The 107,500-nt window shown below is 34.8% G+C and overlaps 5 protein-coding genes and 1 long non-coding RNA gene across 6 annotated transcripts; all 6 read left to right on the forward strand.

Moving 5' to 3' along the window:
* Positions 1–14,194: 14,194 nt before the first annotated feature.
* Positions 14,195–39,898, forward strand: Spri (Src homology 2 domain-containing protein sprint). Its single transcript, XM_071723230.1, has 14 exons — positions 14,195–14,396; positions 20,977–21,161; positions 21,634–21,809; positions 22,443–22,547; positions 22,868–23,448; positions 23,830–24,478; positions 24,876–25,355; positions 29,153–29,303; positions 29,622–29,857; positions 34,484–34,953; positions 35,092–35,223; positions 35,545–35,787; positions 36,275–36,467; positions 36,881–39,898. Exons 2-14 carry the CDS (start codon positions 21,013–21,015, stop codon positions 36,982–36,984), a joined length of 3,669 nt encoding a protein of 1,222 aa, XP_071579331.1. The 5' UTR covers positions 14,195–14,396; positions 20,977–21,012; the 3' UTR covers positions 36,985–39,898.
* LOC139784070 (uncharacterized) lies at positions 30,763–34,073 on the forward strand. The gene is made up of 3 exons (XR_011721469.1): positions 30,763–31,344; positions 31,710–32,854; positions 33,693–34,073. It is a non-coding gene; the product is annotated as an uncharacterized lncRNA (long non-coding RNA).
* A 101-nt stretch (positions 39,899–39,999) lies between the features above and the next one.
* On the forward strand, positions 40,000–42,719 carry LOC139784069 (uncharacterized). The gene is made up of 2 exons (XM_071723231.1): positions 40,000–40,939; positions 40,997–42,719. The coding sequence occupies exon 2, from the start codon at positions 41,035–41,037 to the stop codon at positions 41,734–41,736; it is 702 nt and encodes a 233-aa protein (XP_071579332.1). The 5' UTR covers positions 40,000–40,939; positions 40,997–41,034; the 3' UTR covers positions 41,737–42,719.
* Positions 42,720–84,586: 41,867 nt separating this feature from the next.
* Positions 84,587–88,000, forward strand: LOC139784065 (uncharacterized). Its single transcript, XM_071723227.1, has one exon. The coding sequence runs from the start codon at positions 84,587–84,589 to the stop codon at positions 87,998–88,000; it is 3,414 nt and encodes a 1,137-aa protein (XP_071579328.1).
* A 2,623-nt stretch (positions 88,001–90,623) lies between these two features.
* LOC139784066 (E3 SUMO-protein ligase ZBED1-like) lies at positions 90,624–95,536 on the forward strand. Its single transcript, XM_071723228.1, has 5 exons — positions 90,624–90,655; positions 90,739–90,848; positions 90,969–92,437; positions 92,705–92,818; positions 95,459–95,536. Exons 1-5 carry the CDS (start codon positions 90,624–90,626, stop codon positions 95,534–95,536), a joined length of 1,803 nt encoding a protein of 600 aa, XP_071579329.1.
* A 2,259-nt stretch (positions 95,537–97,795) lies between these two features.
* Positions 97,796–98,449, forward strand: LOC139784067 (uncharacterized). The gene has a single exon (XM_071723229.1). The coding sequence runs from the start codon at positions 97,796–97,798 to the stop codon at positions 98,447–98,449; it is 654 nt and encodes a 217-aa protein (XP_071579330.1).
* The last annotated feature ends 9,051 nt before the right edge of the window (positions 98,450–107,500 follow it).

The following is a 107,500-nucleotide window of genomic DNA, read 5'->3' on the forward strand; positions in this document are numbered from 1 at the left end:
CATTGCCAACTTGCCTCTTGTGCCAACGAGCCCAGGTCTCCCCTATCATGCGATAATAATCAAATAAAGAAATAATATTTTATTATTTTGTATGTAGAAAGCATTTTTTTAGAAACTTGACATTTTAAAGAACAAAGTGAACAAAAAAATATGTATAAAAAGAAAATTGTGTACAATCCAATCTTTGAAAGATTTTAATGTGCATTTCGCAGGATTCGTCAAACAGTTCTAAAAGAAAACGCCAAAAAGAAAACATTTAAATTAAATGAATAGAAATCTATTAAACAAAAAAAAAATTGTTAAATCCAAAATGAATATTCTTTTACAGTAATTTTTCTGCAAAGTTAATGAGTTCCCGGGAAAAAATGATTAGATATAATCATATATAATTATATCTGGTATATATATAATTATATATAATTATATATGTTTTTATATGGGGTCATATCTAATTATACATGGCCACATGTGCAATCAGTGGTCCCACATACAACCAGATATAGCACCATATCTACTTGTATATAAATGTATATAATTTTATGTGAAGCCAGATATAATGATATGTGAGTAGTGCACTCTACATATAATTAGATATAGTATTATATACAACTATATGCAGTCATATATAGCCGGATATATTAATGTGACTAATCTTGTCCTATGTACAACCAGATATAGCACCATATCTAATCGTATATAAATGTATGTGAAGCCAGATAAAATGATATATGAGTAGTGCACCCTACATGTAACTAGATATAGCATTATATACAACTATATATGCAGTCATATATAGCCAGATATATTAATGTGACTAATTTGGCGCTATATACAACCAGATATAGCACCATATCTAATCGTATATAAATGTATGTGAAGCCAGATATAATGATATATGAGTAGTGCACCCTACATATAACTAGATATAGCATTATATACAACTATATATGAAGTCATATATAGCCAGATATATTAATGTGACTAATCTTGTCCTATGTACAACCAGATATAGCACTATATCTGTATAGATATAGATTCGCAAGTCATCATATATGCTGCAGATATTTAATCCTAAATTTAAAAATTTATTTGAATTGTTTTTATATATATTATAGATATTAAATTCAAAAATTCGTTACATAATATTATATAATTCAGTATTATAAAATAATATTGCAGGTCATGTGTGCGTATGGAACTTGCCCGGGAAAAAAAAATTATATATAATTATACATAAATATATATGATTATATATAATGCAATTATATATGAATTTTGTCTCTATATGATCATATATAATTATATATAATCATATATAATCATATATGACCATATATAGTCAATATATATTGGAAAAGAACTGTTAACTTCGATAATAAAGCATTGATAAATTAAGATGTATATTTTTTCAAAGGCTATAGAATCAAAAGTGAAATAATTTATTCCATATATTACAACTTGGCACTGCTTGACATGAGATAGTGCCGTGTCTCTTGATACCGTTTTTATACCACTGTCCGTCAAATTTTAAATACGAGAAACGAATCCTATCGAATATATATATTATATAAAAAGTTTCACATACATTTTGACATGATTATATATAAGTTCATATAATTTATATATAAAGTATATATATAAGAATTAAGCATTTATCCATGTAGATTATATATGATTATATATAACCATATATAAACTTAAATTCGGATTATCCGATAGGTGGCATCCGATAGGATTTATTTCTCGTATTTAAAATTTGACAAACAATGGTATAAGAATGGTATCAAGAGACACGGCAGTATCTCACGCCAAGCAGCGCCAAGTTATATGTAAATCATTTTACTTTTGATTCTAGCTTTTGAAAAAATATACACTAAATTTATCAATGTTTTATTCCTTAATCGAAGTTAACAGAATTCTTTTTGAATATATATAAAATATTTATTATGTTAGATATAATCACATATGATTATATATAAAATCGACATTAGATATAATTAGATATAAAAAATGAGCTGATAAAATTGTATATAATTGTATATAATTACATATAACCACATACAATTATATATAACCATATATGGTTATATAATTATATGTGGTTATATAATTATATAATTATATATAACCATATATGGTTATATAATTATATGTGGTTATATATAATTATATACAATTATATACAATTTTATCAGCTCATTTTTTATATCTAATTATATCTAATATCGATTTTATATAATTATATGTGATTATATCTAATCATTTTTTCTCGGGTTATTATTGGGTATGAATAAAAAGTTATATTTAATAAATTATTTTTAACATATCTTTAAATTTTACCAATTCTTTTTTCTGCATTAGGCAGGCAAATAGACAGCTTACTTTTAAAGCTGAGTTATTAATATCCGGTGTTTCCACATTGTCATTTGTTAGCTGATCCATTAACATTATAAATCTTCTATAAAATACAAATTTTTTATGAATTAATTTATATCGTTGATGAGATGTAGTTATTTGGCATAAGATAATTTAGTTTTAAACAAAATGTGTGCAAAACTATTATTTGTGATTCAGAAACATTATTGTAATCAAAATATGTTAGAACAGTTTGTAACATACAAATATTAACATTCTAATTTTATTATTTAATTGTAATTAAATACTAAGCCATTTTATAAACTATTATTTACATGTAATGTTATATAAATGGAAGGCTCTCTAATTATTGCGTATTGTGAGTAACTTGGAAAGATTTAATTTTATAATGATTTTTGCTGCACAGACTTACTGGAATTTACATTTGTTTTATTAAGACAGATCTGTAGGTCGGTTTATGACATTAATAATAATCAATCCTTTACATCATCTATAACATCGCCTATAATATGGCTTCCTCTTTAATAAACACGAAATAACAATTAGCAATAACAAAAATTAATTAAGAAATGGACAGTGATAATAGTAACAATAGATAATACGTTAATATTAAATGTTAGTTTATTAATATAATAACATAATTAATACCTTTGCAACAACATTTTAATCTTGCTTTAACAAAAATGAAATTAAAAGTAAAACAGTAACAACTGTGCCGCAAACAACGTAGAACTACGTCAACTGTCACTATTATTTAGCGAAAGACAGTTGACGTAGCCCTACGTCTACTTTCCTTCGTTGAATACTTTAACATGAAATAGTGACAGTTGACGTAGTTCTACGTTGTTTGCGGCACAGTTGTTACTGTGCCCGTTTATTTTTTTTTAAATTTAGCTTTGTTTTCTAAAAAAAATTTAGTACTAGTTTCATAAAAATAGGGTAAACAGGATACCGATTTATGCTTAAATAAAGTATAAGTTATACATTTATTCTTATATATCATCATTAAAGGAAGGTTGGTATTGAATTTGGCGAAAATCGTTGAAGGGGTAACCGATTTACTTTGACGAGAATCGGGGAAGGGGTTACCGATTTCTGCAAGAAATTTATACTTAACACTAATAACAACTTATTTATTACTCTACGATTATTATTTTCGAAAATATAACAAAAAACTACACAACCGGTTTAAAAAAAATCAGTATCGAAAAATTAACCCGTATTAACCCGTATCGAAAAATTAACCCATAAGTTGTCATTCGATAGCTTATATAGTCTCATTTTCTCTCTAAAGTCTATAAAGTCTCCAAAAGGGGTGTTACCAATTTCTATCTTTTTTAGATAAAAATCGATAACCCCTTCATTATTAGCAATTTTACTAAAATTGGCATCGAAAACTAAAAATACGCAACCGGTTTAAAAAAAATCGGTATCGAAAAATTAACCCCACCACCGCCATTCCAGGAAAATTCTACCCTTATTTCATATATAATTCTTTAAAATTCGGTCTATTAACAAATAAGTAGTTCGCGGAAAACGTTGCAAGAAAACGTTGCAAGAAAAAAAACCACGCAAACAGTTTAAAAAAAAATTGGTATCGAAAAATTAACCCCACCACCGCCATTCCCGGAAAATTCTACCCCTGTTTTATATATAATTCTTTAAAATTCGGTCTATTAACAAATAAGTAGTTCGCGGAAAACGTTGCGAGAAAACGTTGCAAGAAAACTTTGCAAGAAAACGTTGCAGTCGTACACCCGAAGTTACCCCCCCCCCCTCCGAGAAAGACGTAGTTCTACGTCAAAAATTAAAATTAAAAAATTAAAGTTAAATTTAAAGAAACAAAATAAAATTTAATTAAAATAAAATAAAATTATCTTATGTTAGAAAGAAGATAAATGAGAGAGAAGAAATTCGTTAATGAGGGAGAAGAAAATAAAACATTTCTTTGACATTTGTTAAACACAATCTTAAGATGTTATAAACCAATCACTGTGCCGTATTAGCATCTTAAGGCATTACTTAAGATATTACTTAAGTTCTTGAAATAAAAACGGACTATGAATACGGGCCTTCGACAGGTGGATGGACGAATTTTTCATTGCAATAGATGTAATGCCAGTCCCTGTAACCTTATACCCATACAGCATGAAATATTCCATGAATGTTCTATAAATATTCTTTAGAATATTCATGAATTTTCTATGAATGATCTATAAATGTGCAAAGAACGTGTAATGTCCCGCTTTGAATGTCCTTAGAAATTTCTGTAAATATTCTCGAATAATCTACAAATGTTTTATAAATATTTCCGCATAATCCATAATTTTTTTATATATGCAAAATATATTTATGGAACATTTATAGATTATTTTAGAAACATTAAAAATGGGGTATCGCATATTCTGTATACATTTATAAAACAATTATAGGATATTTGTGAATATTTGTGAATTTATTAAAACAATCTTGGAATACAGACATTTTTCTTAATATATTTGGGAATATTTACAAACATTTGTAGATTATTCGAGAATATTTTTAGAAATATTACTTCAAAAAATAAAATATGTTTAACCCAATCAGCAATAATTGTGTTTCATGTTTGAAAGATTTTTTTAATATCTGTAAAATAATATAGGTACATCTTGATATTTGAAAAATATACATATCTTGCGAATGTCATACTCTTGCTTCGCCAGAGACCTGCTTATATTAGCCCTTAACTGAAATTTACTTACGAGTTAGTCTTACCATCATGCGCCGCCTAGCGGCGTCGTTCCAAACTAGCACGGAAAGATGCGCTACTATGCATCTTTTAATTAAGAATATTTCATAATATTTTAAAAATATTTAAAAAAAGATTATGGAACCAATAATAAATTTAAAATATTTTTAAGTATTTTGGAACGAGATTATAAAACAATAAATATGTAGATTTAAATTAATATTTCAAAAATATATTTCAAATATTTAAGAAAATATTGTCTGGGTGATAAAAAAGAACATTTTTATAAATATTTTTAAAAGATTCTTAAAATATTCTTAAAAATTAAAGTAACTTAAATCGACTGTAACTGGCAATATATAACGTCTTTCCGATATGAACATAGAAAAAACTGTGAGCCAACTCACTTTGTCGGATTCACACAGCACTTTTTTCGGATCAAATCGAGACATTATTAATTTCGACCATCACTTTTGGTCAGTTGATGTAATTTCTAAGTTGAATAGTTTAAAATTTTATTGCGAAAAAATATTACCCCAGCCAGGGTTTGAACCTGGAACCTCCCGTATACCGTGCGGGTGTCGTGCCAATTCGACCACTGGGGCTGTGGTAATATTCTTATCGCAATAACAACTATAGGATGTTTATTATACACCGTAGACTAAAGAATTGGTGCTCCATCCTATAGTTGTTATTGCGATAAGAATATTACCACAGCCCCAGTGGTCGAATTGGCACGACACCCGCACGGTATACGGGAGGTTCCAGGTTCAAACCCTGGCTGGGGTAATATTTTTTCGCAATAAAATTTTAAACTATTCAACTTAGAAATTACATCAACTGACCAAAAGTGATGGTCGAAATTAATAATGTCTCGATTTGATCCGAAAAAAGTGCTGTGTGAATCCGACAAAGTGAGTTGGCTCACAGTTTTTTCTATGTTCATATCGGAAAGACGTTATATATTGCCAGTTACAGTCGATTTAAGTTACTTTAATTGTTATTCTATCACTGGCGAAAAGAGAAGTTATTATTCTGTTTATTCTTAAAAATGTTATCACAAAAGGTTTTTTAACTTTTTTAAAATATTCCTAAAACCATTTTAAAATATTTCTTGTAATATTTTTATAGAAATATTCAGAAATATTTTTTAAAAACATTTTGTGCTGTATGGGTAGGTCCGAAGTTAGAGGGGAGACTGTGGTAAATCGCTTACAGTAATCACGACGATTACTGTAAGCGAACGTAGATACTAAATTTTTATCAAATTTTACGGGAGACTAGTGACAACTTTCTACCTGTATAGATACATACCTGCTTGTGCAGATACTCCATTGAAATAATTATATTTATTCCAAAAAATTTTTATTAATGTTGATTTCTACGGTTGACAGATACTTATCATATTTGTTTTCTTATTATCTCGATCGTTATGGAGGTTCTATGGTTGAATATGCGCAAAACGTTTGCAGAATATTCATAAAATATTCTTGAAATATGCATAACATATTGGCTGCGTTCGGGGAGCGCGCTATTAGCGCTATTGCATCATTCTATTTTTATCGCTCATCAGGTGAAAAACAAGGATAGAATAAGCAAATAGCGCTAATAGCGCGCTCCCCGAATCCAGCCATTGTAGATACTTCAAGAAAATCATGAAATATTCTATAAATATTGCAGAAAAATTTCTAAAAAGTTTTTATTTTAATGTTTTCCAGAATATTTATATAATGTTCCAAAATATTCTTTAAGTATTCCTAGAATAGTTAGAATGTTTTCAATATTTTTCCTAAAATGTTTATAGATTATTTTAAAAAATTCTACTAATATGTAAAAAATATTCTATTAATATTCTGATTATTTCATGTTCATCGCAATGTTTACAGATTATTATCGAAATATTCATAGCAATTCTAGAAAAGTTTCTTAGAATATTCATAGCACATGCTATAAATGTTTAAGATTATTAACAAAATGTTCTGTAAATATTCCAAATCTCTATCATACTATTATATAAAACCCGACTGTTTGTCCGTCCGTCCGTCCGTCTGTCCGCGAACTACTCATTCGTTAGTGGATCGAATTTTTACCAAAAGTATATGAAACAGGGGTAGAATTTCCCGGGGAGTGCCATGACGTGTATAGTTTTTCGTTACCGATTTTCTGGAAACCGGTTTTTTTTATATAGAAGACAAATGTCCTGATTGACTGACTGATTCATCAATGCCCAGCCCAAACCTTTGAATCGAATTTTTACCAAAAGTATATGAAATAGGGGTAGAATTTTCCGGGAAGTGCCATGATGTGTATAGTTTTTTGTTACCGATTTTCTGGAAACCGGTTTTTTCTAATTTTTCCAATTTTTCCGGAAATAATTGACCGTATCTCAAAGAATTGTACATGAAGTAGGGGTAGAATTTCCCGGGGATTGCCATAAAGTGTATAATTTTTCGTTACCGATCTTTTTGGAAGCCGGTATTAGAAATTTTTCCAATTTTTCGGGAATTAATTGGATCGAATTTTTACCAAAAGTATATGAAATAGGGGTAGAATTTTCCCCGGTATTAGAATTTTTTCCAATTTTTCGGGAATTAATTGGACCGAATTTTTACCAAAAATATATGAAAACTATAAAGTGTATAATTTTTTGTTACCGATTTTACAATTTTTTGGGAATAATTGACCGAATCTCAAAGAATTCCATATCATATGTGAAATAAATATAAATTAAAAAAATAAATATAAATTTAAAAAATTAACAAATGATATCGTTCATAGGTCGAGCAATTTTAAGTGAATTATGTTATGAAGTTGCTGCTTTCACATATGATATGTCAAAATTGATAAATCAGTCACTTCAATTCGTGACTGTCACGAGCAATTAAGAAAATATTCGCACATTATAAGAAAGAGAGAAAGTCATTAAGAGGATATTCGCACATTATAAGAAAGAAAGAAAGAAAGAGAGAGAGAGAGAGATACAAAGAAAAAAGGTATGTATCTTAAATATTAATTTCCTTTTTATTTCATTTACGTGACCTGTCTCTTTGTTTTATTTCCTTTTTATTTCAATAATTGACTTTCTGTCTTTCCGTTTCTTAAGAAAAAGAAGGATATTCGCACATCATAAGAAAGAGAGAGAGAGAGAAAGAGAGAGAGAAGGGAAGAGAGAGAGAGAGAGAGAGAGAGAGAGAAAAGAGACAAAGAAGAAAGGTATGTATATGAAACAGGGGTAGAATTTTCCGGGGAGTGCCATGACGTGTATAGTTTTTCGTTACCGATTTTCTGGAAACCGGTTTTTTTATATAGAAGACAAATGTCCTGATTGACTGACTGATTCATCAATGCCCAGACCAAACCTTTGAATCGAATTTTTACCAAAAGTATATGAAATAGGGCTAGAATTTTCCGGGGAGTGCCACTATGTGTATAGTTTTTTGTTATCGATTTTGTGGAAACCGGTTTTATTTGTTTTTCTATTTTTTCGGGAAATAATCGAGAGAGAGAGAGAGAGAGAGAGAGAGAGAGAGAGAGAGAGAGAGAGAGAGAGAGAGAGAGAGAGACTATTTGCGTGTCTTATTACATATGTCCTCCGGGGCGAAGCCCGGGTAACCAGCTATTATATATATAAATGAATGTATGTATGTTTGTCCGCTATGCAAATCTACAGTTTTCAACCGAATCTTAAAGAATTATATATGAAACAGGGGTAGAATTTTCCGGGGAGTGCTATAGAGTGTATAGTTTTTCGTTACCGATCTTTTCGGGAACCGGTATCCAAAATTTTTCCAATTTTTCGGGAAATAATTGACCGAATCTTAAAGAATTATATATGAAACAGGGGTAGAATTTCCCGGGGAGTGCTATAGAGTGTATAGTTTTTCGTTACCGATCTTTTCGGGAACCGGTATCCGAAATTTTTCCAATTTTTCGGGAAATAATTGACCGAATCTTAAAGAATTGTATATAAAACAGGGGTAGAATTTTACGGGGAGGGAGAGAGGGAGAGAGGGAGGGAAGGAGGGAGGAAGAGAGAGGGAGAGAGAGAGAGAGAGAGAGAGAGGGAAAGAGAGAGAGAAAGAGAGAGAGAGAGAGAGAGAGAGAGAGAGAGAGAGAGAGAGAGAGAGAGAGAGAGAGAGAGAGAGGGGGGGGGGGAGGGGGGAGAGACAGAGAGAGGGGGAGAGAGAGAGGGAAAGGGAGGAGGGAGAGAGAGAGAGAGAGATAGAGAGAGAGAGAGAGACAGAGAGAGAGAGGGAGAAAGAGAGACTATTTGCGTGTCTTATTACATATGTCCTCCGGGGCGAAGCCCGGGTAACCAGCTAGTATTCTATATTTTTCAAAATATTTATAGAACATTCTATGCATTTTTTAAATGTACTTCATTTATTAGAATATTTGTAGAATATTCTATGCATATTCCGAATAGACAAAATTTCATGGAATATTTATAGAACTTCTACAGAATATTCTGAATGACCCGTGGAATATTAAAATATTTATAGATTGTTTATAGCATATTTCTTGCATATTCCATGCTGTATGGGTAGCAATCAACAACTCGACGCAAAGTCATTTTTCAAGACTTTACTTTCTGCATAGCTTCGTTCATTGTTTCTTGAGACCATGACTTATTAGTTGATTTACGATTGTACGTGCAAACTATCTAGGAATCGAAAAAGAACACATTTTTGTTGTAATAACTATAAAATGTAGTATAAAATGTCGAAAAATTTCATGATCCGAATCACCCCGAAAAAGATGATCCGATTAACCCCATATGTCGACTTCATAAAGTACATTCGTTTTCTTCAATCTATCTTAAGGGGATGCTGGAGCCGCAGACGAACTCGATCAGCGTCGATAAAGAAGTGCTCACCGATTCTTACACATACATACATACAGAACGCAGGCGAACTCGATCAGCGTCGATAAAGAAGTGCTCACCGATTCTTACACATACCTACAGAGCGCCTGCTCTAGGGCTACCCGTTATACTGATCCGTATGTTTTTGGCTGAATTCAGGGAGACGCGTAACATGTGCATATGAAATTTTCAAACACACCTTTCTCTTATACTAAAGCTCGTAGCTCATTTCTGTAAGCGCAGGATTCTTTTTTATTGTATTTCCGAGACCGCTGTCAGGTTTTTGTATACGTACACAGTCTAAAACTTTTATGTGCAGCAAATGTTGTCATGAGTCGACCGCAGAATCGAAAATAAAACTGTAATTTTCTAATTTTTTTTTGTTTTTTATACGCAAATGGTGTCTGCGGTATTCGTTATCGTCCATACTTTAATTCTGGACAAAAAATTTTTAATTCGGTGAAATCAATCAAAAGATTAGTGTGTCTGAAAATTTCGCGGTAAAACAGAGCTGTCTCCAGCATCCCCTTAACAATATTATTTAAACTACTTACTAGACTGATTCAGCATACTATACACTGTAAAAATCATTATAATTTGCATAAGTTTCAATATATCTTTTCGTTACAAAGTCACAAAATTGAGATCGTGATTTTACATTAGCGCCAAAATTTCTTTGTTTACTTACGATCTCTACGCTTCTATCGTCGACTGACACTAAAATTACACGCAATATAAAACTGTTGTTTATTGTTTCCGGTGCGGGGAAATCGCACGGAGGTAATTGGTACGATAAATCAGCTTATTTGAAACAAAACACTAACGAAAACTGTCTTAAAGCTTATATTGATCCGATTCGCCCTGTGATCCGATTCGCCTCGATCTATTCTAAGTGTAGCGCGATCATATATTACGACCTACGTAAAATAATTACTGTAGGGAATGTAAAAGGTTTAATGGTTATTTCATAATACATAAGTGTAGAGGGATAGTAAAGGATGGAATACAGCAAAATACAAGTGCATAGCTCAGATATGCTCTTATATTCTTTGTTTAGCTCGATATCTTGTATATCCCTTTTGTTTATGATATACGGCATTTTAGCATGCGGGATTTATGCCATAGTATAGACGCTCTGTAAAAATCAAAATCTCCTATGTGTTCTTTTTCTTTCTTTTTCTTGGATCGTATACTAATAACCTTTAATATATCTATTGTTCTTCTATTTTCTTTTTAAAATTTTTCAGTTTTATAATTTGTTTATTATTCTAACATCTTAATAAACTTCTTACACACAATTTATAACTTATTATGACATTTTATTGCCTTATTTATAAACATTATTTGTAATTTTTTATAAGGCGTATATTTCACCCATGAATGTCATATATCCCACCCCTATGGGATATATGGCAAAAATGCAAGGGTTTCTAAAAGTTTTTTTTATTAAATACAAAGAATGAATATTTCATATTCATATTTTTTTTATAGTAGTAGACATCAGTGTAAAGATTTTATTGGCATAATTCATTTACCTTAAACATATAGTAAATAATACTCGATAAATTAAGTTTCCCTTAGCTGCGGCGTATATACCGGAGTTACCCTATATATAAATATGGTGAAAACACTTATAAAAACACTTGAAGGACAAAATTACTGTGCATGTGTGCGTATGTGTGATTGAAAAGAATTGAAACGCAAAAAATTGTCACTCTTTGTGTAATAGATCTCGAAATTTTGGGATCGACTGCACCGATTTTATTCACTGGTCGCAATCGAATGCTTATATATCGACATTATATAAGAAAAGTACCGTTTTTAATTTCTGAGATATTTTACTTAGGCTACGTTCGGGGAGCGCGCTATTAGCGCTATTGCATCATTCTATCTTTATCGTTCATTAGGTGTAAAACAAAGATATATAGAATAAACAAATAGCGCTAATAGCGCGCTCTCCGAACGCAGCCTTAAAAGCTCGTTTAACATAAGGATTCCGAATAAGCTTGGTAGCGCGATGTTTATGTGGAAACATAGTCATGTGAACAATCGTCCTTTTCATGTATTCTACTCACGACGCTGTAATATGTTGATTATTTTTAAATGTCCTTTTTTTGTTTCTCAGCGTGTATTAAAAAATACTTGATCCTTTTTTTAATTTTTGAACTTTTAAAACATGTATTTAAGAGAAGTCGGTCTTTTTACCCCCTCTCCAGATAAAAATATTCTCCTACAACCTCTTTCAAGTAGTGTTACATGCCGATTATTTCATTTTTTGGATTTTGATTCAAGAAATCGGACGATGATTTTTCATCCAAAAATAACTGCTCAATATTAAACATAGCACTTATATCATGAAGTCTTATTTTTAATACCTAATGGAATAAAATACTTCGGAAATAACGCATTTCTCTAAAAAATGTTTTAAACAAAAGTTGTTTGGTTTCGAAAGAGATAAATTACTTGTTAGTTAAAAAGTATGTTTTTTTGTTATTTACATTTGCATGGAAGCTTTACTTATAATAAAATGTTTATTTTTAATTGTTAATTTTATTGCCGTCTGGCTATTTTTATAAAGAAGAATTGATTGCTGTATAAATAAAAGTAAACAGATATAAATATATCCTCATAGTATAATATACGATACGGCGATTCGATCCGTAACTACATGTACAGTTGTATCGTGTTTTAAATTCAGATGAATCGTCAGAAACAGCATCTCATCGCGGAGCGACTTTTTCTGACGAGCAATTAAGGGATTTGCAATTAGCTCGTTCGCTCCTCCCTGTCCCCCTCCCCCTCCCCCTTTCTCTTTCTCGAAGAGAGAGTATTCAACACGCGACGCACGTCTGCATTTAATCCCGTTAGCTAGAAACCGTGTGTCAGTCTGCATTTCAAATTAAATTACACTCGAACCCCTTCACTGGTGTGCCCTTGCTTACCCTCCCGCTCCCCATTTCCTTTTCTGCCATTCGTTTCGCTTTGGCCATCATCGATTTTCCCTTTCATCTCCGTTGATACGAAGGGGGGGGGGAGAGGGATATGATAAAAAGAGTTACGTCAAGTTGGGAGAATATAGAGAACGAATCGTTCGATCAATATCGATCAAATCACTGAAAATAAAAGATGAGGAAAAATCGATAGTTTTCAATACTTCGAATACTTAATCTTCATTACAATGCAGTTTGCCTCTAGGAGGGATTAAAAAACGATCGATTAACCGTTTTTTTTTTTTCTATAGCATGGTTCCATATCTCATATAAAAGTATTGAAAGAGGAAGAGAACGAGAACGATAAATAAATTGCGACCGGGCACGTTGGCTGCGGATAAAGATAACTGGACGCTGACAATGAATATAATGTGGAATTAGGGGCGCATTGTGTGACAAAGCCGGCGGGATTTACGGCCTCGACACCCGAAAGAGAAGATTTCCGTGTCGGTGATAAAACAAATCGCTGAAAATTCGCGATTAAACGTTGAAACGATCACAATCGCGCAGATATAGCGAGTTAATTCCGGCAACCATTTAATTAGCAGATTTATATATAAATTAATATTTGCAACTTGTTTGAAGTATAATATCTCAGAAAACACATTATTTATAATTTACGAAAAAAATTTGTCAGTTATTAATTACTAAATTTAATTATTAATTATTAATTAGTGTTGATGAAAAAAGTTTAATTTAGATAAAAATGTTGCAGTAAGTTATTTCTATTCACAATAAAGGATATAATTTAGATAAAAATAATTTAAATTGTTGCTGAGATTATTTTTACAATTGAGATTATTTTACGTATTTAAATTTATATATCTAATAATTGATAGGTGATAAATAAATTTATTACTTGTTAATTATTAAATGTATAAAATTAAATACAATATATAAATTAATCTCAGCAACAATTAAAATTAATTCCGTAATATGCTGTATAGGCAGGTGTACTTCCCGAATAATTAATAATACCCTATATAGTCTTAATTAATCAGAAACATATTACATAGTTTATGAAAATATTTTTATAATAATAACATTCTATATAACAGAAAATTATAAATGTAAGATACAATTAAATAAATCTATCCCAAAAGTACACTTCAGAAAGAAGCTTGTAATCATAACTTTAATATTCTTTTTTATAAAACTATTTATTCTGTTCTGACATATAATAAGTTTATTATTTTATTTACGTTGTATATCTATTATTAATATGGTGATATTTTTTTCTTATTAGAGCGAGGAATCGCTTTCATCAGAAGAATCGGCCACTTCGGGAGGATCTTCAAGATCTACAGAAGATTCTGGCAGCGAAGTGGCTTGCGATATTACCCTAATCGAAAGGCTCATACGCTCTCACCCGATCTGGTTCTTACCGGGCATTCAGAGAGCCGGGGCCTTTCACTTGTTGCAGGGCAAAGAGGAGGGGGTAAGTGTACACTTACATCATAGAATTTCTCTATTCTTAACATACTATATTGAAATTAAACAAATTCTTATTCTAAGTATTTTTCTTCATTCCCAATTTTATTTCGATATAATATATATACAACAATAATAAAAATATCTTTAAACATGCGCGGTGATATTTCCATCCTTCATATTCTATGCATTGCTAATTCTTATTTTTGTTTTGAAGTAGTGTGGGAACAGCAAGAAATAATACTGAGAATATAAAAGTTAGAAGTACTAAAAAATATAAGTATTAGGAAGAGAGATTATTTGAATATAGATTAAAATAAGAAATTTAAACGTGTGTCATACTGCATATTTGAGATAAGATCTCGGATAAGATGGATAATTTGAAATAAATATCATTTTTTAGAGAATTGCAATTCATTTTTAGTGAATACCATGCATTTTTGATCGGGATATCTATAGGTATAGCATGAAAAGTGGAAATCCGCGATAAGAAAATTGGACATCATTAGCATGAAGTTACTAGCTCATTTTTCTCAGGTTCTTTCATAACGTGAGAGAATTCCTTCGTGAGGCCTTAGTGAGGATTCGTCTTGCATAAATGAGAATATTATGTAATCTCGGCAAAAGAATATATTAAATCATGTTTGTAATATATTCAGAATACATTACAAAAATATTAATATGTTACCTAAATTGTATTAATAACTTACTTATTATTTACTAAATCATTACGTATCTATTATTACAGAGTTTCAATATTAATAATAAGTCTATTAGTTTAGTGATTGATAGCTAGTCTAGAGATTGATAGCTAATGTAGTGATTGATAGCTATAGTCTAGTGATTGCCAAATTCCATTCTCATACAGAATAAGCTCCTCTCTCCTAGCAAGAAGTTTAAAATTATTAATGAAACTATAAATAGTTTTATTAATAATTATTAATATAAAACTATATTATAGTTTCGTTAATAACTATCTATATTAATATTATTGCACAGTTTTTATACTGATTATTACGCAGTAAAATGGTAAAATTGTTATTTACCCAATATTCGCCTTTATCGAATCATAACACAAAAGATATTAATATAACAACGCAAAAATTGCAAACAACGCATTTATTTTCACACGGAATTCACAAACATCTTGCAGAAGTTAAAGTATATTTTTGCAAAAGAATAATACTCTAAAATTTATATGTATATTTGCATGGATATTTGATTGTAAAAAAAATTTTTATATAAATATAAAACATAATAATTACAAAATTGAAAATTTCAAAACCCAGTATTTTCAATTTTTATGGAAAAAAATTAATTTTTATTATTTTCTCTTATTCTCTTGTTCTTATTCTCCTTGTGCCAAATATTATTTTTCTGAATGGAAGGTCATTTCCTCTCAGCACCGTTTTTTTCCTCTATCTACGTACACATCTACTGCAACATGCCTCGGAACAATGAGCGTGAGTATGTCGGCTCGTATCTGACATGCCGCCGCGCCGCGCCGCACCGGGCGGTTCGAAGAATAATGGTGTTCTCAGACACACGGAAAACCGTGTCAATGCCTGACGGCATGTAATCGACGCGAAGTTGTATTAGGAAAACCCTTTACATATCCGGTGTCTTACGTAAATCTAGATAGCGAGGTTTGATGAAGCGCAAAACTCGTTATTTACGGATACATCGTTTTTCTTTAGGATGTGACGTTAATGCGTACATAAAAACGTCCTTCCACGTGTCCAAATTCATGAAACTGCAATCTATAACTTTTTTTTTATTAAACGTGTAATAAATTCGGCACTAGCTAGTATGTTTTGAGATTAATTAATATTCCCTTTTAACGCAAAGATTGACAAAGTAAATTATTTTCTTGGTATAATTTATATCTTGTAGTCGTATGCACGTTAAATGATTTCCGAATGTTCTTTTCTAATTTATTTTGCAATAAATTTGGAATTTTTTTTGATATTTCAAGAGTAGGTATTTAATTTAATAAAAAATAGCTTAGGCTTAGACTGATATTGTTAATTTTCTATTTTTGGTCATTTGCTGGTGCGATTATGATAATGCATATCGGTGTACGTAATGCTGACATGCTTCAATAATGCTGACATCTATTTGTAATATTTTAGGCATTGTAGTTAATTAAATATATATTTATGCGTTTTTTTATTCAAAATTTATTTTTCTTTATATTTATTTTTCTATCTTCACATTTTTAAAAATAGAAGTACTAGTGCAAATTAGTCTCACTGCACTAACTCCCAATTTTAATATTAATTCTCTGCTAAAAAATTGGTAGGGGTAATAAATTCTAGACTAACTTAATAAAACATCATTGAATTTTATAATTATATAAGGGAGCATTAAAAATAAAATTATAAGTGTAAGGGGAGGAAGCCACTCGTTAATACGCTTTATAGTAATCAGGATTTATTAGCTGATACAGATCCGTGAAACGAGAGAGACTGACTCTTACGGCGGTTGTTGCAGGACTGAGCCTGTTCGCCCGTTGCCGGGCCGCGCTGCTTCTTAACAAAAAACTACCAAACACTAACGCTCTTGTCGTGAAGCGGGCACGAAAATATTAGCTGTGTGAAGTTGGCCCCCCCCCCACTACTGAAAATCCAATAATAACTATTACCATTCGTTTGGTGGTCGTTTGGTGGTGTTTGGTAGTCCATTCCCGATGATTGGTAGTCAAAACTGTAACTAATAATGCGAAAAAAAGACATATCCGCGTGAAGTTAGCCCCCCCTCTTGTAAAACTCGGCTTTCCAGACTGCGTATATCGTTATAATTGTAAGCATTCGTTTGGTGGTCGCGTGCTGACGTTTGGTAGTCCACTCCCGTTGATTGTTAATCAAAACTGTAATCGATAATACAAAAAAAAGACATACGCGCGTGAAAATAGCTTCCTTTCTTGTAAAACTCGGCTTTCCAGACTGCGTATATCGTTATAATTGTAAGCATTCGTTTGGTGGTCGCGTGCTGACGTTTGGTAGTCCATTCCCATTTATTGTTAGCTAAAACTGTAATTAATAATACAAAAAAAGACATACGCGCCTGAAATTAGACCCTCTTCTTATAAAATTTGGCTTTTCAGACTGCATATATTATCAAATCGAACATTTACTTTACTAATAAATAATTAATCTGCATATATTATTATAACTATAAGAATTCGTTTGGTGCATTTAGTAATTAAAAATATAATTGTTAAAGAAGACAATAAAATATATATGTGTGTAACCATGCGTTTTATAGAAATATTCTTGTACGATTGCATGTTTAATTATAATCATTAATATTTATTTAACGAGCATTTTATAATTATATATATTTTGTAATTATTAAATGTGCATAGTCGTAAAAATTACAAAACATAATTAGTCGTTATTTTAATTACGCTCTACAATTCTAAAAATTAAAAGATTATATATTACTTGACATTTCGAAAAATAACTATGGAATATGACTACAAGAAGAATTAAAAAGCTTGAAAAAATGTTTTGATGTTAGAAGTGGATTACACCAATTTGATCCATATGTATTTAATTATTAATTATTAATTATTGAAAATTAACTACCAAACATCATAAAATGCTTGTTAAATAAATATTAATGATTATAATTAAACATGCAATCGTACAAGAATATTTCTATGAAATGCATAGTTACACACATATATATTTTATTGTCTTCTTTAACAATTATATTTTTAATTACTAAATGCATCAAACGAATTCTTATAGTTATAATAATATATGCAAGTTAATTATTTATTGGTAAAGTAAATGTAACTTGTTTGGTTTGATAATATATGCAGTCTGGAAAGCCAAATAAAAAAAAGGCGGGTCTAACTTCACGCGCGTATGTCTTTTTTTGTATTATTAATTACAGTTTTAGCTAACAATAAATAGGAATGGACTACCAAACGTCAGCACGCGACCACCAAACAAATGCTTACAATTATAATGATATACGCAGTCTGGAAAGCCGAGTTTTACAAGAGAGGGGGCTATTTTCACTCGCGTATGTCTTTTTTTTGCATTATTAGTTACAGTTTTGACTACACACAGAAAAATATATACTACCTACAAGTTAATATTACTTGCTTCAAGTATTTGATAAGTTCATATATGAGCAAATCTACCATAAAGTCGTCATAAGTATCACATTTACTCAAAACATATTCTAGATCTTAGCAAGTTTAGTACTTGAAACAAAAATATTAAATTAATACGAACATTCTGTTTACTTACAATATAGAGTCCACGGAAGAGAAGCATATACTTCAATAAAGATATCACATTTTCTTGAGAGAAGTTTATCCGTTATTTGAATCAAGAAAAAATTTTATTCATCTAGAATAATCGTTTACTTCAAAAAAGAATTTGTATTCTTGATGATTACAATTAATATTATTTTTATTTATTTAATTTTCTTTAATTCTTTAGTTCCTAAGTGGAATTTAGGTTAGGAGGTTTTCGTGCGCGGTGCGGAGGGGTACAGTTCAGAATATAAAAATTCCTGTCCTCAGGTGGACTCGAACCCGGTTCCTCGTGGTTATGAGTCTGACACTTTATCACTAGGCCACATCTCTGATTATATTCTTAGTGCTGCAGTATCTAGTTTTCACAGAAGTGATTCATTGATTTCAAGTATTTCATATTCTTACCTAAAGAATAAGTAAATATTCAAATCAAGCTTATGTGGCTTTTCTTAGATAAAGTTTACAGAATATACTTGAAATCAATGAATCACTTCTGTCAAAACTAGATACTGCAGCACTAAGAATATAATCAGAGATGTGGCCTAGTAATAAAGTATCAGACTCATAACCACGAGGAACCGAGTTCGAGTCCACCTGATGACAGGAATTTTAATATTCTAAACTGTACCCCTCCGGACCGCGCACGAAAACCTCCTAACCTAGAAGAATGTTGTTCTATACAGCCAAGTATTTCATATTCTTACCTAAAGAATCAGTAAATATTCAAATCAAGCTTATGTTGCTTTTCTTAGATAAAGTTTCAGAATATACTTGAAAGAAGAATAAATTCTTCTTTTAAGCACATGATGATAAGCTTTTCTAATACTTATGATAAGTATATCTTATACTTATGATAAGTATATCTTATACTTATGATAAGTATATCTTAAAACTAATATTAAGAAAATATTCTTTGTTGAAGAAAACTATTACTCAAACCAAATAAAATAAAATGAGTAATTGCTTTTCTTGGCTGTAGAACGATATTTTTCTGTGTGTACCAATCATCGGGAATGGACTACCAAACACCACCAAACGACCACCAAACGAATGGTAATAGTTATTATTGGATTTTCAGTAGTGGGGGGGCCAACTTCACACAGCTGAAAATATTTACGCAACCGAAGGACGATCGATCTGTTGCTATGCCGCATTATACTATAGTTCCTACATAAGAAATATTAATAAAAGGATGTATATATCTAAAAATTTACCATCAAGATAATGAAAGTTTCCTTACTAATTAATTAAATAAATTTTCGGCTGCATTATAAGAGTTGAGCGAGAAATAAGAGCAATAATTACGAATATTGCAAAATATATTTTTTGATGAGATTAACAAAAGAATCGATTAAGACAGCGGTAAAATGTTTGCCGTCTTCTTCCACGTCAACTTTCTTTTTTTTCTTTTTTTCAACGTTGTGTAATAGCGCGTAGAGCTCTACACTGTAATCAGCGCGAAAATGACTGCGAACAAACGAGCGACGGGCACCGCTCTTTTACCATTGTTTCTACCGACGGGTCATTGTTTTGCACCTTTCTTAATCGTCCTCCGTCATTCCCATTCCTTCGGGGCCCTTTCGCGGCCTCATCGTCGCGTCGCTTCGAACGAATTGCACTGTCGAAAAACAATGCGCCTCGCAATTACTTTCCATAGATGAGAGACGAAACTCCTTTTATTTCTCTGCATCAAAACATGTAACAACGATTGTAGCGCAAACGCTTTTGCCGTCAAATCTTGAATTAGAAAAATCTCGATTGTTTTCTTCTTTTCTGCTTTTCCTTTCTTTTGTTTCAATTAATTCTTATTTTAATTAAAATTTATTTAATTAAAAAACCTTTCTGATTTGTTGTCCCTTAAAATTGAAAAATAATGAAAAGCTGGTATATGTATATACCTATAGATAATAATACAGAAATATTTTTCATCTATCTTCTCGATTTATAGCTATTCGAATTGCATTCGGATTGCTTGCTGGAATCTTTCTTTTGTCTCAATTTTTTTAATCATTAAAATTTATACATTATACACTTTTCGAAATCTAAATTGTCATTTCCTCCCTTTTTTTTGAAGAAACATTTCAAAATAAAGAACTTTTAGACCTTTAAAATGGAAATCTTAAAGATCTAGTTGATCATTGGAAAGAATAATCTTAATGATTAATGACAAATTAATTGTTTAGTAATATAAAGAAATGATTAAATAATCTTTCTCTTATATTTATATCATTACTTCTTAAGTGTCATATACCTACACATTACAATTATTAAACATAAGTAATTGTTTATTATAAATATTATTTAATTTCAGAATTTCGTAGTACGACAATCGAGTCAGAGTGATACAATGGCTCTCTCAGTGAGATTACCTGTCGGGAAAGGACCCTACATCGAGCATTACCTGATCCAGGCCAACAAGGGCAAGTTGAGCTTGGAAACGAGCGAGAACAGGTTCGACAATATCCCCTCGCTGATTGCTCACTACTCACAGTGCTGGTAAGTGCCTTCTTTTCTCTCTCTTTATTTATATGTGGATTTCCGCTCCAGAAATGGCATATGCTATCATCTTCTTCATCTTTATATTCTAATCTGTACAAATTCACCTGTCACAAATCGTGATTTTGATTATCAACCTCGTAACATTTTATTTTTTTTACTCGTCGTCGTTTTATTAATCTTTCTATAGCTACATTGTATGCTCAATTAAATAACAATAATAATAGTTTAAAGTTACATTTGAAGAGAAAATATAATTTTATATAGTATATATAAATATGGAAATATGTGGATGTATATTACACACACACACACACACACACACACACACACACACACACACACACACACACACACACACAAAGTTGTTATAAATTAATTATTTAATTAATTTATCAATCATCCTAATGTTACATGTAATGCTAGTATAGAATTATTAACTCAAGCCATAATATTTTTATTTGGCAAACAGTGACGAACTGCCAGTGCAATTGATTTTACCGAGAGCGATGCGAGAAGCGAAAAATAGGCAGCAATTGTCGTCGCTGGCGTTGCTGGGCCAAGAGTTTTGGCGATATCCAATGGCGAATCCGAAGCCACCGGAAAGCAGCAGCAGCAATACCTCTAGTCTGAGCAGTTTCCATGGGGGTGAGTGTTTCTTAATATTTTCTTCGCGTACATAATTTTAAAATAAATTATAGATGTAAGTAAATAAATTTAACAAGACAAAAAAAATTACAAATTAATTTAAAATTACAAATTACAAATTACAAAATAATTTTCTGATAATTATTTTTAAAAGGCTTATTATAAATTAAATGCTTGTTACTTTTATTCATTTATTAAATTTGTGTTAGAGACTTATATTCAAAGTCTAATAACTTACATACACGAAAGAATTTTTTGTTATATTTTACCCTTAAATTTACTACAAACTTGGGACAACTTGGCAACCAAGGAATTTTTAAAATATACAAAAGACATTTTACAAACAACGTGATAAAAATTACCAAGCAGATTGGTAAATTTTGAAAAAATATTGAAATTTCTTAGATATATTTTAGTAAAATTAATCAAACATATTTTATATTTTAATGTAATAGATATTAATATTTTTTATTATGGTAGATATTAATCAGAATAGCTCGCATAAAATTTTTGGTGGTACATGTTGTCCCACAACTACCATGATTTCAGGGTAAATTTTAAGAGAAAATTATCTCCGTGTAGCTAAACAAAAATAGTTAACAGATATATTTATAGAAAAATCTTTTTTTGCAGGTAACAATAACCACCACATTAACAATAATAATAATAACATGGATAATACGCCGATCACGGAGAGCATAGTGCTTAATCTGGCCCCAATATCATCCTACAATACACGTAAGACATTGATATTCTATTTTTTATTTTCACAACACATTTTGTTGTTCATTATGTTAGTGATTTTTACTAAAATATTTATTTTTTAATCGGAATTATATGACTCACTGTCAGTCCTTTCCTAATAAGTTTTTTATCTAAAATTTTTTTAAAGTAGATTATTACTTCTATTTTTTTAATTCTAAATTTAGCATTGTCTCCCACTTATATTTGGAGTTATCATAGTTTCTGAAAATCAGAGTCAAGACAATATCCTTCAAAAAATAATCCCAAAATCGTCTAAAAAATAATCTATTGTTTAAATTTGTATGTGTGTGCAGACACTCCCTCTCCGACAAATACCGTTAATGCGAACACCTCAACTTTTGCGCCGTCGTTGCCGCGTCAGCCACGTCCAACTCCGCCGAACACTCTCAATCTGACAACTTTCAACGAACCTCTGAATGATACCAAAAGAGACCGGATCTCGTCACCGGCTGACAAACTCTCTCACAAACTGATCTCGCCGAATCTCGTGCAAAGCGTGCGATGTCCCTCGCCGGTGGTCCACAACGTGGAAAATAACGTTTTGAGTCCTATTCAAGATATGAGAAATTTCGACGCTCTAAAGAATAGTCTGGATACGCCAAAATTAACGACGATCGAGTTTACCAAGAGCTCGGGGAAATTCGCGTCCGTCTCGAGTTTCCATCAGAACAACCTGTCGTGCACCACGTCTCCAGAATTGCCGGATAATAGGAATATCATCGCTGAGAATCAAGGAGCTAGGCAAAGTGTGAAGACGCCGCCACCGCCGCCGCCAAGATGGGCCAAGCCCGGCATCAATCAGAATCAGAATAATTTTACCGTGACTACGACGGTGACGTTCAACGTGAACCAGGGCAACGTGAATACTTCACAGGTAAAATTAAAAAAAGTGTTGTTTTTCAAACTTTTATAATTACAAAAATAATTTTTAACAAAAATTCTAAATTTTACATAATTATAATATAATTAATGAAAATATAATCAATTTTCTTATAATACACTTGTAATATTTTTTATGTTTATTTATATTATTATTTTATTTTATATTTTATAATAAATTTTGAGTTTTTAATGTAATTCATTTTCTTATTATTCTAATTTTACAGACACATCTATTTTATAACGCATCATGTCTTATGTTGATTATTGTTATTGTTATGTGAAGTAATTTAATTAATAACTAAAAAATTACAAGTCATTTCTCTTTACTGCCATTGAAATAATTACAACCTCCTTTCTCCCTGTTTGCCAACAGCAAAACACACCGTCGGATCCCAGCACGTCGCTGCTGAGTCCTCAATCTACTAAATCTCTCAATTCCAACTTTTCCATCAAATCGCCTCTTTCGCCCACCACTCCGATTGTATCCCCCACGTCAAAGCTGATCCCAAAGACACCCAACGTGCTCTCCCCAAATACTCCTTCTAGCACCAGTAAATCAAAAAGGCGACGCGATCGCGAGAAAAACTCACGGAAAAACTCCCAACACTATCAGGAATCGGACATCTTGGAATCGTATTATCGCAGCTCGCCGGCCGATAAAATTTCCGATTACGAAGACATCTGGAACACGACTGACCAATCGACACAGTCGACCTGGAACGACAGGTTGAAGGATAACAGGGTCGCCTGCACTCCGCAAGATTGCGCGAGAAATTCTATTGACCGTCTGATGAGTCCCAGAGAATCCGAAAAGAGTCTTGTCAATGAAAGATCGCCAGCGGGAGAACAGATGGCTCTGAAGAACGACAAGTTTATTCTAAAAAACGACAAAATGCGATACAAAGAAATGATGAGTCCGGAATTTAGTAGTTTTAAGCCTGTTCCGGAGATGAAAAGTCCTGACCAGAGTTCGCCGGAGGAGACTGGTATGGGGAAGAGGCCCGATCTGCTATCTAGAGTTTGTAAGGGTCTATTAGATTGTTATATAAAAAACTATTCTATAAAACAGTAACTTAATATTAAAGTTAAGAAAAAGAGCTTATAATTACACAGAAATAGAAATTTTATTAATTGGAGATTATTTTATAATTAAAGATTATTAAAACAATTAGAAATTTATTTTAATTTTTTTACTATATTATTTTTGTAACTTTATTAATAAAAAGAATAACAGATATTGTGAAAATAACGAATATTATATTGAATATAAAGTTAATGTTTCATTTGATCATTAGTTTCTAATTTATAGTGATTTCTACTTTCTTTTTTTTTATTATTGAACCTTTTAAGATTAAAATTAAAAGAGAGTCTTTAGAGATTTTTTCAAAGAGATTTTGAGATTAGAAATCCTTTTCGTAGGCAGTGCCAACTCGTTGAACAGCCCCAACACGGTGACGCCCCCGAGAAACAAATTGGGCCTTGTTTTGGCGAAGTCGGAGAGCAACAGTCCCCGGACCCCCGAATCTAAACAGAGCAGTCCCTTCTACGCAGAACCGGCCGATGCCATTGTTCAAAATGCCATTATAATCCCGAGAAGACGACCAACCAAAAATAATCCGGCGTTGAACAAGTACCGACACAGCGAACCAGGTTGGTTACAAACTCCGACAGGGAATGCCAATCAATTGCATCCTATTGATTGCTGGGAAGAGCCCTCCGAAGAGACGGAGGAAAAAACGCCATTAATCTCGTCGTCAGTCGACAACCTAGCGAAAAGATTGGTTCAAGCTAAGGAGACGAAGAAGATTCCCCGGGCAAAGCCCGTTCAACCACCAAAGATCAAGACCAAAGTGTTTAATGACACTTCTTGGGCGGTAGATTCTAGTTGGGAGTTTATCGGTACGTTCTACACATATTGTAGAAAATATAGATTACTCGAAAAATTATTTTTTAAAACATGTTATAAATTACATTAAATACCGGCGATCAAAGGAATAAAATACTATAATTAAATATTTATAAACAATTATATATTTTGTTTATTCTTTAACCCTTAAATGCCACCCGGGGTCCAGCGGACCCCAGACCCTTTAGAATGATATATTTTCAAATGTTCCCGCCAAATATGGAGCTCATATTTATTTATTTATTAATTTTTATTTTTTTGATTTTGGAGCCAACATTTTAACTGTTGGCGATCTTAATTTTTTATACTATGTTGAAATTGAAATTTTAACAATATAAGCATTTTATTCTCTTTTCTAAGCCTTGAACAACATTGAAAATAATTTTCATAACTAAATATCAAATATCAAAAAATCAATAAGTAAGGAGACATTTTTCATGCTGGGGTCTCTTAGACCCCATGTGTCATTTACGAGATTCTTGAGAGGTGTGGCATTTAAGGGTTAAAAATGACTTTAATAGTACTTATTTAGAAAAAATATATAAGGCATTCTTTGCCAAATCGGTCAGTCGCCGACCCTGACCCTTTTTGATTTTGCTCTTAATTTTTTATTTTAATCATGTAACTGAAATAAGTATCTCTGATTTTTTTCAAATTTTTATCTCAAGGCGTATTCGAGATATAGATATTCAAAGTTTTGAAATCCATCTTCTCCGGGATTTATTCAAATAGCTGTAACTTTACTTCTATTTATCGGATCGTTAAAAAATCGGTCATGAAATTAATCGGAAAGAAATGTACTTTTTGAAGAAAAATACTTTAGAATGCTTTGTTTTAGTTTTCACAGTTAATTTTACGTTCAAAAACTAAAAGTTCGATTTTTAAAATGTTTGTTATTTTTTATTTTTATACAAAAATTTTTGCGTCAGTTATCAACATTTTAAGTTTGGTTCGATGATGGAAATCTTTTTTTCAATTTTTTTGAATTTTGAAAAATTATAAAAATATTTTTTTCCCGACTTTAGTCTATAATATTGTATATTGCAAACTGCTTGGAAGATATCGTTATTTTGTTTTTTAAATTTATAGATTAGGTTATAATAAGGTTTGCTGGCAAGTATATAACAACATAATTTATTACTGTAATGATAAAATAGGATTAATCAATTTTTAGATAAGTGAATAAAAACACTCGTGTAATATGGTTTTATGTGAAGGCTTATCGGGATTTACATTTCTCTTTTTAGTTAGATTTAAGACAATTATATAAATCTCTGATACTCTTTTTAGAGTTTGAAAATCGTTTTATTAGTGAAGTACTTGAGGAATAATGCAATGAATTTTTCGAATACTAGGTACACATGATTTACTTTTGCAAATTGAGTTTCAAGTTTACTTTTTGCAGTCTCATATCGCTCCTTTGGAGAAAATTTTAAAAAGAAACGTAAATCCCGATAAGCGTTCACATAAAACCATTACACGAGTGTTTCTTATTTACTTATCTAAAAATTGATTAATATTGCTTCCTCATAGAGGAAGCTTTGTTTTCGTGAATTTCGTATATGAACCTTCGATTGCCTATAAAGTTGGGTCTAGTCAACCAAATTTAAATGAATTATATATGAAATAGGGGTAGAAGAAACCAACGAAGAGATTGGCTTTTGAGTTTTTTCTGCCAATATGTTCAGATTGTTGTAAAACGTCGAAATATCGCCTAAAAAAAAATTTCCGTATGTATGTGTGTATGTGCACATTTGATGTTGTGGTTGCTCTAATTTCCGCAAATATTGAGATATCGGGCTGTTTTTTTTTTAATCGATAGAGTATCATTCAAGGAAGGTTGGTATTGAATTTGGCGATGATCGGTAAAGGGGTTCTTTTTTAAAAAAATTTTGAATTTTTTTAGAAATGTCCGTGGTTGCTCTAACTTCCGCAAATTTGGAGATATCGATTTATTTCTAATTTTATTATATTTTTTAGTCTTTTCTACCCCTATTTTATATATAATTTTTTAAGATTTGGTTGATTAGACCCAGCTTTATACGCGATCAAAGGTCCATAATTTTGATCGCATATAAAGCTAAGTCTAATCAACCGAATTTAAAAGAATTATATATGAAATAGGGGTAGAAAAGACCGAAGTAAAAATTGTTTTTTGAGTTTTTGATGCCAATGTGTTGCTTATGTTATGAAAACGTCGAATTTAAATTTTTTGGTAATCGGTAATCCCTTCACCTATCCTCGCCAAATTAAATAACAATCTTCCTTTAATGATACTCTATCCATCAAATAACTTAGGGTAGATTGAGGCGAATCGGATTAATATAAGTTTTAAGACAATTTTCGTTAGTGTTTTATTTTAAACGAGCTATTTTATCGTGCTAATTAGTAATCCGATTTGCCTCGGTCTACCCTATACATTTTTTAGGCAGAAATCGGTAACCCTTTCACTAATCTTCGCCAAATTCAAAACAACCTCCCTTTAATGATACCTTATATATAAGATTACGTGTATGATTTGTACACTTTTTAGGCAAAAATTGGTAACCCCTTCACCGATCATTGCCAAATTCAACACCAACCTATTTTTAATGATACTCTATCCATAAAAAAAGTGCGCAAGTAGAAACTTGCACATTGTTTCCTCATAGTTTTTAAGTGTGCAAGTAGAAACTTGCACATTGCTTCCTCATAGTTTTTAAGTGTGCAAGTAGAAACTTGCACATTGCTTCCTCATAGTTTTTAAATGTGCAAGTAGAAACTTGTACATTGCTTCCTCATAGTTTTTAAGTGTGCAAGTGGAAATTGTACATTGCTTTTTCATAGTTTTTAAGTGTGCAAGTAGAAACTTGTTTAAGTGAGCAAGTAGAAACTTGCACATTGCTTCCTTATAGTTTTTAAGTGTGCAAGTAGAAACCTGCACATTGCTTCCTCTATGAGGAAGCCAAATTAATAAATATCTACTAATAATTATGCATACAAAAACAGGCTTCCTCATAGAGGAAGCAATGTGCAGGTTTCTACTTGTTTTATCATTACAGTAATAAATAATGTTGTTGTATACTTGCCAGCAAACCTTATTTATTTAATCTATAAATTAAAAAAACAAAATAATGATACTTTCCAAACAATTTACAATATATTATAGATTAAAGTCGGGAAAAAAATTGAAAAAAAAAAAAGATTTTCATCATCGGACCGGACTTAAAATGTTGGTAATTGACGCAAGAATTTTTGTGAATTTTTGTATAAAAATAAAAAATGACACCTACATTTTAAAAATCGGACTTTTAATTTTTGAATGTAAAATTAACTGTGAAAACTAAAACATAGCATTCTGAAATATTTTTCTTCAAAAAGTACATTTCTTTCCGATTAAATTCTGATTACATGACTGATTTTTTAACGATCCGATAAATAGAAGTAAAGTTACAGCTATTTGAACATTTTTCGGAGAAGATGGATTTCAAAACTTTGAATATCTTTATCTCGAATACGACTTGAGATAAAAATTTGAAAAAAAAATCACAGATACTTATTTCAGTTAATTGTAATAAAAAATTAAGAGCAAAATCGAAAGGGGTCAGGGTTGGCGACCGATTTAGCAAAGAATGCCCCATATGTATATTATATTTATATAAAGAGATCTATTTATTAATGGCTAAGCTTGGAGATTAAGAAAAATTTTTAGAAAATCAAATATCTGTTAAAAATTTTATTAAAATATTATTCTTAGTGTAAAAACTAAAATATTGGATACGCTATAACAATTTTTCATTATATCGGATAGGCAATGAAGCTGAAGAGCCAGATTGCGAACCGGATTATGACTGTGATGCTGTTTATGATGGCGACAATGTCGCTAGAAAATTTCCCAGTGACGAGGAATGCAATAGAAACATTCGGAATACCTTGACTGTTCAAAATATCATCTTACAACGGTAAGTTTTCTAACGTGAACGAAATCGCAAATAATTTTATGACAACTTTGTATAAAGACATTAGATACATTTTCGAAAAGATTTTTTTTTGCATTAAAACTTTACTCTTTCCTATTGTATACCCAATAACAGGTAATTTCTTGTTCAAATCTTAGAAAGCGCTTATCGTGATTTTAACTCTTTATATCTAAATTATAATATAACGATGAAAGACAAAAATTATCCGATTGAAACTTTTCTAAATAGTTTGCTAAACTAACAAGAAATGTTTATGTGTAATCGAGAATGTTGAACTCGATGCTTCAAATCTTCTTACAGGCACCCGGAACTGCTGAAGCCGCCAGATACATGTGAGTCGTTATACAGCGACCGGAACTCGTCGTATGACAACGTGGAAAAGCGGAATGTGGAGCGCGAGGATACCCCGGACTCGCGGAAAGATCGCACGTACGATCCTTCAGAGTGGGAAACCATGCTGGATACAGACGCGGAGAGTGATGTGGAAAGAATCAAACGAAACAAGAGTTTTAAGGAACGAATGGATCCTCTCTTGTGTAAGTTTTATCTTTTTTATACTCAACTTCTTAAATTGACTGGGTATAAAAATTTTAAAGAATATATTTAATTGGTTAAAATAATTATTTATTAGTTCTCTTAACCATCAATTTAGTTGCAATAACTACAAAATAGTTCATTTAACTATGTACAATAATTCTATGAATACAACTTGTATAGTTGTCACCTATATAGTTGCCATCACTACACTGTTGGAAAATTTGTGTTAAATATAACATAATAAATCACATGTCCCAAACAGTCCAAATTTTTGTGTTAATTTAACATATAATATGGATGTGTTAAATGGGGTAACACCGATACTATGTTAAAATATTTCAACAGAAAGGAAATGTAATTCTGATTGTAATTTGAGGTTAATTATGTGTACAATTAACATAACTTTTATGTTGAAGTTAAGATTGTAAGATAAAATCAACATTCTTATTCTGTAAATTTTTATTCCCACTTCTGTTATAGAGTAAAATCAACACTCTTTTTTTGTAAATTTTAACACATTTAATAAATACGTTCAAATTGTGTTACTTTAACATATTTTTTAAATTATTTTAATAATTTTAAATTTTAAATTTGTTAAGTTCAACAGGCATATGTTAAATCTATAATACACATGTATGTGTTGATTATTTTACACAAAAATTTTAACAAGGACCTTTTTTAACAAAACTACAAAAATTTTCCAACAGTGTATGATTTTTTCTCTGAGTGTGTGTATATCCGTGCGTACGCATTAATTTATAAATTATATTTATTTGTGAATAATAGAATATACATTTGTTTACATTAATTTTAAATGTAATAATTTATATTAAATTACTATGTTTAATAGTAATATTAGTATATAATTTACATTATTTAAATTATTAATATACATTAACGTAAATAATCTTCGAAGAAAATTTGCCTTTCTTAAGAGGTACTCTTATTCATTATTCCTCGAGACTATCTAAATTATACTCGGTATAATATTGCATCTTTGAATCGTGGAAATGCATTTAGATATAAGGAAATTATTGTTATTCTGGTATAAAAGAAAAAGGAAAAGAGCGAAGAGAGAAGAAAAGCAAAATGAATAGAAAACTGAAGAGACAGAAAGTAACTTAACTTTATCGCGGTTATACTTAAATGATAACAATGAGATACCGATGAGATTATCTCGTTATCTACCGATTGTGGCTGATTGATTGGTTGTAAAAAGAAGAGCTCGGCACTTCTTGTCGCTAAAATGCAGCAGCGACACCAGCTTCTAGGTTTCTTCCTGCTACCTTTGACAGTGACGCTCGGTCAGTCGTTAACCGGTCGACCATCTGATCACAGTGTTTGAAGTGATGGGTATCCTTTGTAGCTGCGCTACGTCGCACTTTCCGCATTTAAAATGAGATGGATACTTAGACGTTGGATAGAAAAAGAGGAAAGGTGATAAGTACAGCTATAACAAAGGACAAACCTAATGTGAAGTATCTTCGTGAGTGATGATTGATTGTAACTTTATTAGTGCTTCATTGACCTTGTTGAACTCGGAGTTGTTTAGCTTTTATACAAAGCGTAGAACTTTGCAAAAAATCTGCATTGAAATATTAATACTATCGAAGTCGAGAAGGAAAAGGAAACTTTAATTAAATTTAAAGAATCTTTGGTTTAATCTTGAGCTTTTTCGCGATGTAAGAGTTTTTAAAATTATTTGAAATATTTGAGATAATTAAATTTTAAACTCAAAATTAAAGAAGGAAGAAAACACTTTATATTTGATTGATTAACTCATACTTTCTTTGATAGTTTATGTCTATTTTCTATTATGTTGCTATCTTTAAAGAATCTTATTTATCCAAGTTTTAGGAACGCTTGGATTTCTTTGGATTATCTGAAAAATACTTGATCTGAACCGATCAAATTCTAATTCCAGAACCGGAAAAAACTGAAGAAATTGCAGACATTAATTTGTAAAAAAAAAGTTGATTTATGAGACAAGTTGAGAGCTTTCAAGTGGATCATATCAGAAAGAGATAATCTCATGATGGAGAAAAACAGAGTCCAAAAATCTGTCCTATACCACGATATTCATCTAATTTTAAGACAGTCTACGATAAAGCACATAAAAGTGTGTCCACGTGCTAGCAAACGCGACAACAATTGTAATATGATAATTTGTGACGATCAAAGAAATTTAGAACATACATAACTACATTAGACAAATAACTGTAAACAACAACATTGATAGAGTAAGTTTAAAAGTAAAGCGTAAAATGAAATAAATCGGCACCTTGAAGAAATCATCCGACAAGAGCCTTTTCGCACGCTAACAACTTACATCTCCTAAGAGGAGAGCGCAATATCTGTTCGTTCCACGCTCGCGAGTGCGATAAGAAGTCGTTAAACCCGATAACGATTAATTGTACACGTAATTGCCGTCATAATCTTTAGCACTGCATGCAGACATTTGTTGTCACAAAAAAGGAAAATTACTTAAATCTCGTGATAGTTGAATGTATTCAAATTATTCCTATTTAGTGTCTTTATTTAATTTATTTTTAATTTACAATTTATTTACTTTGAGTATATTTTATTCGAATTTGCTAAAATGAGATAATTAAATATCACAATATGTATAATTGATGCTGATATTTGTGAATTAAAATTGCTGGAGAAATTCCAAAGGGACTTTTCTGATTTTCGCTTTCTAGCAAATATATTTCTTTCGTTACACAAAGTAGGAATACTTTGAAAAAGGAGAAAAAGTTTTTATCTGGAATACACTGACCTTTTATCTGTCATACAAATCGATAGCCCGATTTTAATGGCATTTCACATGGAGGAGATGGATGGAGAATGGATGATGATTAATTGTTCGCTGGAGGAGGCTAGTCGCTTGGAAATGGAGATGAAACGCGAACTGAAGTTCTCTGTTAAGAAACTCTTGCAGAGAATTATAAACTGTATCCAACGTTTTCTGAAGATGAGCGTAAACATTTTTGAATGTAATTGATAATTAGCAACAATTAATACAGTTAAATGCGGACTTTGTTGTTTTTAAATATGTTTTAAGGGTTTGTTTATAAATGTTAAATTTAATTCAAAATTTTTTATTGGAAAATTTCTAAATTAATTTTTAGGAATATTTATAATCTTTAATCCTTCGTAGTCACACTTCTCTAGAATCCCGCGGTAGTCACACTGGGTCGTATTGATCCAGTCGATTTTTAATGGTTGCCATTTTAATGGTATCGGTCCGATCAAGTTCAAATAATTCTGGAACATACCTTGAACATTCTAGAATATAAAACAACTGCGGTTTTGTGAGAAATCAAGTGGCAACATGTTGAAAAAAAATCGTGAACGAGTACATGATTAACGGTCTCTACCTATAGAGGATACTTCAAACTCTTGTAGATGGCGGTCCAAGCCCCATTTTAAGCTAGGCATTTAGCTGATATTTAAATCCAAATGAGTGTGGGTCATATTGACCCAAGTGTGACTACGAAGGGTTAATTACTAATTGTTGAAAAAGTATTTCACATTTATTTGAGTGCAATAACATTCATCACGTAACTGCAAAATAAGAATTTATACTGATCTCTTATCTCTGATAATCTTGAAAAATTATTAGACAATAAAGTTGTGAAGCACTCTAACTTTTTGTTGAAACTGTAAAACTGAAAGGAAAAGTATCAAAAACTCTTAATTTTGATTTGAGCAGTTAATATGACATTTTAAATGAAATTTTTATATAAAAATATTGTATAAAATTTATAATTTTTTTAAAAATTTAATTAATTTTTTTATTATAATAATATTTATATTGTGATACCTCATTAGAGACTTCCATAAAATCTTGACTAATATTAAACGCTTAAAGGACAATGTGTCTTTAATATATGTTTAATATATCTACCGATTGCAGATATGTGTGAGATTTCAAGGGTAATAAAAATAAGAGTATTTATGAAATTATAATAAGAAGATTATTGAAGATTAATTTTCTTTGGGGCTAGTTTGAGACCACTTGTTTAAAAAATTCTTTATTAATAAGCCTTGGTTTTATTAAAATATTTTTACTTGTCTAAAAATCTTTTAAAATTTAATATTTATGAAACTACGAGAAAAGTGCAAAAGTTATTCAAAAGTGTTTCATATGTGAATTAAAAAAACATAAAATAATTACGGAAAAAGTTATTACACGAAAAGTATCATTACTAAAAATCATTGAAAATAAAATATTGCATAAAAAAATATTACATGTATGTACATGAATACCATAAACTATATTATATAAATAAAGTACTATTAAGTACTCCTAAAGTATTATGAATATATAAAATATTATGTGGTCATTTCTTCTTCCAATCTATATATATATATATATATATATATATATATATATATATATATATATACTTTAGGAGTACTTAATAGTACTTTATTTATATAATATAGTTTATGGTATTCATGTACATACATGTAATATTTTTTTATGCAATATTTTATTTTCAATGATTTTTAGTAATGATACTTTTCGTGTAATAACTTTTTCCGTAATTATTTTATGTTTTTATATATATATATATATACATATATATATATCATCTTTATAAAAAATTCTTTTACAGCTCCGCCACGAGTACAAGCGCTTTCGAAAAATCGCGACCATCAGCTGAACGGAACCGGGGCAGCTATTAGAACTTACGCTCTTCAACTTGCGGCGGACAAGACTACAACCTTCTCGCAGAATATCGACAACTTTATTCAATGTACGCGAGAGAGCAAGGAAGCAATGCCGCATGTGGTGATGCGCAACATGCGGCAATTCATGTCGGGTATGAAGAATTACTTGGTGAAGCATGGCGAGCGTGGATTCGAGAGCGAGGTGGAAAATGAGCGATCGAAATTACGGCCGAACGAGTTCCTCAATCTCGATGCCATTCTCGAGGATGTGATGATGGGCCTGGTGGTGAGGCCCCTGCGGGAACACGTATGCCGGTTGTTTATCGAACATTATTTCGCTACCGGTGCGCTACAGACCCTGGCGGAGAACATCCAGCACGCCCAGGGCAAGACCATACACGACCTCGGGGTTCAGGTAACTAGATTTCCCTAATATTAAGAAGAAAAGAAAATTTCGGAGAGCATCGGAATAGCTTCATGAAATTTATAAAATTTATTAATGAAAAGAGATGAAATTTATTGCACTTAAATCTCGATTGTTTTGCACGTGCAGTCGAAAATCGTACCCCCTTCGGAAGAGAGTCTGGAGCGCATTCTCAAATACATCGAGCGATTGCAGAGAGCCGATTCTCCACTCGAGAAGCTAGAACACCTATTGGCAGCCATCTCGGCCATCTTCAACTCTGTAAGTTCTATAAAACGTAATACTGTTCATAGAAATATATAAATATAACAATATATTTTCTATTAATATATTTTTTTAGTATTTATTATTATTACTTTTTGTCATTTTTTTATACAATATTGCTAAATATAGATTTACAAAATAAATACATTTATTAAAAATTACACGTTTCTCTTGTTTTGATATTATTTTAATTTCTTTGATATTCTCTTAATGTTTTCATTATATTTTACAAATAAAATAATATATTAAAATTAGTAATTAATAAATCACCAATAATGTAATACGATGATATGAAATTTTTTAATTGTGATTTCGCAGGTGAAGCAAGCTAACTTGGGCAGGCATGTTACACTGGGCGCTGACGATCTTCTGCCGCTGGTGATCTGGGTTTTAGTACGCGGTAAAGTGGTGGACGCGGAGATCGAAGCCGAGTACATGTGGGGCCTGCTACATACTTCCCTTTTGAGCGGCGAGGGTGGCTATTACCTGACAACGCTGTCGAGTGCGGTGCATGTTCTAAAGACCTTTAAGTCCAGCCAGAGCACCATGTCCACGTTAAACGTAAGGAATAAATATCGATGATTATATCTTGTAAGCCGGATTAAGTTGATGTAAATTACAATTAAATAATCATAAATGTCCAATCTGTCACGCAAGACCATTTAATCTCGTGTCATTGTCTTAAAATAAAATGTTTTATTTGGTTTTGTAGATTATTAGATATAACATGAAGTCATAATATGTGATATTCATTTATAAATCATTATTTCGGACACAATTCAATTTTTCTAGCAGCCCTAGATATTATTGAAAAATTTTTGATAATTAGCCAAATAAATTCTATTTTATTGACTATCGACTATTCGAACAAAAATTAACAACTTTCTCTTCTGTGTAAATAATCAAATATAATAATATGTTATTCAAATATATCTTAACACTTAAAGACTTTCTGAGTTATTATATAAATAAGATTAAATTTTATCTAAGGAAAATTTGAAAATATCAAATTCAATCATTTTTTCACGGGAATAACATTTTTGTTTAGGGATGTGGAACACCGGACTGTTCGTCTGTGTTGCGGATCTTGGTACCGGATGAGTTGCATGGTTCTTTAAATACTAGAACACTTCCGGTGCGACCAAACATGAATACCAGAGAAATTTGCCGCATCCTTGCGCATAAGATTAGATGCACAAATCCTCAGGACTATGGGCTCTTCAAGTTGGTGCATGGGGAAGGTGAGCGCATTTAATGTAAAAATTAATATATTTGAAGTACCTACTATGAAATAAATTATGTTCTATATTTTCTCTTTAATATAAAATATATTATAGAAAAATGTTGTGCAATAGTAGAATTTGTAAATAATTAAATAGATATTCTTATTGATTGTTTTTATTTTAACTATTATTTTATTTGTTACATCTCTATTTTTATTACACTCGTTATTATTTTTATAATGTTAACATCATAAAAATAATTATTACAGTAATTTTAAATATTAATACTACTAATTATTATCTACTAATTACCACTAATAGCAGTGAAAAATTAATTATGTAATATTGCATATTGATTTTTTTAAATTATGATATATTCAATTATTTATAATGACTATAACATTTGTATTTTTTGCCGGAAATTGTTTTAGAAACGTTGCTCGGAGATCATGAATGCCCACAGGAGCTCTCTCACTGCCTTTTTGCCTACAAACGAATCGACGCCAAGATAGCATGGCCCAAGACCAGTTCTTAAGAGAGAATAGCAAAGTATTCTATTAACTTAAAATTAACTTTTAGACACCTCTGTCGTGAGTCGATATCCCGCTTTTCAAGATATAAGTATTATATCTTGAAGATACATGGAAATTTATTGAAGAATGTTATATTTTTTCTACAAAAACATCTCTTTCAAGATTTTGAATATTGAATCACTCAAGGATTTTTGTTAAAAGTATCTTGATAGAAATCCTTTCGACACTGCCATTTTTATAAAGCGTTTGTCATAAAAAATTAAATGTGGATAAACTAGAATTTTTATCATTCGCGTAAGTAATGTGGGTACTTAACTGCAAAGAAAAATTAAGTAATCTGAATTACATGGTCATCGGAAAAAAAGAAAAGATATAAATGAGTTTCGTAAAATTTTTCCAATTGGGATAACGTGATTTTAAACAGTATCATGCAATGTACAATTATTGATTTTTTATATTTTAACCCTCAGCAGATAAATGGAGTTTAATTATTTGGATTCAAGAATATTAAAATTAATAGTGGAATGTTAAAGATAAATTTTGCATACAAAATAGTTATAATAAGTAAGATAAAAAGTTTCCTTATACTCTAATATTTATATGTAACAAATAAATAATAACATGTTTCTTATCTTCTTCAAGTCAATCTTTTAATTTTCTAATTTTCTAATATCGATAATTCTTTTTAACAAGGTCGTGTAAGAATATTAGGAAGCTAATACCAAAAACTTAATAAAATATATATTTGTACGGTTTTTATAATATCCTAATTTTAATATCTCTTTATTTAATAAAATTTTATACTGTTTACGATTCCTGAGGGTTAATATATTAAAATACGTACAATTAAAAATCGCGTGATCGTGCAAAACTATTCGCGACCAAATATCTACTCACCGATTGACTCGACGGAATTGACCACTGATTAAATTGCATCGAGTGTAAAGCCAAAAGAAAGAAAAACGTACAGCTGTGTACATGTGTGTGCGATTAACAATAATCTCGAGACGCGTATACATTTGCAATTGCACGCAGGATACACGCGCGCGCGAGTGCGCGCATGCACACATGCACAACACATATATATATATATATATGTATACACACACACACACATATACGATGTATCGTGAAAAGTCGTATTGTATGTATTTACTCAGTATTCAATGTCTCGTGGACGTTTGCAATAAAAAAAAGGGAGGACGCTGCTATTTGGAAGCGAACCTGTCTTGAAAGAATAAGATAGAATATTCTAAGTCCAGAGAACGTCTTAAAAAAAATAGTAATAAATTAATTTTATTAGTTTATAATTAAAAAAAAACTTTCTATTTTTACTAATTAGATAGAACCGTTATTATTGTTTATTTATTCATGATAATGTAAATGAAGCGATTATCATATTTATTGATTATTCAGACAAGCCTTTTCGTATGAAACTAAAAGATTATGTTTATTATAAGAAATTCATATTAATGAAAAATTTGTTTGATTTTTTATTTAAAAAATACAATTTTTCTACTCACTTTAGCATTATCTCAGAAATCTGATTTTAATCGATAAAGTTGCTTATTTTGTTGTCATACATATAATGGCATAAATAAGAGAAAGCTTTTTAACAATTGTTTATATTTTCCAGAAAATTTCTCAATGATAATTCACTCATTTTCATATTAATATTTTATTTGAATTCTATATTGATATACCATCTCTTAAAACTTTTTCCTAATAATTATATAGGAATAAAATCGATTTTTTAAATTAAGGTAATATTACTACAAAATTTTGTTTTTAAATTAATGAAAGTACTTACAATATAATAATATATTGACATATATGATCACTATGATAATACGCCGATGATCTCTGGACTTTGACCGGCTTTGCGAGTATTATACTTTATATATATGTGTGTATATAATATTTATATGCATATATATATATATAGAGAGAATAATACACAGATTTTTCCCTAATATACATATGAAGGAACGCGCAAATTGCTATACGTTTTCTATATAATATCGAGTGACAAAAATGATTCACGAGAAAACTTCTTAACTCGTGACCGCGAATTTTAGAATAGAAAACAAAGAAGATTAGCTTAGACGTTCTATTTTAAGTACTTTCTATGATACGAAAAAAAATCGCAAATTCTGGTAAGATAAGCAATCCGTAATCTTAAGCAAACGTCGTATATTTATTACTACAAGTAGTAGACAGATTTTTATTCATATTTTTCACATGTGATGCCTCCCTTACTGCTTCTTTTTTTTCCTGCAAAAGAATTTGCCAGGCTGATTTTTAAATCTAGAAGGCTGTGTATAACTCATATATGTGTCAATAAAGTTGCGAGATAATAAAGAACGATAATACATATGCAATAATGATCAGCTGTGTAAAATTAGAAAATATAAATAAATATCAATTATATTTTAAATTCACAAGAGATCGCGATGGCATCTTATAAATTCACAAAAATAATACGGAAAATATTTTGCTAAAGGGAATCGTACAAATCAGCCTCGCATTCTTTTACTGTCTTTTACAATTTATGCACTCGTTACATATGTAATAATAATTAGCAGTTTATAAATGTACATTTCCCCACATAATTTATTAAACGCGTTTTTTTTTATTATACCTATAATGTATCGTGATCTTTGCGTAGACGTGCTTTCGTCCTTTTTCCACGATGATTAACACGATAATTTTAATGTCGATAATATGCTTCTAATATGCTAGTCAAACCGATACAAGTCGGAAAGGTTTATTAAAAATTACACTTAAATAAATAACTTTTTATTCGTTAAAGAAATCTGTACCATTAATTAATTACCATTATTACACACTTGTCATCAATGATTATTATTATCATTGTAATATGTAAGTCTATGCTCAATAAACACTTTTCTATTATTCGAATGGATCCATATATCTTGGAAAACCACCAATTGTTATTTTTATTTTTAATAAATATGTGATATTTTGAAATAAGAATTATTTTTAAGGTTCCATCCTTTTCGTCTAAATAAAGCGTTTCACATCAAGGGAGCGAAAAAATGCAATTGTACTTTTCAATACTTGCAGTTATCATAATTTTGTACCGTTATTATATTAATATAGAAAAAGAAAGTACATTATAAGTGTATTTATATTATATTGCAATACTAACTTTTTATAACTTTTTCTATTTTATTCTATCACCATTTATTCAGTGACAGCTGAATGTATCATCAGTTCTATTTAATCTACAGTTCAACGGAATTACCATTATATTGATATTCCATAACTGATTCACGGTTATTTATAGCTGCACTTTTAACGATGCAAATAACTGATCGTTTATAGGCTAAATATATTCTTGAGCTATATTCGCATATCCAATCACAGAAATAGCATCATTAATCGGATTATTCCTTGTGTTTAATGAATTAATTACTAATATACTTCCATGGATAATTTTACACGGATTTTCCACTAGAGATACCTTAATTCGTCAGGATCAAAGACAAAGCAATATATAGTTTTAGCATTTTTTATAATATTATATATCCCAATTTTGTGCAATTATCAATTTTATAATAATTACATATACATGTGAGGTACATGTATTGTAAGTAAATAGGCCTACCCTTGACATAACTATAGTGTAATATGTAATTAATATTAAAAATAATAATATTATGTAATATTAGTTAATATTATTGTTAAATAAATAAATAAATAAATGATCATCGGTGAAAGCGTGTGGAAAGCGTGGTGTGGCTGAATTTCGAGAAAGTAATACGGAGATTTAAAGATAGAGAGAAGAGAGAATGAGAAGGAGGAAAGGCTCAGAGGGATACCCGGAGGAAAGTAAGTGGCAATACAGTTATAGAAAAGTACGACGGAGAAGGAGCGGAGTATGATAGCGAGGAGAGCAGAGACATGTACGAATGAGCATATAGGTTAAGTCTGGTAAGGAGAGGAGAGTAGAATGATAAAGACAGCACACTAACTTAAGGCTCTTTATAGTGACTGAAAAGGAGAGGATGCTGAGAATGTAGCAGAGGATGGAGGAGAAGGATTGGGCCAAGGAAATAATGAAGGAAATAAGGGAGATGGGGCTAGGAATAATGGAGGAAATAAGACGAGAAGGAAAGGAGATTAGGAAGAATTTGAAGGATCTAAGGACACAGATGGAAAGGATGGAGAAGAAACAGATTGAATTGATGCAGGTAAAGGAAAAAATGGCGACGAAGGAGACGGCAGAAGAGGAGGGGAAAGGGAACAGCGAGGGAGGATGGAGTGAAGAAGGATGGGGAAAGGATTGGTGGAGGGAAGAGGATTGCGAAGAGGAAGGGAGAGGCAAAGAGAGAAGTGTCATCCACGGGGAGAGGAACCGAAAGGAGGCCAGAGGGAGTGCAGAAGGAACGAAGAAAGAAGGGGGATGGAGCGAGAATGAAGCAGAGAGAAGAGCGATGAAGGTAGAGGAAGTTAGAAACAGCTGTGGAAAAAGAGAGGTTAGGAGAGACAAAAGGGGGATGGAAGATAGAGACAGAGAAAAGGAATACGCAGCAGAGAAGAATAGGATGTGGCGATTGGTTGAAGAGAGGGAAGAGGAAGTAAGGAGAAGAAGAGAAAAGAAAGAAAGAGAGACGGAGCGAAAGGACGAAAAAGAGAAAAGGGAGAATGCAGAGAAGAGGAAAAAGACACTCATATGGAGGAGAGTGGCAGGAGAAGGATCAAGAGAAAGAAGGGAGTTGGTGAAATAATTATGGAGAGGGTGACGGGAAGAATAATACCGGTAAGAAGGGTGTCGGAGGTGACAGGTGCAGACAGGAAAGAGGTGATATTCACGGAGCTCGAGGAGGAGGAAGATAAGGAAGACATAATGGAAAAGAGTGAGGAGATATGGATAAGATGGGAGGTGGGAGTGGATGAAGATCTGACGATGGAGGAGAGAGCCTACAGGCACAGATTAGTGGAGAAGGCTAGGGAAGAAAGAGCGAAAGGAAGAACAGCAGTCGTAACGAACAAGAGACTATGGATAGACGGGAAGGAGGTGAAATGGGAGGAGGAAAGAAGCAGATGGAGGAGGATTTAAAAGACCAGGAAAGAGATCGGTACAGAAGAGTGGAAGAGGGCGCAAGGGGTCGTATAGAGACCCTGCATAAAATGTCGGATTGAAAAGAATTAAAAAGTATTGATATTTTGAATACTTCTGAATTCTGCTTTCTGATGCGAAGAAAGGGATTGAAAAGTATTGGTTCGCATAAAACTTTACCGCGCTGAATGTGAGACAGCAGTGGTTGAGGCTTCGCATTGAAAAGTATTGGATCGCATTAAATTCATCCGCGTCGAATGCGACTTTTGGCATCAATGCTTCGTATTGAAAAGGATTCGGAAGTATTAGCAAATAGAGGTTCATATTCCTTTCTATGACAAAGTAGAAATAGACAAATTTTAAAATTATAATTTTTTTATTACAATCGTTTAATTATAAATACAGCAGGTGAGAAAATGAAACTTGCTTAAAAATTAAGTAAAGCTGCTTTATAAAGCTCTACTACATGTTGTACTCTCAGGGTATTAGCTAATATATCTCACAATCAGTCTGAAGCGTCTGAAGTAATACTTGAAAAAATATTTGAAATATCACAATAAACGATGAATAGAATAAGAGTTTCTTTGGTTTATAATCTAAGTAAATTACATTGGTATGTCACGGAATTCTTTCAGACAATTCCGTGACATTGCCCAATTTCATATAAAATAATTTTCATATGAAATCAGGCAGCCTGACGATGGATATGTCACGGAATTGTCTGAAAGAATTCCGTGACATACCAATGGTCACAATCGCTTATAATGACACTACTTCGTTTAACGTTACATCACTTGGAAGAATGAAAAATGTGGATGGAAAAGAATGGAAATTATTTGATGGGACCGGTGGGTTGCTGCAATTTTCAGGTTCGTACATTTGGTTAACAGCATTCTGTGCATTAAATTGCATTGCTCTTGTTCCGGATGTCTACTTTCCCAATTTGGTAAGAAGGCTTCCATTCCTTCCTGTCGTTCTTCTTCGGAAAGGCCTTCCTGATCTTCGTTAGTAGGTTCTGTTTCATCTGGAAATTTATCGTCTTCAATCTGATCTTCATTCAGGGATTGAGCAAATCTTCACATTTCTTCGGGCATTTCATTTTCGTCATCGGATTCACGTTCTTCCTCCTGAGTTTCTCCTCGAGTCTCTCTATCACCTACAAACACAATTATAATGTAAAATAATATAAATATGGGTCACTGTATTGAAAATAATGTAGCAGTAACTTGCCTCGTGGGAGAGTTTTCATATCAGCAATTTTTTTCCGGATGTAGTCAAACGTTTTTAGTGCTTCCATATCTGCTTGAATGTCATCCATACCTCTTTCGGTCATTAACCAATACCGATAGAAGTCTGAAATGTGGGACTTTGGAAGCTGGTATTGTTGCAAATTCCTTAGTGGAACGAATGAATATGTATAGAAACATATTTCAGCATTTCAGTTGTACTTAATCTCTTAATTGCACTTGTTTTCACGAGGAAATAATACACTAAATATTTCACGACGGGATTGGACGGGATAATGAATAGCACGAGCACGAAGCATGCCGATCCAGCCGATCTTGCGTTTCAGCACTGCTGCATGCCCTGCTTTATAGAAGTTGTGATTTTCGTTAAAGCAGGGCACACACACGTGTGTATGCCCTGCTTTATAGAAACTGTGATTTTCGTTAAAGCAGGGCACACACACACACACGTGTGTATGCCCTGCTTTATAAAAGTTGTGATTTTCGTTAAAGCAGGGCACACACACGTGTGTATGGGCACACACAATTGACGTATTATTTATGTGTGTGTGCATAAACAGTACACACCCAGGTAGCAAGCACATGTCATTTTGACGTCAATTGACGTCAAAAGACGTCAAAAAGACAGAGTTTTGACGTCAATTGACGTCAAAATGACATGTGCTTGCTACCTGGGACACGTAAGCGAGGGAGGGGCTACCGCACCTCCCTCGAAAGCAGGGGGGGTGGGGTAAACCTATGTTCGCGTGGAAAGTGCATGCGTGAACTATTTCAATATATATATTAGTCATTTATGCCTTCCAATACTCAAAATAGCTGCTATATTTTTCAAACTTTTTTTGTTTATAACTTTTTAATAAAAAGCGACCCCCGACTAAAATCACTTGCATGTTACTCGGGAGGGTGTCCTTGACAATATATGTCAAATTCAAGGTTATCGGAGGTGGGTCCCCTTAACGCCAGGTTTACCCAATAAATAAATAAATTGTTAATATTATTGTTAAATAAATTTTATATTTCTTACAAGCTAGAACATCGATTATAAAAATGTAAAAAAAAAGAGTAAATTTAAGCCATATTATTTATGGTAAATCGAAAATATTATTTATTGTAAATACAAACGTCAATATATATCTTTAATATTAATAACATAAAACTATTTTTAATATAAATAATAATAGATAAAAATATCTGACATTATTTAATATTAATATAACAAAATAATGTAACACTTAATATTATTAATATTAAAAATAATAATAAAATTATAATATAAAAGGAAAAATTTTATGTATACAAAATTTTAATTAAAAATTTTAAATTGCGCAAAAATTTAGATCTAGATCTTTATCTTTAACATTTTAAATTTAGTATACCACAATAAATATATTATTTTAAAGCGAAAGACTTACATTAATATTTACAAATAATTCATATGATCGTACTTTAAATACATTTATAGATGTCCTAAAATTATTTCTCTAAAAAATTACTAAAATTATTGCAAAAATGGGTAATTATGTACAAAAAGACCCCAATTGCCAATGACCTTTTGACCTTGACATATGTTGTCATCCATAAATTTTGCCACCTGAAATAAAATATTTTAACTTTTACTAAAAACAATTAGCGATTTTATTTGACATTATAAAAGCGTAATGCAACATAAAAATATTATGTAACTTTCAACATAATCAAAGGTTATAATAAAATAAAAAACGCTTATAATAAAATCTGTATATATTACAAATAAAATTAATAACAAAAAACATCAATATGTCCGGGTTTATAATAAAACTAATAATTTACCTGATCAATTTGTTCTTCAGAATACAAATGATTAATAATAACAATAAATGCTGCGTACGTACTAATTTCCCTACAAAATCAGAACCACAAATATTTTCAATTAATATTACATATTAATGTTATAATAAACATTAAATATAATTGATCAAATTAATTTTAATTAAAAAAACCGTTTGCGTTAACATTATTATAATTAACATAATATTAATATTATCTTATATGTTTCGAAACATTGAAAAAGTTAGTTAATCAACATTCCCAATCTTAATAGACTAAATAAATTTTTGAAGCTTTCAAAAATACATAATATGTATTTATCTTAATAATATCTAACGACATATAATTATACTAGTTTTACGTATATTGTTAGATATTATTGAGAAAGATACAAATAATGCAATATTATTGTAAGCATTTTTTAAATATATAAATAAATAAGTAATATTAAAAAATATGAAAATGAACCTTATTAATAGCATCTATTGCTAATAAAGTAGAAATGCCCTCGTTCATCCACGCATATGACCACCAAAAAGGGGTGGCCGGATCCCCAAATGATTGATATACTACAGCACTTGCTACTATGTTTGCCACATTTAATTTATGAGCAACATGATCTGATTCTTCATCGTAGGTAATAACTGTATCTCTAAAATTATTTGTGAATATAAATATAAGTAACACTTATAAACATATAGTTTCCCAGATAGCCAAGTTGCCCGCAGGCTGCTGTCAATTTGCTTAAAACTGCTCTGCTAAGTTGCCTTCAATATTGAGGAAAGCGACTTCCGATTTTGCCTATTGGATTGCCGACTTTTATTGCCACCAAACCGGTTGCCAACAGATTGTGGCAACTTTTATGGCAATAAGTATATACTACGAGCTTTCCGCTTGTTTGCGTAAGGTAATCGTTGTCTGCATAATGCTTTTAAGTTGCTTTAAACGAAATTACTGTTGTCCGGTGGCAGCAATATGATGACAACTGAAGGGAAACTTATGCCAAACACTATTTCCTTTTTATGCCAAGGAATGCTTGGCTATCTGGGTTTGTAAACCGTGCAAATTTTTATTACAAAAATTCAAATTACAACTTGTCTATAATTTAGTCATATTACATTATTTAGTCATACATTGTATTATAATTTGCTGCATAATAATTTTCTGTTTTAATTGATTAAACTAATATCTATCTTTCTAATTAACTTTAATAGATAATACCTTTTTTCTAATAACGTATATTACCTGAAAAGAACAATTCCCAAATACTCCATGCAATCGTGTGGAAAACCCGGTACTGCAATGTAATTTACATTTGAAGGTATCTTGTAGTACTTCCATTTAGATTCTAATTGATGCATGACTGTGGTAACAAGTCTCCTTGCGAATTTTATGTATTCTGGTTTCAATTGCGGCGAATAAAATCGCATACTTAAGTTGTTGTATAAAAGATAAATATTGTTGTATAAATAATTAAACAGTAAACACCATAATTGCAACAAGATAAGTAGACATTACGGGAGTTATTTCGAAGTATGTCAATGTTATACCACGATCCAATATTATATTTTGTACCGGCATATTTGATATAGCAGAATATTTACTGTCATGCTTTATTGATAAGTCAAAAATTACTCTAAATGCTGGTTTATCCCAACATGGAAACATTCGTCGGGCTCCAATCGCATGGAAACGTATCGTGAACAATGACCTGCAACATTTTAATGATTTGCCTTAGACAACGATGAAAGATTATTCATTATTGGCATTACAAAAATAAAATATTTGGTAATGCATAAATTATACATATTATAAATTTTGCTTATAAAATAAAATGTCAATGTTTTATCACTACAAAATTAATATGTTACTATCATTGTCCTGGAATATGTCATATTATATTAACTGTGTGTAATATTTACCCAATACAATTGTCATAATTATTAATTGTACAGTACGCAAACAAAATAATTTAAATAATTTCTAATAGTATTTAAATAATTTTAACATCGTTATTCTTAAAGAAAAAAACTGTATTAATAATTCACTCTTTTAGAAACAAAATAGTTAATAAAACAAAACACATACAAATAGATTCTACTATCAATTAATAATATATTAACATATTGTTGTAAATATATGAAATATTATTTACATGTATTAAACAGCTACGTTTATATACCTATTACCTATATATAATAAGTATATAATACATAAGCTTATGTATATTTAATTAACCTCGCTAAATAATGATAGTTGTGTCGAAAACGATTTACAAAATAATAATTGTTTACATTAAGGTTGAACTGCATTTTTAACATATTAATATTTACTTACATTCTTTCTCCTTCTTTATTTATACGAATTGTTTTAAACAAATCTTCTGCATTATCATCTGGTCTGGTAACTAATTCCATACTTAAGACATAATATCCCAATGGTAGCTCATCGAAAAAATAAAGATCGAGAATGTGACTTTCACCATTGTATTTGTAAGCCTGAATTGGATAAGAATTTGATGTGTGTAAATTATGCAAGATGATAGAATCTCTAGTAATACGTAGTGGCTTTTGGGCGTGGAAATATATATTCTGTGTTGGACGATCAACTCTAATAAGAACACTGCTTTTGCCGTTAAAGTAACTGTCCTTGAATCTTCTCTGCATTTCTAGTTGAATTTTATATTGCATAGGTATTATGTAGTCTGGTAATCGGGTTTTAACAGAGAGAGTAGATAGACGCAAATCCTAAACGCAAAAAATCGTGACTTTCACCTGGTGAAGAATCAACATCGACGGCACGGCCAAATCGTTTTGGAAAGAAGACAATGCTCTGCGTTTGGTGGGACCAGAAAGGAATCGTGTAGGGGAGACCGGGGCTAAACAGTCTGGTTTTTTTCGGTGCCGATTTTTATCAACAAAATAAATAATTTTAGTTAAATGTGGTATACCACTGTAAAGAGTGAACCTTTAGCTACAAAATTTATTAAGGAAATTTTTATCTACGTCGCTTTGTTTAACCGGTATAGAGCAAAAACGACAACAGTGGAAAAATTGAAATCTCAAAAATGCCGGGGCTAATCGGTCCCCCCCCCGGGGCTAATCGGTCACACTGCATTTTCAATACCTATACGTACATCTAATCCTGAAAAATAATAGGATACATTTTAATAATTGTTTTTTAAGAGAAAAATATAAAAATTTATTTAAAATTTTTATGCGAAACATTATTAAAAAATAATTGTTTTACCTATTCCATAAAACAATTTAAGCACGTGAATACAGAGGTTAACCAAATCGTAAACTCCCCAACGGCACGTCACATTGTCAACGCGGGCAACCACGGGGAACACGCGTGACGGCGTTCTGGTGCCATAGGATCAGCGCGGACCCTCGAGCAACCTAACCAAGCCGCGTTTCTCGCGGGGAGCGATAAATAGCGACAGGGGGGTTAGAAAAGCTCGCGGTGGAGCGCGACCATTTTACCAACTCGACGGCGTCCTCGCGCCGATTCCTCGACGCGCCGACGACGACGACGACGACGGCCACGACCACCACGACGACGACGGCCACGACCACCACGACGACAACGGCCACGACCACGACGACGACGACGACGACGACGACGACGACGACGACGATGACCACCACCGACACCACCACCACTACAACGGCGGCGACAATGACGCCGAGACGATGCGGCGAACGCTGGACGATGCGGTCGCACGCGCGACTGTCACTGACACAACGACCAACAACGATAATTTACCGCGGTCGGGAGTCGGGACGATCTACCGCGCGCGCGGCATGTCAACTCTCGCACGGAAATCGCGGGATCTCAGAGCCGTGCCGTGCCTCGCCGTACCTCGCCGACGTGCCGTGAGCGCGAGCGATCTCGAAAACAACGGTCCGCCATCTTTTCGGTCGGCCAAAACACCCGTTTTGCGACGATACGTGCGTACCATTTCCCTCTTACACAAACTGACGCACGTGCAAGGGAAGACAGAATCACGCTCGAGGGAAACCTAACCTGAAATCGCCGTGAGCTGAAGTCGTGCGCCCGACGCGCCACAGTGATGAGATTAGCCCGATTAGCCCCGGGTGCTTGTAGACTGATTAGCCCCAAACACAAGTTTCAGGTTTGATCGCCCATGAAATATTAGACATCAACGATAATGAAAAAACTACACTGGATTCGTGTTCAGCATGCATTACTCTTTATAATCACGTACCTCGAGATTTGGAGAGCAAATATTATTGCAGATATTACAAAATTTCCACGCGCAGAAAATTTCACTTTCACCTTCCGAAAACACGTTTGCCCTCGTAAAAATCATAACACGGCAGATAACCTGCCGAAACTCCGTTGGTCACATGGGTACCATAAGCAGCGTTTACAATGTTAATAGCGAGTTCGCACAATATACTGGTTCCGAGATATTTGATTAGACGTATTTACCCCGTAGACTTTTTAGCCCCGGTCTCCCCTACTATGAGCTGCTGAAACCGGGCGAAACTGTCAATGGGCATCGCTACCGACAACAACTGATCAATTTAAACCATACATTGCTCGAAAAACGGCCAGAATGGGACACGAGACACGAACGAGTGATATTGCAGCACGACAACGCTCCGTGCCATCGCAGTTCCATCGTCCAGGACACCATCAAAACGCTGAAATGGGATCTGCTACCGCACCCGCCGTATTCGCCAGACCTGGCGCCTTCCGATTATCACTTGTTCCGGTCGATGGCGCATGGCTTGGCTGGGCTACACTTGACCAATTTCGAAGAAGTGCAAAATTGGTTGGATGAATGGTTTCGGTCCAAAGACGCGTCGTTTTATTGTCGCGGTATTCATGTATTGCCAGAGAGATGGCGAAAATGTATAGCTAGCGAGGGACGATACTTTGAATAAACCATTTTTTGTATTTCTCTTGAAATTTTCCATTTTTTATTGATCAAAAAAACCCGGAAACTTAGTTGCGCACCTAGTAATTAGCCCGGTTTCTATATTCATGCGGATTTCGATTGGAACCTATACTTCGAATTCCAAATTAATAAATTCCTATAGGAATTTGCACATCGCTTCTTCACCATTGTTAAGTGTGCAAATTAAGAATTTGCACGTTGCTTCATCAACCATTTGATTTCGCTCACTCATAAAGCTTCTTCTATGAGAAAGCTCTTGTGTTTTATTTGATGCATAATAAGTATTTATTAATTTGGCTTTCTCATAGAGGAAGAATAGAACTCCGGTTAATACTTTCCGAGATATAGCCGATCAAAGTTATACAGTATCGAACGAAAAATAAATTTTTGTCACACAACTGTCATAATTTGAATTTATCGATAAAAAAATGTTTGAACCCAGAAATAGCTTTCCTATTTTACCTAGTTAAGCCTTGAATTTTTTGAGAGTTTTCATTCAATGCTAAAGTATTGATATTGAATTTTACAACTAACCAGAGCTAGCGACTGGCGAATTCCTGATCGCGCGACTTCGGCTCATGTCTGAGCTATTAATTTTACAAGAGAAATGCCCTCCTCCCGGATCTTTTTATAGGAAATTTAATTCTCTACAAAATTATCTTTGTGCAATTTTGCTGTATTTCGAACGGTTTTCGCAGCGTTTCGAGTAAAAAGTCGAAAGGGACCAATTTTTTATAATTTATATTTTATTATTATTATTTTTTTACAAAGCACAAAATTGATATGTTTATATCTGCAGTGCCATTTACTATATCGAATGGCACATAAATTAAACTTCCGAATTCAAATTCGATTAAAACCGTAAATTGACTGGCCTATGAGGCTACATGCTGCGGACGATATTGCTGGTCCCTCGTTTGTAGAAAAATGTCGAAAATGTTGAACGTTTGATTATGAAAATCTTGCAATTGACATTACGCTTATAACAGATGAGCGTGCAAAAATCTTGTCTGTATTTGACATATCACACTTGTGAAAGATAAGCTTGTAAAAAATCTGCAAAAGAAATGTAAACGTGCAAAGAAACTTGTCTGCAATAATACATACGATACAGACACAGAAGAAAATGTAAATATATTGTAAATAATTGATTTCTTCATTATTGCAATAATTTGAATATTGAAACTATTTTGTACTATATGCTTTCTAATTACTTATATATGAATTACCAACAATATATATTAATAACAAATAATAAATTAAGGAAGTATTTTGATTTGAAAGTTCGTAAAAATAGGTATTTTTCATGAATTTTTTGTAGGAAACGGAGAAAGCGAATAACATTAAACTTTTCATGTTCTTTTAACATTATTTTGAGAATATATTTTTATTTTTTAAGTAAATGTATATACAGTTTAGCGTTATTCGCTCTTTTCGTTTCCCTGCAAAAAATTCCTGAAAAATATCTTTCTTTATGACTTTTCAAACCAGAATATCTCCTTAACAATTTTTTACATTTTTTTCTGTTGGAAGAGATTACCTTCTTTACTTCTCAATATAAATAAATTTTATAGTTATGTTGTCATTGTTTTATTCGATTATTTCGGCGTTTTTATATTTGTGATTCAATTAGATTGTTTATTTTATTTATATTATTATTAAGAGATTGTTTAATGTTTTAAAATGTTAACTTAAACACGTTATCATGTTTTTTGATATTTATTTTTTTCTTTCATAGCAATCCGTTCCGAAGAAGACTATAAGTACAGTCGAAACGTTAACCGTGTGTATTGTTTGTTTAATAAATTGTTTCTATTTTAATCCAATATCTCTCTTTTGGCGCTCGTGATTTGGTCGTTTAAACATGGATAGCTAAAATTATATACTTAATAAGAGTAAAAACAACACTACAATTTTTTTCTCGATAGTTAATATTTATTTAATTATTATTATGCATTTAAATATTTTTAAATATTATGCTATACTGTGCTAAAGTTAATGTTTTTAATGTAGGACTTTTTTCAGATAAAAAAGCGTATGGGCAAAAACAAGGATTCCTATTTTTATACATTATCCTTACAAACTTTAATTTTTATGTTTGTTAATATTTATTTAATTATATTTGTAAATTTTATATTTATAAATTTCATATATAATATAATTAAATAAATATTTATAAACATAACAATTAAAATTCGTAAGTGGAAACATAAATGTAACGCAACGCATCGTCGATTTGCCAACTCGAGACTCGACGCTTGGTGAGACGCGAGACGCGATACCCGAAATGCGTGCTAAGCAGCTACAGCTACATCATAATAAGGAGACAGCAGATCGTATGTCTGTCCTTCTCTCTTCGCTCGAACTGGCTCGAAGCTTGCCGAGTGTTGCCGAGCGTCGAGCGCGGCCGCCGCGGCCAGCACATCCTCTCCATACAAGTATTATGCATTACCGACGCTTTCGACATAGCACGGAACAGAACCAAAAGATCGTGCACATAGCACGGAACAGAACCAATAGAGCGTGCACATAACGCGTTACCCATCAGAAATTTTCGTGGACATGGCTACGTAGTTCAATGTGCACGTTTTGTGCACATAGAGGCGCTCATGGACGGGGACCACCTAAAATGCGGGCATGACCACTCTCATCCTTCTCTCTGCTCCTACCGTCACATACGGTCTCAACCTTTGCCTCCACGCTCCTCCGCGTCACCACAACAGCTGCCTGCTCCTCTCCGCCTTCCTCTCCTATCCATTCACCTCCTTTCTTTCCCGTCCTGCAGCCTGCTTCTTTCCTCACAATAAAAAAAACAATTTTTTCCTTTTTTTAAAATTATTTTTTTTAATTTTACATTTTTTTTCTTGCTGAGCGTTTTTTCATAAATTGATGAAATTTTCCCCGAATTTTGATTTCAGATGATTAGAACGGTCTCTGCGATCCCCGGCGCGTTTCATGAGGAAGCAACTTCCCAGCTACTGCTCAATGAATTTTCATTATTTTTACCTTAAAAAATTCCTGTGTGTAGTTTAAATACTAAATAAAAACATGCACTAATTTTCAAAACAATCGATTTATTATTCTCTGCAAAAAAATCGCAAAAGAAATCGCAAAATTTAAGTACTTGACCCTACCCCCTTAAGCACTGATGAAATTTGATGACTATTTAAATCTAAGTATGATAATTTGTCTCTGTATCTATAGTCTTATAGTATATAACTGTAACTTTTCAAATACTGACTAATTTTTTCTTGTTCAACTGTTCAGTGGGCGCGCAAAAATTTAAAACGTAAAAGAGTGCGTGGATGTAAATTACACCCCAAATTATTTATGCTATAAATATTAAACCAATTAACTTTTTTGTTTTCTGTTAAATTTGTTCACGGTTAAACATATCTTAACCCAGGCAGCATGCTAATGTTCGCTGAATGTTAGTTTTGTGTTATATATGTTTACTGTTTGATTCCGAACAGTCAGCTAATATTCTGAAAATAAATTCTTTCAAAGAGTTATGATCTAAACGTTGAACGAACGTTGCAGGTATATTACTACTTTGTCTTTTAGTCGCGTTATTTTTGTGTTTAGATGCGAATGTTTTCGGAACATTTTGCTCCAACACTTGTAGCAAAATATACTCGAAGTCCGAATTTTTCTAAAAACAGATCAAATCATCAAATAAAGGATACTGGGAATTGGAAATGGAGCAAGGGGGGATGAACAGAATAAGAGGCAAAAAGGGAATTATGAGTGAGAAGGAGGCTATGAAGAGAGGAGAGAAGGAAGAGGTATTAACTTTCGTCCACAATGTGCAGACGCGAATCGCATCGTAACAGCGCGGTGAGCGTGACGTCATCTCTGCGCCTGTGCATTGCGAGCAAAGGTTATCAATCTACCTTTCTCTCTCTCACCTAACTTGGACAGCTTGGACACAGATCTTTTTCACGGGTTTTAATTAAATATTATTGCATAGTGAACATCATTATGCCAGGTAAGTTTATAATGTTTCTTCTTATGCAGGAATTATAAGGCTGATGGCAGAGAACGAAATGTAGACACTTAACGTTCTCTGCTATCAGCCTAACCTTAGTTGTAGGCTAGTCGTGCATAGAGGTTAGGTAACCAGTTATTAGTCTCTATGACAATCATGATTGCTTTTGTTACGATAATTATTGAAAATTGATTTTTTAAAGTGTTTTTGTGTATTTCAGATTAGGAAGGTGGAAATTCAAAAGACTATTTAGTTAATCTCTTAAAATATAGACGTCAGATATTTTACGAAAATTAGTCGGAAAAAATGTCGGGAAAAATCTTGTCAGTCAACGTCAAATTCAGAAAATGGCACAGATATTAGTGAATTCAACACAAAACATATCGGATGATGACTTCTTTTTGGAAGAGGGGACATCGCATGATCCTACTGTTATTCTCTGCTCCCCAAACACAAGTTCTTCTCATGTTAGTGCTTTTTTGAGTGATGAACCCATAATCTCTTCACTTAACCCTAGAGAGCATATGTGGGGTAATACGTTACCCCATGCGAAATTCAAATTACGCCCCTGACTTAGGAAGGTTAGTTTTCATACCGAGACCCTAACCATAATTCAGTTTAGTCATCCGGCAGTCGACCTCTGTCATTCAGCGAGTGCGTTAGATCCGTGCGACAGCTGTGATCGAAAAAGAAAATTGTTTGGGGTAACGTATTACCCCACTCGGCCGTTTACGCTCGACATTTACCACAGTAAGTGTATTTCAGATTTTTTGTGAAAATGACTCATTTTGGCATTTTCATCGTGTATTCAAAAGTTTTTCGTGTAAAAAATTTTTATTGACAAAAAAAAGCATTGTATATTAGTTATACATATTGGCGATTGGCGTATGTATAGCAGTACATAAATTGAATTTTTTACAGAAAATGTCTGCTTGTCGTCACCAAACGCTTTTGACTACCTTTTAAATAAATAATAATTGACAGAATCTGTTTTACTTTCCATTTCTTGCGATTTTTCCCGTCCGACAGTTTTTCGTCATTTCCTCTACTTCAGACGTTCAAAGAAATATGTTTTTTTTAAGAAACGAAAAAGTCGCTTATATGCCCTTGAAGGTTGTCTATTCCTTTTTCAAAATCCGTTGGAATTTTTAAAATCGGTGAATTTTATGAAAAACTACAGCATTTTTTATAAAAAAAGTCATTTCAGCCAAATTTTTGGTTCCTTTTTTTGTTTTTCGAAATTTTTGTACTGTTTTTTTTTTACTACCAGAAATTGATAACTACTATCGTCTTCCTTATTAAAAAACGAAAAAAATCATCTATTACAAAGTTTTTTAACAACAAATAGAAACATTATTACACGCGGTACAAGTTTGGGGTAATTTATTACCCCGCTTGGCCTGTCACGTATGAGAAAATTCATATATGCTCTCTAGGGTTAATAATAACTATGCTATGGATTTTACCCAAACTGATTGTGATGCTGAAGATTCTGTTTCGCAAATGCTCTCAACAAATGTAGTATTAATTCCGACAAGAATGGCTGAAATTTTCAATAATTGTATTGATAGCAATTTGTCAGAATCAAATCAAGAACCAGATATTGAGCCATTATAGTTGTACGCCTTCGAAGATGGTATTGTTCTTCACGTGTTAATTTGACTCAGCTAAAAATGTTGCTAATCATCCTGACTTCCCTTACGAAAAAAACCCCCAAGATTTTTTTGTTTACACCCAACTTTGGGTGTTTACACTCCATTTTTGGTGTCAACGCCTAAATTTTCAGTGTTAACACCGACATTTGGGTGTCGGCACCAAAATTCGAGTGTCGATACCGAAACTTTTAGTGTCGACACTCGGGTTTCAGTGTTGACACCCAATTATAAAACAAAAGATAAAAATTATAAAATGCAAGGTTAACACTTTAACTTATTATGAGGCCACATTATACATACATTCTCAGAAAGGATTTCTAATAACGAGACAAAAAATATTCTTGACATGTTTAATCTCATCACAACCTGACCCGGGAAAAAAATATTCATATCTGATCATAAATGATCATATCAATTTGGACATGTATGGTCAGATATGGAAATTGGCCAGATCTGAGGATATATGATCTGGTATTATTGTATATGTTAATATCTGATCAGGTATGATCAGGTACGAACTTATATGTTCATATATGAATTTTGGCCTGATAAGAGTTTATATGATCATATATGATTATATAAGATTATATATAATGACATATATATTTAAATAAGTTTTAGAAAATTGTTATATATTTTTAAATGTTATTTTTTAAGGATGCCACTTTATTATAAGAGTGGACTCCACGATACAACTGATACAAAAATTGTGTCGCTCCATAGCGCGAGACGGTGTCGTGTCTTTTGATGCCGTTCTTATAACACTGTTTGTCAAATTTTAAATACGAGAAACAGATCACATCGAATGCCATCTATCGGATACTTTGAGATGCAATATTCTGATCTGATCATATATAATCTTATATGACTATATAATTTTATATTTTGTCATATTGATCATATACAGTGCCATGTGCCATATACGGTTATATATGGTCACATATAATTATATCTGATAATACATGGTCGAACATACTTTATATACGACCATGTGAGGCCAGATACGATTATGTCATATAGTGTATAGTCGTATGTCGTATAGTGTCATATCTGGCTACACATAATAATATGTCTGACCATATATGAACTTATATGATCAGATCTTGTGTCATGTATAATGTACGATCTGATCATATATGGCGATAGATAACCATATATGATTATATATGCTCTATATATGGGCATGTAAAACTTATATCTGTTCATGTCTCATTTATATATGTTCATATACTGTCAGATATGAATATTTTTTCCCGGGGAAGCAGTATAAAAATAAAACAATATTAAGATTAAATTAGAGCTCCATGTTGGGGGACAGAGCGGACGGTTGGCTCCGAGCGTGAGTGGAGAAAGGTGTGAGATTTAAGGAGGCGATGGGGGCACAGTAAGTGAGCGGTGTGGAAAAGATGATGGAGGAGGCCCAGAAGAAGATAAGGAATTGGAGGAGAAGCCGAGGATGGCGTGAATGGAGTGCGGTGGCAAGAGTTAGTTGGTGCAAGTTTGGAGGTTAGGGAGAGGAGCAGGAAGAAAAGGGGGGCGGAGACGGAAGAGGAGAGAGGCTCGAGAGAGGGAGAGGTGTCAAGGAGCGGGGTCCGTCCGGTCGGAGTGGTGACGTGTGGCGCGCTGGTTGGCGGGTGAGGAGAGTAGCGGAAACGGGCAGCACTGGCGTTCCGGCCCAGAGCGGGGTGCCGACGGCCTCAAAAGGGTACGTTGGCACCACTGCAGGGCGACGGGACTGGCGGCGGGACCAGCGTGCTGAGCGGGCCGGTAAGGAAGAGAGGGGAGAGACCGGCGAAGGAGGACAGGAGCGAACGAGCAGCGCGAGCGGCGCGCCAGCGATGGAGGATAGATGGAGATCGAGAGAGCGAGAGAGGCGGGTCGATGGAGCGCGGCGAGAAGCGGCGATACACGGGTGGTCAACAGAGAGAGGAGAAAGGGTGAATCGGCAGGGAGAGAAGCCCCTGAAAGTTTCTGGAGGCAGTGGAGCAGAAAGAAAGTAAAAAAAGCAGGAGAAAAGAGGAAAAGGAGCGGACGAGAGGGATGTAAGAACATGGGCGGGGGTTAGAGGAGGCAGAGAGAATGAGAGAGGAAAGGGGCAGGAATTCACACACACGCTTGGAGATTGAGAGGTCGTAAGGAAAGGGGGTGAGGAGGGTGTTAGGACAGGGGTGGTAAGGAGAAGATTGATAAATTTTGTGTGCAGAATTGGAGCAGGAGAAGGAGAGGGCAGGAGGCGGATCGGAGCTGGTCAAAGAGCGAAGGAGGAAGTCGAGAGGCGGCGGAGCAGGGCGGAGCAGGAAGGAGTCCAGCTAGGGTACAAAGAGACTGACGAGTGAGGGAAGAGAGGGTGGAAAGGGAGGAAAGGGGGGAATAAGGGTATGGGAGATGAGCCGTGGAAAGGAGGGAGGGAACATAGCATGTAAAGGGTCGTATATGGCCAGGCCGGGAAGATGATATGTGTTTATTTTGTAAAGGGTTGGGAACGTCTCTACAAAACGCCTTGCAACCCTGAGGGGAGTCACTAAACGTATCTATCTATCTATTAAGATTAAATTAATAATTCCTATTCTCCTCTGTCGAATAAAATAAGATTGATTTAATATCTTGAGACAGGAGTAATATATATAAATTTAAGCTTATATATTCTTGCGTTTAGACTAAATCTTCACGCGATGTTAGCCGTGTTAGCGCCACAATATTTAGCGCGAAACCGATGTGTGCTACAGTCTTTCGTCAACGTCAATAACGTGATACGCTATTGACCGAGAACGAAGCGTAAGTGTTTTATACATCAACGTCGTAGTCGTGGATATAAAGTAAGGCAGAGTAAAACGTAAGTCATGAAAGACTATTGTATGTAGATTTATTGTATATCCCCGTAGGGTTTACAAGGCGTTTTTTATGAGGAACGTACCCAAACCTCTTACAAATCACTCCCCTACGTGCCCTGGCCATATGCGACCTTACATTTCATTTATTTCCCCTCCCTTCGTCTTTCATTCATCCATCTCCTTCCGCCTTCCTTGCTTCAGCCATTTCTCCGCTTCCCTCCTTTCTGCCACTGCTCTCTCTCCTTCCTTCCTTCTCTCTCTCTCTCTCTCCTACCGCTCGCCGCCTTCCCTCCTTCCTATTCTGTCTTCGCTCTGAAACAAAAACCCACTTCCTTTCCCCTCCCCTCCTCTTTACTCCAGCCATCACCCTTCGCCTTCCTTGCTTCATGAAAGACTATTGTACAATAACCTTTTTCGTCATACGTTTTTCTTTGCCTTAATTAATATCTATGCTACACTGTTGGAAAATTTGTGTTAAATATAACATAAATCGCATGTCCCAAACGGTCCACTCAAATTTTTGTGTTAATTTAACATAATATGGATGTGTTAAATGGTAACACCGATACTATGTTAAAATATTTCAACAGAAAGGAAATGTAATTCTGATCGTAATTTGAGGTTAATTATGTGCACAATTAACATAACTTTTATGTTGAAGTTAAGATTGTAAGATAAAATCAACACTCTTTTTCTGTAAATTTTTATTCCTACTTCTGTTATAGAGTAAAATCAACGCCCTTTTTCTGTAAATTTTAACATATTTAATAAATACGTTCAAATTGTGTTACTTTAACATATTCTTTAAATTATTTTAATAATTTTACATTTTAAATTTGTTAAGTTCAATTAACATAGCAGGCATATGTTAAATCTACACATGTATGTGTTGATTATTTTACACAAAAATTTTAACAAGGACCTTTTTTAACAAACCTACAAAAATTTTCCAACAGTGTACGACAGACGTCTCGTTCTCTCAGCCATATGCGAGTAACGTGTTCGTGCCTGTGGTGGATCTGATTTATTATGAATAAAACTTTACCAAATAATATCTGTTTTCGCTCATAATATCTGTGTTTCAAAAACCTTTACTTTATTTTATCGCAAAAAGGATCTTGGAAGAATAACATAAGATTCCTGACAATCTACACTAAGAAAAAAATGTCCTGGATTTTAGTAAATATTTTAGTTTGCATACAACTGTGACTCCATTTATTAAAATAAAGAAAATTTCCCTTTTTATTAGTATATGTGTATTTACTGAGAAAAAAATATACTAATAAAAAAAGAAAAATTTTCTTCATTTTAATAAATAAAGTCACAGTTGTATGCAAACTAATATTTACTAAAATCCAGAACATTTTTTTCTCAGTGTACAAATTTTTTTCCGCAAGAGTATAGAATAAGATTTCCTTCAGATCCGTCTATAGTTGAATCAAGAATATTATGAGATTGCTACAAATTGCTATCTAAATCTTTCTGAGAAAATTAGAGGGATGGCATCAAGATTATTTTATTCTAGATTTAAGAATTCCTTTATTTAAGATTAAAATATTCTTCTTTCAATGCTAAATATGATTGGCCCTATTTCGATCCTATTTTATGATAGATTGAAGAGTAATAGCATTGTATCTAGAAGTCTTTTCTGTGGGTGTATATCTAACTTTGAATTATATATATATATACATATATATATATATATATATGTATATATATATATATACATATATATATATATATATACTTAAGTAGCAAATGATATTTTTTAAATGTTTTTTTTATATTTATTTTTCATTGTAAAGGAAATATTTTTTTAACATTTATTAAATATTTATTTTACATTAATTATTTGTTTGAACTAATGATTTAGACGCTCGACAGCACACGGATGTGCCTTCGCTTTGGTGTGCGTTGGCAGCATGTGGAGGAGATGCGCTGCTAGCGCATGCCCAGGGGCCATATTCTGTTCGTCGTCAGTGCCGTTAACGGTGTCGGCGCAGCTTCTACATGATACGAAAAACCTGCGCAACGACGCTTATCGAATCAACAGTTATCGGTAGGTAGGAACGGAATATAAACCCAACGCATCTCCTCCACATGCTGCCAACGCACACCACAAAGCGAAGGCATATCCGGTGTCGCACATATGAGTCTGGTATATTTATAGTCAAGGTCGGTAAATGGACGCGGCGTTAGCGTCGCATGATCACCATTTTTGCCTCAGTAAATATGTATGGCCCTTACGAAAAAAACACCCTAAATAACACCCAAAAAAACACCCCAAAAAACATCAAAAAATAATAGCGTAATTTCGAATACCCAAATGGCCTTTACACCATTTGAGCGTTAACGCCAAGAAAATTTTTAGTCTCATTTTTGGTGTTTTTCTTGGCGTTAACGCTCAAATGGTATAAACGCCATTTGGGTATCCGAAAATACGCTATTATTTTTTGGTGTTTTTTTGGGTGTTATTTAGGGTGTTTTTTTAGTAAGGGTGGCCTCATAATAAGTTAAAGTTTTAACCTTGCATTTTATAATTTTTATCTTTTGTTTTATAATTGGGTGTAAACACTGAAACCCGAGTGTCGACACCAAAAGTTGGGTGTCGCCATTGAAACCTCAGTGTCGTCGACACCAAAAGTTGGGTGTCGACACTCAAATTTTGGTGTCGACACCTAAAGTTTCGGTGTCGACATTCAACTTTTGATGTCGACACCAAAGTTTCGGTATCAACACTCAAATTTTGGTGTCGACACCCGAAGTTTCGGTGTCGACATTGAACTTTTGGTGTCGACACCAAAGTTTCGGTATCAACACTTGAATTTTGGTGTCGACACCCAAAGTTTCGGTGTCGACATTCAACTTTTGGTGTCGACACCAAAGTTTCGGTATCGACACCCAAATTTTGGGTGTCGACACCAAAAGTTGGGTATCGACACCGAAACTTTTGGTGTCAACACTTAAATGTCGGTGTTAACACTAAAAATTTAGGCGTTGACACCGAAAATGGAGTGTAAACACCCAAAGTTGGGTGTAAACACCCAAATCTTGGATGTTTTTTTTGTAAGGGTAAACACGGACTCGTAAAACGTATGGAATTAAACCAAATTTTTTACAGTTAGGTATAGATATAAATATTGATGTCCTGCCAGTCTCCAAAAGCAGTTCTGTTGATGTTCGGCCCATACTAGGTAGATGTATAGGATTATATGACCAAAGACCATTTGTGATTGGCCTTTTTCTGTGGATCTGGTAAGCCGGAAACATTGGATTCGTATTTGACGGATTTTATTGATGAACTTAAGGTACTTCAGAATGATGGTGTTAAATACAATAATCAAGTGTTCAGAGTTTTTGTTCATTGTTTTATTTGTGACGCACCAGCTCGTGCATACTTAAAGTGTATCAAGTGTCACACGGGTTACAATGGATATGAGAGGTGCATTCAAGAAGGTGAGCATGATGGTGCGAAAAAAATGAAAGAAAGATAAATTATATTTTTTGCCTGCTGGCCCATCTGTTACGCGCATTCAGTGGCGAATTTAGGATGAAAGAAATGGGTAATATTATCCCCTTCGTCCTCCTGTTCCCAAGAATTCGGGAACTTAAGCACTAGCCCTTGGTTCAGGGATCCCTATCTTTTAAGCATTTAACCTGAATACGCCATTGGAAATAGATAATTTGCAAAAGCTGCTTTCCCGAAAATTGCCCCCTGTATACAGGGAATATCCCCCTGTGCTTTGTGTTATCTGAATGTTTGACGAAAGCTCGTCAAACGTTATCTATATATATAGTGCTATAAAGTGTATAATTTTTCGTTACCGATCTTTTTGGAAGCCGGTACTGAAATTTTTTCAATTTTTCGGGAATTAATTGACCGAATCTCAAAGAATTGTATATGAAGTAGGAGTAGAATTTCTCGGGGAATGCTATAAAGTGTATAATTTTTTGTTACCGATTTTTTTGGAAACCGGTTCAAAAATTTTTCTAAATTTTCGATTCAAAAATTTTATTAATTTTTCAAAGATGGGTTTAATTGCCACTGGAAACCAGTTCGGATCTGTCTGTTTGTCTGTCTGTCTGATCGCGAACTACTCATTTGTTAGTGGACCGAATTTTTACCAAAAGTGTATGAAATAGGGGTAGAATTTTCCGGGGAGTGCTATGATGTGTATAGTTTTTTGTTGTCGCTTTTCTGGAAACCGGTTTTGCTTCCTCATAGAGGAAGTTTTGTTTTCATAAATTTTGTAGATGAATCTTTGATTGCGTATAAAGTTGGGTCTAATCAACCAAATTTAAATGAATTATATATTAAATAGGAGTAGAAGAAACCAAAGAAAAGATTGGTTTTGAGTTTTTGATGCTAATATGTTCAGAGTGTTCTAAAACGTCGAAATATTGCATTTAAAAAAATGTCCGTATGTGCGTGCGTGCGTGCGTGCGTGCGTGCGTGCGTGCGTGCGTGCGTGCGTGCGTGCGTGCGTGCGTGCGTGCGTGCGTGCGTGTGCGTGCGTGCGTGCGTGCGTGCGTGCGTGCGTGCGTGCGTGCGTGCGTGTGTGTGCGTGTGCGCGTGCGCGTGCGCGCGCGCGCGGATTTGATGTCCGTGGTTGCTCTAACTGCATTGATATATCGGGCTGTTTTTTTTTAATTGATAGCGTATCATTCAAGGAAGGTTGGTATTGAATTTGGCGATAATCGGTAAAAGGGTTCTTTTTTAAAAAAAATTTGAATTTTTTTAGAAATGCCCGTGGTTGCTCTAACTTTTGCAAATTTTGAAATATTGGGGTATTTCTAATTTGGGGTATTATAATTCTTTAAGATTTGGTCCAGGGAGCGCCATAATGTGTACAGTTTTTGGTTACCGATTTTCTGGAAACCGGTTTTTCTAATTTTTCCAATTTTTCGGGAAATAATTGATTAAATCTCAAAGATTTATATATGAAGCAGGGATAGAAGTTCCCGGGGAGTGCTATAAAGTGTATAATTTTTCGTTACCGATCTTTTTGGAAACCGGTTCCGAATGACCGAATCTCAAAGAATTGTACATAAAGAAGGGGTAGAATTTCCCGGGGAGTGCTATAAAGTATATAATTTTTCGTTACCGATCTTTTTGGATTTTTCCGGAAATAATTGACCGAATCTCAAAGAATTGTATATGAAGTAGAGGTAGAATTTTCCGGGGAGTGCGGGGAGAGGAAAAAAGAAGAAGCAAATACTTTTCATCGCCGCGAATAAAAGCGTCCACCCGTTTAGTGATTCGGGGATGGTATAATTTAGGCAATCCGGGGACTGCCATAAAGTGTATAATTTTTCGTTACCGATTTTTTGGAAACCGGTTCCGAAATTTTTTCAATTTTTCTATAATTGACCGAATCTTAAAGAATCATATATGAAATAGGGGTAGAAAGAACTAAAGAATGTAATAGAATTAGAAAAATTGCTAATAGTAAAGGGGTTTCCAATTTCTGTAAAAAAAAAATGTACGTGATTGCTCCAATTTCCGCAAACTTTGAGATATCAAGCTGAATTTTTTTTATGGATTATTTTTATGGATAATTTTTTGTTGCCGATTTTTTGGAAACCGGTTTGGAAATTATTCAAATTTCGAGAAATAATAAGTATTAATTGACCGATTTTCTTGAAAACAGTGCCAAAAGTCTTAATTTTTGAAGGATAAGTTTTATTTTTTATGTTGAGAAATGTGGACTTATGGCAAATTAAGATATTTATATTATGTATGTATTCTATGGTTCATGTTTCTGTAAACTAATGTAAAGGCGCCTTTATCGCCTTCCGCGTTTATTTGTTTCGTTGCGTACTTCCGCCTTCTTCTTCGCTAGCTCTCGCGCTGTAAATACCGTTGATACCACGTTTAAAAAGTAAAGTTTATTTTAGCCACACATAACGGAGTCTGTTCAGTCTGTTTCGTTCCCATTCCCCAAATTTCATCAGGTTATGGGCCCAGGCTTTACGCGATACGGAAAGTAGCCAGAGAAACTTGTATTAAACTTGTAACGAGATCAATCTGCGCGATACGTGTAATGGCGGAAATAGAAAAGTACAGGATTCCCTTGTTGGACGGAACAAACTACGACGACTGGAAATTCAGGGTCGAGATTCTGCTAGCGGAATTAGAACTCACATCCTACATTGAAGTTGAGTATACGAATTTGGTACAAATTGAGACGACTGACAACGCGGAAACACGAGCGAGGAAGCAAGCCGAAATAACCGAGCATAAGAAGAAGGACAGAAAATGTAAGTCGCAAATAATACAACGTATTGCAGATAGTCATTTAGAGTATGCGAAAGATAAAGCAACAGCGCGTGATGTATGGCAATCGTTGGAAAATGCTTGTCAAAGAAAAGGTATTGCGAGTCAGCTCTTGATACGAAAGACACTTCTTACATTGAAATTTGATGCCGGTAATGATAATAATCTCTCTAATCATTTTTTGAGGTTTGATAAATTAATCCGAGAACTTAAATCCAAAGGTGCTACCCTCGAAGAGTTGGATATAGTATGTCATCTTTTACTCACGATGCCGACGGAATATAATACAGTAGTAACAGCACTGGAAACTATGTCATCTGAGCTACTGACGTTGAGCTTTGTGAAAACAAGACTGCTGGACGAAGAATTGAAGCGGAATGGTAAACTTGCGTGCGAAAAGAATAAGTACAATAATGCGTCGACAACTGCGTTTTCATTGTCTACGGATAATGGAAAAGAACATGAATCTAAAAGCGCAGGAAAGAAATTTAATAAAAACAAGTGAAATTTACGTTTAATTGTCATAACTGCGGACTACCTGGCCACAAGAGAGCAGACTGTCGGAAGAAAACAAAAACTAAAAATAATGAAGGAACAACGGCACAAATCGCTTCTAAAGGAAAAGATACAGTTTTCAATTTCGCTACAACTACAGAGCATGAATTACGGAGTGGATCGAGCTGGTTCCTGGATTCTGGCGCAACGGAACATCTAGTTAGTAGCCGTGATCAATTGTCAAACGTGGTAACACTGGAAAAACCGGTGAAGATAAATGTCGCTAAATCTGGCAGTTACTTACGAGCAGAACAAACCGGAGAAATCAACGTCGTGAGCAACGTGAATGGAAAAAGGATTCCTATAAAGATAAAAGACGTACTCTTTGTGCAAGGATTGACTTACAATCTAATATCCGTGCGAAAATTAGAGATGAACGGATACAAAGTACTATTTGCTGACGGAAGAGGAATAATCAAGAAGGGAAACACGACGGTAGCGATCGCAAACAGGGAGAATACGCAATTGTATGCATTAAATCTGGAACATATAGGAACGGTGAATGCTTGTACTGCTGCAACAGAACTGGAAATTTGGCACAAGAGGTTCGGACATCTGAACTATGAGAGTGTCAGGAAGGTTTTGGATCAAAATAAGAAAACAAGGACGGATGCATCACAACAGTCGATAGAAAAATGTCAGGTGTGTATTGAAGGAAAGCAGACCAAATTGCCACATGATTAACATCGGATTCGGGCAAAGAGACCACTTCAGCTGATACATAGTGACATAATGGGACCAATAAATCCAATATCTTACGATAGGAAGAGATGTGACAATAAACGCGAATACATATCTAACGAGATAAAGGAATACTTCGAAGAGAAGAGAATACAATTCGAATTCACTATCAGATATACGCCTCAACAAAACGGAGTCGCTGAGAGGATGAATAGGACTGTCATTGAAAGGGCGAGATGCATGATCTTGGGTTCTAAACTTAGTAAAGAACTTTGGTCCGAAGCTGTATTAGCAGCTGTGTATCTTGTCAACAGAAGTCCTACATCCGCTTTGAATGGAGGTGTACCTGCGTACTTGTTGTTCGATGAGCCAGTAAACACAAAGAAAATGAAAGTTTTCGGTTGGTCGCCTATCTACGCATACCAAAAGAACTTGTAGCTGGAAAATTTGATTCTAGATCAAAGAAATGTTACTTCGTGGGATATTGTTCTAATGGATACAAACTCTGGTGTCCTGAAGAGAGGAAAATTCTGTTTGGAAAAGACGTTATATTTGATGAGACGAAATTCACCTTTGTCGACTCGACGAGTGAAGATTGGATTCCGAATACTGTTGGACAACAAATAGATTCTAATACCGATACACAAGAAAACATCATTGTAAACAAAACACCTCAAATTGAAACACCTCGGACGACTGAATCATCTGAAGACGAATTTGAAGATGCAGATGGAACTCCGACACGTGCTAACGGAAATCGAGATAGTGGAAATAAAGGATGTACACTACGAAGATCAGAGAAAGAGAAGAAGAAACCGAAATATTTGGAAGATTATGCGACTTTAGCGTTACACGCGGAATCATTTGTAGAAAATGTACCGGAAACGTTCGAAGAAATTCAAGAAAGAAGAGATAAAGAAGAATGGGAAGGTGCTATACAAGAGGAAATAGATGCTTTAATAAAAAATGATACTTGGGAAGTAGTCGAGCTTCCACCTGGAAAACGAGCACTCAACTGCAAATGGATATTTAAAGTCAAACGCAATAGCAACGGAGAAATTGACCGTTATAAGGTGCGGTTAGTAGTCAAAGGCAACAAACAGCGGTGTGGATACGACTACGAGGAAACTTATGCACCAGTTGCAAGACTGACAACTTTCAGGACCCTGCTAGCAATCATCAATGAAAGGAACCTACATGCTTGTCAACTGGATGTGAAAAATGCTTTTCTACACGGTCGAATTAAGGAGGAGATTTACATGAAGCCACCCGTAGGATTTAAAGTTCGTGGAAATAAGGTGTGCAAATTGAAGAAGGCCCTATATGGCCTGAAACAGGCTCCGCGGTCATGGAACGAGACTTTCGACACGGAAATGAAGGATCAAGGTTTTCAACAAGCGGAAACAGATAAATGCTTGTATGTGAAGGTTACAGTAGAAGGAAAATTTTACCTGCTTCTTTATGTTGACGATATTATTATTGCAGGAAATAATCTCAGAGAAATAGAGAAACTGAAAGACAAGTTGAAGAAACGTTTCTACATGAAAGATCTTGGCGATTTACACTCATTTCTCGGAATAACTATAGTCAGAACGGAAAACGAAATACGACTCAGTCAACCTGGTTATCTGCAGAGTCTGTTAACTCGTTTTGGGATGAATGAATGCAAGCCTGCGAAGACGCCGATAGAACTAAAGAGTACTCTACACGAAGACGCGGAAATTCTGGATGAGTCGAAGCCATACCGAGAATTGGTCGGATGTTTAATGTATGCTATGCTTGCAACCAGACCCGATCTAGGCGTAGCAGTGAATTACTTCAGTAGATACCAAACTCGGCAAACGGACAAACTCTGGACAGGATTGAAACGAGTACTCCGATACATTAAAGGAACAATAAAGCTGGAACTGTGCTTTCGAAAAGGAATAGAAGAGCCGTTAATATGTTATGCGGACGCAAATTATGGAAGCGAAGCTAATAGAAAGTCAACCACTGGATACCTTATACAGGTGTACGGAAATCCTGTTTTATGGTGTACGAGGAGGCAGACTACGGTAGCGCAATCTTCAACTGAAGCGGAGTATATTGCTTTAGCAACATCACTCACAGATCTCATATGGACGAGGAATCTTCTAAAGGAATTCGGAGTGGAATTTTCAAAACCTCCAAAAATCTATGAAGACAATCAATCGGTGATACATCTGTTGTGTCGTTGGGAACATCGGAGACTTAAGCACGTAGATGTGAAATACAATTTTGTACGAGACTATTATATGAAAGGACTGATAACAGTAGAGTACGTGAGTACTGACGAACAAGTGGCAGACGTATTAACCAAACCGTTAGGAAATGAGCAATATTTAAAGTTGCGTAGATTTTTTAATTTATGTTAGATTCATGATGTAATTTTCGTAACAGTAAAGTTTAAATTTGAACATTAAATATTAATTTGAGGAGGAGTGTTGAGAAATGTGGACTTATGGCAAATTAAGATATTTATATTATGTAGGGGAAATCGGGGTATTCTTGGACACGTTTTATTTTCACCAAAAACTCTAAAAAAAATTGCTTTTTTTGAAAATTTTAAAGCTTAATTGTGTTGTACGATAAGTAACCTTACTTTTTTTACCAGAAATTGTACCTAATTGTTCAACGTTGTACCCTGTGTAGCAGTTGGCGCAAAAAGTAGGTTTTTGAGATTTTGAAAAATCTCGGGGTATTATTGGACAGTTATGTAAATCGATAAAAAAATGCAAGTTATTGTTGGAAAACGTTTATTTCTTGAGAAAACTGAAAGAATATAATAAGATGAACAAAAGAATGTAAAAAATATGTTGAAATTAAAAAAAAAAATTATTGCGGATCACAATTATGGCATTTGAAAGTGTTCGGGTCCGCTCCGGCACAACTCAAGTGGACACCTCGATCACAAGCGACACAATAGGCAGTGTTTCGCCGATTTTCGTTCTTCGGCATATTTTTCATGCAAATTATGCAGAAGTCGATGTCTTCCTCATCCTCAGTTTCGTCTGGAGGCGGGATTTTTTTTTGCGGAGTCTTTGATTTTCCACGGCCTTTTTTCTTCTTTGCGTCGTCTTTCTCCAATAAACTTGAACGCCTTTTCTCGGTCTTATCACGTTGGTCAGACAGATTTTCTGGCGATGTCAAAACCACCGATTTCAATGGTTTACGGCCGCGATTAGACTTTTTGGCTGGCGTGCCAAGTTTTAATGGACCTACCGATTTTAATGCGCCGCGGAGGTCTTTGGCCGAAAGGACAGAACTGGTAGATGGTTCAGATGTCACAACTTCATGTGCTGTGGTTGGTATTGCATCGCCAGACACAATGACTCGACGTTGATTATCTTCATCTTCTTCATCATCGTCGTACTCATTTTCGCCGCTCAAATCCGAAGCGATGAAGTCGATTTCCGTGAAGACGTGCGGATCAAATGGAAAAATGCCTGTTGCTCTAAATCCAGCCTTGATGTTCTTTGGGGTAACGGCAGTGTCTAAGCATTGGTCGACAATGAGTGGCACATGGTGCAAATCAAAAGCCACGCCGACGTTTGATTTCTTCCAAGCATCATATTTTATGGTGTACATTGTCTTGAAAGGGCCAAATACGGAAACATCGAGCGGCTGCATACGGTGAGTGCAATGCAGTGGAAACGAGAGCATTGTAATCCCGTGATCCACTGCTAATTCAAGGACGTCAATCGACAAATGTGACATGTGATTGTCGAGAAGCAGAAAAGTTGGTGAATCCTTATTCGCGCCGGCGTGTTTGACGAAATGCTTCATGTATTTGAGGAATTCATCGGCTGTCATCCACCCAGAACCATTTGCGATACCAACTGCACCTTGTGTTGCATGCGTCATGTACACATCTTTCATATTTTTTCGCGGAAAGATGAAAAACGGCGGAATTGACTGCCCCGTTGCGCTGACGGACAATGCCAGAGTCACGTTTGTGCCTCTCTCGGCTGATGTTGCTGTGCCCACCCGTTTCTTTCCTTTCGGTGCAATGATTTTCACAGCTTTCGTTGGGACAGTTGGACATCCAGATTCGTCCATGTTCCAAATTCTATGCGCTTCGAACGGTGTAGCATTAAGCACAGACGACAGATTGCTGAAGAAGGCATCGACATTCTCTTTGTTGAAGGACTTCGAACGGTACTGGCTCACTTGTTCCGGTGTTCGCAGTGACAAATTTCGATTACGTTTCATAAAGCTCAATTGCCAATCCGAACTTGCCTCTCCTTTGACATCCCATGAGTCCGGATACGAAATGCCGATTTTTTTAGCATATTCGTATGCAAGTTTCCTCAGCTCCAACAAACTCAATCTATAATTAATGTCGCTGGCTTTCAGAATGTACTTCATGAGCGCACGCTCTTGCACTGCATTGAAAATCTGAAAAAAATGAATAAATATAAATAAATAATTAGATAAATAAACATAAATAAAGTTAAAAAAAAATTAAAAATAAATTTATTGGTGGTTCAAAAAAATGAGGTTAAATCAACTCACCGTTTTGCCAGTCGTCGAATGATTTAACAGCAAATTCTCCATTACATTTACATTTGCAGTAGCAACGTCAATTTTTTCATTCTCGAAATTCCCAATATGCCAAGCTAACGTGCTTTTGGGTATGTTGTGCGCCGTTGCAGCTGTTCGTATTGAGTTGTTATGAATTTTCACCGACTTAATCGCGTTCAAAATATTTTCATAGTCAATTGTTTTTTTTTTTTTGCATAATAACGTGGCATTCTGTCAAACAAAGTTTAAACGGACCAAAAAACGATTAGAAATGGCCAAAAAACGAATGCATTGTTGAAATTATGCATGAAAAATCACTTATACGCATCAAATACACGAGGTTACGCTGTGAAATGTCAAAAATCAAGTGTCCAATAATACCCCGAAAAAAATGTCCAATAATACCCCGAACGCTTATTTTTCAAACATGTCGGCGTATAAGTAACACAATGCACATTTCATACAAAACTCGTAGTATGCTTTGAAAGCTTAAAGTTCAAAGAATGTAATACATATAGTTACCTGACTTGGTTCGTCGAAAAACCGTGTTAAAACAAGCACACCAACGGGCCAAAAAAACACTTTGCAAGTAACAAAATTCGGACGACTGTGAATGCGAGGTAACAAACGCGCTCAAACTGGTCAACTGCACCATAGAAAATGAGAGTATGACGAGACGAAACTATGGTAGACGGTAGAGTCCCCTAGCGGCAGAAACGGGAAAGATATCGCGCTGTCCAACAATACCCCGTGTCCAAGAATACCCCGCCTTCCCCTATGTATTCTATGGTTCATGTTTCTGTAAACTAATGTAAAGGCGCCTTTATCGCCTTCCGCGTTTATTTGTTTCGTTGCGTACTTCCGCCTTCTTCCTCGCTAGCTCTCGCGCTGTAAAGACCGTTGATACCACGTTTGAAAAGTAAAGTTTATTTTAGCCACGCATAACGGAGTCTGTTCAGTCTGTTTCGTTCCCATTCCCCAAATTCCATCATTTTATTAATGGATAATTTTTTATTAATGGATCAATTTTCTTGAAACCAGTGCCAAAATTTTTCTAATTTTTTGTTGATGATCGTGATAAAACTGGTACCAAAAGATTACTAATTTTATGAGGATGGCTACTATGGGGTTGAAAATTGGAGGTTTTATGGGGTTCTATTGGTGCTTCTAATTAATGGGTGAGTTTGGGAGAGGGGAATAGATTTTCAGTCCGCGCGAAGTGCGGGCGAAAAATCTAGTCTATACATATAAAGGAAGATGTCCTGACTGACTGACTGACTGACTCACTCACTGACTCATCAACGTCCAGCCCAAACCCCTGAACCGAATTTTTATAAAAAGTATATGAAATAGGGGTAGAATTTTCCGGAGAGTGCCACTATGTGTATAGTTTTTTGTTACCGATTTCCTGGAAACCGGTTTTTCTAATTTTTCTAATTTTTCGGGAAATAATTCACCGAATCTCAAAGAATTATAGATCAAATTTCTACCAAAAGTATATGAAATAGGGGTAGAATTTTCCGGGGAGTGCCACTATGTGTATAGTTTTTTGTTACCGATTTTCTGGAAACCGGTTTTTCTAATTTTTCGGGAAATAATTGACCGAATCTTAAAGAATCATAGATCAAACAGGGGTAGAATTTTCCGGGGAGTGTTATAAAGTGTATAATTTTTCGTTACCGATCTTTTTGGAAGCCGGTACCGAAATTTTTTCAATTTTTTGGGAATTAATTGACAGAATCTTAAAGAATTGTATATGAAGTAGGGATAGAATTTTACGGGGAGCGTCATGATGTGTACAGTTTTTGTTACGGATCTTTTTGGAAACCGGTTTTTTTAATTTTTCCAATTTTTCGGGAAATAATCGAGAGAGGGAGAGAGAGAGAGGGAGAGAGAGAGAGGAGAGAGAGAGAGAGAGAGAGAGAGAGAGAGAGAGAGAGAGAGAGAGAGAGAGAGAGAGAGAGAGAGAGAGAGAGAGAGAGAGAGAGAGAGAGAGAGAGAGAGAGAGAGAGAGAGAGAGAGAGAGAGAGAGAGAGAGAGAGATAGAGAGAGAGAAATTTAAGCTTCATCCCTCTATTTTGACATAAGCGATATACATCCTTAACGATGAGAGACCACGGTGTTACGCGCGAATACGATATGTATTTCTAGGTTATAACTGACTGACAGAGCGCTTTTCGCGCGAACGCACTGAGCGACGAGCGCACACGTACGCGTATATGCTGTCTCTTTTCAGTGTAGCAACATTATCAATAGAGAGGACTCGGGGGGACGCTCGAGATGTTCTCAAACGCCATCTATCGAGGCAAAAGCAACCGTACGGCGGCGACGACGACGACGACGTTTCTTAGTTGTAAAATTTGACATTTCGGACTTTGCATCGTAATATCTCCGCTTCGTAGGGCACGTAGCGGAAAAATAAAAACACTCTTATTATATAATTCAAACCCAAGCTATCGATCAAGCCTACTTAGAACTTGATCCGTTTACTCGTTATTGAGATCTCGGGTACTCGCAACTCGCGAGGGCATGAGGCAGAAGACACTCCTCGGAAGTCGTCGCCACGGATTCAGCTGCCCACCTTCACAGGCAGGTATGATGAATGGTCCGCGTTCAAAGATCTTTTCGGTTCAATAATAATCGATAAAGACACTGGGCTGTCCAGAGTGCAGAAGCTCCACTATTTAAAGTCGTGTGTCCCTGGTGGAAATAATTTTAGAACAATTTACGTATTTCTACGAAAAATTTAAATTTTAAACAACAAATCACAAATTTCTACAAATTTGTGAAAATTGTAGAAATTCATGGTAAATTGCCTTAAATTATAGTGAGTTGTAAAAAGTATTTAAAAATTTTTACAAGTTTTAACAAATTTCTATGAACATTTTTATGAGAATGTAGTAAATTGTAGAAGTTGTAAAAAATGTTTATTTTTAGAAATTTTTTTCTACAACTTTTCATGAACTTTTTTTTAGCAATTTATAACTATTTTAGTAATATTATAACTATTTACAACTTTCTACATCTTTTTACACAGCATTAAACAAGTTTTCATGACGTAAAAGGCATTTGAATTTTTTATGTCAATATATTCCCTGTAATACGTGGCTAATATTTTTTTTAGCATGATGAATCCATAAAAGATTCAATACTATTTTTTCTATTTTTATGAAAAGATACAAGTTGTATTAAGTTATAATAAATCGTAAGAAATGTTCACTATTTTCTATATCAATCAATCAATCAAGCTTTATTTCATTCCCCTTCCGGAGCTGGAAAGGCGTTTTTTTTTCAGCAAAAACCTTTACATTTTACTTCATTTCTCCCGGCCTGGTCATTGAGCGACCTCACATCTTATTTCCCTTCCCTTCCTCTTCCATTCGGCACCCCTCTGGCCATCTCCTTTAGCTTCCCCTAATTCAGCACTCCTCTGACTCCCTCTTTCCTGACGCGGCTTTTCCCTTTTTTTTCCCGGCACTCTTCCTCCTAGTGTTTGACGCCTTCTTTCTTTCTTACTCTACCTTCATTCTAAATAAGAAAATAAAGGTATTATTCCTACAATCTTACCTCCTTCTCCTCCTCCCCTCTCTCTCCCTTAACGCTTCTCTCTTTATCTCCCTTCATCTCGTTTCTATCCTACATTCCTCCTACTCTCTTTTCTTCCTATCGGCTTCATCCTCGTCCGAATCCATTAGCAGATTCTCCTCCATTCTTTTCGCAATCTCGTCCTCCGCGGTCCTCTTTGGTCTCCCGCTTTCCTCCTCTCTCCTTTCTTTTCTCCTTTCTTTCTCCTCTCTTTCTCTTACCCTCGTCTCCACCGATTTGTCCTCATCCATTTTCACCCTCAATCTGCTCCCTTCCTTTCTCCTTGCATCCAATACCTTCCACTTATCCTCCTCATTCCCCATCTTTACTAATACCGTTACCCAGTCTCCTCTCTGACCTATCACGCTTACCTCTTTCACCTCCACCTTCACCTTTAATCCTTCCGAAAATAATTCCTTCACCTTCTCCCAATTTGATTCCTTTCCCACCCATCTCTCCTTCTCGATCCTTAGTATCACGTTCTTCTTTCGCTTCTCGTCGTCATTCCTTTCGTACTCCTCTGCCCACCATTTCCTCTTATGAAACTTACCCTTTCTCTCTTCACTGTCATCCCTTTTCCTTTTGCCAATGCTCTATTCCATCCTATACACCTTTCTTTTTAATCTCTCTACCTCCTCCTTCAATTCTTTTATCTCCTCATCTTTTCTCTTACTGTCCTCCTTAAACTCCTTTATCATCTCCAATACTTTCCCTTCCACTATCTTTTCTATCGCCTCCTTTTCTATCATAATCGTCCCTCTGCATTCCATCCTTCTTTTCGTCGTTTTCCTCTCTTTCTCCCTTTAGGTTACCTGTAACAGAAATCATTTGAATTATTCTCTAATCTTTCTGTCTAACTCCGCTGTATTCTCGCCTGCCTTCTTCTTCTCTCCAGCTCCGCCATTCATTTCTCTCCATCTCCTTTACTATTTAATATCCTTTTGATTTTCTCGCTAATTCCCTCTGGCTTCTCCTCCTCCTCTCCTCCCGGAAAAAAATATTCATATCTGATCATATATGATCATATCCAATTGGTCATGTATGGTCAGATATGGAAATTGGCCAGATCTGAGGATATATGATCTGGTATTATTGTATATGTTAATATCTGATCAGGTATGATCAGGTACGAACTGACACATCCGTATTTCATCAGGTATGATCTGATACGTATGCATTTTAATGCATATGTCCATGTATGATCAATACCACTTTATTATAAGAGTGGACTTCACGATATAACTGATACAAAAATTGTGTCGCTCCGAGACAGCGTCGCGCGAGAATAGTGCAAGACAGTGTCGTGTCTTTTTGTTGCCGTTCTTATAACACTGTTTGTCAAATTTTAAATACGAGAAACAGATCACATCGAATGCCATCTATCGGATACTTTGAGATGCAATATTCTGATCTGATCATATATAATCATATATGGCTTATATATGGCTTATATATGGCCATATATAATATAATTATATACTCTCATATATGGCCATATAATATTGTTTAAGATTATATTTTCCATTTCTTATATGATCATATATAATCATTTATCTACTAATATAAACTAATATAAACGATAATATATGAATAAATAAGAGGTTTTTTTTCCCGGGTAGTGTCATATCTGGCTACACATAATAATATGTCTGACCATATATGAACTTATATGATCAGATCTTGTGTCATGTATAATGTACGATCTGATCATATATGGCGATAGATAACCATATATGATTATATATGCTCTATATATGGGCATGTAAAACTTATATCTGTTTATATCTCATTTATATATGTTTATATACTGTCAGATATGAATATTTTTTCCCGGGTATAGCATACATATAATAATATGTCTGACCATATATGAACTTATATGATCAGATCTTGTGTCATGTATAATGTACGATCTGATCATATATGGCGATAGATAACCATACATGATTATATACCCAGTAAACAATTTGTCAGCAAATTGTAACCAATTTGACACCAAATACGCGCAAAACTTGTCGACAAATTCGGTGCGATCTGTGTCTGCAATACGCTTGTGTTTTGCTAGCAAAGCTTGTGTACATGACTTGACATCAAATTGACGCCAAATATCGAGCAAAACAGGACAGCAAAAGTTCAACGGCAAATTTGCGCCATATTGTGAACAAGGCTTGCCAACAAAAGCTCGACAGCAAATTTGTGCCAAATTGCGAGCAAACCTTGACAAAAGAACTTGACGCCAAATTGACACCAAATACCGAGCAAAGCTTGCCAGCAATCTAACAGCAAATTGTTGACAAATTGCTATGAAAGTTTGTTGACAAAACCCGACGCCAAATTGATATCAAATATCAAACAAGATTTGAGAACAATACTTAACAGCAAATTGGCACCAAATACAGAGAAAATCTTGATGACACAGCTTGACGCCAAATTGCAGCAAGCCTTGTTACGTAGCCATTAATAAATACTAAAATATATTTTTTTAGGGAAAATTAAAAGCATTAAATTATAAAAAGCATATAATTTTTTATTGATTTACAATAAATTATTTTATACATATGTTAAAAGAAATCTTTATATTTATAAAACATTATAAGACATTTATAAAATCTAACGGTGGCAATAAAATAATTAATTATATATTAATTACAGTAAATGTTATACAATGTGAATTTACTGACATATGCAAACATTTAACTTTGTCAACAGCACATACAATATTTGTAAACACTCGAGAATCTTATATAACACATACTCCGTGCGCAGATAATGTATTGGCCGGTATAAGAAGGATTTATAGAATCTTACTGAAAACACGAGTATAATTTCTATGAAAATGCATCTAAAACAATATTCTTATAAGCCTAATACTACTAACTTTCCTTTCTTTAATCATACAATAATAACTACCGTGCATATTTAAACAACTAGTTCAAACTTGAAACACGATTTATTATTTGCAAGAATGCAAAATTGAAATAAACAAATGTTCACAATGTGCATAGTTCGTCGATTACGATGGAATAATGCAGTACTGTTGTCAGAAAGAAATAACAAAAGAATAATATACATCATTTAGGTGCAAGCAACCCAAGTGAATTTTGTAGTGTTTGATGTAATAGAAATTAATATACAGCAGAAAAAAACTGTTCAAACAAAACTTTTAAACCGTTCAAACAAAACTTTTAAACTATTCAAACAAAACTTCAAACTTTTACAGATAAAAAAATACACGATATTTTATCAACAGTTCCAAGATTATTTTGAGAAATATTTTAATCAAAGAAAGAATATGTAAAATTTTTAATATTGCAAGAATATGATAGTTATAAAACTAAAGCATTTCCCTTGTATTTTAAATTGTTTTAAATTGTTTCTATTTCAAACTAATATTACAATTTTGCCTTAATCAGATTCAAACGGCAAGTAGAATGAAACATTTTATTACATAATATTACATGTTCTTTATACTCTTATAACTCTTCTTTAAGACTATAAGAGTATAACTCTTTATACTCTTATAACTCTTCTTTATAACTCTTGTTTTCACGAAACATTTCGAATATTTTTTATTCTCATCACTATTCTCGCAGTTTTCAGAATTATCATCGTTGTCATCTGAATGAGCCTCGTTATTGTTGCCGGTGTATCTGTTAATGTTAAATATATCTCTATAATTATCGTTATTTTCGAAATCAAAGTGTTCAGAGTACTCAAAATGATCAGAATTATTAGAAAATTCAGAATGGTGAGGAAGTTCAGAATGATGAAAAAGTTAAGAATAATGAGAAAGTTCAGATTCTTTTTGATTATGAAGAAAATCTGGTATTACGGAACTTTGGCTTTTAACGGAAGCATGTGCTTGCTGAATATGCGACTGATCGAATTCAATTAAAGAATCTGTTGAATTGAGTTCTTCTACAACATTCACTTTCTGTCTTTTAACTTTCTTAGAAAGCTTATGAAACGGTGTTTTTTGGCATGTTCTAAAATAAACTGCAAATAAATTTAAATGTTATGTTTACATAAAATACATAGATTTCAAAATATATATTATCTTTACTTTTTAAAAACATTTATTTTTTCAGATTTTCTACTGCACAATCACTATAACAAATGGAATGTTAATGGAAAAAAATATAACTAAATTAATTAAACTAACAGTACAAAATAAACTTATAGGATGGAAGGCTGGCTGATTTTCTCGAGTTATAAAAAGGTCATCAATTTAAATTTAAAAACAAAATCTCGTTTAATTAAATAAATTTTAAATACAATTAACGTTTCACGTTTCGACTTTATATACTTAGTCTTCTTCAGAAACCTGATACATAAGAGATAATACATAAAAAATAATTAAAAAATAAAAAGAAATAAAATTGCTACAGATAAAAAGGATAGAGAACAAAGCCGCATACTTTGGACTGACTTGCCAGAAATGTAGCTAAGATCTACACTATGACATAGTATAGACCTTAGCCACAATTAATGTATATACGAGTTGTCAAAAATAGAATGAAATAAGTCAAGTAATAAAATTGTTACTATTATCTATACTGTTGTTATTATTATCAAACGATATTATTTATTATTTGACAGTGTAAAATTGTAATGCATATATTAAAATTACATTAGGGCTAGAATATAAACCAGACCCACAAGAATGAGAGCAATTCCAAGATCTCAAGACGAGAATTAACCAGATCTTACAGGGCGGAATTAAGGAGTCTGGATTACTGATTGAAATCAAAGTAAGAAAAGAAAAGAAAAAAAGAAAAGAAAAGAGAGGGGGGCCTCTGCTTTTGTCTACGAGATCAATTCTAGGGCTAGAATATAAACCAGAGCCACAAGAATGAGAGCAATTCCAGACCTTAAGACGAGAATTAACCTTGCAGAGCCCCTTGTACTACCACGATCAATGTCGATCTTCCAATATGGCGTCCCAAATGAGAATATCGGAAGGGCCCTGCTCGCTGGACCGGACTCCTCGCCTCAATCCTCCCTCACACAAGCTCTCCTTTTCCTGGCGGTGAGCTCTCCTTGGGAAGTCGAATCTCGCTCGGTTGGTCTCCAGAATACGTGCCGCTTAGCTCAATCAGTTACGAAAGAAGGAAAACGTACTCGTCTCGTCCGAAGAAACGCAGCAAGAGCGGCCATGACACTGAACAAGAGCGAGGAAGGAGGTGGGGGCGCGTTGAAAGTGGCGACTCACGTGTCGCGCCATCTGAATGAAACGCCCTAAACATCGCTTGGTATTTGGCGTCAATTTGTTCTTAAGTTTTGTTACCAAAATTTGCTCAATATTTGGCATCAATTTGGCGTTAGGTTTAGTCAACAAACTTTAACAGCAATTGGGTGCCAATTTGTTATCAGGTACTACTAAGCTTTGCTCGATATTTGGTATCAATTTGGCGTCAATTGTGTACGCATGTTTTGATACGTATTTGCTAGCAGTTTGTCGACAACATTTGATAAAACAAATTTTGATGCAAATTTGTACCATTTCTGAAACCAAAATTTGTAGCAAATATTTGGCATTATTTGTTCGAACAGATTTGGCTATCTGGGTATGCTCTATATATGAGTATGTAAAACTTATATCTGTTCATATCTCATTTATATATGTTCATATACTGTCAGATATGAATATTTTTCCCGGACATTTATATCAATTATATCCCAATCTGGTCATATATAGACAGATCTGATCATGTTTCATATCATTTCCGGCCGTATATGAACATATACAATCATATACAGCATCGCGTCTTGTCATATATGATCATATACAGTGCCGATACAGTTATGTATGGCCATATATAATTATATCTGATAATACATGGCCGAACATTCTTTATATACGACCATGTGAGGCCAGATACGATTATGTATAGTGTCATATCTGGCTACACATAATAATATGTCTGACCATATATGAACTTATATGATCAGATCTTGTGTCATGTATAATGTACGATCTGATCATATATGGCGATAGATAACCATATATGATTATATATGCTTTATATATGGGCATATAAAACTTATATCTGTTCATATCTCATTTATATATGTTCATATACCGTCAGATATGAATATTTTTTCCCGGGCTCTTATGCACCATTCTAGAACATGCTCTCATGACTCCGGTTCTGCACCACATATTCTGCAACTTCTTTTCTCTATTGGTTCCCAATATCTTCCACCTCTCATCTCATTACCTAGCCTAAATCTCGCTATCCTAATCATGGACTTTTCTTTCCCTTTTCTCCCTAGGTATTCCGGCCTTCTGTTTTCTGCTATCTCCATGTACCACCTGTTGTATCTAGACTCTCTTACCCTTTCATCTCTCTCCTGCCTCTGGATGTCTATCTCTTCTTGTTAATTCCTCTATACTGCTCCATCCTTCTCCTCTTTTTTTTTCTATCTCCTCAGTTGCAAATCCTCTTTTTTCATAGAAACTCCTTTCCTCTCCCCATTTTGCTTTTTCCTTCCTGACATTCCCTCTTATTTCTTTCCAGCATTCTCTTGCAATCTCATTTCCCTCACTATTTTCTATATTTTACAACAATTATATTATAAATTGACGTCTTTTAATACTTTAAATAATCATAGGGCATTTCACTTACATATTGAAAATTATCTATTTGCATAAATATACATGACCTAATAAAATATAAAATTTAATAATTTTTATAATTTAATAATTTAATATTAAATGTGATAGTCAGATCACTGTGCACACACAACAAACTGCTCACTGCAATGTTTGATAACTCGCAATAAGCGCGAAGACGCCCTGATTTCGCGAGAACGCTCCGCGACCGCGAGCACTAGTACCGCGCGCTGCCGCGACGCGGCTATACCATGCGTCACTTTCTCGTAATCAAAAATCATCACGCGCTAGTATAAGAGGCGAGCTTGTGAGAAACCTAATTACGATGTTCTTTGCTGCAGATCAGCTTAAGTGATACCTCTGGTATCACATAGTGCAGAGGTCTGCAAAGCAATTTTTGATAAATTGTTGGATACGTCTTACTTATTTATTTACATGTTTTTAAATAATTTTATTAAACATGAAATATTTATATTTAATAATTGTATTAAATATAAAAGATACTTTCCTTATCTTATAAAATATATTTTTTTGTGTTGGATGCAATCATCACGCATATAAAAATAACTAAATAAGATATGCAACAACTTACAAATAATTATCTAATTTATTAATCCTTATCAACAAGCAGAATAGTTCGTTGTAAAATGTTGAATATATCACGTATTTACATCTAAAAAATTGTAGTTCTATAAAAACTTTCTACGTAAATTTATGAAAAACTACAAACATGACCCAAATCGCGTAGTTTAATGTAAAAATTAAGTAAAAATAATTTAAAAAATTGTAATTACATCATAAGAAATTGTAGTTTTCATATAATTTTTGCGTGAAAAATTGTAAAATTATTTCCACCAGGGGTGAAAGGAGAGGCAGAACAATTAATTATTGAAGAATTTATCTACAACCGCGGATAACTATCAGAGGGCGGTGACCCTGCTGACCAAACGTTATGTTATGACATTAAACGATTATTGGTGAGAGCCTGCTTCTCAGCTTTGACCGCGCTGCCGAAGTTGAAGGACGAGTCGGTTCCGGAATTAAGACTATTGTTTCATACGATGATTCAGACCGTCAGCTTTTTTTTTGTTTCTTGTGGGAAGAGAAAAAATGCCTTGCGCATTCAGCCGGGGGCCGGCCCCCGGGATATGTGGAGCTTGCACCCACTAAAAACTCTCTCCCCTAAACACCGGACCATGGACTATAGTCACGCTACGCGGTAGACCGAGGTATGACGTCACGTAACGAGACAGTCCTTGCGCTAGCGCCAGAAAACATATAATCCCACACAAAGACACACGGGAGGTCAGAACCGCGGGAGGCAAAATTCCCCCGCGGGAGATAGGTTCCCTAGTCGAAGGAAATGTGCGTGCACACCACCCTTTGACCGCCTCGGATTCCTCTCATGATATGACCGCGGGCAGTCATATCACTGAAAGGTCTCCTCATTGGCTGCGGGACCATCTCCCCAGGGGGGGGGTCCCCCCGCAAATAAGACGTACACTAACCACACGGGACGTGTACGAACAACAACAAACAGGAAACCCCCCTATCCGGAGGGGGGATCCACGTAACACAAACACGAGCCCGAATCCACGGGCCTGTCGACATGAGGATACACGTACCCATCACCAACATAAAGGACTCAACTCCATGAGTCCACATTATCGGCCAAGAAACTTGGCTATAGAAAGGCTGCGCCCCTCCCCTAGACCCACCCGTAAGGGGGGAGGCAGGGGAAGGGCACAAGGACGTTTAAACTCCCAGCCATCCCCCGCCAAGCCACGAAATCCCCAGAAGGCCGACCAACCGCGCCCCGCAGCCTCAACGAGACTCGTGGCTCCCATTGCCTAGCAATGGGGCCAGAGTCCCGCAAGCACAGCGGTGAGCGGCGGGCCACGGCCGACCGGCCCCCAGGGGACCCGCAGCCCAAGCGGAAGGAAAGGAACCAGGAACGGAGTGAAAACAGAAGAAACAAAATAAGAAACAACCGCCCCAAGGTAGCCCCCGGGGGCCGACGAGCGCCGACCGCCCCCGGGCCGCCCACCCCCCGGAGATCCGGGAGCGTCGCACCAGGCGACGCACCGGACCCCAGGAGGAGGAGCGGCCCGCCGCCGGCCGGCGCTCGACAACCCCCAAGGGCACCAGGAGCAGTTCCGCAAGACGCACGCCCAGGCGAGACGCAAACTCGCAACAACTCATTATGCATAACAGAAGATCGCAAGCGATACAAGAACCGTACGAGGTCACGGGTCCTCAGGGACACGTCCCACGATGATCGCTGGGTCCACGAGGCCCTGCTGCCTCCTCCGCTCGTCGTCCTCCTTCCTCCGCATTACTCTTTCGGCGAAAATTGAAAGAGCCTTCCACGCCTCTCCAGAGCGACACACTGATGCAACCACCGCAGCCAAGGAGAGATCCTGCCCTATGACTGCGGTAAGTTCTCCCCTCTCCAAACTCCAGAAATTACAGGCCGATAGGGTATGTTCAGCAGTATCAACTGCCGAACCACAATAACGACACATTGGAGTGTCTTCTTTATTAATCCTAAAAAGGAATGAACCAAAACAGCCGTGTCCCGTCAAGAGCTGCGTGATCCTATAGGTGAGGAAGCCGGAACGTCTGTCCAGCCAGAGGTCAAAACTCGGGAGGATGGCTTCCCGAGTTCTCTTCCCAGCAAGCCGGTTGTTTTGGATGTGGGTATCCCACTGTTCCCTTAGCACCAGTTGTTCCTCCGCCCTGATGTTAGCAGGGGCATCCGGATGATAGGTCCCCGTCTCCTTCATATCCTTAAGTCTAAGGTATATTCGCCTAAGACAAGCCGCATATAAATGAATCGGCGGTATTCTGGCCAAAAACGTGACAGCCTCATACGAGGCAGTACGGTACGCCATGACCGTACGCTGTGCGGTAAGGCGGATTGCACGCTGCAGAACACGCTGTTGATTGCCCGACGCCATTAACTCCTTGCTCCATGTAGGAGCTGCGTACAGAGTAATGGATGTAATAATCGTGTAATACAGTCTGCGTTTGCACTTTATGGGACCCCGCAGGTTCGGGAGGATTCCACAAAGTGCCCTTCCAACTCTTGCAACTTTGGCCGCGACATATTCAAAGTGTTTGCAAAAATTTAATCTTCTGTCAATGCATACGCCGAGGTATTTAATAGTGCTGGAAAAGAAAATTCTAACGCCCTCAATCTCCAGAGAAGCGTCGCGAGGACAATGGCCAAAAAATATAGCCTCGGATTTCGACCATGATACATTTAGTCCAAGTGAACGGATGTTAGTTAAGATGAGCTCGAGGCACTCCATTGCCACAGCACATGCCTCGTCGTAATCATCACGAACGACAACCAGAAGGGTGTTGTCCGCATAGCAAACGACGTGACAGTCTTCGTATAAAAGCGTCCTTAGTACAGAGTCGAAACCTAAATTCCATAGGGGAGGGCCCAAAACCGAGCCCTGTGGGACCCCCCTATTCACGCACCTAGTGCGGCGGGTTCTATCCAAAGTCACATACCTGATCTTTCTGCCAGTTAGGTAAGCCTCAATAATTCGCCGTAGGTATTAAGGAAAACCTTTCACACGCATGGCTCTTTTTATGGCAGATAGCTTATTAATAGAATTGAACGCGTTCATAATATCCAAGGAAAACGCAAGAGCCACCTTTCCGTTAGCACGGGCCTCGGTGATGATAGATTTGACCAAGTTTAGTGCATCCGTAGTAGAACGCATCTTGCGAAAACCAAACTGATTCATATGGGCAGATTATCAAGCCCAACGTCATCAAACAAGATCCATTGATGCCAATTGCGCAGCTCTCAATTTTTGGATGGCTCGTTCTCGGACCTGTCGACACATCATCATCGGCACCTGCTGCAGTGTATCATGCCTCGATTCAGGAGAAAGAAGATGCTCTCGACGAGTTGCTGGCGAAATTCTGGACACAAGAAGAAGTGCCTGCAAGTAATACTCATGATCTTACGCCTGACGAGCAAAGATGTGAAGAATATTACAAGAGCACTGTTTCGCGGGACTCAACAGGTCGATACACGGTTCGACTTCCGTTAAAATCATCACCTGATACTCTTGGGGATTCGTGTCACACTGCGCATCGATGCCTGCAGGGCTTACTAAGAAGATTCGCACGAGATGACAACTATCGACGCCTGTATCATCAGTTCATGACAGAATATCGAGAGCTCAATCACATGACGGAGGCTTCACCCGTTTCCAGCCAGCACGCACAATATTACTTGCCACATCACGGCGTGCTCAAACCAGACAGTGCAACCACAAAATTACGTGTGGTGTTTAATGGCTGGAGTGCATCTACTTCCGGTCGCTCACTTAATGATCTCATGTACACGGGAGCCAAGTTGCATTTAGACGTCACAGACGTTTTGCTCTGGATTCGACAATTTCGGCATTTAGTGGCCACTGACATCACCAAAATGTACAGGCAAATCAACGTACACAAGGATGACTGGAATTTACAACGGGTTCTCTGGATAGACAAACAACTCAAGGAAATGGAAAATTATCTAACAACGGTCACGTATGGTACCAAGGGTGCCCCGTTCTTAGCAGTGCGAACACTGCTGCAACTGGTGAAGGATGAAGGCCACAAGTTTCCCCTTGCAGTGCCGCCACTCATTGAGGGTCGATATGTTGACGACACTTTTGGAGGCGCCGACACAGTTCAGCAGGTAAAAGAAATTGCAGTGCAACTGAAGAATTTGTGCATGGCGGGCGGTTTCCCATTATCAAAGTGGCACGCGACTCATCAAGATGTGCTCACTGCGGTTCAAGCAGAAAAGGACCAGGGCTCACAAATTGCATTTGACGATTGCACAACCAAAATACTCGGATTAAAATGGCTTCCTTACGAGGATTCATTCACATTCTCAACCAGGATCTCATCGCACACCAATCATTTCACCAAACGCCTCGTTTTGTCTGAAGTGGCTCAGATATTCGATCCACTAGGCTTTGCATCACCAGTAGTGATCAAGGCCAAGATGCTCTTGCAGGAGCTGTGGCTTTATAAGCTCCGATGGGATGAACCACTGCCATCCCAGCTTTCATCACGGTGGCTCATCATTAGAAAAGAACTCACCAGCTTAAGCAAGATCTCAATACCTCGATGGTATAACACATGGAGTACCTCGTCAGTGGAATTTCACGGCTTTTCTGATGCTTCTCAACTAGCAATGGCTGCAGTCGTATATATCACCGTCCACGGCTCTAATGGCGCCACGATTTCATTGGTGTGCTCCAAAACTAAGGTAGCACCGCTCAAACGGCTCACCATCCCGAGACTTGAACTCGCCGCAGCACTGCTGCTCTCAAGACTCATGCAATACGTTCAAGCCACCTTGAAGTTGAACGTTATAGCAACTCACCTGTGGACGGACTCTCTTGTGATACTCACGTGGATCAAATCTCATGCATCACGCTGGAAGGATTTTGTGAGAAACCGAGTTTCTCAGATTCAAGTTCTCACTGCAAAGGCACACTGGAAATACGTACCGGGTACCTCCAATCCAGCCGATTGCGCATCCCGAGGATTGACTACGTCTCAACTTCAAAGCCACTCATTATGGTGGACGGGACCACCGTGGATACTCACACTTGAAGCATGGCCATTACAACCCGCGCTGTCGGACGAGTTGAGCTGCAGTGAGGCCCGTCCTGGCATTGTGCTACATGCAGCGGCATCTCAGTCGGACTACCACTGGGACCTCATATATAGGTACTCAACCCTCAATAAATTATTGAAAGTAACAGCTCTCTGTTTCAGGTTTATCTCTCTTTTGAGAAAGCGCCGAGCCAAGTCACTGGACTTGCACTCAGCTTTGGAGAAGGCCAGACTATTCTGGATCAAGGCTACTCAAGCGGCATACTTCACGCATGAGATCAAGATGCTCACGGCCAATTCGAGACTACCACCTACTCACGCATTCAGTCGATTGACTGCGTACATAGACGCTCAAGGGGTTATCCGAGTTGGCGGCCGCCTCAACCAATCAGCACTAGCTCAAGACAACAAACATCAGGCGATTTTACCGCGCCACTCACGGTTCTCAACCTTAATCATCGCCCACGCCCATTTGCGTACCCTACATGGAGGAACACAGCTGACATTGGCTCATGTCAGGCAACAATATTGGATCATCGGCGGACGGGCTCCGGTGAAGTCTCATATCTTACGGTGTGTCGTGTGTGCTCGGCAGAGGGGGATCCGTGCTCATCAACTGATGGGCCAACTACCTCTCTCTCGGGTTACGCCGTCACGTCCGTTTGCTCATGCAGGAGTCGACTATGCCGGACCGCTCACCATCAAGACATGGAAGGGACGAGGTGCCAAAGCATACAAGGGATGGATCTGCGTGTTCGTCTGCTTCTCCACCTCCGCAATTCACCTCGAAGTAGTCAGTGACTACTCAGCAGAAGAATTCATAGCAGCCTTCCGACGATTCTCAGCGAGAAGGGGAATTGCTCAGACCATGTTTTCGGACTGCGGGACAACTTTCATTGGAGCAGACGCCGCGCTCAAAAAAATGTTCGTCCAAGGCGCTCAAGAACATCAACGGATTGCTCAAGTTTTGCAACTTGACGGCATAAGATGGGAGTTCAACCCACCAGGTGCTCCACACATGGGGGGCAAGTGGGAGGCGGTTGTAAAGTCCGTGCAGTTTCATTTGAGACGGACCATCGGGAAGACCCTACTCACGACGGAAGAACTAACAACGTTGCTTACGCAAATAGAAGCCATTCTCAACTCAAGGCCTTTGGAACCGTTGAGCGACGACCCTGAAGACGTCTCAGCGCTCACCCCAGGTCATTTTCTCATTGGAGGTCCACTCACTACCATACCCGAGCCATCTCTGATCGACCTGGCAACCTCGCGACTATCTCGGTGGCAGCTCATCCAGCAGCGTGTTCAACATTTTTGGGCACAATGGTCGGCTCATTATCTGCAACGCCAGCAGGCGATATCCAAGTGGCATCATCCTAACAACAACATCAAGGTGGGCTCTATCGTGCTGTTCACCGACGAACGCTCTCCACCGTGCAAATGGCCACTCGCAAGAGTAACGGCTTTGCACCCCGGAAAGGATGGACTTACTAGGGTGGTTACCCTCAAGACGGCCACCACGATGCTCACCCGGCCAATTGCCAAGCTTGCCATATTACCCATTTCATCAGGATAAAGGATCAAGAGTAAGGAATCATCAACAAGGTTGCTGATGGCGGGCGGAATGTTCGAGATTCCGTTATCACGTTGCGCCATCCCCTCAGATGGCAGCATAAATCGGGATCGACAGGCCGGATCGACGCGGCGGCTTGCGCAAGCACGGGCGCGCTCATCGCCAACCTCTCCCTCGCGCCAGAGAGAGTAGTAGAACATGGCCGCGCTTTGACCGATACGACGTGTGCTCATCCCTGTGTTTCCGCGATAGTGAAAGGACGCATTGAAGTGCCCATCACAGTGATCAACGCTGCAGAGAGGCTGTGTTAAAGCGTAACGAGACCGCTCATCCCGCTCCGGTACACCTACACGACGACTCAGGCTCACACGTGTGCGAGTGCCGGCCGCCACGTGCCTCCCCGGCTCACGGGCCACTCATCACAGCGGGACAATTAATATAATTGATCCCGCTCAGTTTCGGACATTCACAGACTTCTCAATTCTACACCGCTCACGAATTCTCAGGTCAGATTGTATAGTTTTTGACGCATTAAAGACGGCTCAGACTGTGGTCTGAGTTACACAAAAAATAAAGGAATAATTCGTTAACACCCTCCACGCGCGTCTTTCTCATCCCGCTTCCATCGCCGGGAAATATCAGCGATTTCGCGAACACGTAGAAATATTAACAAGCTTTGCGTGTAGTTGCTGTATATGTATAATATTAATGCAAAGAAGTGAATATAACGTAAATACTTATAGAAAATGTCGTATTAATTGCATTGATATTGTAATTAATAATAAATTATGTTACACTGAATTGTAAATTAAATCAAGATTAGGATAAATATTAAAAACATTTAATAAAATATTTTTGATCAATGTATGTATAAAAATAAAAATAACACGTTATTGTTTAGAAAAATTTTTATTTAAACATTTACACAAATATAAATATTTTTTAGAATTCTCTTAACTTAAATGTAAGGAGACATATGTGTATGTCCGTTTGTTTAAATAATGAAGTGTCCTAACCCAAAAACAATTTTAGAAGATTTGCGCCACAAATGAATATGCCCAAAGAGCGCCAATGCGCGTATAATGCGCTTTGAATGTACATTAAACTTTGCATTAAATGCGGGTCGTAAATGCACATTTAAAGCGCATATTTGTCCCGCATTATATGCGCATTTAATGCATATTATGGCAGCGCATACCAAAAAGTGCACCTACGCTCATTGATCGAGAAGCCCAATCGGACAACTAGTGAACTCTGTACTATATTGGAATGCTCACTACAATGTTTAGAGGCCGGAGACGAAGAAAAAAGGGATAGGTTGCTCAGTGTCCACTGTGTCCAGACTAGAGCTCTCGATTGGCCGCGTGTTTCAATATTCACGTGTACACGTGACCCGTGTACACGGATTTAAGAAACCTTTATTCACGTGTACTTATGCACGTGACACATGTACACGAATATTCGTGTACGTGTACACGTGTACACGTGTATCCGTGTATGTGACACGTGTACACGTGTATCCGTGTATGTGACACGTATACACGTGTACCCGTGTATGTGATACGTATACACGTGTATGTATACATATAAATGAAAATAAATACACGGGTTGAAACCTTGAAACACAATAAAGCTAAATACATAGGTTACACGCAACATCTATTGTCAACTTCTATTTTGGTATAAAAAAACTAACATCGACATTTTCTGGCAGCACCTTCAAAATAACTGTTATTTGTTCCTTTGTATCTTCAATCGCGTGGAGACAAACTCTGTCTGTTGGATGAGATCACAATTCATGTGATTATTGGACAAGCAGCATGAAGCTTCGCAAAAGTTGGGTTTGGCAGTACGCTACCCGTAAAGGTGATAAGGCATATTGTGAATTATGCGATGACACAGACGACAATGAATTCTCCTGCACTGGCGGTACTACCGGATCTTTGGGAAGACATTTAATGACAATTCATGGTGTTTACAAGGAAAGCAACACAGCATCTAGAGAACAACACACACACACACACACACACACAGTTGGTTTCTTCTTAAATATTTATTATTATTTTATACCGCAAACGAAAAATTATTTTGCTACTTAATAAAGAAACATTTATATAAATATGACTTGCGCATGCAAGTAACTTTAATTGAATATAAATAAATTTAATTAAACATAAATAAATAATATTAATAAGTGAACAAAACCGTTAAGATATACAATCAAATCATTAGAGAAAGCCATTTACGGTCTGACTGGATCTTGGTAGCCTAATAATATTTCTGTGTAAATTATTGTATACATTTTCCGACACAATAACTGCGCGCCGATATTTTTGTCAGTCTTAAAACACAGCTTCTGTTGAAGCAGTAAATTCACATATTTAAATTGATATAATCGATTTAACTTATTACGATGCTAATAAGCATCATTATTAAAACACTATAAAGAATTTATTGCTTCCCTCATACCGTGACGGGCGTGATGCTTGTTAGCATCACAAGTTAAATTGATTATCGATTTAAACATGTGAATTTACTGCTCCAACAAAAGCTGTGTTTTAAGACTGACAAAATGTTCGGCGCGCAGTTATTATGTTGGAAAATTTATACAATAATTCACACAAAAATGTTATTAGGCTACCAAGATCCAGTCAGACCGTAAATGGCTTTCTCCAATGATTTGATAAATAAATAAATTTACTCTAAATGACAAATGCTTTTTATATTAAAATAAATTACAGGCACGATCCATCAGATCATGAAGAAAACACGAGCGTTGAAGAACAACAAAATAATATTAGAGACAATACAGACATTGAACAAGATCAGATAGCTGATCTCTCCCCATCAAGTTTGTCTTCTCAATCAATTCCGAAACGCCAATCAAGTTCGTCTTTTCAATCAATTCCGAAACGCCGACGGAAGCAGCGCAACATACAAACATTACAAACCAACATTGTTTGCAATGCAGAGCGAAAGGAACTCATACACCAAGCATTGGCTAAAATGATTGCAATCAACCAAATGCCGATCTCTTTTTGCTCTAGCGAGGGCTTCCGGCAATTTATGACCGCAGTGGTCCCAGGCTATTCTCCATGTAAAGATGAAGCTCTAAAAAAAAGGTTGAATCTATTAAAGGATAATGTTGAGGAGAAAATTAAAGTCGCGCTGAAAGATGCTGTTGCTGTTTCATGCACTACTGATTGCTGGTCTTCTTTAACACAGCATTCTTATGTCACTCTAATCGCTCACATGTTGGATGAGAATTGGACTCCTAAATGTTTCACTCTTGGAGTATACGAAATGGAGGAGCGTCACACAGCAGCAAATTTGGCCAGTCGAATGGAGGAATTATTCGTTAAATGGAACATTAATGAGAAAGTCATGGCAGTAGTCACCGATAATGCCACAAATATTGTAAACGCTACTCACTTACTCCAGCAAATTTCAGAAAAGTTCGGTCTTACTTGTGCTGCTCATAGTCTCCAGCTAGCGGTTAACAAAGCGCTCGTTGGAGGTGATATTGAAAAACTGCTTGTGAAATCCAGCAAAATTGTTTCACACTTTAAACACTCAAATGTGGCAAAATACGCGCTTCAAGATAAACAAGAGCAGCTCGGTCTACCTACGATGAGTCTTTTACAGAGTTGCAAGACAAGATGGAACTCGTCATACTTTATGCTCGAGCGACTTCTTCAGAACCGAATCCCTGTCATGAATGTATTGACAGATCGTCGTAGTACCACAACTTCGGTAGCCGAAAGCTTAGAAATAAGCGAGAGAGAATGGACACTCATAGAGGCGCTTTTGACATTGTTAAAACCTCTGCAATTGGCAACTACGGTTTTATGTGGCGACAACAGTTCTCCTGTATCCATGGTTCGTCCTGTCCTACAAAAGACACTTCAGAACCACATGCAAATTCGCGATGAGGATGATGTAATGATAAAGAACGCCAAGGAAATAATCGCAAATGAAATCACACAACGTTTCGACTTAACATGGACCTCCAACAACATTACAGCGAGACAGATTGCTTCAATGATGGATCCAAGATTTAAAGACTTGGATCATGAACCTTTTGAGGCGAGATTAGAGATTAGAGGTCACGTGAAATACATGCTACAAGAAGTATCTCCTGTCGAAGACACGTGCTCCAAAGTTACCACAAAAAATAGTGCTTTGGAGTTCCTTTATCAGCAAGAAATCAATAATAATGACATTGATACGCAATGGCAACGTTATCTGTCTGAACCACAACTAAGATTTGATTTGGATCCATTTGAGTGGTGGAATATTTGGAAGGATAAATTTCCTGCTATTTCATATCTTGCCAGAAGATATTTGAGTATACCGGCATCTTCTGCAAGCTCAGAGCGATGTTTCTCAACGGCTGGTAATATAATTACTTCAAAAAGAAGTTCTTTACTGCCAGAAAATGTAAATATGTTAGTTTTTTTATACCAAAATAGAAGTCTACTTTCATAGATACAATTTTCTACATTTTCGAAATTTATGATAAGTTAAGAACAAAAAATATTAATAAACATTATTTTTCCGTAATATATATGTCGCTTATTATAATAAATGTATTTATTCACACACACTTATACATTGACAATAGATGTTGCGTGTAACCTATGTATTTAGACAATAAATCAAAGATAAAGATATTCTCTAAATAAGAATGTTCTTTTATCTGTGTAGAGTTCACTATGGACAACCGAAGCTCTACCAACTTGCTTACCCTATAGGGGATCTAAGAGTCTACACGTGCATTTACACATTGATGCTTTAAACGCAGAAATAAGAACAAAGATAGTTAGTGGAACTATTTATTTAAAATTCAATTTATATAAAATTTAAAAACTTAAATAAAATGTTTCATAATGAGTAAGAAGCTACTTATTTATGTAAATATAATATAAAACCTGTTATTTATAAATCAAATGCGCGTTTGCATTAATTACGCATTTAAATGCGCGCATTTTGAACACACAATTAATGTAGTTTTGAAGCCAATGCAATTGTACGCGCTTTGAATGTACATTAAACTTTGCATTAAATGCGGATATTTCACCAATTTTTTGAAATACATATTATTTGGGTTGAGTTATGTAACGCAATTATGTGATATAATAATTTTTGTTAAGGAGAAATAAAGCTACTACCACTTAGGTTGGATTTTTGAATTTACAACATTGCGCGTGTACTTGGCGCCTTTTTTTATCTTTTTTGAAAAAAGTAATTTTGTACTGATATCACGCATTTTGTAGTGTTAAGCAAGGATCGACAAAAAAATTTCCATTTTTTATTTTTTAATTATTTACGAAGTTAGCAATAACAACAAATTAAATTTTTATGAATTAGCAAATTAGTAATTAGTCACAAAAAATTACTAACATAAAAATTAATAACATTTAGTTAAAAGTGAATTACACATTATTTAAAAAAAATGATAATTTGTCAGAGAAAAATTTCTAGTACGTGAAAATTAGTATTTAGGTGAAATTAATTCATTTTCGCCTAAATACTAATTTTATGTAACTAGAAATTTTTCTCTGACAAATTACCAATTTTTTAAGTAATGCGTAATTCATTTCTACCTAAATATTATAAATTTTTGCGTAATTAGTAATTTTTTGTAACTAATTACTAATTTGCTAATTCAATAAAACTTTAGGTAAATATGGATGGAGGAATAACGGCACCTTCTCCGATTCCCTTGAAATTTTCAAATTTTGTGTATTTTGTTCAGTAAAAAAGATTCTCAGAAGGAAAATTGTCGCTCATGTTCCGTTTGTTTATAAGTTATACTTAAAATATCACGATGTCCGTAAGTAAAGAAATAATAAATAATTTATAAATATATATTTCGCTTCTTATTACTATTAGATCATATGTTATTTACAACTTCATTCGATCATATATTTTAAAATTATAATCTTTGTTAAAGCAAAGAATAGTAGAAAGAATAAATACAGAGTACCTATTCTCGACTGCTTTAATCAAAAACACAAACTGTTGTCTGTTTTAATTGTGTGTAATCCTTTAAATTTTTATCCCAAAACCTTTTTCGAATTTTGGACCACGTTCGCATTACTAATTACATCTTGAACTGCAATCAAGGAAAATTATAAATTTGTTCTACTGAATATAATATATCAATCAGATACTATAATATTGTCACGTTCTGTCAAAATTAAGTTAATTCGTCCGTTTTTGGATTAAAACATTTAAGTAATTTACCCGGGATTTGGACCAGGTTGCGTGATTAATCCAGTCCGAAGAGATATCGAATTTTGTATGTTTTAAAACAAGGGTCAGATTTGTTTATTAAATTAAAATTTGGAAAATCTTCTATTAAATCCAAAGAGGTTAATTTATATGGAATAAAGGTTTGAGTTTTATTATCTCGAATTTCAGTTTCTAATTTCTTTAATTTGAGAAATAATGAAAAAGAATCTTGATTTAGTTGTATATAGTTTGTTTAATCTGATATTTAATTCTTTTAAGTTGGAATATATCTTTTGCCCCCTTTTCTGGGCATGAATGAGGATTAAAAGAAATCCTATTGCCACTCTTTGGCAGCGACAGGTAAAGGAAGGAAATCTCCTGTTGCCACACTTTTTGGCAGCAACAGTTAAGAGTTGTGAAATTAAAGGATTTTAGAGTAAAATTAGTTTTGAGAATTAAAATTAAAATTATCTTTATTCAGGGAGAATATGTTTACAACTGTTGTTTAAAATCTGATTTAATTGATATGATTTTAATTTTTGTTTACAATTGTAGTTAAGATCCTGTTTTTAAAGATTTGCTGAAGTTAAAGTGTATAAGTCAGAATTTAATATGTTAGCTCGTATAAAGACTGTCTGTAGATTAGGTTATGAGCACAGGAAAATAACTCAACTAACAACTAACTGAACGATGATTTTCCGCGCTTATTTATACTCAAGTAGCAAGAACCCCCCGCGCGAGCTTCTTACCACTTCTTTGTCTTTGAATCTTAAAGGAAGAGGAAGGTCTTATCACTAGGTGTAATTCTATGCCCTGTGAACCGCGGCCTGAGAACCGTCTTCCCATCAAAAATCGGATAATTAATCAATATCGATATCTCTCTTTTAACATTCCTGGCTATTTTAAGACTGAGTTAAATTTTGCTCGCACGTAACACTATATGTAGAAGCTTTAAATAACATAAAATTATCTAATTGAAGTAAGAAGCAAAACATATATCCATAACGGCTAATATAATTACTACAGCTTCGGTTTGTTTACATAATTATGTGCTAAAGGAAGAACAACGAAGTGGCTATAAATTTTACAGTAAAGAAATAACTCCAGAAAATAATATAAATCAGGTAAAAAATTATAATTGAGTAATTGGAGAAATATATAATTATTAAGTGGATATTTTGTTAAGTGGATATTTTTAAATATTTGTTAATAAACATATTGTAGAATCCAACGTGGTTTTCATTATCGAATGTTGAAGAATGCAGTGGTAACGTCAGAGATGCTCAAGCTCAAGCTAAATAGAGAATCCATCATCATTTTCCTTCTGATATTCTTTTCATGTTCTGGCATACCGTTAAACTGCACTTTTATGAATTCCATAAATGCATCATCTGCTGTAGATGCTTTTGACGTTTCCATATAACTCACAATTCTGTTGCCCACATTTAAAAAATTGTGTTCTAACTCCTTAGTTTCATCCAGTTTTCTTCTTTTTGGCCTTGGAGAACATATTACATCTTTGCCATAAGTAGGGGAGAGTCGGCTCCCTTGAGCCACGGGGTTTAATGTGACAGTGCGAGTTTTCTGTATTAACGTTCTGCAAAATAGTGACGGTGGGTATGAAAACTTTCGTTTTCAAAACATATAACTTCCATCAAAAAATTATGCCGAAATAAGCATATATACTTTAGTTAAAGGCAGATACGTAATTGGAGCCTTGCAAAGTAAATTTTTACTTGTCATAACTTTGTGATATGTATGGATTTCTAGGGATTCTACAGTTAAAAAAAATTCATAAGACGTTCGTCGGGATCTAGGTTCAATACCAACGTGCGCACAAAAACGTTTAATTGTTCTGTATCTGAAATATTTACGATAAATAATATCAATGTTCAGTGGGGTCCAATGTGACGCAGGTTGATGGGGTCCTCTGTGCCACGCTTACAGAACTACCCCACACAGCACATAATATCATTCGTATATACTGAATTAATACTCAATATACTATAGATGTACAAGATATACTGATAATATCTCTATAATATATTTTGCAGTATATTATTTTACTGATATTTTAAGAATATTCGAAATTTATCAGTAATATTCGGTCTATTTATCGAATATTTTCAGGATATGCTAAAATTATCAGAATAGTATATTATTTTACTGATATTTTAACAATATTCAAAATTTATCACGCGGGCGGCAGCGCGAGCTCGCGCGGCAGGAAAGTTCGGCTCGCGCCCGCTACGCGGCGCATTGCCAGTATTCTTTCGCGTAATTAAGATTCAACATCGACTCCTATATCTAGGGCAGCTCGGCAAGGTTTCTCCAGCGTTCTCAAGTTCGCCAGTCAGGACGTGCTCACCAGCAGGGCCTCTGACATAACCCTTTTTGTTTACGAAGTGTGCTTCCTCATCCAGGGCCTTCGTTTATACCTGCTTCGCAGGATATTAAACTTTCTTCGGTAAGAGTCGACAGAGAGCAAAATTAAAAAATTTGTTTGCATTAACGCAACAAAATTATTTGTTTGGTTTGTTAACAAGCAAAATATTTTCTAGTAGATACTGGTAATGTGATCAAAATATTTTTTTAATATACTCACAATATACCAAGAAATATTCTCAGTATATACTGAGTAAGCTTTTAGGGCAGACATTAGAACATCCTCAGTACGTTCTCAAAATATCATAGACGTATTTCGAATATCAACAGGATATACACAATCTACGTTTGTGATATACTGAGAACATTCTCAGGATCTACCTGTGCTGTGTGGGACCTAACCTACCTACGTGACAGCGCGAGTTTCCGTAGTGTGTTTCGATCGCGGAATAGTAAATGTTAGTGCCTAAATTTTCCTATAAAATAAAATAATTTCCATCGATAATCATATCCACACTTTCATTTTCTGTTTTTTTCACCCTTTAGTTACAGATTACATGTAATCGAGTCGCTGTGAGGCAATATTCGTTGATCTCTGCTGGGTTACGACAAAAAGTGAGGTTATAAGACTTTGTTTTCAGTTTTCAATTTCTTAGGTCATCTGATGAAACAAATATAACACGATTATTGATAAATTGGTTCTCTAGCACAGTCTTGGTTTTTCTTTTTTGTAGAGAGAAGAGTTAATAGACTACGTTGAAAAACATGCCGCGACAGAAAAAGAAGAAAACGGACCGGCAGACTGTTGATGCCGCTACGATGGAGCTGGGGATTCGCAAAGTTGTCGATGATGAGTGGAGTATTCGAGCTGCAGCAGAGAGCTTGGGCATAAACCGAACAACTTTACAACGCTATGTCAAAAAGTATAAGGAGACTGCACCGGAGGAGCGTAGATGCATGAGGCTCACACCGAACTACGCAACAAAAGTGGTCTTCTCACCTATCATGGAAGAAAATCTGAAAGAATACCTAATGACTGCATCCCAAATGCATCATGGATTAACTCGCAAGCAAGTTATGCAATTAGCATACCAGCTAGTTGTTGCGAACAAGCTTGATTGCCCACAGAATTGGCACGAAAAACAGTCTGCCGGTGTCGAATAGTATTATGGCTTTATGAAAAGGCATTCTCAGCTTTCACTAAGGAAACCCGAAGGAACTAGCTTAGCTCGATCCACTAGTTTCAATCGTACTTCGGTTAACGCTTTTTTCGATAATTTAGAGTCCGCGTATAAACAGCTCGGAGCTAACTTATCGCCCGCTGCAATCTATAATTTAGATGAAACTGCTCTATCGACGGTTCACAATCCACCCAATGTTATCGCTCCTAAAGGACAAAAACAAGTAGGCCAAGTGACATCGGGTGAGCGGGGAACTTTGGTTACGGCGTGTGGTATTATTGCGGCTAACGGAAACTCGATTCCTCCTTACATGGTATTTCCGCGCGTACATTTCAAAGGGCACATGTTGAAAGGGGCTCCGCCGGGCTTTAGCGGGGGAGCATCCAAAAGCGGTTGGATGAATGGCCAATTGTTTGTTGAGGTTTTAGAGCATTTTCAAAAATACGCGCATGCGTCTGTAGAGAAAAAGGTTCTACTCATTCTTGATAACCACGAATCGCATGTCACCGTAAACAGCTTAGATTTCTGTAAACAAAATGGAATCATCCTTCTGACTCTGCCTCCGCATACCTCCAACAAATTACAACCACTTGACCGTACCGTTTATAAGTCCTTGAAAAGTGCTTTTAACGTGGCTTGTAACGAGTAGATGATCAGTAATCCGGGCAAAACGATTTCTATTTATGAAGTGGCGGAACTTTTTGGAATCGCTTATCCTTCGGCTTTCACACCTGATAATATTAAGAAAGGATTTGAATCGACCGGTATTTGGAAATTAAATCGAAATGTATTCAAAGACTCCGACTTCCTGTGCTCTTCTGTCACGGATAGGCCCGATCCTGCGGTTACTGATACTGCGTCGAAAAATACCGGTCTTCCTTCGAACAGGAATATTGATCCTAATCTTGATGTTATCGAATTGCCTAATGATAAAGCTCAGCTTGTAAACTCCAACAACGTTACTTACAACAACGTTATTGTATTAAATACTTCGATGGAGCCGATCGACCTTAATCTTCCTTTGAACAGGAATATTGATCCTAATCTCCATGTTATCGAATTGCCTAATGATAAAGCTCAGCTTGTAAACTCCAACGACGTTATTGTATTAAATACTTCGATGGAGCCGATCGACCTTAATTTACCAATCATGACGCTTGGTGTTAGTGACGTCTTGGTACCAAACCCGGAAGTCCCTATGCCTTGCGAAGTTAGACCAGACGCAATTGATAGCGTAAAAGCCAGTAACAAAGAGAACCCCGTTTTACCTCAGGATGTACAGCCGTTTCCGAAAGCTGCACCACGAAAGGTTGGTAACAGAAAGAGAGTCCGTAGTGCAATATTAACAGACAGCCCTGTTAAGAACTCTCTATGTGAAGAGATAAATGCCAGACTCACAAAGAAAAAATTAATCGAGGAGAATAAGCGTAAAAGGAGTGCGGCGCTCGCTGCGGAATCTAAGACTAAGCCTAAGACTGCATTGAAAAAAAAACGACTCGAAAAACTGCTACTAAGCAGCAATAGGTATAGAATATAGAATATAAGCAAAACAGTAACTTCCGTCGCCAGTAAAGCAATATAGAATATAAGTATATAGAATATAAGTAAACAATATAGAATATAAGTATCGTTCCCCGTGTTAAACTTGAAATGCATAATATATACGTCTTAGATTATAAGTCTAGTCGCAAAACAGATGTTATATTTACAATTTAATAACGTGCAATTGACCAAAGATTTGTAATAAACAGGATTTAAACAGATCTCTTCTACGTGTCACAGGGTACCCTACCTTTCACATTACATGTCACAGGGTACCCTACCTTTCATATTACATGTCACAGGGTACCCTACCTTTCACATTACATGTCACAGTGTACCCTACGCTCTGGCTCAATCGACCCCACGCGTGGAGTCCATTTTGACAAACGCAGCATTTCAAAATATCATTATTTTGCAAAATTTTCTGAAAATTTACTTCTTAAATCATTTATAAACAAAGTTTATTATATTAAACATCGAATAGTCTCATTTATATTATAATGAAGTTATTAAAAACCATTTTTAATGTGATTTGAAAAAACGTGGTTCAAGGGTGCCGACTCTCCCCTATGTTCAGCATCAACAGTTTCCTTGGGCTTTGTGTAAGTTCTGAAACAAACAACAATTATATTAAAAAATGTTATGTTATAAGGGATTACACTAATTACATATTTACAGGAATGAAATTACTTTCGTCTTTTGATGACTTGGTCCAAGAATTTTAATTGAGCATATAATGGAAATTGACGAGAAGTTAAATTTGGAGCACCACTTCCACTTCTACACTGATTTTATATCCTTTTCTTTTCACGATTATATTGCTCTCTCAATGAAGTGCACCTTCTTTGGCAATAATCAGGCGTGTAAAAATCACCTATAGTAGAAGTTTAAAAATAATAAATTAATGAAAATATGTGTAATGACTAAAAATAACTTAGTAAAATGTAATTTTAATTAAAAAATTACCACAATTTGTTTCAATCATTGTTTTAGAGATTTCGTTCTAAGCATTTTGTTTCATTAATGTATCCTTAAAATTAGGATTTCTTTTATCGTACAAAAATGATCGTTCTCTATATAATTCTATAAGAAATTCATCGCCACTTTTTTCTGCAATAATAATGTTTTCAGAATCATCAGAAAAACTTCCGATATCTTGAGTGTGATCATCCGAAGAACCTTCGATATCATAAACAAAATCATTGCAATAATTATCGTGATCTGACATGATGATAGCAATCTAAAAAAAAATTCATAAATTAACAAGGAAAAACCCAAGTAGAACAAATCAGTCATGAAAATATCAAAATGACATCATTCTGTAATCATTTTTTACGCGTCATCATGACGTCAAAATGGCCCATTAGAAGCATTTAATCTTGATTAATCACTACTTCTCCTTGACTTTTATTTGATCTTTTCGTTCTATTTAAGAATATACTCGAAATATGTTATGAAAACTGAAGAAAATTATGACTAATCATGCAATTTGTAACAATATATACTGTTACATATATCACGAGTCTCGTAAAACAGCATGTCACAAGTCAGTCATTTCAAACTGATTCTTGACGTTGACCATATGATGACATAAAATTCATCATTTTAATGTCATCTTGACGTTTCTGTGATTAACTTGTTCTACTTGGGAAGCAAATAAAAAAAATTCTTTAACCACTCTTATATGATTAAAGAAAAATTGCCGCTAACCTAAAATTACCATTACCATATACAACTTTATTTAAACAGTAATCTAAAAAAAATTCATAAATTAACAAGGAGCAAGCGAAGAAAAAAAGATTCTTTAAGCACTCTTATATAAAGAAAAATTGCTATTAACCTAAAATTACCATTGTTCGTCATTTAACATATAAGCACAAAAATAGATCATTACATCATAATTAGGTTGTTACAGCCTAATTAGTAAAAATTTTACTTTTAACAATTAAATTTGACGATTACTTTTAATTTACTTAGAAATTATCAGGATATGTACTCACCTTCGGTTAACGCAGCTAGCTGGTACCTCCATACGACATAACACACTACGCCAAAGCTTATGCGTTACTTACGTCCACGACTACGACTGTCGTAGATCGCTACGCCATGTCATGTGCTTCGGCCCTAAACTTCTGTAGTAAACTTACGATAATTCACTTGTTTACGCGGAGTTAATTATCATTACTACAGAACCCCGTTTACGTGGAGGAATTATCGTAAGTTACTACAGAAGTAACGCTCGCGTAAACATAGTTTGACAACTTTTACAAGACAGCATATATACGTACGTGTGCGATTTTGGATACACCTTCCTTCTTAAAGATCTCCTCGGCATTCCTGCGGTCAATACTTATATGTATATTTCACTATCTATCACGACGCGACGACAGTCACGACTGTCACTATCTATTTCTAGGTTATAATATAACTGACTTACGTTTACGCGAGCGTTACTTCTGTAGTAATTTACGATAATTCACTTATTTATACGAAATTAATTATCGTAAGTTATCACAAAACTCCATTTATGCAGAGATGACAGCGCGCTGAGCCGGCTAAGCGCACTATCTGCACTGAGCGCAGAACGCACACGTACAACATACATATGCTGTCATCACCATGTCACGCTGGCTGTCACGCTGACGACACTAAACGCTGCTAGTGTCAAAAAAGTGAAAGTGACGCGAAAATAGCAACGGTAGGACGACGACGTATCTGAATTATAAAATTTAACATTTCAGACTTTGCGTTGCGATATCTCCGCTCGTAGGGCACGTAGCGGAAAAATAAAAACACTTTTATTACATAATTCAAACCGAAGCTATCGATCAAGCCTACTTAGAACTTGATCCGTTCACTCGTTATTGAGATCTCAAAATCTCGGGTACTTGCAACTCGTCGCGTCGCGTAAGAGTACGGTGCGATCTCGCTTCGTGTCTGTGAAGTTGGCATATCATTTTCCAGCAAATCAAAAATAAAAGGGAGTTCTTGTCGCAAGCAGTCGAGTTCTATAGTTCCTGATACTTTTTAGTAATAGTTCTGGTAATTTTACCCAAAAAACAGTCAATCAAAAAAATGATCTGCTAACTTCCCGTAGCAGATTATTTTCTAGCAGATCAAAAATAAAAGGGAGTTCTTCTCGCATACAGTCGAGTAATATAGTTCCTGATACTTTTCAGTGATAGTTCTGGTAATTTTGCCAAAAAAGTCCATTGAAAAAATTATCTGCTAGTTTTCCGTAGCATAGAGTGAGATGCCGTACGAAATGTCGGAGTTCCAGTTTATTTAAAATATTTTTCAAACAGTTCTAAGCATATTGAAGCAGTTTTTGAAGAGTTCCCGGTACTAGCAATATTGTATAATTTTTAAATAAATTTATATTGCCTGAGCGCCGCGTACTTAGAGAGAATAGAGTGATATGCTGTACGAAATGTCGGAGTTCCGGTTTATGTAAAATATTTTTCGAATAGTTCTGAACATACTGAGGCATTTTCTGAAGAGTTTCCGGCACTAGCAATATTGTATGATTTTTAAATAAATTTATATCGCCTGAATGCCGCATATTTAGAGAGAATAGAGTAATATGCTGTGTGGAATCTCGGAGTTCCGATTTATGTAAAATATTTTTTAAATAGTTCTGAACATATTTATGCATTTTCTAAAGAGTTCCCAACACTAGCAATATTGTATGATTTTTTAATAAAATATCGCTTGAGCGCCGTGTACTTAGAAAGAATTAGAGTGATATGCTGTACGAAATCTCGGAGTTCTGGTTTATGTAAAATATTTCTCGAATAGTTCTGAGCATATTGAAATTGATCTGCTAGTTTTCCGTAGCAAACGTTTACTACCAATGCGATATACTGGTGCGTCAGCGCGAGTTCTCTTTTCGCCTATGTTATAGTTTTAGTGCTCCTGTATGTATTTCAGAAGAGTAAAGCTTCTAGCAATTTTCGAAAAATTGTTATTTTTATTAACACCTTACCCATATAATCGTGATATGCTAATACATTACTGTAAGTACAAGGCTCTTTTCGAATTATAAATTGTAGAATGTATTCTCATTATAAAAAATTAACTTATTGAGTGGCGTCATATTCAAAATAATCCTTTAAAAAATGTAAATTCCGGAAAAAAAACAAAATTATAACTTTTATTTTTCAATGTTTTTTGCTCAAAATTTTGCATTATAGTTCTCTTAAGATACGAGTATTATTTTATTTAAAAAAAAATGGTCTGGCGTCACTTTGACTCCGTGTGACAACCGAGGATTAAATTAAACAATTAAACAAGTACCTATTACAATAAAAAAAGAAAAAATTTTTTTTCAGAAGCCGGGAACTCTTTAGAAAATGCTTCAGTATGTTCAGAACTATTCAAAAAATATTTTAGATAAACCGGAACTCCGATATTTTATATACAGCATATCACTCTATTCTCTCTAAGTACGCGGCGCTCAGGCGGTATTAATATATTTAAGAATCATACAACATTGCTAGTGTCTGGAACTTTATAGAAAATGCTTCAGTATTCTCAAAGCTATTCAAAAAATATTTTACATAAACCGAAACTCCTATAGATTTTGTACGGCATCTCACTCTATGCTACGGAAAACTAGCAGATTATTTTTTGCTTCCTCATAGAGGAAGCTTTGTTTTCGTGAATTTCGTATATGAACCTTTGATTGCGTATAAAGTTGGGTTTAGTCAACCAAATTTAAATGAATTATATATGAAATAGGGGTAGAAGAAACCAAAGAAAAGATTGTTTTTTGAGTTTTTGATGCCAATATGTTCAGAGTGTTTTAATTTAAAACGTCGAAATATTGCATTAAAATCGCATGTCCGTATGTATGTATGTGTGTATGTGGAGATTTGATGTCCGTTGTTGCTCTAACTTCGGCAAATATTGAGATATCGGGCTGTTTTTTTTTAAATCGATAGAGTATCATTCAAGGAAGGTTGGTATTGAATTTTGCGATGATCGGTAAAAGGGTTCTTTTTAAAAAAATTTTTTTTATTTTTTTAGAAATGTCCGTGGTTGCTATAACTTTTGCAAATTTTGAAATATTGGGCTACTTCTAATTTTATTATATTCTTCAGTCTTTTCTACCCCTATTTCATATATAATTCGTTAAGATTTGATTGATTAGTTCTGGAGTTATAAAAATTTCGGTAAACCCGAAATATCCCTCTAATATCAGACAAATCGAATTACTAATTAGCACGATAAAATAGCTCGTAATCCGATTTGTCTCGGAGTCTCGGTCCACCCTATACATTTTTTAAAAATTGGTAACCCGTTCACCGATCATTGCCAAATATTCAACACTAATCTATCTTTTTCTCTTTTTCTTTACGAATGTATATTCTATTAACCTCGTATTAAAAAAATTTTGAATTTTTTAAAAAATGTCCGTGGTTGCTCTAACTTTTGCAAATATTGAGATATCGGGCTTAATTTTTTTTTAATCGATAGAGTATCATTTAAGGAAGGTTGGTATTGAATTTGGCGATGATCGGTAAAGGGGTTCTTTTTTAAAAAATTTTTGAATTTTTTTAGAAATGCCCGTGGTTGCTCTAACTTTTGTAAATTTTGAAATATTGCGCTATTTCTAATTTTATTATATTTTTCAGTCTTTTCTACCCCTATTTCATATATAATTCTTTAAAAAAAATTCTTTAAAAAAATTTTTGAATTTTTTTAGAAATGTCCGTGGTTGCTCTAATTTCCGCAAATATTGAGATATCGGGTTGAATTTTTTTTTAATCGATAGAGTATCATTTAAGAAAGGTTGGTATTTCAATTTGGCGATAATCGGTAAAGGGGTTCCTTTCTAAATATTGGGCTATTTCTAATTTTATTATATTCTTCAGTCTTTTCTACTCCTATTTCATATATAATACTTTAAGATTTGGTTGATTATCGGTATATCTAATAATCGGTAAAAGAGTTCTTTCTTTATAAAATTTTGAATTTTTTGAGGATTGGTGAAGGGATTACCGATTTCTGCTTAAAAAGTGTATAAGACGTACATGTAATTTTATATAGAGTATCATTAAAATAAAGTTGTTTTGAATTTTGCGAAGGTCGGTGAAAGGGTTATCGATTTTTGCTTAAAAAATGTGTAAGTTATTTGATGGATAGAATATTATTTAAGGAAGGTATTGAATTTGGCGATGATCAGTGAAGGAGTTACCGATTTCTGCTCAAAAAGTTACATGTATAAGTTGTATATGTAATTTTATATAGAGTATCATTAAAAGAAGGTTGGTATTGAATTTGGCGATAATCGGTAAAAAGGTTCTTTCTTTATAAAATTTTGAATTTTTTTAGAAATGCCCCTGGTTGCTCTAACTTTTGTAAATTTTGAAATATTGGACTATTTCTAATTTTATTATATTTTTTAGTCTTTTTCATCCTTATTTCATATATAATTCTTTAAGATTTGGTTGATCAGTTCTTGAGTTAAAGACATTTAAAATGTTGAAAAATTCAATATAAAGAAAGAACCTTTTTACCGATTATCGCCAAATTCAATACCAATCTTTTTTTAATGATACTCTATATAAAATTACCGATTATGTGTATTAAGCAAAAATCGGTAACTCCTTCACCGATCCTCGCCAAATTCAATACTTTTCTTAAATGATACTTTATCCATCAAATAACTTACACATTTTTTAAGCAGAAATCGGTAACCCATTCACCTCGCAAAATTCAAAACAACCTTCTTTTAATAATACTCTATATAAAATTACATGTACCTCTTATACACTTTTTAAGCAGAAATCGGTAATCCCTTCACCGACCCTCGCCAAATTAAATAACAATCTTTCTTTAATGATACTCTATCCATTAAATAACTTAGGGTAGATTGAGGCGAATCGGATTAATATAAGTTTTAAGACAATTTTCGTTAGTGTTTTATTTTAAACGAGCTATTTTATCGTGCTAATTAGTAATCCAATTTGCCTCGGTCTACCCTATTCATTTTTTAGGCAAAAATCGGTAACCCTTTCACTAATCTTCGCCAAATTCAACACAATCTCCCTTTAATGATACCTTATATATAAGATTACGTGTATGATTTGTACACTTTTTAGGCAAAAATTGGTAACCCCTTCACCGATCATTGCCAAATTCAACACCAATTTATCTTTAATGATACTCTATCCATAAAAAAAAGTGTGCAAGTAGAAACTTGCACATTGCTTCCTCATAGTTTTTAAGTGTGCAAGTAGAAACTTGCACACATTGCTTCCTCATAGTTTTTAAATGTGCAAGTAGAAACTTGTACATTGCTTCCTCATAGTTTTTAAGTGTGCAAGTGGAAACTTGTACATTGCTTTCTCATAGTTTTTAAGTGTGCAAGTAGAAACTTGTTTAAGTGAGCAAGTAGAAACTTGCACATTGCTTCCTTATAGTTTTTAAGTGTGCAAGTAGAAACCTGCACATTGCTTCCTCTATGAGGAAGCCAAATTAATAAATATCTACTAATAATTATGCATAAAAAAACAGGCTTCCTCATAGAGAAAGCAATGTGCAGGTTTCTACTTGCACACTTAAAAACTATAAGGAAGCAATGTGCAAGTTTCTACTTGCTCACTTAAACAAGTTTCTACTTGCACACTTAAAAACTATGAGAAAGCAATGTACAAGTTTCCACTTGCACACTTTTTAATGGATTTTTTTGGTAAAATCACCAGAACTATCGCTAAAAAGTATCAGGAACTATAGAACTCGACTGTATGCGAGAAGAACTCCCTTTTATTTTAGATTTTCTGGAAAATGATCTGCTATGGGAAGTTAGCAGATCATTTTTTCGATCGACTGTTTTTTTGGATAAAATCACCAGAACTATTACTAAAAAGGATCAGGAACTATAGAACTCGACTGCATGCGACAAGAACTCCCTTTTATTTTTGATCTGCTGGAAAATGATATGCCAACTTCACCGACATTCTCGCTTCGCGCGTAGGGTGAAAGACCCAATTACTGGCATATTAAGCATTCAGTAACATTTGATTTAACCCTTAAATGCCACACCTCTCAAGAATCTCGTAAATGACACATGGGGTCTAAAAGACCCCAGCATGAAAAATGTCTCCTTACTTATTGATTTTTTGATATTTAGTTATGAAAATTATTTTCAATG

Source organism: Temnothorax nylanderi, unplaced genomic scaffold, assembly GCF_030848795.1.
Source record: "Temnothorax nylanderi isolate EJ_2023f unplaced genomic scaffold, tnyl_v1.0 TNYL_tig0580_pilon, whole genome shotgun sequence".
Taxonomy (NCBI): Eukaryota; Metazoa; Arthropoda; class Insecta; order Hymenoptera; family Formicidae; genus Temnothorax; species Temnothorax nylanderi.

What these genes read in the sequence shown, in the direction of transcription:
- Spri (XM_071723230.1), top strand. Translation starts at nt 21,013, where the DNA reads ATGGCTCTCTCAGTGAGATTACCTGTCGGGAAAGGACCCTACATCGAG. An exon ending in TTCTAGTTGGGAGTTTATCG is followed by an intron (nt 25,356 to 29,152) that starts GTACGTTCTACA and finishes TATATCGGATAG; the next exon opens with GCAATGAAGCTGAAGAGCCA. An exon ending in TCTCGGCCATCTTCAACTCT is followed by an intron (nt 35,224 to 35,544) that starts GTAAGTTCTATA and finishes GTGATTTCGCAG; the next exon opens with GTGAAGCAAGCTAACTTGGG.
- LOC139784069 (XM_071723231.1), top strand. Translation starts at nt 41,035, where the DNA reads ATGGAGGAGAAGGATTGGGCCAAGGAAATAATGAAGGAAATAAGGGAG.
- LOC139784065 (XM_071723227.1), top strand. Translation starts at nt 84,587, where the DNA reads ATGCCAATTGCGCAGCTCTCAATTTTTGGATGGCTCGTTCTCGGACCT.
- LOC139784066 (XM_071723228.1), top strand. Translation starts at nt 90,624, where the DNA reads ATGTTATTAGGCTACCAAGATCCAGTCAGACC. An exon ending in TACCAAGATCCAGTCAGACC is followed by an intron (nt 90,656 to 90,738) that starts GTAAATGGCTTT and finishes AATAAATTACAG; the next exon opens with GCACGATCCATCAGATCATG. An exon ending in GTTCTTTACTGCCAGAAAAT is followed by an intron (nt 92,438 to 92,704) that starts GTAAATATGTTA and finishes TTATCTGTGTAG; the next exon opens with AGTTCACTATGGACAACCGA.
- LOC139784067 (XM_071723229.1), top strand. Translation starts at nt 97,796, where the DNA reads ATGAAAAGGCATTCTCAGCTTTCACTAAGGAAACCCGAAGGAACTAGC.